This window comes from Larimichthys crocea, chromosome XXII, assembly GCF_000972845.2.
Source record: "Larimichthys crocea isolate SSNF chromosome XXII, L_crocea_2.0, whole genome shotgun sequence".
Lineage (NCBI taxonomy): Eukaryota > Metazoa > Chordata > Actinopteri > Sciaenidae > Larimichthys > Larimichthys crocea.
Window position 1 is genome coordinate 3783452 of NC_040032.1, and position 144179 is coordinate 3927630.

At 38.7% G+C, this 144179-nt stretch overlaps 2 protein-coding genes across 3 annotated transcripts; one reads left to right on the top strand and one right to left on the bottom strand.

The window, feature by feature from the left end:
- Positions 1-9325: 9325 nt before the first annotated feature.
- gabra6b (gamma-aminobutyric acid type A receptor subunit alpha6b) lies at positions 9326-38739 on the bottom strand. Of its 2 annotated transcripts, XR_003461492.1 has the most exons (11): positions 38178-38739; positions 37910-38034; positions 37437-37504; positions 36189-36409; positions 35585-35667; positions 34880-35023; positions 34416-34568; positions 28870-29147; positions 19996-20252; positions 12846-12910; positions 9326-12280 (listed from the first exon to the last, which is right to left on the bottom strand). XR_003461492.1 is itself a non-coding variant. In XM_019264587.2 (10 exons), the coding sequence occupies exons 1-10, from the start codon at positions 38264-38266 to the stop codon at positions 12898-12900; spliced, it is 1431 nt and encodes a 476-aa protein (XP_019120132.1). In that variant the 5' UTR covers positions 38267-38739; the 3' UTR covers positions 12285-12897. The 2 variants fall into 2 exon arrangements, 1 of the variants encoding a protein (XP_019120132.1); XM_019264587.2 differs by lacking the exon at positions 9326-12280 and having other exon boundaries at positions 12285-12910.
- A 12104-nt stretch (positions 38740-50843) lies between these two features.
- gabrb2b (gamma-aminobutyric acid type A receptor subunit beta2b) lies at positions 50844-106344 on the top strand. Its single transcript, XM_010729337.3, has 10 exons — positions 50844-51732; positions 51875-51966; positions 52662-52729; positions 77254-77474; positions 87281-87363; positions 100159-100296; positions 102249-102401; positions 104444-104688; positions 105300-105440; positions 105959-106344. Exons 1-10 carry the CDS (start codon positions 51650-51652, stop codon positions 106304-106306), a joined length of 1572 nt encoding a protein of 523 aa, XP_010727639.1. The 5' UTR covers positions 50844-51649; the 3' UTR covers positions 106307-106344.
- The last annotated feature ends 37835 nt before the right edge of the window (positions 106345-144179 follow it).

The following is a 144179-nucleotide window of genomic DNA, read 5'->3' on the forward strand; positions in this document are numbered from 1 at the left end:
ACTCATTTGAACCGGATCATATTTTATTTTATGGAGAAAATGTTTTTCGGTTTTCTCTTTTGATGTCCTTCGGCTGCTCCGCCTCAACTCCCTCCCTCAATTTATAGAGTTTAATGATGGACAGTAAAGTAAACTGCTGCAAACTATAGCTGCTGTTAGTTAATGTAAGCTATGTTTATTAGCTGGACTGCCCAAATTGTGAACTCAGAGTGCAGAGAGTGGGTTACATCATGACCACAGTCATTTTGGAGCCTCAGAAAGGAAGAGGTGTCCGGGATAGTGGGGAATGCAGTCAGGGAGCAGTACCTGAATGGGCAGCAGAACCAGAGCGGGACAGAGACAGAGCTCACCAGACAAGAGTAAGACCACGTTCAGACGGGAACAGGGAAACCGGACACTGGCGACATTTTTTCAATTCATTTCATTTTGGGCCCGCAACACTGCAAAAAACGTTGCCGGCATCTGGGAGAGAAGTTGAGCCAGATTCAACTTTTGGGAAAACGAAGCCCTACGTCATGCTCCACAAGCCAATCAGTCACTCAGATCGGTCAAACCTCCACAGACAGCCTGAAATGTCTTTGAAGCCTGAAAGTATCCAGGTGGATTCATGGACTAATCTGATAATCTACCTGTGTGTGTTCTGACTTTGTTTATTTCATGTACCCAACTTCTAAATCTGAGTCCGACTGGCAATTTACACCGCAAAATAATGACATGAAGAAGTTTAATTTGTGTCCAATGATTTGAGAGAGAGAGAGCGCTTTGGTAAGGACACATAGAGTAACAATAACAGAGAGCGAGCGTTGGCCTCGATAAAGCTGTTATTAATCAGCAAAAATAAAAAGTTATTCCCTGATTGTTTCACAGCGGTTACATTCAGCAGGTATAGCACACCCACAGAAACTCACGTCAGCTCCCCTCAGCCCTCCACCACCGGTTGCCGGTTTCCCTCTTCCTGTCTGAATACGCGCTAAAACTGGAACTGGGCTTTGACTCTTGTAATATTAAGTAATTAAAGTAATATTATCTGGCTGCTATGACTTGTATTGTTGTCCTTGCTTGATGTTTGGCTGTATTAGCAAAGTGGTCGACTTACTAGCTTTTTTAACATATATAATCATAACAAACAGTGGTATTGCACTCTGACAGTTGGGTCAGTCAGATACGTGGCCTTCTTGATTATTTTATCTAAAAATATAACCAACTTCACTAATGTCCTGAATCATAATCGATACAAAAAGTTGGAAAATACTACTGCTATATAAGATTAAATCAAATGTATAATATGGTCAATAAAAGCACTGAATAAATGAAAACAAACATTTAATACTAATACTGGAAATACTGGCACTTGTGCTACAATCCTTTAGAATCAATAAAAGTAATCAGGCTGAAATGGTTCCGTCCTCAGTACCCTTGTGATTTTACCCATTAAAAAACCAACAAGGGAGTAAACCATCAGCGCTGTTTTGGGTGGCATAAGACACATTATCAATAAAAGCCATCAAGCTAAAATCACTCCCTCCTGTCCTTTTAACCTGGCCCTGTTCACAAGTAGCCCTCTCATGTAACATGTTTATGATCTATCAGGGAAGGGAGACCTTCGACTGTGACAATCAGCTTTTCCTCCAGTACTTGAATAGAAAATGAGCTGATTACTTTATTCTCTGAAGCTTTCTCTCCTCCAGCTTGTCAGTTGTCTTCCAACAGCAAGTGTTCCAGGCTCAGTTCATCACATTTTACAGCAAAACTACCATGTATTTTTATTCCTATATACACCTAAGTTGTGAAAGTGACATTTCCAAACATTTGGAGTGGGAAAAAAAAAAAAAAGTGGTGATGTGTCTCACAGTTTTGTTATTTTGTGTTTTATGGAGTCTAAAACAAGCATGGAGAGATGTGTTTAGAGCCAATATATGTGCATCTGTCATGCCTCGTTTAAATAAGATGATTTTGATTAGAATTTAGTTGGCTAGTCACACAGGACACAGAATCACCTTTATTAATGTCTCTTCATTAAAACTGGTCATACAAACTGCAGCAAGTTTGTTCTTAAAGTGTCTTAACTTAATCTTCGGTAAATCTGTTGCACCCTGTAACCAAATGCTTTTTTGTTTTCCACACAGGCTATGTATAATATTTGAATTAAACAGATTAACTTGCTAATATGTGAGTTATACTCTCTGAGTAGAATGCACTGACATAAATATGTTCCTCGTCCTCCCCTACGTTAGTACAGGGTCTTGTGGAAAATGTGTTTGTGAAGATGGTGAGAAACATCACAATAGGTCTGAATGTGGCATACAGTAAGTGAAATGTGGCTAGGATGTGAGTAACACATATAAAGAAACAGATGTGTGCTCATGAGTAATTTGCTGGAGGAGAGTAGAAGCTTGATGCAGAAGTTGAGATGTGACCTTTCACCTGCCAGCGTGGGAGACCCAGCCGTTGGTACCCTGCCATCTCCTCTACAGGCTCCAACTGACCTCTTGCAATAAGAATACTTGGTTGCTATGGTATCAAGAGGAATTTTAATGATATGCTTGGAGGAGTTGCTATGTAGAGGCTTCATAGAGAACAGTTTAATGCTACAGAACAGTGCTCCATATCTTCATGCCTTCAATGGCAGTAGGTTATTTGAACTGCCAAAAATGATTAAAACAATACTTACAATACTGTTCTAAATGGGGCCCAGGTGGTGGTGCATGTTTCTGGCACACAATTCCATTTAGCTACGTATAAGCTGCTAAAGCCAAATTCATTTATGACAACATATATTTCAAGTGTTGTACACATTTTCATAAAAAGATGGAATTTCACAAATGATTCCTTCACACCTGATTTGACAGACATTACACACACTGCTTGAATAAGTCTATCACACACTTTACAGTAGTGGAATGATCCCTGATCTAGTGAGGATAAAAGTCTATTAATGACTTTAGAAATCATAATAACAATCATGAGTGTTCTTTCTAGTGTCAGATCTTCTATAATTTTTTCCCGTATATTAGATGTCCAGTATGTAACATTAGGGACATCTCTCTATGGCATAAATAGAATATTATATTCCTAAATATGTTTTCATCAGTGTCTAATCAGCTGACAGTGTAGAATCACTATGTTTTTGTTATCTTACATTGAGCCTTCCATTGAGTCTACAGTAGCCCAGAATGTATAAACTAAATACTAGCTCTAGATGGGTCTTTTTCTTATTTTTTCACAACCACAATGTGAGAAGAGGGGGTTGCAATCTGCAACTACAACGCTAGATGACACTACATTCTACACACTGTTTACACACACACACACACACACACACACACACACACACACACACACACACACACACACACCACAATTTTATTATCTATATTTTTTTTTTTTTTTTTACTATGATTATATATTAGTGCTGTCAAATTAACGCGTTAATTTTGTCGATTAATTGAAAGATTAACGCGTTAAAAAAAATTACGCAATTAACGGGTTTTGTTTACTTCCGGTGGCGGCCGCCATTTTGGATGGCAAAGTAGAGCTTTGTTCCCAGATTATTAGTGTGTGTGTGAATGGGTGTATAAGAGGCATTAACTTAAAGCCCTCACGGGACTGCGCACTGAGCGGTCGCCACATTGCCCTAGCTAAAACCGGCCCTGCTTGTATTGTTTACGGCAGATCTGCCACATCCCCTATGCGGACAGGTTTACGTATCGCAACAGACCAACGTGCTCAATGAGGCGTCTATGTATATAGTCTATGATCTATCCTAACTAAAGGAGAGTCTATTATATGTCTATGATCTATCCTAACTAAAGGAGAGTCTATGTATATATGTCTATGATCTATCCTAATAAGGAGAGTCTATGTATATATGTCTAGATCTATCCTAACTAAAGGAGAGTCTATGTATATGTCTATGATCTATCCTAACTAAAGGAGAGTTATGTATTATGTCTATGATCTATCCTAACTAAAGGAGGTCTATGTATATAGTCTATTATCTATCCTAACTAAAGGGAGTCTGTAATATGTCTAGATCTATCCTTCTAAAGGAGAGTTACTGGCGTAAGTGGATAAGTGACTTTAGGGGGAACATTTATTTAAAAAGTTGCCCGCGGCTCGTGTGCAAACACAGCATTGCACAGTTTGCAAAGCCGAATTTAAATCCACAGAAGTACACGACTTTAACATATCACCTCAAAGCAAACACCCAGTTACACTACAGGAGTGTGGCACTCGTCAGTATATTTCCTCATTCTAGCCTTTTCTGTTGCACTGTGGATATGTGCACCTTAGCCAATAAAATAATGAATTTAAAACTTTCTCTGTGTTTATTCTACATTATTTGATCATTTACATACTAAATATTCATTAAGCTTCAGTCTCAGAAAATGCTTTAATGTATTGTATATTTATGCTATTAATCGCGATTAATCGATTATAATTAGTTAATTTTTTAATCGATTGACAGCCCTAATATATATATATATATATATATATATATATATATATATAGTATATATATATATATATTCTATATATATCTATATCATCTCTATATATATTACTATATCTATATCTTCTATATACACATCTAAAGCCTCAGTCCAGAACAGTGCAGTCCTAGGAACATCGAAGATACTGCGCAGAACCCTCAAACTCCCAGGCCTCTGGTAGAGGACCCGCGCTTGAGGATGACACGGATACCACCCTGCCGGGTGAGAAGGAGATTTTTTTTTTTTTTATATATGTTCAGTGTGGACCCCAGGAAGATTAGCTGATCGCCATGGTAGATAATGGGTACCCTATAAATAAACAAATAAATCTTGTAGTGAGAGAAATGAATACACACAGGCAGCTTAGGTAGCTTATTATTACACCCTTTGTGACGACAAGAGGTACTAAGTCCTGGTGTTCAACCTCTTTTGTACCAGGCCAATATATTCACCTTTTGATTCTCTGAGTATTGAGAAGAAAAGTCTGGCAAAAGCATTCAAAATTATAAGGATGCATTGTATCCTTATGATCTCGTTTCAACTTTTTTTATTTGAGATTTCAAAGGATTTTGATCATTTTGAAGTTTAAATTTGAAACTAAATCTGACCACAGGGTATGTGTGTTGTGTTCAAAGAGAACAAATTGAACATTTGCGCAGAGACTCTGTTTTTGATCTTACATAAAAATGTTCATCGTTGCTCCTTATCCGCCCAGCGCCGTGCTTCCATTCCAAGAGCGCTGGAGTGTATCGAAGGAGGTCGTTCGTCACTGATTCTGTGGTTATTTTTAACCGTCCCTCATGTGCAGGTCTAATCAGAACAGGATGTTCCTCATCAAATTAACCAGCAAATATATTTTCATGAAATGAGACTGGGTCTGTACGTATAACCTACCATGATGTAGCAGACTAAGGTCAATTACACAGCAGGGTTACTGGGGCTAAATGCAGATCAGGGTTTTGCAATTGCTCTACTAATAGCTTAGAATCAGACAAGGTTAAGCTTATTAGTTACTTCATAATGGAGCAATAACCCGAAGACAAAGTCATATTTTAAATTCATGACAACTATGTGATCATTTTTTCTCATTTTTAATGCTAAACCAGTCCACCCTTTGCAAAAAAGTTAACTTTATGCAAGATGGGCTTTTTACTTAAGTTAAGCTTCAGTTTAATCATTAAATGCTGTGTAATCTCATTTTTGTAACTGAGTAATAATTATTAGACTATATACAATGATTTCGTTATGATACAATTAAGACACTGTAATGTAATTGTTCATGTCCATATGCTGAATACGTACCTGCACCCCCCCTTGCACATTTGTAGTAGACAAAGTTTGTATTTCTATCATATTAGCATGAAACATATACACTAAAAAGTTAAACTTATTTTTATTAACATCAATTTTAGGTATAATATGAATTTTAGCAAAACCGTCAAGAGCATGGTATAATTTACGTCATGTCATTTCAGTTTTACTTCCTTTACAACTACCAGCGTAATCACATTTAATAGACACCCCCCTGCTGCTCGGTAAGCAGTGTTTTCCTCTCGCACTACCCTAAGATCAGTAGAATTATCATACTTGTGAAGTGAACAGGTAGAAAAGGAAATGGCACGTCATTTGTGTTGTCTTCAACCTAAAGTGCAATCTCTCCCTGTGCAAAATTATTTTGCGAGTTAGAAAGTCACTCGAGCTGTAATGAGCTTCTTCAGACCTCATTTACATTTCAAACAGTGACACATCGCATAATATCACTAAACACAGAGGATTTTCCTTATGGGGTGATAAAAGATAGACTGAATAAGGACCACAGAAGCTTTACTGCTTCACTGAACACTCTTCAAAACACTTCAGGCCCATATTTTTCCATATATCAACAGCTGAAATGTGATAAGCCCGGTGATAGTTCCATTCAAGATACTCCACATAGAATGAAACCTCCTAAGCATTGTTTCATGTACCATACTGCCACTAAAGCAGCAAATGGAATTGGAGATCTGTGTGCATGACACCACATTACATCCTTCAGAGGAAAAGGTGATGGAACGAAATGAAATGAGATCCCAGCCAGCACCTCCACACAAAACACCATGGCTAGTGTTTCTGTGGGTCTGTCACACGAGGAGAGATAGAAAGAGAGAGTCTGAGTATGTTTCCCATCTGTGTGACACTCAGCGTTCCGGGTTATTGGCTGGATTGTGCCGCCGCGTTTCTCTTCGAGCACCAGCTCGGCATGTCAGGCACGAGAGAGCTGGGGTTCTGCTAGTGTGCCCCTTGTATTTATTCATCCTTTATCTGGATGCCCTATCCCCCCTCTCTTTCTACTTATTATTACTATATTATGTCTCACTCCTGGTTCTCTCCACCGTCCTCTCCCCAGTTTATTCCTGATTATCCTCTCACCTCAGCATCTTTGCATCTTTCCTCTCGACGTACTCTTTCCGTTTCCTCTCCGCACACCCCATCTCCTTATCCTTCTGTCTCTCTATCTTCTTATCTCCTGGGTTGACAGTGTGGAAAGTTGATGAATCAGACTGCATGTGACAGTCTGGCATGTGAGTGATTCTGATGTGGTTAATATGGTGCCTGCTGACAGCGCAGTGGAAATCGTTCACAGTGGCGGAGCACTGAGACACGGCTACACTTTGGCCGAGCTGCCCTCCATCGCCCTGTTGCCAGCGTGTCTGCGTGGGGAGAAGCATGTATTTGCCTGTGTGTGTGCTTATTTGTGTGTGTTTTTACTGGGGGTCAAAGGTCAACAGAATAAGCCGCCTTCCTTTTCCTCTGCCTACATCAACCTGCTGTACCTTTTAAGGGTTAACCTCACCAGGACAGTGAAAACCGGTGGGTTTCACTGAATGAATTAAAGTGATAACTCACACCCACCTCTCATCATGGGCCTACAGGAGACAAGGGCACTCACATAACATGAAGTTTTATTGTAACTTTTGATGTGTTTCTCAGTCTAAGCCTTGTTGTGCAACACTTTTGCATGCCAAAAACACTTGGACTGTTTCCCTCCTCCTCATTCACACTTTATTCTTCACCTAAAACTGATATATAATTTACAATGACACCCTGTGTTGCCTTAAATTGAGAATTACATTCATGTTTTGCCTTTCTTGTTTAGGTACACTAGAATTTCTCACTGTTTAAAGCGTTTGTCAGCTTTTTTCATTCGATTTCTACCTTTCTTCTCGTATTATTTATTTTATGATGAAAAAATAACTATTTAAAAAATGATTTCCCCCTGAGGAGTCAACTTTGAACCACTTATTTTATATTATTAATCATGTAAGTAGAGGTTTTACAGAATGTTCACGTTTATTCTACAAAGTAATGCAAAATTATTGATACTTTTTATGTATGTTTCATGGGCATTTTGAGGCCCTTATTATATATTTCACTTAAGAGCAATCACAGGAAATTAAGAGGGAGAGAGATAATGAATGACATCCAACCAATGTCCCAGCCCCTTTGAGACAATCATATAACTCAGTGTAAGTGTGCCTGCATCACATTTGCTAATTATTGTTGGGTTGTGAATGTTTCCTATCAGTTTTGCTATTAGTATCTGCTGTGCTGTGATTCTGTATATATTTGCGCATGCATGAGCATCTGTGTGCATCCACACATATACACACATATTTCTACACGTCACTCTCTGGATGCGTGCGGCTACTGCGTGCACTCAAACTGTGATTTTCTCTGTGCGTGTGTAAAAAAACATATGGTGAGTCAGTGTGTAGGAGTTGAGTGCCAGTGTGTCTGTGGGAGGAGGGAGAGTGAATAGGTGGTGATGGAGAGGAAAGAGGATTCAGGTTGTGCACCAATAGGTGGCACTCTACCCTTTTGTGATTGGCTACAGTGACCCAGAGTAAAACAGGTCTGGAAACACATGCATTTGCAATCCAAACGGAACAGGAAGTTAGATGATAAAACTTCCTTTCTTTCAGTCTTCTGGTTATTTCTGCCTGCTGGGCTGCTTTTAGAGTGGAGGAATGAAAGCAGAGTGAGAGGATAGTGTGACTGGTTATAACAGAGGTTATACCACCCTGGGGTGAAGGAAAAGTAAACACTGCTAGGGTTAAAGGTTCATTTTTCTTTTACAGCTAAATGTGTGACTTTATGGTGTTTCAGGTTAAAAAAAGACAGAAAAATATTGATTAACTTGTTTGTGAGGTGGCAGGTTTCTTTGCCTTGACAGCTTTTCATCCATACCAGGTCGTGCACTGCATGTACGCGTGTGCATATTTATATATAGCTGCGTAGACATGATTATTTGTACGCGTGTGTTTGCTGTGGCAAGTGTCAGAATGTCAACCAACACCTGCTGTCATAAGCTTACAGTACTGTAACAGAGAGTGAATCCTGTCCAAAACACATTATCATTACTATACTCATTTGTAGCAGTTGTAAAGGAATCGCACTTAGTGGACAGTGGCGTTCATGTGTGAAATGAGAATTGTTGGCTTCATACTCTGTGTTAAAAGAAACACATGAAACTGCTTAGACAAAACTATCGTGATCTTCTGCAGGAGGACTTGCTGTAATAATTAATGCTAATTTAGATCTCTGTTTGGATGAGAAGAGCTTCTTACATAATGAACATTATGGCAATAACAATAAGAAAATGACCTGCTAAGAAGGGCTACAAAGATTCTTATAACAGAGTTTGCATTTTCAAAATGAGCAGAGCCTCAAAGGCTACTTTAAAAGACGGTATCTCTCACTGCACAGTGGTAAATATATACAAAATGAAATATATATATATATACATGCACAGAGAAAAATCACAGTATTGAACATAGTAATATACAATCCTGTGGGGAAAGTAGGGGGTTCATTTATTAACTACTGTTTTCTGTTGCAATAAAAACAGGACACCCCCATGACAGGAAAAACTAATGGAGAGTAATGTGTACAAGGAACAAATGTGGAGGATCTAAACTGCTAAAATACAAAAGTCATTCAAACCAGTACAAATGGTTAATACAGTGCAGCTGATCGTCAAGCAGGGTCATACAGTTGGAATACAAATATCAACCTACAGAAATACTTAATCATATTCACAAAATATACACATAAAATAACAATGTAGAGCATTCATTGTCTTCTAAATTGTCCCTTCATTTTCTCGGGGAAATGACAGTGCAGAAATGAAAAAGAAAAAGGGATTAACACTGGCTAAATGAAAGAATCAATAAAGCCCATGCCTATGGAATGAAATGAAATCACGAAAGGGCGGTTTATGGTCGTAGTCACCATAGCAATAGAATTCTATATTCTATGGAGCTCACAACCGTCTACATTCAACAACCCTAACAAGCACATATAGGGTCGGAGGTCATGCGAGTGCGGTCCTTGCTGTGCTGTGATGGAGCTGAGCAGCTAGGCTGGGGTCAGAGGGCAGATCAATTGGGTCGCTGATAAAAGCAAATGAGCTCGGTCATGTAAAAAAAAAAAAAAAAAAAGACACACACGCACACACATCCATACACACTCTCTCAGTGCAGCTTATTTCTGTCTGATTATTTGACTTGAAGTTTATTCTGCAGAAACACACTCAGTCACAGCTGGAGGTGGGAGGTCGTTGGTGTTCTGAGGCTCCATTGGGGTTGAGCCAGCAGTTCTGTAGCAGTCTGAGTTCACTGGCAGTCAGGTTTTCCCCAACAATAGAGCCTGACAATACAGGGCAATAAGGGCTGAGATGCCCCATCTCATCAGCCTCCACCTCATAGACAGAGAGGAGGAGGGTGGTGAATGAAGTAGAGAGAGGGAGGATACAAAGACAGTTCATACAGTCTCACACCTCTATTATTTTAGTCCTCTGGTGTACAAGTGAAAGAAACATGCAACAGCAGGCCTTAAAATAAACAAATCCTTTGCGCTTCATAATTGACAACACTAGGCAACAGTTAGACATCATTTCAGTGTTAACTGACCAAAAATTTTAAGTACACTCATGAGTCCAAACCCTGCACAGGTTTTCATAACAAAGACTGGAGTTTGCATCCTGTCACATACCTGCAATTAAACTTTTATGTTTGAGTAGCCTAACTCTAACCATACCATAGTCATACCATTGCTGCCGTGCGGTGTGCAAATATTGTAAAAAGCAACGATTTAAAATCCTTGGCACTGGATGTGTTCTGAGGTTTTGCAGAATTGTCCAATATTGATGTTCTTGTCTGGCGAGAGAGTTGCTTGTTTGCAAGTTCCTGAAAGCTTTGCAACTTCCAAATACGGTTATGAGCAATGGATCCCAACCTTGGAGTCCAACCAGAGTTTATATTGCATTACATTTATTGCATTGCATATTTTTATTCTTGATAAACTATGTTATGATGTAAAGTTTTAATCATGCATTTTTTTTTTTTTTTATTATGTCAGTGTCGAACTGAGCTCTACCATGCTGGTCTGTTCACAAATTAAAGTGCTAAGAAGAAATACACAATTACAACAAATGAAGAGGTTCCTTACCAACTGTAATGAAAAATGAAAAATGAAAAAATAATAGGTAAATAATAATTATAACATAATATTTAAGTACCAGGAAATAAATTATTTTTTGTTCAATAACTTCTATAGATATAAGACTTAATCAGAACAAAAAGGGCCAATTTTTTTTTTTGCGTGAGAAAAATCAAATACAGCTAAACAGCCAGAGGAAGTGTACAGTTTTCAAGACTAGCATAATCTTTTGGCACAGTGTGCAGGTTTTCTCATTTTAAAAGGTACCTGTGTTAATAAGAGACACCTTAATGAGGACATCCTTATGGATGATGGATGTCATGAAGAAGCAAACATACATGAGCTTATATATAGACACCACATGGCTTTAACATATTACCGTCGCCACTTAATTGGAAACTGTGTATAATCATATGCAAATCCACACAAGTGGATCATTAATGAATGTGTTTTGGCATTTCGTATAATTGATGATGATAGGTTTACGTTTCTATTTTTTGCTGCTTTTTTTAAATGAAAACCAGAAGCCAGAGCTGTCATCTCAAAAAATAATTGGCAACTAGCGCAGGAATCCTTTAACTTCATTTAAAAAGACGGGAACAAATAGAAACAATAAAGAAGAAAATGATAACAATGATAGTGTGTAAAGACCTAAATATTTTTCTGGGGAAATGTGGGCTGTCTTCAAGATACATAAAGACCTTATTGTATGAAATGCTAGCAAGAATATGCACAGTAGTGGGTTGACTGGATGTTTTCTTCCTTTTTTTAAATGAACATCTGATATAAGACGGCCACAACTATTATGTTTACATTCATAGAACACCTAAGTGTGTTGCCTGTCATCAACTTTTCAGTTAACATTTCTCAAGATAACATAAAGTATGTAGCAAACTTGGTTTTCCAGACACTTGTGTAGTGTCCTCAGTTTCTGTGATTTTTCCTTGAAATCTTACCAGATGGATCATCATGGGCTATATCAAGTTATTTTATGGCAGTCATTAAATCATGCACTGATGTTTTGCAGTCTCTAGGAAATCTAGGGCATACAGTATAATCACGTCCCTGAAAATCATGGACAACACAAAGTTTAAGTTAGTGGCATGTGTGCATCTTTTAGTGTCTGTATTTCTTCTAAATTCACACATGCATGTGCACGTGACAGCAAATATACAACCAGGCCAATAAAAACCATTAAAACCCTTTTGAAGATTTTGCTTCACATCCTCCATACTCCATCAGCGGAGGGAAATTAAGCCAATGAACCAAAAAATGTTGTTGCAAATGAGTGTGTGTGTGTGTGTGTGGGTGTGTGTGTGGGGGGGGGGGGGGGCTGCAAGTGAAAGAGTTCCTGCGAATCAGTCAGTCACACTGGATCCGGAGTCAGGACAACGAGTACACATTCCCTCAAGTGTGTTCTAGAGTATCAGGTTAGGGAATGTCTCATTTCACACATGCAACATCGCTCTCATGTGTGGAACTGCATGCATACAGAATTAGATACATACAGTTAGTGGCTCTGCCTTCGGCTCTGCAGCCTAGCTAGCTTAGCTGTTACGTCTTGCATCCACTTGAGCAGGGTATACAGGGCAGACAATAAAAAAGGGTGTCCCAAAAGTGTACCTCTTTGCAATATTGGGGAAGATAAATAAAGAAATAAAAGAGACAGAGAGAGATAATACCTGTTTGAATTAGTTCCAGAATCAGGGGCCCACGGGCTGTGAGCTCCTGGGTCAAGTTGGCAATAGAAGCTGGTTCATCTGCTCTCAACACACTCACTTTCCAAGGGAGTACTTAAAAAGAAATACAATGCACTGAGGCGGCATAAAAGAGTGCTTGGCAAACGTCTGTCATCTATTTATTGTATATATCTGTGTGTGTGTGTGTGTGTGTGTGTGTGATTTCCTGGAGACGAACTCTTGGCTTAGACGGTATCCCTGTAAGAGAGGAAGCAGAGAAATAAAGATACAATTAGTGAAAAAATGGCAGCTGTGTACACTGTGTGTGTGTGTTAAGGAGGGATATAGGGTCATCCTGGTATGCTGCCTAGAGTAAATAATGGTTTTCTCTTTGAAATATGGGTATTTAAAAAAAAAAATCATATTCAAACATACAGAGATATGTATATAGACACCCACACACACACACCTACTCCATTCCACTTCCGTCCACATCTGCCTGCACACAGTCACAAATGAACATTGGTATGATGTAACAACACGCTCCAGATTCGGTCTTGCTGTAAAGGTTGGAATCTATTCCAGGCTGAATTTAAAATTTGAATTTATTCAGTCCCTCGCTGCCAAAGTTGTTCACAAAGACCTTGTGAAACTCGTCTGGGAACCGCTGCCAGGTAGTTCACACCTCCACCTCCTCCGCCTGATGTGTTAAAGGAGGAGACACTTTTGACAGCTCTGAGAGCCATTTTCAGCCAGAGAACTAACATGGCTGCTGGCGGAAAAAGGAAAAAAAAAAAATATATCTTTTCGTGTGCACATACGTGAGAAGATATTTTGAGGTAGAAAAGGCACTGTGTCTATGTGCATGGGTCTATGTGCAACATTTCATTTTAGCGTAAACTTAATGTTCCTGTCCAATACTGTATACAGTATAAGCACTACATTCAAATGAGGCATTTAACAAATGCTGAATAATTTCTTTGTATTTCAGTTGATCTAGTTATATGTGTTACCAAATTAGGTTAGATTAAAAAAAATCAGTGAAGTAGTTGGTGATGTGTGACGTAAGCATTACGTGCTTCTTGTTGGTGATTGTACCCGGATCACAAAGTTACATAGTAAAGAAACAGGCATAAGCGGTGCAAAGTGGGAATGATAGAGACACCATTTACCGAATTGCATGTCAGTGTAGCGTTGAAATAATGATGATCAAAATGTTATTTTATGGTAAAAAGTTATGCAATGTTGCTTTGAAGTCCGTCTAAAGTAAGAATATGTGTTCTGAGTTTGTCAGACCAAATTAGAAAGTGTTATTAATCACCCAGCCAAATGTGAATGTTTAAAAAGTATTAGGAATTAGGTGTTAAAATCAGGTAAACATGAGCAGGATTCTCAGCTCCAGGACTGTGGGAGCATGTCCGCTGAATGTGCTCAAACCATGCCCACTACTGGGAGCAGTCAAGCAGTAATTTTGAAGAGCCCAGATTACTTCCAAAAATGACATGACTAACTTTGAAACACTCTGATCGAGATGAATTCATCTCTCTCTCTCTCTGCTAGGGGTGCAGGGGTATGCTCAGGGTGGCCTCAGCGTGTCATCAAGCCACCCTTTAAGACCACCCAAAAAATCCTGGACAGACAACTGTTTGAACCTCTAACTCCACATTTCAATAATATGACGTTCAAAGCCTTTTCACATGTTTTCACCAACTATTTATCAAAATTTATTTTGAAAGAAATCTAAGAATTGCCTTTACACAGTCTTTACACATAGCTTTAATACAAATGTGCATGTCTTGTCCTGAAGGAAGACATTTGTCCTAAACCGACAAAGTACTGCAGTCCAAAAAAAACAAAAATGTACGCCATATAACTTTTTAATAATGCACGAGCCAACAGCTTTGATGCATTGATGGAGCTGATACAATTGGGGGTTAAATCAGCTAACCAGAGCTATTTTTAGTTTGTTTCTGCCACATATAAATTATAATAATACAATACAAAGTGTCCTGACACTTGTGAGAAAATAACACACGTTAACAGATTCATACACACATCCAGATTAGCTGGAGATGAAAAACGCAGTGACGTAACATCCTTAAGTATGACTACTTACTAGATTTCTTACTAAACCCGTTTCACCTGTGAGACCTAGTTGATGTGACAGTATGAAACAGAAGAACTGTTGATATAAATTCCTTCATTGAATTTCTGTGACCATTGTATAATACCCTACTGTTTCTGTGCTTCCTTTTTTTTTTAAGGAAAAGCCTCATTTGCAGTTGTATCCAATGTGACTTAAAATGAGTGAGTAGTGGCACACTAACAGGTCAAGCATCTGACACACATGATATGACACACTCATATTGGCTCTTGCAGAAACTGAACTTGTTGCCCTTTAGGTGTTTGGACCATTTGCCTTCAGATGACGCTGCCCTGCTTCTGTATTATACTTAACTGTACTGGTAATACCTAACTATATTTTTCTCTAAACAGATGGCCAATATGCATCTATACAGTCAGCAAAGGAGACCGATAGACAGTCCAACAGACGAGCCATCTTTGCTCCGATATGGCTAGATGATATATGCTGAGTGGACGGGGTAGAGGGATACCACTCTGCTTAGCTTGATGGGCTGTCCTGTCTTATCAAAGAGCAAGCAGAGTGTGGGGCAGTTCACTACTGAAGAGAAAGAGATGGGGGAAGGGGGACTATAGAGACAGGGAAGAGGGTAGCAGAGAGAGGGAGATAGTGTGTCTGGGAGAGTGACACTGAGATAAAGTGAGAAATAGAAGAAGCAATTGAGTGTGAGGGATAGTAGAAGGAAGAGAAAGGGTGTATACGTTAAGACAAAGTCAGGGACAAAGAACAGTTTTCTTGTGTGATAACATTTTATCTATACAGTTTTGTTATATTCATACGCCTGTGTGCACACAGACAACCATGTGAACACAGGTAGATGTGTGAGGAAAGGCGTTCATGCATGCACACAAACTAGGTGACAAAGGCGGATGTGGCAATTCCCGCGAGGCCGCAGTGAAAAATATGATAGATGGGGATCGCAGTTTATATCGGTCTTCTTCACTCCCTGTCTGAGTGGCCTGTAATTGAATGATCATTACACCAAAGTTATGGCTACGGCCCTGCAGTCGAAAATAGGAATTGAGTTGGAAACAGCATTTAGTGGTTTTGATTTATGAGCAACAATGGGGAAGTTGTTTTTCAAGCCTGGCGCTCTGATGGGCAATAAAGAGGAGCAAGGCTTATCACCTGCTGTACCCATCCTGACACACATACACCAGTCAGCATGCCAGCCAGCAACCAGTCATCCAAACAGCTGGGGCCCTTCATGGAAGGAAGTGTTTTCAGCAAATTTGTTTCCTTCATGTCTCGTCCTGAATGGTGCTATTCATTAAAATAGCCTCCAGTCGGCAGGCACTGCTGCCATCGCACATTTATACACTTGTATGCTTGTATCCTCGCAGAAGAAGACACACACACACACACACACACACACACACACACACACAAATCCACCTGCACACACACTCATACAAACAGAGTTTTCTTCTGGTCCAGCTCATCTTTGCAGGAGAATCTTCTATAAAAAAAAGCTAATCTACAAAGAGAGAAAGGGGTCGGTTGCATCCGCCACTATCTGCATTCAGTTAGGGCCACTGGAGCTGTATAGTTATTTCTCTGGAGTGTAAAGGACTGCCTGCTTTCATTTGTTGGTGATATTTGGATTAAGGTGGCTCTAGCTCAAATTCAAGAGGTCACTAGTGTGGGTGGTGCTGCATAACAAAATAGCAATGAAATGTGAAGTGTTGATTGTGGAAGGGTGAAGCTCGGGTTATTATTCAGCTGTTTTCATTATTGCCAGAGCTCAGTTCAGACTCACAGTGTGGCATAATCACATGTGAGTTACTGTAATATTAACTAGCTATATACGATTGCAGTACAGCTTTGTTTTACCAGGCTGTATGTAAATCAGTCAAGGGGGGCTTTAGTAATGCACGTGAAGCTATTTCTGCTCATTATCACAGTCTCGTGTAAATCCTTCACCCACACGATCACTGCTCTCTTATCCATGGAGATCAGGCAGTAGTTGCATTGATCAGATAGAAGCTACAATATATGATATCCTCTGTAAGTTATGTGTTTAAATGTACTAATACTGGAGCCTTTTTATTTCTTTCACTTTATACGTGCCTGGAAGAACACTAACCATTTTCTGTGCGTTCTCTTAAACGTTGAAATTCCTTTATTTATTTATTTCGTCAGCAGTCTGAAGTTCACTACAGGGGGACTTCTTTAGTCACAAATAAAATCCAATTTAATTCATAAATCGTCATGCCAACAAGGAGAGTTGTCTTCATCTTAAGCTTGTTGGTACGCAGCCATTTGAGTTAAAATTAACTCAACTGTAAATTCCACCACACCATCTGCAGCAAACATGTTTGGTGCAGTATGTAACCACAATAAATCACAGTGACAACCTGTGGTTGTACTGGTTCTTTGCACCGGCAAGCCAGCTACAGGGTCTAGCGCTAGTGGGACTTTCAGTCATCCCTGAGGCGCTATGTGTTGTGTGTATTACCTTCTTTTCCCTTCCTTACATTCCAGTGTTTTGCACATATTCACATAAACCTGTACAGAAACACACATGCAAAGTATATTGCATGTCATTTCCCATTCATACATAGGCCCTTAAGGCCACCAGTCTGCTACTTTCCTACAAGTCTGTCAGGGTCTGCTTTCTCGCTTACAGTCCCTATCAATTAAAAAGGAACAGTTAAGAGAGTGTCACTAAGAGGGTTAGTCACACAGAGCTATCCCAATGCCTGCCAACACTGTCATGTCATCTGACTTGACTCAGCTCAGGCTGCAGGGCTTTTGCCTTTTTAGAGTAAGAGCAAGGCAGGGAATGAAAGGAGCTGAACCCACACAGTTGAAAAGCCCGGGAGTCACAAAGTGCAATTATAGTGTGCACATAAATGTACAACCAGGCATGTGCGTCTGTTTAGAGCATATGCCTGGGACAAATTAAACACAGAAACATACATACATGTGTCATAAACAGAGCTTTCTCCTTCAACCAGCATAACTCGCAGCAAGTGGCAAAACAGCATCCATAAAGGTGATGTATGACTGCAACATATTTTCAACATCTTTTTATGCCATATAAACAGCATGATTTTATCTGTTGAAAGACATATTGCTTTGGCAGTAACAACGCCAGACTTCTGTTGTTCATATCTACTATCAATAACAGCTACGCGCCATAAAGCACATATCAGTTTGTCATGTAGCTGCACTAGAAAGACAGAGAAACTGCCTAAAAAATTATACGTACTTTTAGTTTTTTAGTTTGGTCCATACCTGTCCACTAACATGAAGGGGAAGTGATTTATGACCTATACTGCAGCCAGCCACCAGGAGACGTAACAATATTTTGGATTCACTTTCGCAAGAACCGCCATAATCTTTATACACAGTCAGAGGTTCTGAGTCACAAACTGTTGTGACGTGCATAATGTGAGCCTTAATGAGATACAGCTGATAAAATCTGCTGGTAGTGTTTTGTCAAATGATGAGAGTGATATTTGCTATCTAAAAACTGAGATGCTTGCGAATCTATGCTTTTCCAAGCTAGCAGCATGGCTCTAAGGGTGGCACTGTCTGTCAGTCGGTCAACCGTTTGGGTTCAGACTGAATGATCTCACCAAATATTTGAGAATTGCTAGTAATTTGATTTACATTTCGGTCTCGGATTAGCAAATATCAGAGTAAAAATGACTTGCCACAATGTTTTTATGTTGTACAGGCTGACAGCTAGAGGTGGAAATCACAAATAACTGATTTTGAGTCACTATGTTCAATTCAGCTCAAAGTTCATAAATATGGGCTTTGTTCATTTTTTTCCTGAAGCGAACATACATCTGAGAATAAAAGCATCACTGCTCAAACACTGTATAGCAATGTTCAAAGGCAATTCACTATATACAATAGTAAGTGACACATCACTCCACACATGCCCCTTCAGTACTGATTCTGACTGTAGTGCATTCTGTCTGTTGCTAGTCCAAATGGTCACGTTAAGTTCAGTACAAAACCAGCTCATAACAGCACTGTACAGTACATATAGTTAAAAGCACCACAGCCAATTATTTATAACTAAGCTCTCAGATTGTAATTTTTTCTGTGGCTTTTAGTCTCTCTTAATAAGCTTTTAACGAGGAAGTAACCAACTGTGAATCGTGGCTGACGTGACAACAGCACTCTCAATCACTAGTGAGGGGAGCTCCACTGCTAAAAGCTACTGATTGGGCAAGTGCCAAAAGTAATTCAGTGTAGTCAGTTCTCTTTGAAAATCCATACCGAACACGTCTACATTCAGCTCAAAGCACCACTGCGCCTGAGTAAAACCTGACAGACAGCTATCACATGTATACTAGTGTAATCTGTCTGGTAAATGTTAGAGATACACACTAGAAGTTAGTTTGTGTTTTCTTGCCTTCACTCAGGCTATAATTGACTGTGTACGGAAAGCACACACCTACAGGCTATGAGTGCTGCAGCCCGTTGGCACTGTGGCGTGCTAGACACATCGCAAAACACTGAATGACAAACGGAGCCTGGCAGTGTTGCCTGGTGGTCTTGTATTGCAATTATAACTCAACTCCTGTATCAAGCCTGTGGCCACTGTGCTGACACATTTAGAAAAGCCATATGGTAAATAATTAGATCTCATAGTGTAAGAGCTTTGTGTGGTTGCTGAATAATATATGGTCTCTCAGGATAGCAAACACACATTAGATACATACTGCATCCATACTGCCCACACACCCACACACACATACTCACACAAACATACAGAAGAAGAGCTGATAAAGAAAGGCAATAACATCTTCACCGTACAACCTATCTACCTTGTTTTATTGGGGTAGCTTTGAGTACTGAACCATGAGCTGTAATTTAAAATATGGCTTTAAATATAAATTGTATAGTATGTGATGTATCATATACACTATATGCCAATTAACTACTGCATGTCTCTTTGAACATTTCATTTTTGTTATATTAAATTATAAAGAACAAATAACCAACTCCAACAACTCTGAGGAGCTTTGGGAGCTGACAAAGAAAACTTGGTCTGCAAATTTTGGAAACTTTCTCTTATTATTTAGTATTACTCATTCAAGCAACCTATTAAAATCTCTTTCTGTCAACATTTAAAATGGGAAAATAGGCCATGCAACCTAATTACTATAAAAACAAGAACAAAATGTGTTAAACCAGTGAGGAGGATTTTTTTGTAACAACCGTGCCATCTGTTTACCTGGACATCTCCATCGTGTCCTTGGTGAGATAGACGATCCAGTAGACCAGGTTGAAGGCGCCAAACGACAGAGGGAAGAGGATGCGAGAGTATTTGTCGATGATGCTGGTTCCTGTCAGAACATTGTTGGCTGGTACAGCTGAACCCTGCTGCAGGAAGGCTTGCGCGTTGACGGGTGGGTTGGGAAATGTTTTTGCAGGGCGGTCAAACAGCTGGGCAGAGTTCATCCTCTTCTTCAGCACACTACTGGCATCCACCTTGGAGAGGCAAAGAGAAAATATATAGAATCTGTAAGGGGGAATTCACATAAAGAGAATAGTATATGATGTAACACGAGGATATTAATTATTAAACCTGTGGTGTTATACCTGGAGTGATAAAACATCATATCTTATGTGCTAAGAATGATAATGCTCTAGTAGAAACTGGCTGTATATAAGGACAACGTTATAATTCCAACAGTATGATGATAAAACAGAGAAATCCATCCTGATGTTACTGCCATTTTTGCATAGCTATGACTTGATCAATACATGTGGAGGTGCATGTGTATGTCTGGACAAAAAAAAAAAGTCTGGAATAACAATAACCACAGTAATTAAGCTGAACAAAGGAAAAAAAAGGAAATCAATGATGTTTTGTTTTTGATTTCATGTGATTTCAATCAGCTCGTTCCATGAAGATTGATGCAGTTGTGGGAAGCAAACAAAACATAAAAGAGGCTCACAGTGTATTGATACATGGTTATCGCTATGCCTCAACGACTTTCAGTAAACCAGTGTGATCTCAGCACATGCTCCCTGCTACAATAATTGTAAATCAGCTACAGTACACGTAGATGGAAAGAGAGAGTACATCTGGGAAATGGGTCATGGAATGGCTCGTTGCCTGTAGGTAGAATCAGAGAGAGACGGAAAGAGAGAGCCGTCCTTTTCTTTTTAAAACCAACAAAGTTATTGTATCAATCTGAAGTAGCCTCTGGAGAAGTTACTTCTTAATGGATCATCAATATTTATATTGATCTCAATATACCTAACAGGGTTCTACTGAATTATTATAGGGGCATTATTATAAACCTTTTTTTTTTTTTATCTAGTCAAAGTCAAAAAGTATTCCTATTCTTAAACCTATTTGATACTGAACAACATGACTATTTGTTATTTTTATTACTTTCCCAGAATGACAATAATGTTCACTACAGTGCAGTAGTTTAATAGTTGTTCCCAAGTTTTAGGAAATAAACTCCTGATAGTTCACTGACCAGTCCAGCTTCCATCTGTCAGGCTAATTCAGTTTTTCCGGACCACCGTCTCGGAGCAAGACCTGAACCTGTGAGATTTAGGCTGGATTTGTGAGGCTACAGGATTACATCCTCCTCTGCAGGTTGAGAAACTATTAAAATGTTACAATCTGCTGGCTAAGGGGAACTCTTCCAAAAACGCATGGTGGCCAATCTCCAAATAAGACTAGATTGAGTCCCTAAGGTAATTAATTCCACTAAACTTGACCCAACAGTAAATGTTCAACATCAGACTGTATAGAATGTTTCTCAACGTATTAAATCATACTGTAGTAGTATGATGTTGTCCTGATACTCATCTCAAACAACATTAGTGTACATATTGATATTCCACACTGTGGACTTGACTGAATTGAATCCTGTCATTCCAATTCTGTATGAAGGTGTGACGTCAGGAGCATAACCATGGAAACGTGTAACAGAAGAAAAGATCCATATACAGCAGTGGACTTTTCCATATCTGAACTAAAGGTCTGGGGATACAAGGTGTTTTACAGACTGTAAAGACCTCTTGTGGATGTAATGATTCTGGCTTGATCTTGGCTATATTACAGTAACACACTCCTTTCCTTTGCTCTTAAACAAACACAGAATACCTTTTTGCTAAACCATAAAACACGAATCCATGATATCCCTAAAACTCAAGACCATCCCTCACTGAGGTAGTGCTGATAGTTGCCAAATACGAAGTGTGACAAAGAGTTAGAGAGAAAGAAGGAAGAAAAAGAGGGATGCTGCACTATGATCAAAGAATTTCAAATGTTCAATTCTCTTCAGGCTTCATTAGTGCGAGACATTTATTTAACAGAGTGTAATCTATATTGTAACAGCCTTGTCAGCATTTCACTCCTGACAGAGACAAGAGTAAAAAACTGTAACATGGTGCTATAAAAGGTGTATGGGGCAGAAGAAGGTATAAAAAAAATAAATAATAATAATACAACAGATCGGGATTTGTAAAACGCTACAGCAACATGACAGTGGGGAAGGGAAGGGATGTGAGAGGGAGTGGGTCCAGGTGATCTAACAGCTGGTCATCCTGACATAAAGATTACTCATTGCTCAGTTACATTGTGTGCCCCTATCTGTGAGTTAAGTATGCTTCCTCCTGTTGAATCACTGCTCATTTGTAAGGTCAAGGTTAATTTGAGATTGAAGATTTATGCGCAAACTGAAAATTGGTCTGAAAGCCTATTTTGTTTGAACTAGTTAGTGTCTGCAACTCCAACAGTCACCTGGCTACGGTTTCAAAAGTCAATTATCAATATGATACTTTATTTTGAGGTAATATAGGTACATTTTGACCTGAGTGTGTGTGCAGTGTAATGCATGTGTGTGCAGCTGATCCAACACACAAGCTGTCTTTGATAATGACAACAGGCTTGCTTGGTTTCTTCCTAGTCAAATCCCAGAGGGATGAGCTCATCTTCTCTGTATCCACTGCTCTAGATTTCAAGAGGTCCGCTTTGACTCAGATGGGCATTGACTGATGGATATATGGCTCTTGTTTGGGTGTTGGTATTCATGTGTGAGGGTGGGTGGGAGCTACATGTGTTTCATAGTGTATGTGTAGGAGTGTGTGTAAAATATGGCTTCCCTAACTGTAAGTGCATGAAGGTTCATCTATGTGGGTGTTAAGTGGGTTGTATACACTTAGGGAATAGGGATAGATATGTGTATATAAATGTACTTTTTATGTTAATGCACCTGAGGCAGGATGCTAACTGTCATACACATAACAGATATGAGCTATCAGCTCTACTTTTCATTGTTTAGGTTAAGGAAGTTAGTGAAAAAAAATGGTTACGGGTTGGGGTTAAATGTAAAATACACAGATTAAATTATCAGATTGTGTCCCGGTGTCAATGTCTACATTTCATCAGAAGTGCTGCGAGAATACAAACGCAACCAGTGAAAGATAGAATCAAGCAGACAAGTGAAATCACAGCTGCAAATTTCACACCTTTACAACATCTTCTGTATCGTTTTGGTGCGATGAAACCACACGTCCAAAAATCTTTTTTTAAGAGGATGAAAAAATGTTTTTCTCAGAAACTTGCTTACAAAATAAACCTAAAACACAGTAATGAAAAAAAAAAATCTTAACACATTTATCAGTTTAACTCAGTTGGTTAACTATTAATAGTAAGGCTGTGCTACACATTTCCACATAACTTACTGGCTTAATCAGAGCTACGCATTTTACTATTTTAATTTGAAATCAGCATAATCCAGGTTAATGGTGATCTGACACTGACGTGGTATATCAGTCTGACTCAGTTCAGAGAGGTCACAGAGCTTGTGGTGTATTCTTGGCTCAAAACTCAAAAGTTATTTATCCTCTTTCTATCTATCATACGTCATGTAACAAAACATCTTTTAATTGGTCAATAAGATTCTAAATGCTGACCACAGATATAAGGAGAATATGCACATAGTAAAAAGTTAAAATCATCAAAACTGGAGATATGGGATTTCATCTAACTGCATTCTGCATCATACTGTGGAAAAGTACTACAATGCAAGAAAACAATCTGATAGATCATGCTGACCTACCTCTTGTTTGTACAGGTTTGTACTCCAACTCAAAATATATATTAATATTATAGCAACTTGGTAGAAGTTTTCAATGTGCCTTGCTCCAGAGGGAAGTGTAAAGGAATGTGAAACACTAATAACAACACAGCCCCATCTGCGACCTCAGCAAATGATTCGGTCACCTAGTGCTCCTTGACATAAACCTTCGGCGGAGAAGTCAAAGCATTTTCTAAATGCATTCTCTCTATCCAAAACGATAACATGGTGTCTCTAGGTGAAACTACAATGTTTAAGTCATCAACATTTCATTGGTGTACTCCTTTTCTTTGCTGAGCAAATCTCAAGCCATGCTAGACATTTAAATGTTCACAAGATTTACTGTGGGTGTTGTATTCTGTGAGTTTATGAAGACACCTTTACAGATACAACCTGCTGCTGGTTAACCGGTAATGAATCACCCACAATACTTCTTTTTCTGTTTCAGTATTTTATGTTTTATGTTTTAAGGGTCATTTCTAGGTTTTCTGCATCTGTTTCCCAGTCCTGCATTGTCTGTTTGTTCTTACCATCTTTGTCCTCCTATCTTGGTTTTGTATTTTTGGACTATTGCTGATGGTAATTACCTGGACTCCTCAGCTGCCTCTTGTTATTTTGTGCTACCTGACTACTTGTCTGTATTTGGGTCATGTTTTGAACTAAACCATAATGCTAATGTTATCACAGGGAGTGCTATGTGACTAAATCACACAGTAATGTATGAGTAATGAGGCCATGAGTGACACTACTGACAAAATTATGAATGCAGTTTGTAGTGTATCACTTATAATCTTGGCATACACATAAATCAAACATTCTGTATGAAAATGAAGATTTCCTGTGGATCAGTCGTGTTATGAAGCACATTTCATATGTACACAGATGAGGACATGTATGAGCTCACGATATTGATGCAATACACCACTGACAGTAAAATGTCACCTCAGTCTCACACAAAAGCATGTAATATACATGCCAATCTACTCGAGGATGCCGTGTCATTGTCACATTTTGCCTTGCCTAGATGTGAAATGTACATGTATGTACTGTATGACGGTCTAGTAAAAGCAGTGGTGATAAAGTCTGGCCTTGAGGATGAGTGTTGTATAAAGGGTGACAGAGTGGGAGGTCAGTGTGGATGGAGGAGCCAAACACAGGACACAAAGTTTGCATGTGCGACAAATTGTCAAAGTTGCATATTTACTATTGCTAGGCAAGACAAAATATGATACTGACACAACCAGCAGGTCTAATGCTTTGGTGTGATACCAGGTTGCAAATTCAAATCCCAACAAGAAACAACAAATTTATATCTTTTTATCTTCATGATTGTAAATGTCTATTATAAAAGGAGGTCTATGTTATGTATCTTAGTTCCGCACTATTCCACTGATCTGTTGGACAGTTGATAGGCCTCAGGGATACATAAAATGTAACAGGAACACAACATATCTTTCCAGTGAATGGCATATTTTGTTGTTAAGAGATGTTTCTGAGCTTGAAAAACCAATAACACTCATTCAGTCTAATCATCAGAACAACAGGTATATAGATAGCTATAGCACAAATGTCGGATTCAAGATTAAAACTGTCCCGATTTAATCAAGATGTTTCTTCACCCAAGCACTGAACACCAATCCCGTGATTGCCGGCACCTGTGGCTAAGACTATAAATAAAGGTTCTATCTTCTTTCTCGCTGTTTTTTTTTTTTTTTCCCACCCACGACTATTTTATTTTCTGTTAATTTCCTGCACCACCTACTCAAAAGCACCACCGACAATGCATGCAGCACCTTATACTGTACACACGCTGATAAGAACTCACCTTCTTTTTTTTGTGTTTACAGTTGTATATTCGTATACAATATTTTCATATTCGAACCATTTACCTTATGTTGTTGTGAGGTTCCCATTGCTGTTCTGGCTTTACCTGACAGGTTGTAGTGTTTTACATCGTGACTGCTGGATGGCTATTTCTATTCCCAATGATACACCATTGTTGTTTTTTTTCCTGTCCTCTGTGTAATGAAGAGTCTTCCCTCCTACATATTTGTTGAAAGCAGTCATTTTCCATGATGCATCCCTCCCACTCTCTCTTTCTCTCACTGTAACTCTCTTTCATGCGCAACACAAAAACAAACCACACCGGCCCCTCACATCCATCTCTCCATCTTGCTCCACAAAAATGGACTGAGCCAGCTTGCTCAACCCCCACACCACTTCATTGTGGTGGTTGCCCTCCTTCATGTAAGCCTGCAGTGATTTGTTGGATATTCCCTTAATCTATGGCTCTTACATAATCTGCAGCAACATCGTCCACAGAGCCACTGCTTGTCTCCTCATGTCACTCTCTGTGGTTATCACAGTTACAGGGCAGAATAGAGGACTGGGTGATAGATGATAGATATACTGTAGATAGATGGGTGGATAAGACATTGTATAGAGTGAACTGTATTTATGTGGGGGGTGGGGGGTGGGTTGTTGGTTGGGCAGGGGCATCATTAGCTGCAGATTACGTGCATGCATCTATATGTGCCTGTGTGTGTGGTGCGTGTGCTACAGATTATGTGCGGATGTGCGTGTCCTTGTGTGGGACAGTGAGGACAAGCTTGGATAAAGTGGTGATTGTAGTGTTTCAGCATCTATATGTGGACAGAACGTCCAAGCAAAATGAGAGGGAGAGAGGCAAAAGAGATGGTCAAGAGAGAGCGAGAGTGTGTGGCAAGAGAGAATAGAGGGCTCACATGAAGAGCACAGCAGGGTGTTGGAGGAAAAAGCTGAAAAAAAGAGGGATAATGCTAGGTGTTGGTGCTTTTTGTGTACGTGTGCTTGAGGGGGAAGAAAGGAAGGAGATGGCTGAACAGGAGGGAAAAAAGAGATTTTGTAGAAAGAACTTGAGTGCAAGTTGGAGAGTGGGGGGAAAAAAAGTACACAAGTGACATAAAAAGAATAAAAATGCAGCAGAAGCAAGCACAATTTATGTGGATGTGGAACCACTGACACAGCTGGGTATGACAATCACCACGCTGACCTGTATAATCAGTTGGCCTTACAGACACAGATCAGTCTCATTTAATCAAAACATTTGAAAACACCTTACGGAAGAGTCCAGTACAGCAAGGAGAGAGCAAACCTGACCTATTACCAGTCACAAAAAAAACAAAAAAACAAAACAAATAAAACTTTATACTGAAGCTTCATGTTGCAGGCCCCAGCAGCTTCGTTTGTTAGTTTGTTACCTGCTGCCACAAAGAAAAACATGTCAACATACGTTTGCCTTTAACAACAAAAATATGTATAATACACAACAAACGTATGGAGCTTATGACATACTGTAAGTATATTTGTATAGTCAGACTGAATGCGGCACACCTCTGCACGAGATATGTAATGATTTACTTAAATGTTTCCGGTTCATATCCTTTTATCATTATAATTGACATTGCTTTATTTTTATTTATCCACTATTTGCTTTGTGTGCTTTGGCAAAATGTCTTTACATGTCATGCCAATAAAGCTTGTAATTGAAATGTAAGCCTGTCATATGAACGCAAAGAGCGGAAAATGGCTTTACACAGAAATAGAGACAACCTAAGCAACATGATAGAACTGAGAAAGTTAAACCAGAATAATGATTATAAACAGAAGTTAAAAAACATGTTGATGTTACACTGAGGTATAATCAGGTTAAGGTTCTCATACCACTCTGTGCCCAGTACATCTGTACGTACCTATGTAACTTTGCACTCAGGGTGCGATCATCCGTGAGATATAACATGCATGTAAGTCACACACCATCAACGATTTCACTGATTTTGGTAAAACTGGATCGAATTTTATTGAGAAAAGTTTTCTGCTTTCCCTCTGACGTCCTCTGTCTGCTCCACCTCATTGACAGACTTTCTTGATGGACAGTAAAGCAAACTGTAAAGTGAACCACAGCTGCTGTTAGGTAATGTTAGCTCAGTTTGTTAGCCAGGCTGTCTAGGCTGTGAGCTAAGAAAACCAATGGGAAGAGGAAGTTTTCTGGTCCAGGACTTGGGGGAATGCAGATAGGGAGTGTAGCTGGTGTTGTGCCAGAACCAGAGCTGGACAAGTGGCAATGTAACTGGCCTAGCAGCCTCTATGGACATAATGACAGAGACAAAACGACTGAGGGCGACACTGAAGGAACAAATTGGGAAGAGAGAGAAAAGAGAAAGCGACCGAACAAGAAGCTGCCGGACAAGGTTGATGCTTGGCTGTTACAAAAGTTGTCAACTCGTTACATTTTGATCATAACTAATGTAATCTCAACAAATATGTATTGCGCTCTGAAACTGGGGGTGCTAAATTGCCACACAAATGCCCCATATTTGCTGAAATGCACCTCATCTTCTCTGAGACATAATTGACAAACAGAATCAATGGGTAAGTCTTTACATACTGCCGCAATCTGCAATTGAACCGCAGGGAGGAACTCAAGAAGATAAACTGATACTAAAACACCTGCATTTTCTTCACATGCGTACATGTTTTAACACAAAGACACATCTGTCTCATTGCAGTGAAACCAGAAATGTCTGTGGTTTGCACCGTCTTAGGTCGAAACATTACATAGACAAAATACATTGGATAGAATGGATTGGACAAATGGAGTTTAAAAGCCCTTTGAAGAATCATGTTATTTAGCAACTAAGTCTAGATTTGGGATAACAAAGACAGAAGCACATGGCACTAAAGTGGTTTGATGAAGAGCTTATAGAAGCACGTAACGAGGCCAAAGCATGTTTTGCTTTCCTGTGAGTGCAGCCTCAGCTCTGATTCATCACAGCAACTCAGCATCACATTTGATTAAAGTCTGTTTCTTAATGCACAACACACATGATCTCATTGCTGCAGGTAACCTACATGCATAAGACGAAGTGAGAAGAGATTGTGTGTCTGGTTAAAACTTGAGTCAGCACAGATTTGTCACTGTATGTAAACACAACAAGCGTGAAGCGGTGGGGCAGACTTACTGAGGAAACCTCTCCGTCGTTTCCTGTGGCTGCAGACGGAGCTGTAGCTGTAGCTGCTGCCTCCTGAGCCGCAGCCTTCATGGCTGCTGCCTTCCGCAGCTCCCGGTTGGCCTGCAGCGTGGAGAAGTAGTTGACGGCTGCAAACTCAATCAGGGCGGAAAAGACGAAGGCAAAGCAGACGGCAATAAACCAATCCATGGCCGTGGCATAAGAAACTTTGGGGAGGGAGTGGCGGGCGCTGATACTTAGTGTTGTCATTGTCAAGACAGTAGTGATACCTGCATACAGAGAGGAGAAAGGTGTTAAAACATGCTGCTCTTGTCATCTAAAATTATATAATAACAGACAGTCTCTCATCTCTATGCATTAGATGTGGACCTATAGAGCAAGGAGGCAATTAGCTTAGCTTTTGGATAAAAACTGGAAGCACAGGCACATTTCAAATATGCCTGGTCTACCAACATCTGTAGAGTTCACTAATTAACATCTTATATCACATTAGTTTGATCTGCGCTGCGCACAAACAGATAAGAATGAGAAATCACTTTGCTCATCTGCTGTTAGTCAAAAAAAAATGTGATGTAACACAACTCCCCAAGAGTCCCACGAGATACACGTTAATTAGTGAGCTTTAGAGGTGCTAGTACCTACACAACTCTGATTACAGTCTTAATGCCAAGCTAAGCAAACTGACTCCGGGCTCCAGTCTGTCGTGCTCATTAAGAAAGTGAATAAGTGTTGTTGTTTTTTTTTGTTTTTTTTTCCTGAAATGTCAAACTGTTCCTTTAATACAGTTTTTTTTTTCTTTGGTGACTGTTCTCTGATGGACAGAAACATATTCCCTCTCAGGACATAATCTTTAAAGGTTCCGTGACTAGGAACTCTTAGTAACTTCTAAAGGGGAAGTTGCAAGTTCAACTACCCTACAATACCCCTCGCCTCCCCACCCCCCTCCAAGTCAAGTCAAGTGAGGTCAGGTCAACTTTATTGTCAGTGCTGCTATATGTACAGGACATACAGAGTATTGAAATTCCATTTCCCTCTTATCCCAAACAGCATAAACATGAAATGTAAAATATAAGTGAAAGATGTAGAAAATATAAAATAAAAATATACAAATCTAAAAATATATACAAGCTAAAAGACATCCGGGTGGCAATATTTTCTCCTACAAGCATGTAGGAGAAAATATGGTGGTCGCAATAAACAAAACAGGCCCAGTCAGTGTTTGGTTTGTCTGTTCTGGGCTACTGTAGAAATGATAGCTCAGAATGGACGAGCAGTTCAACATGGAATAAGGCCCGCTCTCTCTGTGTGACAAACACACAATGATATTTTCAGGTGATCATACACTAAATAAACATACTTGTGTATATTCCGTTTCTGCCATATAGATCCTAGCAAATCTTACACACTGGACCTTTAATGTTTCAGGGTTAACAGTAAAACATGACACAATCATAAGCAGGTATATGTTTTTGGACCATACCGTGAACTTTACCCTCAGTGTAAACAATGATGTTTCAAGAAAAGTCAAGTAGGTGAATGTATGTTTTTCTATTTGTTTATGAGAAAAGACTCCTGGGAATGTTTGCCAATGAATAACAATCGAGTCATCATTATGAGAAAACCATTGCAATCAGCTTGAATTGGACACACAAACACCCCAGACACAAACATATACTATACAAATGGATGTTACACCATACGTTATAAAACAACTTCAAAATAAATTGCTACCATTCAGCTCGCCAGAATATCTCTTCTCCAAATTAATAGATCAAATATATTCTCGCCAATGCTATTTTATCATTTAAGTGGCATACAAAACTGCAGCATCTCTTTGGAAATTACAGTTTCAACACTCCTAGCAAAATCTACCATCTGGCAAATAACGTCTGTGATCACTTCAGCATTGCAGAGATGATAACCATCAAAGCACTCATGTCTTCAGCATTTATGAGACCACGATGTTGCAGAGATGATTCAAAGGTCTTAGCATGTAGCGGACTGCAGAGGAGCATTGCTCTGAAACACTATCAACACTAAAGTGATTGTTTATTTTCTAAAATATTGTATCCCTGTTACCAGTTTACTGAAAAGACACATTTTGATTTTCTGAAGACTCGGTTTGAATAAAAATGCACAGTGCATGAGACTGATCTTTCATATAGTGTAGGTGCTAATTATATTTTCTTCCCAAAGTAGCTAAATTTGAGTATTCGTGACTACTCTTTCAGCGAAATACTGTGCTATGCACAACGTAATTACATACAGACTGAAGCTTTGAGTGTTCTGTGTTGACAAAGTTAATGATACGATGTAAGTAATAGAGAAATGTGGGAACAGCAACTTTTAAAAGATGATACACTGTATTAAAATTAACTGTGGAGGGGAGGGTGTCCAAATAATTTGTGTCTTGTCTAAGAAATATATATGATTACATATAAAGCAACACAATAAGATCAAAAATAATATAAACATGGCAAGCATAAACTGCAACAAAATAATGAAAAATGACAATGAAGCATGAAGTATGCACACTATTGATTTTCCCAAGGGATATCTCTGGCATATGATAGAAGTTCTGTTTCATGGCACATAACTAGAATGTCAGGCCATGTGGCATTTGTGCTCAGTAAGGTTTGCCAAACGGTCACTTCACTGGATGCTAATCTGTCCATAAGCAGACTAACCCATGCTCCCCAACTGGCATGGCAATAAAAGAGAACAAATGTCTCGAGAAAGCCATCCAGTAAGATGACCAGATGCAAGCCACAAAGCATTTGCTAATATTTGTTCATCTATTAATAAGTATCTCATAACACAAGCTATGGCTGAGATGATGAACAGACAGAATAATGGATGTGTGGAAAGATAGCGATAATAGATAGAAGACAGAATGTGTCAACGCATAGGTGGTAGAGTGAAAGCATTGTGGTTTTTAATATCTTTTTCTGCTGAAGTAAAGCTAGTCTTTTTGGCTTTATTGCAAAATCCGTCAAATGTTCCTCTAAACTTCTGGCTCCAGATTGAAGCATAGACTACAAGGATCCCTTTGAGGCAGCCTTAAAGAACAGAAAACTAAGAAAATCACCGTGTAGAGCTGAGGGCATTCATAAATTCTCTCAGATACATGATAGTTTTAAAATAGTTTGGACCACACAAAAGGTCCGTGGCAGGTGCATTTTATGGGCTTTTTGAAATGCTAAACGAATGAAAACATGCCAAAAATTAGACATGAAGAGCAATTTTACTTCTAAAAAAAGAAAGGATAAACACCACTTCCTCACTAGAAAAGGACTTTCCTCTGTGTCGCCCAGATTCCATCATTATTAAGTCAGAGAAAGATGCTGACAATGAACAACTCTTTAAATGGCCCATTAATAAAGTACATATCTAATTCACTTTCATCAAGCTAAAGTAAGCAGGGAAAAAGGGCCATTGAACACTGCTGTCCACGCTTTTACCAAATGCGTGCTGTAGTTGGGCACATTTCATTAGCAGCGTAGGAACTTATGGGGGATTTAATGCACCTAATAATGTCTCAAAAGCATTTTCTACACGCCACTTCAGCAGTGAAAGCTAACAACTCTCAAATACAACCTCCTCCGATAGCCTACCAACGCTGACTGTCTCAAGCTCAAGCACAAGTTAAATGATTTGCAGAAGGGAGGAGGAACATGGGAAGAAAGCCTGTCAGGGTAGGAAGGAGAGGGAAGAGAAAGAAAGAAAGAAAGAAAGAGTGTGGGAGGGAGGGGGATGAAGTATAAAGACTGGATAGAAATGAAATGCTTGGGGCATTTATGTGCTTTTATAGGAAAAAAAAAGCAAGGTACAAATTAGGCCACACTCAATTAAGTCTCTGAGACTTGTGCTCAAGGGACTTTCAGCTTTTAGAGAGGTTGTGGACAATCCAGCACACAACATAGTATGACTTCATGTAATAACAGAGTAGAGCACATCCTTATAGCAATTTGTCTTCTTTTCTCTTTTGCCTCATTTTCAGCTTTTTATCCCACACGCATCGATGGAACTAGAGCTCTTTATTTTAAGAAACAAACTCTGTCACAATTTGAAGGTGAAGTTTGTGGCCTTTTGTCACAAACATTTCAGACATATGATGTTTTCTGTACAACCTCTTCTAAAATACCCAGCGAGCATGCCCTAGGCTCACCCCAAACCTCTCTCTTTAACAGCAGCCAATCCAAAGAATTAGCCTTTTTTTTTTTAATCCTATACCCAATATTGAGTGAAAATGGAAACAGCAGGATGAGTGAGGTTAATGAGTTGCCACAGATGTGCGTTCCGCATGGGGCCTCAACTGCCACGCGAACACTAATGATTGGGATCTATTCTCCGAAGAAGTGCACAGGCTTGTCTGAACGCTGGCTCGCTTCCAAACACAAGTGCAGAATATAGAACCTAGAGAACCTACAAGGGCCAGCAGTGTTACTCTGCTCAGCTGCAGCTTGTTGAAAATTAACATATGGAGAAATTACATTTAAAAAAAGAGCAGGAATTTCTACATAATTCCCATTTTTTCCCTCTTTGCTTTGTCTCTGTCTTTTTGTCTCTCTCATTCCTCTCATCCTCTCTCTCTCTCTCTCTGTGTCTTTGTTGGGTGTCTCTCACCCTCTCTGCTCCTGAGGCTAGAGCTTGATGGCAACTGTAGCGTAATGCAATGTGAGCGAGCGGAACCTGTGAGTGCTCGGATGAGGGCCAAGTAAACATCCTCCCTCTTTCGGCCCTTGCATGACCAATTTCAAAAAGGACATTTATTCCCAATTAATTCAGCTTTACCACAGCAGAGGAGGAATAAAGATAATGAAGAAAGGTTAAAACATACTGTGATGACTGAGTCTGTCTTTGTTCTCTTGGAGAAGGTTGTATTTTAAGTACCGCTCTATGCAGTTTAATGCAGTCAGTGTGCAGTAAGTAGAGAAAAGTATGTTTGCTTAAAGTTTACAGAGCTAGACGCACACTGGGGTCAAACAGTGGGTGGTGAGTCAATAAATCTTCATTTGAGTTTTGGAGACTTGTAAAATAAAGTTGAGTTTTAGAGCTCAGTGACAAAAGCAAAAACTTAAGCAACTTGCAACATGTAAAACTAAGATTCATTGGAAAGACACAACACCATGCATCGGAGGCACAGCTCTAGAAACGCCTAACTGACTTCTTGCACTGAATAAATTGATAAAGTGGTATACATTTCCCCCCATTTATATTCCTTTTTAAGTGACTGCAATCATGCAAAATGTCACATGAAAGCACTATTTTAAGAGAGAAAAACACCCCCTCCATTATCTGTGAAACCACTTTGTTGAAATTTTTGGCAGCTAGAATGAGAGCAGTCCTGAATTTTTTATTTATTTTTTTTTTCAATTTTGATTCCACTCCAACAGGGGAAAAAATGCAGCATGTGTTCTTCCATTTTCTTTTAGTTTGCATGAATTTAGAAAAAAAGAAAAGAAAAAAAAAAAAGCTTCAAACTCACACTGGAATTCACACAACATATGCGTAAAGTGAATTTAAAGAAAGCTTACCAAACACAGTCCGAGCTGGAACTGATTCCTTGTTAATCCAAAAAGAAACTTGGGCCAGGATGACCGTCATAATACAGGGAATGTAAGTCTGAATCAGGAAGAATCCCATTTTCCTTTGCAGGTGGAAGTGGACGGTCATGATGACATATTCACCTGTCAGAGTAAACACCAGACATTTGTCATTCTGTTGGTGGAAAATTAGATAGACACACAAGTCTGGACATGACTACCATAATGATGTCTTTTCAAAAGAGTAAAATACCTTTTTTTCTGCAAGAATGGTGGTACTGATGATAATTACTGTTTATATAGTTTTTAAATTGTTAATAACTGCAATCATAGGTTTGCTTGCATGCCATTTATTTAAACATGATGGTGTCTGTTTACCTTGATTTAAAAAAAAATAATAAAACAAATTAAAATTGCACTCAATTCATACTGTTCCGAGCGCAATCTCTGCTCACCCGTATTGGACTTTAGCCGCTCGCTTGACACTGTCTGGCCGATGAGGTCGTACTGCAGCAAACTGGATGATTCTTGTGGCACCTCGACAGACGACAGAGGACCTTTCTTCCAAGTGTACACGATCTCGCTGATGGGGTAAGCATCTAGACAAGATGGACAAAGGTTTTTGTTAAAACGTAGACATCCAGCAAAGTTCTTTTTTTTTTTTTAATAAAAGAACCTTCACTTTGAGATAATAACAGACAGCAGGACAGAGATTAAATTTTTTGTCAAAATAACCCTGAACAGCATTCTTATCAGAAATATTATCTATGAGCCAATAAACTAAACCTGTTTTAATTTTTTTTACATATCAAAATGACTTAATGCTATAATTATTCAAGTAGATTGTGGTTATTGCTGACACCAAATGACAGGAGTTACAGAGCTGATCTTAGAACCTGATTTTCATTACATACATACGTTTTTTTTTTGTTTTTTTTCACATATTGAATGAAGAACTCTTGACTTCTTTTTTTTTCCTCAAATGTACTGCATGTTACATTTCAAAGTTCCTCAAATGTACTGTATGTTACATTTCAAACTGAAATCTTTGGATACACGCTGTCAGATTACTCAGTCAGTCAATTGCTCAATGACAGAGTGATTATTTGAGAGTGACACCATCTGTCAGACGAGTGAGGCTTAACAAAAAACAAACTCACAACTCCCAAACTTGAGCGGGCAGGCGTGGCCGTCCATCGGAAAGTTCATCAGACGCATGGGGCACTCTGCATTGATAGTTAATCTGTCAGAATAGATAAGAGTTGAAAGCAGTGTTTGATTTATACTTGATACACTGTTACTGGGTAAATAATGATGAGTATTTTAAGAGTGTGGTTTCATGTTGTAAGATGGCTGATACAAGGTGAAAAGATTAATATCTAATGATTTCATAACAGTTCCAACAATATGGATAAAATAAATCTATTTAACTTAATTATTAAATGTTTTAAAATAAAGGTGGTCCAATGAAATAATCATTTTAAAAAATCAGTTTTGGGGCCATCAGTGACTGTTTTTTTGTTTTTTTTTTTGTCATGCAACACATCTCCTTTTGGAACAAAGCCGGAGTCATGTTTGTTTGAATTGCTCTCCAGGCATGTTTTCAGTATCAGATGGCACATATCTTGTTTTTGGAATGGCATGCTTCATTTCTTTTCATGTCTGTGCATATTCTTGGATGCTTGTTTTCTTGATTTGCTTTCCAGGTCTGTGCTCTATTCCGGTCTTGGCTGAATTCGGAGCTCACTGTCCAGCACTGTTTACCTCATAGTGTAGAGGATAGTTCCGTTCTGCATGATACGGAACAGCTTGTTGGGGGTGGTCATGTTGTGAGAGATCGACCTCTTGCCATTCCGGAAAAAGGTGTCTGGCGTCCAGATCTTGCTGACCATCAGGTTGTTGAGCCGCAGGATCTCGATGGGGCCCTCGAATTTTAGCCTCTCGTCAATCCATGTCTGACGGAAGAACACGTCCATGGTATATTCCTGGATGCAAGTTAGAGTGTGGGTTAGGGATTTATTTACTACTACTACTACTACCATGACTGCTGGTGCTGCTTCTGCTCCTGTCGCTACTATCTGCACTACCCCCAGAGAGAGTGGCAGATGGGTTTATGAGCCATGGTTTCATTGGACCTGCTGGATAGAGGACTGGCAATGTGATTATTTATTTATATAAATATATTTTTCTATTCTGGACTATTCTACCATTGCTGCCAGCGCTAATTAAATTAAATGTTTAGTTTGTGCTTTTCTGTACATTTTGCAATCAAGACATGTAGCTATTGTTATTTTTAGATCCTAACAAGTTCATACCGCACATATACATACATACATACTGTAATTTCCTCAAAATATCCCAGAGATAATTTTTATTTGTCATATATATTATATTCCTTCAAAAACAATGCATAAAACACAAACAGATACCAAGACATTAAACATCTTTTCAATGGTAAACACGAATACATTTCATCATCAGAGCAAAGTCTACAATACAAGTCTGTCCTGGATGCTTTTAAAACAAATGGATGGCCATGCTGCCCTGAAGTGCCTTTTACATCCCTTTCTATAGAACTGCCACCAGCATATCACATGGCAGTTCAAGTAGGCTTTAGATGCATTGGCAGCATAAGCCTAAACAGTGTAGAGAACAACAGACATGCAGCGCTCAGCCTATCCCATGTCAGAAGTAGCAAACGTATCCCGTCCCAACATCAGCCACATCTATCTCTCCCTCTCTCTGGCTGGGGGATTGTCAAACAGATTAAAATCCTAAGCTGTACTAATGACATCCTGCCCAAATGCTGGAATAATGAAGGCTAGAAGAACCATTACTTGATGGTATATACACAGACTTACTGAAAGAACTGTGCATATTGTCTTATGTATTCTTACATTTACATTGACTTTGCTAACAAGTAAAGAAACACATGCATGTGTATGTCAGCCAGTGAATTAGCCTGCGTATCCTGTATGAGTGTTTTTTCAGCGGTCAGTATGATTTACATACCATCTCAACATCTGAAACAGGTCCAAAGCTGGTGACAAAGATGTCAGTTTTGACCTCTGTAACTGGACCTACAGCAGAAGGATAAGTAGTTGCTTTGATACAGACAAAAACAACAACTTTGTATCAGACATTTGAAGGTTTTCTAAAATATAAATCAGTTTAAAAAGAGCCATATATAATGTATAGCCTGCACACAGAGCAAAATGACCACTGAAAATGAAATAAATTTAACAAAGAAGGAACAATAAAAAGATAATAAGTTGATTGTCAGCTCATTTCCCAGTCGTTACCTGGTAATTTTGTTATAATTGTATAAAGTAAAATTATATTTAACCATTACAGCACAGAGCTAAATGAAAATGGGGTAAACACAACTACTGGAAAACTTTATCTTCTGAGAAAAAGAACATCGAGACTAATAATTAATGAGGCAATACCATATTAAAAACAATATGACACAGTCATTAGCATACCTCCAAATCCAGGTCGCAGCCTGTTGTCATAGCCATCCAGTAATCTATCCAATATACGCGTGATGTTATCCAAATAGATACTGGTCTCACTGTGCTGATTTCCCCAAACACTGCTCACACTGTAACTAAAGTACATATGTTGCAATAGAAAGCTTATTTCAACAGAGAGAAAAAAATGGAGAGTTCTCAAATGCACATCCATCTACAGTCTCTGGTTGCCGTGCGTAAAAGTCCGAGAACATGCAGAGAAAAGAGTTGTCATACTCACCAAGACAGAAATAAGCAAGTTAAAATGAAAGCCATGCCTCGCAAACACCCCACAACTAGAAATCCCTGGTCAACTTTTAAAATCAGCATATTCCATCATTTAAAATCATGATTAAACGCGGGTCAGATCTTCTTTTAGTTGTGAACCGTGCGAGGATATCGCGCCAGTCCAGCACGACTTGACTTTCCCTCTAGTGCGGTTGCGCCCGCCTCAGCCTGAATCGCTCAGTTGGAAAAACCTGAAGAGTTTTTAAGAGAGTGAAGAGGATGGACAAGGGGGGGCATTAACGTTGATCGAACAAGGCGCTTTACAAGAAATAAACCGTTCTCAAGTGCAGCCTGTATTTTTAGAAAGCGTCTCGGTTTGATAGAAATAATGACGGTTACTGTGCCTTTTGATTAAAGGGAGTTGGAGAGAAAAGAGCGATGGAGAGGAATAAAAGCAGAGAGAGGAAGAGGGGAGGGAGAAGTAGAGGAGGAGAGCTTGCACAATACATCACTATAATATCAATGGACAGTATACCCAGTGACCTTTTGAATGCAGTATATTTTTAAATTGTCTCATTTTGCTACTTCTCAGCTTTTGTAGCCTTTTTGTGTGTGTGTGTGTGTGTGTGTGTGTGTGTGTGTGTGTGCGCGTATGTGTGTGAAACCACAGGGCTTGGCCATGCAAAGACACACAATTCCTACTAGATCATGAACTGTGATTCATATAGTGGTTGGGTTGTTGAGTGGAGTAGGTGGTAGATACATTTAGTGCAACTTCAAACTCACAATATCCATAGATCAAGATCAAGAGGGGGGAATACCAGGCAGTCAAAGTGAGCTATTCCTACCGGGCTGACACGAGTTTATTTCTGTTTTTTAAAAACACAATTCAAGAAATTGCATAATTTTCACCGAAGCAAGCAGTGTGTGGGAGGGATCTTTTGACTGCATTACCAGTTGTGATTCAAAAGCTAATTATAACCCTTGCACTGAACACCCCGACCTTACTTGACCCTGAAATTGAGAAAAAAACAAAATTCTCGCAACAGAAGAAATAGAAAATTAATACATACAATGTTTCTTGATGTTCCAGCTTCAGCGAGTGTCTTCAATACATTACGTCTTCGCTGATCATTGAGCTAGAATAAGTTATTTCAGCGCAGCATTACTTTTTCATTATAAGTGGTATCATAGTTGCATTGTCAATAATTCATGTGAGGGGGGGGAAATATAGGATATTCATCTGACAGCATTAAAATGTGGAGACTGATTACACAACATAATCCTTCAACTCTGGTCTCTTTGTACTCCAAACACTAGTTATATAATGATCTAAAAAAAACATATATATGATTTAAATCATATGCCAACAACAATGGATCACTTTCAGTGAGTGACTCAAGTGAGTCTTTTCAAAGAAGATTAGAGATCACTGAAATGTATCTGATGAATGGATAGATTCTCTTTGGTTTACATGGAAGTACTGTGGGTAGTGCTGATAGATTTAGCTCTATAGCCATCAACAGGATTGCAAGTTTACTTCAGGCAACTGTCCACATTCTATATCTTGTCTTGCAACACTATAAAGGAGTTTGGTGTGGTGTGTTGCTCAGGGACATGTGTAAGCTTACTTGATGTACTAAGGATCAAACCAAGCATCTTTTTTTTTTTTTTTTTTTTTTTCAGCATGCACTACAACCCACAATCCAAGTCTTGTAGCAACAGAAGACAAAGAAGCAGAAGTAGTAGCAGCAGTAGGTGTAGAAGTGGCAGGCAGAACAGTAATTTATGTACAATAATAGCAGTATAATGGGGGGGTAAGCATAGTAGTAGCAATAACAAGCATGTAGGAGAAGCAGGGACAGCAGTAGTCATATTTACATTCAAGTAGTACTGACATAGTGGCGATTGAAAATGGATCTTATATCATTTCTAAACAAGTTTCTGTTTCTCTGTTGGCTAGCTAGTTGACAAAGTAATCTGACCCTAATGCTGTGATCTACTTGATCTTATCAACAGTGAGGTCAACTCATCTATCGCAGTGCACTGAGTATGAAAGACCCCTGACCCGATTCACTTTGCTGACACTAGATGAGGTTGTGGATGAGCCAGGACAGGAGGGAACTTATTCAATTTCTCATTGGTGTGAATGTGCTTAGTATGATATGCAGTGGCTTGTAACATCACAGAGGCAGAGGCCCACAGACACACACACACACACACACACACACACACACACACACACACACACACTCGCTTACATGACATAAACAAGAGCCGTTACATTTTAATCCACCTCTACAGCTCATAGCTTTAAGTATCATGCACTGGACACACCCACACAGTATTAATCTCTGCTTTTTAAGAATGCCACCTATTATGTCACCTATTCATGCAAAATTAGCGCAGTACAATATTGAATTCTTACTTGATACTAAGAGAGGTCTGTAGCCGTAAGATGTTGTTTAGATTAGAGAGGATTTCCATGGGTTAAATTAGGATTCTCTATGTCCACCCATATGTGTGTTCTTACATGCATGTATTTTCTGCTTGTTTGTCCACTTCCAGTCAGTATAGTGATTAAGTTCCTATATATACAGGCTTGCTGGCTGACTAATTGTCTGACTGGCTTGCTAAATGCCCAGTTGATAGAATGCTGTGCTAAGTAGTGCTGGTAGCTACATGCATCTTCTAAATGGCTGGATGACTGACTGACTGACTGTCTTATAGACAGCTATAAAAAATTAATGTCTGTCTTCCTGACTGGATCACTGTCTTCCTGGATACCAAGACTTGAAGCATACTCTGTCAGTCACTTAGCCAAACATCCACAATAAGTGCTGCAGAGAGTAGAGAAGCAGATGGTTAGGCTGGCTAAATTGGGAGCTATGTAAATGCAGATCATTATATAAAACAGATATTAATCCTACAATCTGAAAATCAGCTCAGTCTTATTGATTATCCTGGCATAATCAACATATTCTGACATCCACATTCTCTTTTCCTTCTGGCTCACTTCATACCTTCTCCGTAATTGGTCATTAGTTTTTAAAGCCCATGCCAAATGAACAATGTTAAATAATGGGCGGTTATTAAATCTAATAAACAATATCTCTGCAAAATGCAATCGCTGAACCATTCATTAGACTTAAGGTCTGAACTGAGAGGAAAAAGGTACAGTGATTATGATGGATTGCAATTAGGTATGCTTCATTCCATGAGAACAATACAACTCATATGCCAGGGTGGATAGCAATTCAATTATGTCAATTTCGGAAGTACAATTACTTTGGGAAGATAAGGGAACATACTTCAAAATCCAATGTGTTTTGATGACGAAAAAAAGGCCTTCAGTAGGAGTTTGTTAATTAGTTCATTATTCAACAAAATAGGATTTAATTAAACATGTCATGATATGTACTCTGTATTTGATTCCCCTTTAACATGCAGCTAGATGCCGAGCTAGCAGATTACTGCGAGAAACTTCCTGAAATTCGCTGAGCCTTTGAAGGAAGAGGAGCTCTCAGATGACAGAACCAGAAAGAAAGGTATTCCTTTTTTTCTTTTTCTTTGTGTTAAGCTGTTTGCTCAGTGCTAGTCATTCAATTTTTTTTTCCTGTGGAAAAAAACAGACTGACACTGACATACACAAAGCATGCTGTGAAGAGAGAGGGGGAAAAAAAGCTGCAGAAAGAGATGACAATGACAGAAGAAAGAAAAAAAAGAAAAAAAAAAAACCTCTTGTTCAAGATCTGAATATTCAGAATGTCGTACAGTACTTCTTATGTTCAGCACCATGGACAGTTCCAGCATCCAACTTATTTTTATCACACTGAAGTACTACACACACAATGACAATTCAAAGTCACTGCGAACGCACTGGTATACTGTAGCTCGCAGTGCCTCTCTCACACAGCGCAGCACTTCATTGCTTGTTATTAACCAAAAAAAAAAAAAGAAAAAAAAAAGTGCATTGTCTAAATTCATTTATGGACACACCACAGTGTTCTATAAATACACGAAAAATCTCCCACGTGAGATGGACCCACTGTACTTCATGAGCTTCACCATGTGGTATCTATGGTAACCACTTACAGTAGGAGCATGTGTGATGGAATCGGTGTGTTTGTGTGAGTGTACTTTCAAGACTATTAAGAACTAAATGTGTTCACAGGAATAGCAAGGTGTGAAGTATCTGGCCATTGCTTGTGAGAGTGACTTGAATGAGGTCGCGGGTCAGGGTATGGCATAAGTTAAGACTCGGTCTGTATGTAGTGGTCAAAAAGGTTTGAGGTCGGGACTTGAATTTCGGGATGTTGGGGAGTTAAGTAGATGGGACAAAGTTAGGATTTAGAAAATAAATGTTGGCGATTAAGATACCCACATATTCAGGTTTTCAGAGGTTTGTCTATTATATTATGTGCATGGGTTGATGCTTGGATGAACGTGCAGCATGTGTTTGTAAGCGCTTCAACATCACTAGCCTCACTGCCTATGATTAAACTTAGTGGTATGAAAACTTTGGGCTTGGATAGATACCCTTTTTCTTCTCTCAACCCCCCAAAGCCACACACATCCACAACAGCGCTCACAAACAGTAGTTTTTTAAAATATCTACTGCTTAGACATGATGTGCTGCACCACCTCCAGTGGATTTGACGTCTGGAAAAATTTCCATTGCAGTTTCCATGGAGACCGAACCATATCATAGTAAGATAAAATAAATGTTGATTTTGAGAACAGTTGTCCTCACTGCCACAGTTGACCTTTCCCCTGACTGCGGCCAAATGCTTTGCAACGATCTGTGCTGGACAGCTGCCAACAGCTTGCAGTACAGCAGGAATAACAGCAGTAAAAGATGTCAGTTCAATAAACTTTGTTGCATCCAGGTTTGTATTGTTATTGAAATGTAAATGTTATGCACATAATTGATCTTCTCTCCAAACTACACAGACTTGTCAACACGTGGAGCACATCTTTCTGTACATCTTTCTGTAAATACACAGACGCCAAATTCCTACTAATGCGACACAAAAAGTGCAGATATATATATTGCACATGCACAGTACATACACAAGAATATGTCACATAAACGTATTGCACACCTAAAGATGAAAAACATATATGTTACCATTTCTATGGTAACCCATCCATTTTCATTTTCAATGGAAGAAAATTTGTTAAGAAAGTTTCATTTTCTACAGCCTGTACACAAAAACAAACCCAAAACTTCAGCAGCATGAAACTCTGCCAGTAGCTCCCAGTCAAATACAAAGAAGGCACAGCAGAAATGAACAATGGTAATGTACTTTAGGATTAGGACTGTTGGCAGCTCATATCTTCAATATAAACAGGTTTAGACTAGGGGCATAGAAAGACATGCTGTGCTGTATGTGTGTTACATGTGCTCCTACATGTGCAAACTATTAATATATACTGGTCGAGAAAGCATTGGTGTGTACGTGCAAAAATGTGTGTTTTTATCACTTTGAAAACATGTCTGTCTATGTAACCATTATATTTCTATTTCAGTAAAGGCGGAAAAGCTTATTTACACCTTTTATTTTAATGTAATGAAACACTGTTGCAGTTCTCAAAACATTAACTGCAATCAACACATCAATCTGTACTGTGCAGCACTTACGACCTAATTTGTCTTGAAAAACGCCATTAGTCACAAAAAAACATTTAACTCTTGTGCCAAATAAAGAAATGTATTAATAATTGCCCCGCTGCAACCAAAATGACACTTGTTTTTATCATCACTAAAGAGAAGACAGTTATATGTCTATGAAATTAAGTCAATATGAAAAACAGTATTTCATTTCTCACTATAATGAGAAAGTTAATGACATTTGCTAACCAAAGCCCCATGGAATGGCCACAATGATGACATCACAATAGCATCCTGACTCTGAAGTCTGAATGTTAATAAGAATTTTTGAAAAAAGGTACACTCAGATGAACATATGCATACATACCAAACAATAATAATGAATGTTTTGTTCTTCCAACACATGATTTGTTATGATGATGATTTAGTGATGCTAAATTTGTAATCACATTCTAAAACCATGCATATGATATTCCTCCTCCAGCAGATGTAAGAATAGAAAGTTAGTATTCAGTCTCTATGGTTACCACTCGTAGTTATGGAAAAAGAATCAATGTCAAAGTTAAAGTCAGCGAGCGTGCAGAGGAGGTACTTCGCCAACTCCACAAATCTGTCTTCAAACTGTGCTGACCTGGTCAAAAGAGCTGGTTGTCTGTTGGGTCTATTCAGGGATTGTTGTCAAAAACAGTCTCAATTATTATTGTTTTGTTTTTTTTGTCCATAATTATAATCACTTGATATTGCACCATTGGACTGCTTGGTTGGTTTATACTTCATACAAGAAAAATAGTTTCATAACTAAATGTCCAGTACTATCTACATAGTATATACTCCCATGTTAAAGCTAAAGTGCCATTTTTGAATGGCACCAAGTGTAGGCCTTGTTATGTTACGGTAGCTCTTGATCTTTGTAATCTGCAGGTGGTATAGTGAAAAGACCAAATGCTGTGTTATCATCCTGTGTCACCATCTAAATCATCACTTCTGATGCCAAGACACCAAAAGAGGGGCTTTTGGCAGACGGCCTCAAATAATCCTCCTATCTTTCCCTCCTTCCACGCCCTCCATCTTTCCACCGGTTCCAACTGTGGCTAAAGCTGACACTCAGCCTGGACTCCTGTCAGCAGATCTGGCAGTGATGACCAACGTCTGTCACGGACATAGTAAAAGACCGAGAGAGAGATGAAGAGCGATAGTGTGTGAAGCTAGGCAAAGAATTGGCCAGCTATCTGCTGTTTTGGTCGTGGCTAGGTAGGGAAGGACACCACAACCTTGAAGAGGTAGCAGGTGGCGCCTCCTCTGGTAGAGGGAGGGTAATGAGGCATAAAGGTTGGCTGATGGACTTCGTTTGTCCTGCTTATCTACACTTCAGAGGTCGAAACCACCCCCGTGACATTGTGCCTGGGACAGGTGGAGTTCCTGGCCAACAGCAGCCCTCTGGTGGTGCCAGGGCTTTGCGTGGAAACCCTGCAGTCCAGGACACATCCAGGAACAATCTGAGGCAATGCTGATGGGTTATCTTACCTCTAATAGAGGTGAACAGTGATTGATGCAGTGCATCCACTGTAGGTATCATTGTGGCTATGGATCTGTGAGGTATGGTGACAAAGTCATGGTCATAGTTGCTGGTGAAAGTCTCACATCACAGCCAAAAAATGCACTTTGATTAATTGCACGTAACCCTGTAAAGCTGATTTGTTTTGAAAGGATTATGCAACCACATACTACAACAGTGGTGTAAGGAAACTACACATTTATGCTGAAAGACACACAAACACAAAAATGTCTGCCAAAGTTAGAAGAGTTTTGAATATTTCATATGGCAATATCACACCAGTAAGAATTTGGCAACATTTGAACCAAAATATAATGACAGTGATGTTGTTTACTTCTGTTACCAGCACTATCAATAAAAAATGATCAAACCACACCTGCAAAGTCCTGATGAAGCGGAGTAGATTAGTTTTACTGAGTTGGGTTTTATTGTCCACACTCCTCCCAGTCAATTCTCTAGGTTATTCTAACAACTCTCCAAAGTAATTGCTCAGAGCTCTGAGTGAGGCTATATCACAGAAAAGAGGTTCAATTTGGCAACAATCAGAATTAGGTTGTAAACAAGCTGGCAGGAAGGTCAAACTGATTAGACAAGAGAAAGTTAAGGCAAACCGTAAAATTACAATCCAAACTATCGATTATAACCCTTCATTACAGTTTACAGACTGACTTCCGTACTTGCCATAGTTGCACACAGCGTTTTCCTGTGCAATGACAGATTATTAGGAATATCATTTTTGTCTTGCTTCTTTAGATAATCTGACTAAACTGTCAGGTTGATTCTAATTGTCTGTTGACCGTTAAACTCCTTTTTAGAAATTACTTAGTTATCATAAACATTAGAACGTATTACAATGAACCATAATGAATTATGAGAATAAAACCCAACTTTTATTAACCTGTAGTTGTCTATAAGCACAGTTCTTCTCGATGGACTACTGTGATGGGATAATGTGGATAGGTGTATTTAATGTCCAGAGAAAGACTCATTTTCCAGTCATTTATAATTATACCATACTTCCCTGGTTGTCAGTTTGGGGATTTCTGAATTCTTTTAGTATCTCACCGACCTAAAAGCTCACCTTCTCAATAATTAGAAGGCCATCATTTAAATGTGCCTTCCACAGGCCTCTAATAGAGCTCGCCTGCTGAGTTAAGGAGCTCTAATCAGCAATGTCAATGCTGTAATTACACATAAAAAAGAAATACAGAGAGGTGCTTTAATTACAGGGAAGGGCAAAGTGCAATTTTCATCTCTGGCTGACAAATTGTGTTTGATTATGCTATAAATATTATGTATGTTAACTGTCGTAGCTTCTGTTGTCTTGTAGTTTTTGGTCTGACATCCAAGCATGACTGTGCCTTTAGCAACACTTTGTTTGAATAGTTTGACTGCAGATTGTTTATGGACTATTTGGGATTTTAACTGCTTCACTTCATCTGTAAATGTCTTAACAGATGAGCATATAACAATGCATGAACACACTCTAACCAAGGTGTTTTTTTGTGCCTAAACCTAACCAAACATTAACCACAGTGGTGTAAAAACGCTTGAACTGTTACAAATACTCTCTAAACTATCTGTTCTGTTTAAGCAAAATTGTTATACACATACCGACATACACATGTACATATAACGATATATTAAACATCAATACAAAACCACTATATATTTATATATTTATTGAATCTCCATAGCATTGATGGCTATTTTAAATACCCAGTCAAAGTAACTGGGAGAAATGATGCCACTTTATTTTGGCCATATGCTTTGGCATATTGCTGCTCCATCTCTGTGGGGCTGGATGGATATCAGACAGTCAATCAATGGGAGGTGTTACCTGCTGAGACCATACCAGGTGTAAACTCCACAGTAAGACCACAAGCTGTAGAGGTTTATTAAGAACTGCATAGTAATCCACCCTCTTCCCTTGCCACCTTCCCTCTGGATATGCCTGAAATGTGTAAACAAATAAAAGCTGATCACACAGGCTTTATTAGTTTGCCAATATTTGGTGCTGTTTTACAATGGCTTTAGAAGATTAAATTGAAGAAACATTCATAAATGAGACATGTGGTGGTTAGAGATAACATTATAGGCACATCACTTAGCATGGATAAATTCCAACAAATATGAACTTGTTCTTGTTCTTTAAAAAAAAAATAGAAATACACAGTAGAAGATGAATCAAAACCTCCCCACAAATTCTCAAATCCCCCCAAACCTCTGAGCACAGAACAAATAAAAAGCTACCCTATGACTCAGAAGAATCCTTATTGAAGCATTATTTTTACTTTGAAGGATTTCAGATTCCGTACTACGTGTGCATGTTTACTTCAGTTACTCACAATGTTGGGGCAAAAATATTTCTTAAGTTGTAATGTTGGTCTCGCATTCTGGAAAGACGGATAAAGTGAGTCCCTACATTATGAATCGTTCTGGAGTCATACTGTGTGGACTCACTTCTCATATGGGAGCAAAAACCTGGTCCTCCAAAGGTACACCATGACAGTGTATGCATGTATGTACTGTATGTGTATGAGTGTGTGAAGAGCCAACTATGCCCAACCAAACAGTGTGTGTGTGACACTGTATGCCAATATTTGATTTCTTCATCATGTTTAATGTTCATTGCCAAAACAAAAGTCAATGTCATAGCAGACAATGAACTGAGATGTGTTATCTGTGTACTCAGGCACAGATTCCGCACTCACACAGTCACACGCATACACACACACATCCAAGCCTCTTCCCTACACATGCACATTTCCCATCATCTTGCCAAGATGCCAGCAAACAAACCCCTGTTTACTGACATGAAACAACAGAAATGTCTTTTTTTCAGACACTGGAAACATCCTTTTTTATTCATCAGGACAAGACTACCTGAATCTTACATTGGCAGGGATGTATGGTGTTTTACTGAGGGGCTCGGAAAAACAAACACTGTTTTCCTTTCAGTGCAAAAATGAAGAAAGACACAGATAGAGAGAGAGTAAAGAGGAGAGCTAGAGCCCTTTTGGGAATGTTAAACAATTCGGTAAATCAGGCGTTAAGAACAGCATGGCAGGTCAAAATATTTGTTTGCTTGCCTCAGAGCCAGTTTCAAAGCAATGTGAACATCCTCTGACATTGAAGGGATACAATACAACTTAGTCCTTTTTTATGCTCACAATGCTGTTATTAACAATACGCTCTATGGGTTCACCCTCTGATGAATATTAGTGAGATATGAAATGCATGCTCAAAAGAGGTCACAGCATGTAAACCCTTCACTGATGGTGACCGTGTCCTTCATGTGCTACATAAGCTAATTTGCATACTACTTAGATAGATTGATTTGCTTTTCATGACAGTCATAAAATCTGTGCATGTATGAAAAAAACAAACAAAAAAACAACAACTTTAAGTTCTATTCTGATCTTTTTTGGGGGTTAGTTGATTACATAATTCATATAAAACATAGTGACAGGCCCATTAGAAACAGATATAGCAAATGTCATGAGTGTCAACTATGGTTCTGGTCCCACTGAATGCCCTGAAGCACAAGCAGGCACTTCTTCAGGAAAACATCAGTGTTCTCGCAGTTCCTGCCAGCGGGTAACAAGATAGCACTACAGCAACACACTTCATGGACATCATATTAAACCTGTGCTTGAATGCTTCCAAAACAATGGAAGTGTCTTGAGGAGATATTAGTGTTGAGTTAAGAGGGATGTCAACATATACAGTACATACTGTACGTTTAAACCTGATTGTAGCAGATACCAAATAAATGATTCATGTAGATATCAATATCAATGATGTGTATGTACAGTGGATTAGAATTGGAAAAACAAAACTTATCTACATGGAGAACACACACTGATATCAAAAAGTAATTCAATCACAATGACAATCACTGCTAACGCTGGTTATCAGCAACAAAAGAGGCCCTTTACTTTTTCAGTTGTCAAAACTCAGCCTGGGCCAACTCATCTGCAACACTTGCAACGTGCAACACTTTAAAACTGTAACATGACTTATTATGTCATGGAAAATCAACTAGAAAACCATGATAACCTACTCTGCACAGCAAACAGGAGTACAAGCTTGCTTGTGCTTTCTTAATTAGTGCATTTCTGTGCATTAAGCTATTTGAAGAAACTTATCATGGATTTCTTTTTTTTTAAATCCCTTAACAAGCATTGCCCCAGATTTTGTTGTTAAATACAATTTCTGGGTAACAGGATGCAAGACACTGTAAATATATAATTAATTGTTGTTGTTGTTTTTTGCCTTATTTTATTATTATTTATTATGTTTATTATTTTATTTATTTTTTGACTGTGTGAAGCCAAACTAATCTTTGTCTCTCAACAATTTCATATCAACTCCCTGCAGATACGTTATCAATTTGTGCAGTGGGGCTGGTAATAAAACATTGATTATCACTCAATTTAAACTGCGTTTAATTTGACTTCACACTTTACAACGCCCCCTTCAGGTCAAATAAGGTGCAGAATATTGGATTCCAATATTTAATGTGACCAAATCAATAATGTGAGGAGTTTACCAACTTACTCGACACCTGTGAGAGACCAGAACAAATGAGAGTCAGACACGAGAGCTTTACTTTGTACAAAGGGCACCCTGCCACTGCAACATCTAAGCTACAGATAGCAGAGAGGCACAGAGCAGTTCCTTGTTCCTTTATTTATAGAAGTTTACATGACATGTGACTGGACAGGGGCAGTCCCTGTTCCAGTAAAATAAAACATTTGATTCATCATGAGTACAGTGTAGTAAGATGAGTACAGTGTAGTAAGACTACTGATGCTGGGACATGTGACATTCTTTTAGCCTTCTAACAAATAAAATCTGAAAATGTAAGGGATCAGTAGTAATCCATTATTATTATTATTATTTTTTTTTACTTTTTCAATTCAGTACATTCATCTTCTTGGTTGGCTCACTCCTGTTCCCATCCTCTCTCTCAGGCAGTAGAGCCGCTGTAGGACTCCTACACAGGGCTCCCTGCCCTAGCATCCGCCTCTAATCCCACTATATCCATGACTGCTCGTGTCCGAGTTTACACAGTGGCGCACATCCTGCTTACCAGAGCGTGGAGCCACAAGCGTGCATGGCTGTGAGAGATGTGCTGCGTGTAGGCTTCGGTGCATACTTCTGTGCTCCATGCATCTCTCGCTTCCAACCCCGAGGCACTGCACTGGCACCGCGCCTTTAGAGTATTAAGCCACGCTTCTCGTTTTCGTCAGAGGGCCGAATGCGTAGAGATCGATGCGTGAGCAACTGTTGGTGCAAGGATGCATTTATAGCACGGAACCCCCCCCCACACACACACACACACACACACACCACCACCACCACCACCTCCCATTGTGCGTGTGTGTGTGTGTAGTGAGAAGGCGATAGTGAGATTTGGGGGATTCACTAATTTCAGCACCATTGATACAGCACCATCTCTTTTGGAGAGAGTGAGTGCGCAAACGGTTAATGTGTTTTGTTCCCCCAGCTGTCCCGTGGGAGCCGCCTGACAGTGCTCTGTAAAACTACAAGCTACATAAACAGTTTGATCTCCTTTATTCGGCGTCTGCCTCACATGCAAGTTCACATCCATGCGCGGAGGCACTCATGTCACTGATCAGTATCGCCACAAACATGCAATAAATGGCGAAATACACGATTATGGACAATTATGGGCAACGTGAGCTTTATTTCTGTCATTATTGCCTGAGCATTTCACTTCAAAGTGAACGCGTGTATCCGTGGTTAACTTTGAAAACCCATTGATTCGTGCAGCTACAGTTAAGTTGAATGCTGTCTCTTGCAGTGCTCTCACATTTACATTGGGAACCCCCGAGCATCTCCCGTTGGAGCAGCGGGGTTAAGTGCCTTGCTCACGGACAGTTAAATGAGTTGGCTGACCGGTGATCTAAAGATCGGACAAGTGAGACAACCCCACCCACATTTTTTTTCACCTCGCTCCTGTGGATTCGAATCGACAACTTTACCATCACAGTTCCCGCTTGTTAAAAAAAAAAAATAATAATAATAATAATCAACAGCCACGCTGTGCGTAAAGAAACCGGGGAGAACCCCCGTGTGCCACCGAGTAACTTGGTTCTCCTTTAAATTTCCTCCGTGACTGGGTACTACATCTGCCACTACCATCAGCAGCAGCAGCGCCGCTTCTTGATGTTGTGGTAGGGAATACGCATGCGCCCGGCATTGGAATTACTGCACTGGCAAGAATAAGTTGGACCTCGACTGTCTTGACTAAAAGAAGAAGAAGAAAAAAACACATAACACAACTATGGCAGTGTTCAGAATAAGAAGAATGAGGTGTTTTTGCGTCTGGATGTTCCCTCTCGTAGTGGCTGTGGTGTGCGCCCAAAGGTAAGTGAAAGGGTCGGAGGATCCACTCTTTTTTTTTTTACTAAGTGTGACTGTCAGAGACGGCATGGGGAATACTTGGGCACTTTATGGTTCAAGAATGTCTTGTATTTAAATATGCTGTTCTCTCTTTTCTCTTCCATAGTGCCGGTGACCCTAGCAATATGTCTTTGGTTAAAGAAACGGTGGATAGACTGTTGAAAGGATATGATATACGATTGAGGCCAGATTTCGGAGGTAAATTAACTCGTAATATCACCAACTCTGTTCGGGTTTTGCGCCTTGTCAGCTGTGTATAATAGTACAGTGCTTAAATGTCTACTACAGTCACTGATAACTCGATTCGCTTTGCAATTTCGGAAAGTAAAAAAAAGAGATTTATTATCGGCTCCTGCAGGTGCTGCAGTCTGTGCCATGTTTTAAGGATCCAGCCGAGACAAAAACGTGTCAAAACAACCTAGAGTATCGACATAATGTGGGGAACACATGCGTGATGTGGCTGAGAGATGAACGTGGACGATAAAACACACCAGCTCGTTTATTTGAATGAAAAGTCACCACAATAAAAAATAGGTGGCTGTCAACTCCCAGTGTATGTCTGTTGGAATTTAATAAGAAATAAACGTCAATTCTTGTTTATATCCATGTTCCACAGAAGGTGTTCACGGCGACAGGGAAGTGTTTAAGGTTAAATGATTTCATGTCAACAACTTTTAGGGGAATTACCAACACTTTCACCGCAGCTCAGCGCATCTAATCCCACCCAAAACGAACACTGTCAACTATTATCCGGCTGACAACAGCTAAATCACAATCTGTGTTCCCATTACGCACACATTATTAATCGCTTCTCTTATAATATGTCAATATATGTCAGGCTACAGCTGATGTACACCTCTGTTTTTTTTTTTGTTTTTTTTTATCTGTCCCAGGTCCTCCGGTTGGAGTGGGGATGAATATAGACATAGCCAGCATTGACATGGTATCAGAAGTCAATATGGTAAGTAGGCCATTATTACCTCTCCTTTTACAATGGGTGGCCATCTGGTCTACAGAGACTTACTATGCTTAAACCTACCAGGGGAAATACCGTCCCAAACCACCGGGGAAACCCCTCTCCTAACACACCTCTGTGTAAATGTGTCTTTTTCCCGATCACTCGTATCGACTTGTGTTTTTTAGAACTCATGATCGTTTTGTTTGAGGGTTGATTGCATGATTTCGGCATCTCTGGGGTTTTGGAATTGATTGACATAGATGGACGCTTTGTTTTTCGGTCTCATTGGTTGGAGGCTGATTAATTTGCTGAGCAGGTACAAAACCAAGCATCACTAACTTCACAAAATCAATGATTTGGTGGGAATAAACGTTCAATACGATCACCTCTTTCATGGCTTTCAGGGAAAGTTATAGTGTTATCCAGCCAAAAGTCTCAACACTTATGTTGCTTCATGGGAAATGTTTTAGATTCTCTGTTATGGCTGGTTTAGAAACAGTGACAGTGGAAGAACTTGAGAGCAGTGGACATGAGAAGTGGCGTTTCAGTTTTGCTTCATACAAGTGCACCTCCTAGTGATGAGATGTTAGAACTGCAACCCAGTTGACAGACACTCAAGGATGCATTTTATCATCATAGAAGGTCACTCTTGGCACCTTTGATACAGTTGACAATATAAGCAAAAAATGATATTGGTGGTAATATGCATGGACTTTTGATAGGTTCATTGTTACCTATTTTCTTGTCCCCATTGTCTCTTTCTCTGGTTGACCTCTGCTGTTGCAGTTAGCAGGTTTTCATCATTTTTGTACAAGTGTCGTGACGTGAGTCACGTTGTGATGTCAGGGAATGATTACATGCAGGAATATTTTTGGCAGCAGCACCCAAAGGCTGTTCCTCATGTTGTTATATTTGCAGACTATGATGATATGTAGAGATGGGATTAGGAAGCAGATGAGGCAGATGTCTGTTTGCTTGTATTTCCACAGAAGAAGACCTGCACATACATGTACATGTACACAAGCAAATACGATGCACAATGCAGGTCTACAGAGTCCTCCACCGTGGCATTGGATCCTTAATTAAGACACATTTTTCACATTTTATGTTTTTGTGTATGAAGGAGTACTTTATGTATGGGTACAGTATGTATATTGTAAGTGTGAGCATGAGATGCATTTCCAGGAATCAAACATTATGTAAGGTGTTATTTGTATACACCCTAATCATCTAATGCATAAGAGCTTTCATCCAATGTACACACAGCAAAAATCACATCACAATTGTACTAGGCAACAAATGAATGTTGGTATTTGTACGTTTTAGATAGCTTGGGTCAGAGAGTGAAATCCAAAAGAGGAAAATGGTCCAAGCAATATTTTTACCTTTGGTGTTGCAAGTATATGATATACAGTATGTAACTGAGCCAGCAGGACACTTCAGGGTTTGTTGTACTTTTTTAGTATTTTGCTTCGCTGCCATCCTCTCCTCTGGGCCATAACTTCCAGGAAATAATGTGTATCCCACGTTCATTACTCCTGCATGTCAGAGCTGGGGTTTATATCCACCCACACACATGGCCAAACAAACAAACAAAAGAAATCCCACTCTCCATCCTAACACACAAAGCCAATACCGCACAGCTTCTTTGATCATCCCATTCTTTTGTCAGGTTAGGCCCACTAAACACACTCTAATGTGAAAGGGGAGTCATTACCACCTGACCCATTGGAGTCTTATGAAAAGGAGAGGCCACATGTGTGCGTAATGGTTTCGGCATCTTTGATCTGCTCCCCTTCCTATAAATGTAACCACTTTTCAGGATAGCAGCTGGTGTAGAAGCACTTTCCTTTCTTCCATTTCCTCTCCCCCATCTGGCTCTCTGTCTGCCACTTATTTTGGCGCGTTGATAGAACCACCCTGTGTACTTTCTTTAGAGAACAGATAAGGAACAGGGTTGAGGATAATGGAGAGATGTCACTGAGGGATGTATCCAACAGTGTCCCATTAGCAGTTATGGCAGACAGGGACATCCGTGCTTTGGTGTTTATTAACACTATATTTCTCTATCATCCACCACTACTTTCTATTGAAGGCCACACATTTAAAGCATAGACATGAATGGGTGATAACATAGTATATTGATTAGATTTTTCCATGGAGGCCATTTAAATAAGGTACTACAAGGTGATTTGTCTTAAACCATCTGTTTTAGCACTTTGTTACTAATGTCACAGAGTGGAAACCCATTCAGAAACAACACAGGCCTCTAGCTCACTTTAGATGAGTCACCAAACTAATGCAAGCCTTCAAGTGTAAGTGGCCCAGAGTACCCCAAAACCTTAAGCTACCTTTTCTTAGTTAAAGAAGAGTCTCCAGAAAATGGTAGCAACTGATGACTGCTTATATGTTCTTACTGTGCACCAATAGCTGGCTTTACTGAGTCATATATCATGTAGAAAACTGCATTACATGTCACTTAGGCCCAGAGCCAGACACGGAATGAGAAGGCTGGCGCTGGTGTTCATTACATACCAATGAAAGGTCACTTGTTCCTGGGTGTTGGAGCCAAAGTCCCAAGCCTTCTAGGGTGAAAAAGAATAGGATATGATTGTGTAAGACCTAGGGGTCAAAATTTTCACCCTTGTGTATCTGACAAAGAGAGGGAGAGGGACAGAGATAGATGGGGGAAAGAGCATTGACATTAACAAGTCACCATGTGGAGAGCCAGAAGCGATGCTAGTGATGGGGGGAAGGTCATGTACCTAGTTCTGCTGTGGGTTCATTCTGCATGACTCAGAGGTGGACATACAGGGAGGGATACACACCCTGAATACCAATGTCATGTTAGACATTCAACCCAAGGCGAGTGACTTTGCAACCGACTGGTCAATGGTAGGAAAGGTAGCCATTAGATGCATTGGTTGGTTTCTTTCAGTTTGCTTTCTCCCAGCAATTTTTTTTTTTTTGCACTGCCATTTAAGTCTTAATATTTGTTTTGGTTGAGCTCCTGAGCACTTGAATCCTAAGCTAACAGTTTTCACAAGGGAAGAAATACTCCTGTCTGAGGATGAACTAAAGTTCTTATCTTCCTCCAAAAGGCAGAAATACCATTATTGATGCACATAAAGGTCAAGAGGAGCTTATTGATTGTTGGAGAGGCCCTGTGAAATTCAGAACCCCCCACTTTAGTACCCAGTTATTTCTACCTCTCAGCAAAAGATATCTGTGATGGGATGTCTGCAATAAATGCATCAAGACTGCCCTGAAAAAGAGTCCTGGACAATATATTATACAAACGTGATGCATTATAATGGATGTTGGCTGAAAGGCAAAGAGATTATTGCTTGCCATATGATAATGAAAGGAAAGAAAGATTCTGGAAGCACTTATGTGGTATTGCATAATATCTCATCCGGACCTGAGAGCTTTAAAATGATATTAAGTCTGCATCTGTAGTTGTGTCTAAATCTATTTCACAGCAGCCTTCAATATTATATTGCTGATGTGGGCAGAACTGTAAATTGATGAGCAGCTGACATCAGCCAAAAATAATAGGTCAATATTACTTTGGTAGATTTTCATGTCCCAGTATATAATGGTAATGGTGACGAAAACATCATATTGATCATCTCACTGTAAAGTCTAATCATACTAATCAATAGATATATAATGCTATTAATCGTTAAAGATGACGAATGCAGCCTTTATTTTTTTCTTTAAAAGGACATAGTTACACTATATTTCCACTTCACACACACTCTTGTCTGGCTGGGTTTCACCAAAATTATACACAAGGGGTTGATCACCACTGTCTTTGTCAGCACTCAGATTATCTCCAAACTCCTGCTCCATGATGGTTGCATAGTAACTAATGAGAGTGTTGAGGCAAAGTGTGAAGATTCACAGACTGAAACACATTTGAATTGTGGGGGGAAATAAATAAAAAGAAATGTGATAAACTCAATTAAAGTGTGCAAAACTATGAAGGCACTCAAACGTATTGTAAAATGAACTGTCACACTATTAAAAAGATCCCCACACACTATCTTAACAACTCAAAACAAGCTAATGAGCAAATAGGGATTGGCTTTAGTCCCCAGATGTAATCCAGTGTGATAAAGTATTTAGTAGAGAAGTACAGTTGAAGATAATATGGTAACAACACAACACAAAAAGGTGTAGTTGGTCGGTTTCGATAAGCCTGCTAGCATATAGGGCAGACGTTGGACATACTTGTACATTGATGATGTCTGTAGTAAGGATGTAAACTCTCTCTGTGTGTCTATTGTACATACACATCCATAAATCCTAATCCCCCACCAGTCTCCAGTCATGTTTCCTTATGAACTGGTATATAAATGTAACTACCAGGAAAGCAGCTGTTTGAATTACGTAACAGACAGTGCTTATTGAGTCAAACTCAACCACGGTTCAGTACAATTTCACTTGGTAGTGTAATGGAGAAAGCCATCCTCTAATAACAATACTTTAACTGCATAAATGATACTTCAGTCTGACTCAAAGATCAGACTCATGTCCGAGCTTCTGTTTCAAGAAAATTTCATTAAAAATTGTCTTGAATAGCATTTGACATACACGGACAACTTCCTTATGGTGCAGGGCATGAGGAAGGCAGCTCACTGCATATTTAATAGCTGCATGTGAAACAGGACAGAAGAAAACAATAGACAAATGAATGATTAAAAGCACAATCGTCACTGAAAAATACTTATAATGTTTAAGATTAGATGAGCAGTTAACCATATCCTTCCTGTTAGCAGTGTCATATAGTCACTGCACTGACTGCTGTCACTAGAATGGAAAACAGTAGGAATTACTCAGTTAAAAATTACATAAGAACAATCTCACAATCTCAGAGGCAGAGACTCAATGCAAGTAATCTCAGTCATTTAAATGTGCCATGAAGAAATTGAATTAATCACCCATGCAGCACAAGCATGAATAGTGATAACTTTTACAATTTTTGGGAGCTCTTGTGGACAGTATAACAACCTGAGAACGCCAGTATTCTCACGTGCAAATGCAGATACATCAACTGTGTAAGCAGATATACAAACAACATTAGCATTCATTTGTCATTTGGACTCATTTAGAGTCCTGTTTTTGGCCACCTAAAGAATATCAATGAAATATTCACTCTTCTTCCGGTTTTGATATTTCATAAGTCCTGAGAGAAATGTCTTTTTAGCTGCTAAATGCTCCACGATTAACTCCAGGTATCTATCTATCTATTATATGTCTAGTTAGTGTATGAATGAGTGTAGAAAGAGACAGAAAGTGGTGACTGCGAGCAGTGCAGAGGAAGAAGACAGCAGGGAAGTTGTCAGTCTTGCAGTAAATGTACAATGTAGGTTACAGTTTGCCAATAAATGAAAGCTGCAGCTTCTCTAGACCAAAGTACAGTTCCCGTGTCTTGTTCCCTGGTTGCTTCCCAACTGCATCACTCTGACAATCAGCTCTGCCAATGTTGAGTGGGTACTCTCCAAACTACTATAGAAAATGAAGTAGAGGTACAAAAAGCGAGCATGGAGTCCAGTCAAGTGGTGTTGTACTATGTAGTAGAAACATGACTTTAACTGGCATGTCTGCAGTTTTTTGGTGGGCAGGTGGTACCAACGACTTTATCAGAACTGTTTTTTATTAAAAACTGACAGTTTTGTCAGTTGACAATCAGCAAGCTATTCCTTTACAGTCCTCAATACCTGTCATAGTCGGATTCTTCTCGAAATCAGACAAAATGGGGTAAGATAAGATAAGACTGTAGTTGATTTGAAGACACAATATATAGATTTTATCTTTGTTTTTTCGGATAAAATGAATGAAAGGCCTCCCTCATTGCAGCGTGATTCTACCATGTATGTCATATCGTATATACTGTATTAGCCAACCACTCAAAACGACTGTCCCCAGCGCGCTACCATCAATATGTGGTAAGTTTGGGTAACAATCTGAATTTCTTGCTTTATTGTAAATCAATCAAATACTCACATTGTAATTATTTCCCTTCAGCTCTTCACTGTCCACTGCACAGGTTTGATCAATACAGTATCTCTAACTCCAGCTAACCTGAAGGGCGGTAGAACAAATATCAGGTCTGAGACCAAATATGATAGCTGATGTTGGATTCTGTTCACTCAGACCATTAGTGTTCTGTAGGGAACTTTTTTTTTTTTTGACTGTCTATTTTAATCCTTTATTTATTAGGCTTTGATGTGTGGTGGAAAAATATTTCCATCTTTTTATCACCCCTTCATTAAGCCACATCCTTTTCACCTGGCTTTCTTATTACCACATAAAGAACTTGACAACAGCCTGTTACTTATCAACAGATTCAGCAAAAAAAACAAAACAACAAAAACAACAAAAAACATGAAACATGCAGAAGCTGTATACAGCAAGCTTGTGAAAAGTAAAGTCACAAAGGGTGGGAGAGAGAATGAAGGAGGAATGGATGAATTGTGTGAGTAGAGTGCTGAAACGCAGCATGCTCTCACCTGCATTATTCATGCTGGTAGGTTTAGATTTATATGCTTCCCTATAGAGTTTTAGGAATCCATTTAGATTACACTTGTGCGCCACTTGAACACAATAGAAGGACAGACATTAAGTGGGTTGTTTGTATACCGAAAAGAGGCTTTTTATGTCACCAATGACAATACATAACATATGGGTAGCTGTTTACTCATTAGCAGAACCAATTAACTTAATATGTGTGATGATGAAGATGGTGGTTGTCTTGCAGTAATGATGATGGTGATCATGATGATAAAATGAGAAAAGAAACAAGATTCATATATAGAACACGAGGAACCTATAAAAACTATACTGTGTACCTAAACACATTCGATCAGTATGAGCACCTGTCTCATCACAGTCAGTCAGTGCTCCTGGTCTTAACCATAAGATTCGGCATATTGTTGTTTGCACTTGATAAATTCAAGACAGAACGTTGTACAAGCATGTTCAAGAATGTTGTTTCAGCCTGTGAGCCTGACTCATTCACGACATAAGACTAGGCAAGTGTAGCTCTGCAGGACTCTCTGACTAATACTGTCTATCATATCCTGAAGCCATAACATAGGAGGCTTTATCAGTTCTAGTTTGTTCATCACTGCTGATATTATTCTATTAAAAGTATTAAGACTGATAAACACATCTTACATCCAGCTAACATGTCTTTTCATTACATGGGTACTGCAATTTTGAGTATATCCTTGCTGCTGTAATCCCTGGGTACCCTTAATACTCCCTAGGTTTCAGTGTCTGCACCCAAAGATCTACTTCAGTATAGAAATGAATGTACTTGGGGTTAATTGTCACAGGAAAGAGAAATGACAAAATACTGAATAGCAGTGGTTCGGGTCATTTGATGGAATACATTGAAAATGTAGAATGACACTTGCCTTACCCTTTAGGATAAATCTTAATAAACGTTGGCATATTTCTATGAAATAATAATGATCAGCCCAAATCAATCAATAGTATTTACACTCTTTCCACAAAAATATCCAGACACAAATACACTTGGAGTTGGAAGCCAAAACTCTAGAGATGATTAAGCAATTACTTGAGCAAGACAACTTGACAGTTGGATAAAAAGGCAATGAAACAAGGCAAAGAAATGCAAAATACTGAGGATGGAAAGCCAGGCAGATGGCCATATATAAACAAGTAGGGAGACAGGCAGGGAAAACAGAGTGAAGGCTGGAACAGCGAGGCAACATGACAACATAGACAACCTGGCAGAGGCTAACTGTGAGCTCTCCAAATATACTGGAGCTAATTACCATTGCTACTGGGTGAGCGGGTGACTGAGTTAGGTGACGAGCAGGTCTGGTAAAACTCAAGAGCAACAGCTGGTGGGCAGGTGAGGAATGACACGTTTGAAGGAGAATTCAGAACACAGAGAATAGTGAGAGGAATTAAACAGGAGGGCAGGAAGATTACAGCAGGTTTTTGTGCAGTCAAAATCTCATAAGCTGTTTGTACAAAGATGTCTGGGCAAATGGTGATGGGAGCCGTAGACCATTATTTCTGTTCTCCCAGCAGATGCCTCTTCAATTCTCATTCTCATCAGTAGTCTATACAACAAGTTTCTGCAGTTGCCCACTTTGTTGTTTTTTTGTCTTTGAATGCTATACTTAAATGTACTTTTCCTCCATGTTCCAGCACCACATTCCGTTTCATATATATTTTACTTTTATTTCCAAAGATCGTGCTTCTTATAGATCATAGACACAATGTAGAAAGATATGGGAGGACACACATACACATACACACACACACACACACAGACATATATATATTATAGTATAACTGAAAATTCATGTAGGGAAAACGTCTTCTCATTTGCCTTACAAAACCAGCTCTCTTACATTTAAAGCTGACTACACTTTGTCTCTTTTGAGCATAATCTGCAGCATCTAAGTGAGTGACATACTCCCCATCACAGTATGCACATGCACACACGCTGTCCTAAAGCACCAGTATTAATTTATTAATCTTACAGACACTGCTTATTGTACAATTAGTAACACAGCTCTAAATGTCAGGGGAAGGAAGGCGTGTAATCAATTCCCCCAGGTTAAACAAGCTTACTAGTTAGCCATCTGATTCACTGTTGCCTGTGACAGTGAATGATGGGGTGGATGTTTAGCCATCAAACAACATCCCATTCCCTGCTGCTCGAGGTATGTTAAACAGCAGCATCTTGTACAGGGAATTGAACGCATATTGCCATTGTGCCATTCGCTCATTGCAGGGCAATAATTTATACACCTGTCCTGTGTCAAGCTGATGTCGGTGTCTTCTGCTGCATTTGCTTATCGCTGTGTTTCTCTCCCACTCTCTGGTCTCACTTTTGTGTTCTCTTAGCCTGTTTGTTAATGACATAAGGCTGGGGCTCTGCTACAGAGGGGATTAGACAGAGTTACAAATCGAAGTGGGTTAATCGTCTGGCCTACCATTTCAGGAGGCATCTCTCAGTTCACTGGCCCCACTGATTTATTTATTAGTTTGTGTGCTATTGTTCACACTTGCTGACACCACTTGTGGTTTAGTTGTGGTGAAAACAATACCAGTCACAAATGCTGAACTTCAGTGTGAACCAGGTACTGCATTAAGATGCCTTGGCACCATTAAATTTTGCAGGGAATAACTAGAAGTTATTCATACATGACAAACCTAGTATAATTAAATGAAATTTGGACAAATTATTGTTTTTTTTTCATGAACTGTATGGGCAGTGCAATCGCATACAAAAGGGGGTGGGGGGCACATACTGACACAAAGACGTGTCCGTGAAAATGTTTCAACTTGAGCAAAAAATGTACATGTATACCTGGACTTTATGAATCTACCTCAGGGATAAGAAGATCTGAACAAAAACGCACAGACACAATCCAACACACAGTTAGTGTGTACTTTACTTTACTAGCTAGCTGACGTTTGTACATTTATCCTCAGGCCTCATGCATAGCAGCTGGAGAACATCAGAGGGAAAGCAGAAAACATTTTCACCATAAAATATGATCCAAAATCAATCATTATGTATTTGTCGCAGGTAAACAGCACAAAGTTACAAGAATAGGTGTACAGGTTTCAGAGTGGCAATGAAAGAGGTACCATTCACCTGATTACATGTCAGCATAACATCAAAATGCTGGTTTCAGACCATATAACATGTAACATAGGTGCAAAATGCACCCTAACTCTTTGCTTCATCCATATTGTGAAATGTATTAAAACACGGCATACCTTTATGTTTTTTGTTTTTTTTAAAATCAATTTTACAAATGAAGTCTTTGAAGTTAGAATTCCCAAAATGACTAAATGCCTTGAAACCAAATTCTCAGCGTCTCTGTAAAGACTATAATTGACAGTGTTAAATGTTCATCATTGACAACTATTTGGTTTTGACAAGTGTTGACTGGAGTATTTTTGAGCCATGCAGCTGATATGGCCATGGGCCACCTACAGTATTTATTAATTAAAAATGGTACATTATTTCTAACACGCACAGCTTGGTATGCTCACAGATGTATTTGTTAGGTTCATAGAAAGGACATTTGGTACAAAGAAATCAATGATGGTCAGTGACCAGAGATGTATAGTAACGAAGTGGAACTACTTAAGTACTGTACTTAAGCATTAAAATGCAGTATCTGTACTTTTTTGGAGTATTATTTTTTTCCCCAACTTCTACTTTTACTGCACTACATATTTTTGATGAATTTAATACTTTTACTCCGATATATTTTTCATGTGCTGAATCGTTACTCGTTACTATTGTAGCGTCCAGCCGGACACGTGATGATGACGAGGCGATATTGAACAAACTGCATTTATTGCTGAACGGTTTGGTTACAGGACTCGGTGACTGTCGGCCGTAACCACGGCAAAAAAAACAACAACATAACAGTCCCGGTCTCACATCAACCTCGCTCGTGCGCCATACGTCATACACCTGACTCACCCAGGTGCTCTCTCGCCTGCTCCCCCGCCCCCTCGCTCTCGCATTCATTCAGACGCATTCACAGACCATGGGAAATCACAGAACTCTACCATAAACATTGTAACACTGTAACATTAGAAGTTGTGCCTTAATAAATATTTGTGTAATATTTGTATTTATGTTGTTGTTGTTGTGGGCTGCTCTGGTCCAAAAATGCCAGGGCCGATTTTTGGTCCCAGTCCGCCCATGACTCCTTTACTCCAGTACTTTATACATCTCTGTCAGTGACAGAGGAATGAAGAAAGGACGAGAGTCTTTTTTGTGTTTTACTTCACTGATCAGGCTTTGAAAACTCCAAAACATATTCTAAGGACCAGTTTGAAGGATTCAGTGGTGTCCTTTCTGGCATAAAGCAGAAGCTACAGTGGTTGTAAAATGCATGAAAAATGCAAAAACAAATCCCTATCTAGATCCATTCTTTTTTGTTGTTGTTCTGGGCTACTTGAGAAACCAGTGGTTCAACGCAGTGGACCTACTGCAGCAGCTGATATAACTTATTTCCAGGAGACTACACACAAACGAAAGTATATTATATTTATACAATACACATATTGTTGGGCCTAAAGCTTTAAACCTTCTATCGCTCCTGCCTTGTGTGTGTAAACATCTCCTCTGTGTTGTGTAGTGTTGATAACACTCATCAATGTGTGGGACCTATTTTTAGATTCTTAATCAAGGTAACATTTTCAGACTAACACACTCAGTATGATATCCCATAAAGTGTGAGTAGAGTGAGATTGATTCATTTCAGCTCATCCATCTGCAGTGACCTAACCGAGGTCAAAAACGGTTGTGTGTGTGTGAGTGTAGGTGTATCACAGGCAATTGCTTGGATCCCAGAGGGTTAAAAAGTCAGTGACAAAATCTGATACACTTTTTGTCACGTACTTTAAGTGTCCCTCGCTTTAGTTTGTCATCTCCCTGTCAGCTGTCAAGTCATGCAAAGTGTCAGGCATGCAATATATTTGTTTATAATTTGGCAAATGTGCACTATGAAAAGTCACTTTGGATAAGTGTAATAAGTGTGTGTATGATGTATGTGATTTCCATTTTGACTATAATAGCTGAGATTAAGGACTATGAGCTTGAAGCAAATTGTGTCTGATTTGGTTTTATTTCTAGTCTAGAGAAGTGAATTATAGCCAGGACAAACATTTCTAGCTGCTTCATTTGGCCCCAGTTGGGAAAACTCTACTTGGTTTGCATTCAACTTTTACTCACTGTCTTATTTTATCTTTAAATATAGCCACTAACACAACGCAGGTGTTCTCATTGACATATCTCTCTGGTTCCTTTTATCAGACAACTGTACAAGTATTCAAAAGTGATTTAATCCTGAATGTATCAATGCTACCTGTTTCACACAAGCTATTAATAATCTCTGGTCCTAATGAAATCACTGTTTTATATGCATGCTGCCAAAACATGAACATTGATCAATGACAACACCTGTTTTGTTTGAAAGGCTATATTTAGAGAACACATATGAAATCACAGACATTTGGAGGTGTCTACTATCTCAGCCATGTATAATGAAAGTTGAAAATAATTTTCCCCATTTGCATGAGATCCAGCCATTCCATACTGGAGAAACATTTGAAAAAAAAAACCTGCATTTTGGATGGGTTGACAGTTCCAGTGTGAATACAAGACCAAACAAAGAGAAAATAGTGCATTTTGAAAGGTCTTTGTATTTTGATTTCTGTAAGATGAATGTGCTTTTGAGTTATATGTATTGATTTTTGCTTTTTTACAAGCTGAATAGATTTACTCGCATGGTCCTGCTGTTCTGTCTTGTCATCAAAGCCGTATAATTGGTGTTGTGGGTCACTGCGGTTTGGCTCGTGTCTGGCAGTAACACACAGATTTCACAGCACGTGGAAACACATACTGCCAGTTGTCAATGGGGCACAAGACTAGATTCTGCTTTATCACAGCTTGTCAAAATACAAGAAGTTGATAATGGCCAAACAGGAGAGACGGCGGGTGTGGATTGGTTTTCACAGTGGCTGAACATGACACTGAGAGCTGATAATGGGATGGCGTCAAGAGGGATAATGAAGCAGTTTGAGTGAGACTTTTACTGTCACTTCACTTTCTTCACTTGTCTGCATTTTTACGTATATGTTTCAATAATAGAACTAGAGTTAAAGTGCATTTCTCATAGTACAAAACAAAAAAAACAACCGTGTTTCACATCTTTGTGGCTCCTTTGTTGTCCCCTCTCTCTCTTGATTCCAGAAAGCAGTACAGTTGTAAATATGAAGCCAAAAACAAGGGCTTAGTTGTCTGTTGTACTATTAAAAGGAGTTTTACATCAGTACCTATGCTAAAGAAGAAGCCCAAAGCAGTGTCCAGCTTTTTTTAATACATCAGACATTTTGTCAATGTTGATGTGTATTAAAGGAGAACATAAAGAGAAAATAAAACCTGACCAGAGGTTAGAGAGGCATGAAAGTGTCCTGAAATGCTTTCCTTATCGTTACTGTAATGGAATCTAAACACAAGAAATGTGTCCTTTTGTATTTGTATACACTGTATTCTTTACACTAATGTACTTAGTATTGCAATGCCAGACATGAAGAATACAACATAAGTGTTGTATTGTCTGGTAAGTAGTGGAAGAGCTTGCCAGCAAAGACTCTCATCTTTTATCAGTGTCTCTTCTTATGACGAATAGAAGGGTGTATATATGGATTTTATTTATGGAACAATGCAGTTTTTTCCGGATGTTTTAGCCAATTTGCCCTCTGATTAGTCAATATCAAACCTTGAACAAAGGATTATAAAAGGGACTTTTTGGTTTGTGGTATATTTTTTAAGTCCAATGTCAGTGAAGTGAAAAACAAGTCTATAATCTTGATCTCTCTCAGCAATTAGAGAGGTCAGTTATTTGTTGTTGCATATATTAAACCTTTCTGTCTCATATACTTTATCAAGCTGTTTAACATGTAAAGTTTTAACACAGTGGTGTTTGAAGTAGGACAAAATATTCTCATCACACAAATAAGTGCTGAATATATTGACATGTTTTGTACATGTTGTATATACAAATTCTTAAGGTTACAGTGCAATTTGTTTAGATTTCTGTGACAAGTACAGTACATTTCTGTGACAAGTACAGTACAGTACAGTGGAGATAAATGTGTTTATTCTTATTTATTTTATTAGGTATTTAATGAGCTTGAAAGTGACATTTGAAAAACTCACTTGTGTTACTCTGGATATTCCACAGACACGCATTATTATTATTATTTTTCTTTATGTTGATTATTTCCACAAACTTTCAGAGTAGATATATTGTGGGAAACTCTTGAACATTTTCAACACTGATTGTGTCACAGTCGTCCTTCACAGCACCTTTACCGTAGTTCTTGAAAGCTGCAGATTCCAGTGGTTTTCATCAAAGCCTTTTGAATAAAAGCAACTGATATCTGTTTCAGCTGAAAAAGAGAATATATAATGGGAAATGGCTCGACATGTGGTCAGCCATTGTATGGCCCTCAAATCAATATTATGTTTTATGAAAAGATGTAGTGCTGTGTAGATAGATTGGATTACTTTCCACAATGCTATATCTCTGTCGTTATCCTTGTATGTCATTGACACATACACCCATATTCCTACATTACCAACAGTGGACTATAATTATACACTAAATAAGTGTGGACCACTATTAAAATGATTTATTTACTTGTTATTTAAGGTCTTCTTGTATCTTCTTTTTTAACAGAGAGCTCCATAGATTTACATCAGGCTACATATTTTTATCCTCATCACACAAACTCTTATTTTCCCTTAGACGCCTTGGATCAAAAGTCAATAAAAACAGTGCAGGCAGTGCAGTTGCACTGTGGACTGAGGCAGGGTTGTGGGGCGCAGAGACGACAATGTGTTGGGTGGAGACTAGGCTCTTGTGAATGAATCAGATTGCCACCAACTCATGTTGAATTAAAATTTGTGCCTATAATCTTCCATTTTGCAGCAAAATTACATGTGTATTCTATATAAACTCATAAAACCGTTTAATTAAATTTAATTATTATTTCTTTTGGTATTTTTGTCATATGAAGCATAAGCATAACCAGTGATGATTACTGGTTATTATGCATGTTGATATTGTCCAATGTTCTGTGCATATAGGAACGAAGGCTCATCATAATAATTTGTATATAATTTTAATGGGCCCATTGTCACTACCTGCCAGCATGTGGACCAAAACTTCAAACGCATTAATTTAATTATTTAAACCAATAGTGGACCTCCAAAATGTCCGCTGTTGGTCACTGGTCTACTGTAAAGATGCTGACGTCCACTGTTGGATAGGTACACAAGTGTGCACACAAACTCACACATACACACACATTCTTAAGCTGACATCCTCCTAAAGCACCCCTGTGTCTATTGTAGGTCAGCCCAGCTGTGAGAAGATATTGCTTCTTCAAGGGTGCCCTTGCTCAAGGAGATCCTGCATACAGGCCATCAAATCTGGACTCACACAACTCAGTTCATGGACAAAGGAAAAAAACAAAACAAAAACATATACTCAGATTTATACACAGACACGCATGCTTAACTGGATTTGTGGCTCAGATATAGATTGATAACCAGTTTTTTGTACTTACCCGGGCTCTATACATGCTATTGATCCACATGATGCATATATTGCATTATCTATCTGTTGACAATGTGTAGATGTGGTGTGTGCTTCTGAGTACTCTGTTTGAATAGCAATCAGTTTCGTCCTCAGTTCCCCAGACCTCCATAATGCAAGAGGTGTGGGACTCTTCTGGTGGATCAGTGTATTTGTATGTGCATTGAAAATGTCGAATAGTCAAAGGACAGCTATCAAGAGCTTAAGCAGCAACAGAAAGGCAGAAATTTGGCAGGTAGCAGTAGTATTAGACATACAACTAGACATCTTAAGCTGCACGATGACTCACATACATAAACACATACATGCAAGGTATCTCCATCCATGTCACCCACATCTACACACTTCCACATGCAAGGTATCTCCTCTTGAAGAAGGAGAAGCAGTAAGTGGGACAAATGACGTGCACAGTCACGTTTATTTCCCCTTGTCTCTGTGGCCAGCTAACCTTCCATCTAGTGTCACTGACAGCTGGGACTGAAACCTCCATCAACTTCCCCCTTGTCTTTCTGTAATAATCTACATCCTGCTCTGCCTTCTCTTCTCTTATACATCAACCTCCAACTACCCGTCCTTCTCTCTCTCTCCGAATTGCCACTCCACTCCACTCCACTCCGGGGACACAAAAGGGCCTGCAGATGCTCCAATCGACTGCAATAAATTGTATGTAGTCAGTTAAGCTGCACGACTGCCAACTGGCAAAGCTGTGAACCTCAGCTTTGGGAAGGCTCTGAGGAAAAAAAAAAAAGGTTCTTCCAAATTTGATTCACCTTCAGCAGCTTGAAAGCTATGTCCAGGGTAAATGATGAAAGAGTGCGAAGGAAATGGGGGTATACACAGAGAGGGAGAGGGATAAAAGACACTGAGAGAAAAGGAGGGAGAGGAGTAGTGGGATGGAAAGGGAGGTTAGACAAAGTACAAGTAAACAAACAAGAGTCTGGGCTTTATTGAAACCTGTCATCTAGTTTCCAACATGCCATAAACTAAGGAAATGGTCTTGAGGGAAGAAAATTACAAAGTGCACTGAGTCTAAGAGCTTTGGTCAGAGTAATGTTCTTATGGCAATTCATTTAACGTACCGAAATGCACGCAATCAGTCTACTAACTGACCAGTGTTTAAAAAAAAAATTATATCGATATAAGCAATGGACAATCTATTAATTCAGTAATTGGAGCTTCACTGATGATACTAATATTTTTTATGCCTGTATGTAAACAAAATGTAAAATTAAAAAAATAACAACTAAGTTTTATTTATTTATTTAGTTTTATTTATGTATTTGTTTTTATATAAAACCAAGAACCAAGTATCCATTCAATTTTTGTGACCATAAAACTGAGAGGAACATTTCACACTTGGCTAAATAAACTTGTTTGTCTTCTCTGGTGGACAGATTATGTAACACTGTTCCTAAATTACCTCAAACTGCATCTTGTTATATCTATTTTGATCTATTTTAAGATTTTTAATTTATTTTTTTTTTGTGCGTAAGCTGTCAGTCTGACTGCTGTGTGTTCAAAAAAATATCAGCATTATTTATTCTTGAGCAAACGGGCCAAATGAAACCCCTGCAGCAGCCCCTGTATGCTTTCCTGTTGCAGATTTACTACATGCAGTGAACAAGCTGTTCCAGATACAGAGCTGAATCCTAAGGACTCCATACACATATCTCCAGAGACTGGGGAATATATGTCACTCAGCTCTGTGGGGATCGGCATGTTTATTATTAGGCCTCTTTGGAAATGTTGTGCCCTATGCCAGGTTCCTCATACCCTGTCGCTGGCAGCATGAGGACCGTGTGAGACAGGAAATTAAAAAAAAAAAAAACACTTGTTGTTGGAGGGCTTTTTGGAGGAACTGAAGTAGGTGGATGATAGAGTGGGGTATGGACATATGGCTGAGTGTTGGAGGGATCATATTTCCTCCCCACTAAAGGTGTTTCAAAGAGAGGAGGAGAGGGGAGAGCAAGACAGGCAAGGAGAGGATTGAGAAAGAGGGATTCAGAGGCAGGCTACTTTGGGATTCAGTCCCACTCTTCAAGGTCAGTACACTGGAAATCTTTTAAAGCAACATATACCTCTCACCATTCCACCACAATCACATGCTTTGTCAATCCATTTTTGCTAGTTAATCATTTGATTGATTTGGTGCCCTTTTTCCTGAATGCAAAATATGTCATATTTGTAAAACAGTACTCCCAAGTTTTCTCTTGGCAAGCTTTGAAGATGAAATTCAAATCTGATTCCTTTATGGAGCCCTCCAACACCTATCTAGCACCTTAGAAGCTGATCCAACACCTGTTATGTTCTCTAGACAGCTCCCTCGGCTGTATCTGTTTAGCGGTAATGATCTAAGCCATTCACACTCACCTTCAATGTTTTCCCGCTTCTCTTATTTATTTATTTATTTTTTTACCTTCTACCACATGCAAATAGATGCAACAGGAACTCCTCTGAGATTGAGATGGATGGATGGAGAGGGAATATAGGAAAGAAGGGGAGCTATAGGGAGATGTAAATGGAAGGATATTCATTTAAAGGAAAGATGGGGAGTGGGAGATGAAAATGAGAAAAAATTACATTAAAGAGAGGGAAAAAATGGAATGGTTGGAGCAGACGAGGAGAGGGATAAAAGATGGGGCAGAGAAAGTAGGAGACGGAGGTCATTGCTGGTGCTGAAATCAGAGACTGGAAGTGAAGAGCTGTGAGAATAAAAGCAATTTGCATCACTGCTCCACTGAGCTTTCCAGTGCCTTTCATTTACCCCCCCTCTCGTACCCTCCCACACCCCCTAGCCCTTCCAGCAATCTCACCACACCATTCCACATCTCAAATGGAAAACTGCCTTCAAGGTTAGTGGGAAGAAAGAGATATATAACCAGTACTCCCTATTTAGTCATCCTCGCTCTGATCCCTTTCTCTTTTCCCTCTCCCTGTAGACTTAGGCTTCCATTCTTCCGTCACTTCTCAGTATTTTTTTTTTCCACTGCTGCTCTCAGTCTGTCTGTCACTTACTTGCGACTTTTCCTCTTTTATCAGAAACAACAGCAACGGTCATTAGTTAAAGTGTCCAATATGACATATGTTTATGTTTAATTGAACAGGACCTCTAGTGGCCATGCAAATTATGACTGTAGTAGTATTGTTGCAGACTCACACAATCTCACAAACACAATTTACATACCCATCAGGCATGGAGCAATCAGCATTCAACTGAAGTCATGTTGTTGGCTACCTGCTGAATATGATTTGATTCTCATTCACTCAGTGATTCACTCTCTGTTTTTGGTCTCCACTCTACAAAGTAACATGATTCGCTATGTTAACCAACGGGGTAGCCCACTGTTTTTGTTTGATAGGCAGGGCTTTGCTGTGGTTGAAAACAGCACTTTGAGAACACTGAGAGAGAACAAAGTTTTAAAACCAAAGTTGCGAATTTTAAAACCAAAACGATGAGCTGAAAGACACTATCAAGTTCTGTGTAGAGGTAAGGAGAACTGTTGTTGGAGTTGTTATTGATACAAAAAATAAGTTCTCACTGTCCTCAGTCCAAGAGAAGCCATGCAGTGCAGGTTTGGTGATGAGATGTGAGGGGTTAGTGGACAGGGCAGCTTGGAGAATGAATGGGGTGCATGGGGTCGGCGTGGGCAGGTGCAGTATCTTTTTTTTCTTTTTCGTTTTGATTTTCAAATGTTTTTTGTTCTTCCACAAGTTCACACTGATGAGACAGAGACAGCTATATATTGTACAAGGTCAGTTTATAGTGCAGATAAGTCAAGGCACAAATCATGTGATTCATTGAAGGAGTGTAAGATGGTTACTTACAAAAACTTTTCGCATTCATGAGTTTCCCTAACAGGGAAAATCATATCAGATAGAAACTGGCACAAATTGCCAATATGAGATTTTACACAATTTGGCTGCCTGGACTGCTGACTGACCAAGCATATACTAGATACAGAACTGTCTGGAGTCTTTGCCACTGTCTGAGAAATCTGCCCACACAGTGACTCTGGCTGTAAAATGTGCCCTTTCAGTAATAAAACAGAAAGGTTTGCAGGAGTTCATTTGGGAACACAATAGATCACATGTGCTGGGCTTTGTTAAACCATATGTGTTTAGTTCAGAAACATAGAGTGAAGTGAAGATTAGTTAAATCCTTGAATTCAACCTCCTCCCATTTCATGTGATAAAGAACTCTAAACTACTCGAACTGTTGTTGCATTGGGATATAAAATTCACCACTCATCAGCTCAGTTTCTCCTGTTATCTGTTAACTGTTTTCTTGTCTAATAATTGACCGAGTTGACCCAAACATTATCTCATAGTGACTTTCCACACGTGTATGGACTGAGGTGAAGTGGTCCTGTGGTCTAATGAGTCAAAATGTTCAATTCTATTTGGAAATCATGAATGCCACCTCCTCACGTCTCAAAGAGGATCAGGCTATACACGTGGCATGATGGGTAACCTGCACATACAGGTTTTGGTGCAACATATATTGCCAAGTACACAGAGCAATCTTCAGGGACGGCCTTGCTTGTTTCAGCAATACAGTGTCAAACCCCGTTCTGCATGTATTCCAACAGCATGGCTCCATAGAGGAAGAGTGCTAAATTGGCCTGTCTGCAGTCCTGTCTTGTCACATATTGAAGAGTAAAATACAACAAAAACAATAATGGAAAACCATTCCACTTTCAAGATTCCTGCCAAATCAATTAGTTCCCAGACGCTTATAAAGTGTTAAAAGAATAGCTGATACAGCAGAGTGGTAAACATGACCCTGTGTTGCTGGCATCAGTTTCAAAATGGGCATCATTTTTCAAAAACAATACATTTCTCAGTTTCCACATTTGATAAGTATGAGTATTATTTTCAATTTAATATGGGGGTTTCACTGTTTTCTGCATCATCACATTTTGTTTTTATTTAGATTTTACACAGTGTGCCAACTTTTTTTTGGAAACTAAACTTGAGGAAAGTTTGATCAGCCGTTATCAAGATACAGTAAGTTATTTAATCTTCAAAAAAGGAGCCGGAATCAGTCAAAAACAGTAAGAACCTGAGTTCAACCCAAAAACCTTTGAATTTCAAGTTGTTCATTTATCATTCCACAAGCAACATTTTAACTAGTCAGTATACATATAAGTTACAGACTTACATTCAGGTTTTCATATCATAAGAGATCCTGGTCATTACTATGTGAGTCTTGTCACCAGTTTGTGGCTTGGGGTAAGATTACTTAAGATGACGAGCAGGTCAGAGAATATATTTTAGATAATTGTAGGCTGTTCAATTTGCATCTCACTTTCTCAAATAGCTACAAGGTACTGAAGAGTGGTGATGCCTCTCTTAGTACAGTGGTGTACACCATTAGTGGGTCAGGTGAGGAGTCACCACACAGAATAGAAATAATCTTACGCACCAGATTCTCCCCCGGCTGTGGACCGCATCCTTGCAGATTTGCCATGATGATGTACCTGTTGCGCATGTGTCATTGTGCTGAGCAGCAATGTTAACTCTGCTGTTGTAGTTTTGTGTGTAAAAAAGTGAGTGAAGAAATTTTGTTACGTTACATGTATTATGTTCTTTAAAATTAAACGCAGATAACACTTTTTACCACATCTTTAATGCGTAATGGGGACATTGATAGTGCATTCTGATACATTCATAATGTGTCATGACTACACTGATGCACACAATGTTTGCTGATGCACTGTATCACAACACATTATAGATATGACTTATTATTAATTGAATTGATTCGCTTGACTAGTTATGTACTACTGTAAAGGTTAACTCAAGGGGCTTATAACACATAATGACTACCTATATTAACTAATACACACACCTCAACAATCAACTATAGTAAAGACTCATAATATGGTATAACAATCCATCCAGTTATCTTTGTCTGTTTAGTAAAGTGAAGTGCATACATGCATGTACATGTGTTTATGAGTGTAGTCATGAAGCATTATGACATAATGCAATGTAGATGTGCTTTTCATACAAAGTGTTGTCATGTCATTTTTGGATTGAAAGGTTTTAGAACAAAAGATAACAAGAGTAGCAGATAGGGACATGACTGATCATTGATTGATTTATTGACTGTTTAACGAGCTCTGTAAGAGATGTATTTATCAGGAAATTTTCCAAATGAGAAACATTTACGCGGTAGAAAGTGGATATTAGTTATTAGTTATAATGGATTATCACATTCTGTTGTAGCTTTGAGTATAAGGATATAATGATCACTTTATATTGCCCTCTGCTTGGCAGCTTGGCAGCACAGCATATTCTGCACTCATAAATCCAACATCATTCTTCCTGTATCGTTCTTTGTTTTCTTTCCTTCCTCTTTGCATTTCTCTCCCGCTCTCTCTTTCTCTCCCTAATAGTTTATGTACTGATGTTCATTATGACTGTTGTTATGACAGCCTCCCTTGCACTTACATGCACACAGCCGTTTCAGTTATCCTGGTGATTTACAGCCTCCCCCCTCCCATGGAGAGAGAATGAGAGAGGCACACTATAGCCGTCTTTGAGGAGAGCTTTATGTTCACAGTAAACTAGCCACAGTGGCAACTCCACAGAGCCCGACCCACAAAGCAAAGCAAAAGTAGATAGGTTTTCAATAATAGGCTCTCGGGGAAGGCAATGGACATATTCACTCACGCAACCATGTCACAATACACCTACTTATCCACAGCTGTCAGTTTTTTTTCCACAGCTACTTACTAGTACTTTGGATTCAAACAGTGGTGGGAAGGACTGTGTATATGACAGAATGGCTGCTTGGGCAGCAAGTGATGAAATACAGAAGATCATGACTTGTTATATTCTTGCTGTTTCATCGTGCAGCATTGCTTTCTTTTGTTCCTCACCTGTGGCTGCGATCCCTAAAGTGCAATAGAAAACACACACGCATGCACAAAATGCATTTAAACACACAGGGTATGATCATATCATAGTGCATCATTTCTTAATGTCGTTGAGACAGACACTGGAAGGGAAGAGTTACTGTATGTTTGTGCATGCCCACAAGAAGGAGAGGGAGGGAAGTCTCCTTGATGTTTCATGCATCACAATAAACTCCTCCTCTGAGGGAGTGCATCGGAGATAGTTCAGGAGATCTACATGGCAACAAGCATCTCTTTATTCAGCCACATGTGTGCAGCAGTGTAGGCTGTTACATAACTACCAACCAGGGATGAAGTGTTGATGAAGGCAGCACGTGTAGCTAAGCATCTGTTGGTGCAAATATGAAGCCACCCAGATTTCCTAACCTTGACAGTTATTTGCTGTATTTTTCTATCGTTCCTTAATCTTTTATTATCTCATAAAACTTCTACCCTCTCCTAGAAATGTTCTCTTCAAACTAAGCTGAGTAAGGTGTAAAGTCTTTCTTTCATGTATAAAAACCCTGTTAATATAGATATTTCAACAAACAAATACAGCCTGCTGCAGGAGGCTGTCAAATTATAGTTTTAATCAATTTTAAGTGTTTATTCATTGATTTATTCATCCATTCATTCGTTTATTTGTTTGTTTCTTCAATTGAATGGATTTTGGATTACAAACGTCTTTATTATGAATTGTAAATGTGGACGCAGCTAAGCTATACATGGAAACAACTCTGGAAAAATAAAGTATTAAAAAACAGATTTACTTATCATTCTATTCCCATTTTAAGTTGATCATAGTGATCGAGTTGCCACTATAATATTTATGCCTATTGAAAAACTCAATTCTCAAACTCACAGTTGTCACCACCTCGAGCCAAATAAGGCACAAACAACAATAACATGACAAAACCAATTTAAGTCAAACAAGGACTTCACTGAGAAAAAGCTGCTCGTGTTTCCTTGACTACATCCAGTCAATATCCAAGCCTCCAGTTCCCAATTGTGCTGTGGGATGTCAGATCTGTAGCCGACGGGCATATTCAAAAATGCATGTTCAGCCTCTTTGCCAGGGTGGATGTGACACCCATGGCAAAAAGTTCCCTGAGACAGCAAGTTTATTTAACTTAGTTTTTTATGGATGATTGATAGGCTTCTTACTTCAGTAAGGTACGTGAGGTATTTGACTGCTGACAGGACTGTTTGCTCGTGTCCTAGATTTACTATCAGGGAATTTCTTTTATGTCTTCATAAATGACTAACCTACTGTATGTATCTCAGGTTTTGTGTGTGCAATCATAGAATAATAATAGGAAGTGTATCCTTGTTTGTACAGTCCCTGAATATAATATGAAGGCTTTTGAGATCCCAGTGAATTTACTTTTATGTTTTAGACACTGTGGACATTTTTGTAAAGCATGGGATAGAAATAATACACGACCCCACTCATCAAAAGATTGTTCTACTGTATAGCATGACCACTGGTAAAAAAAGTCCACTGGGTACCTCTGAATGTCCAAATAAAATATACAGAAGCCTGCCACTATTGCATGAAGCTACACACGTTTCTTCTTCAGCCCAGCTATGCCTATAATAAATTCATGAAATATCTGATGTTGCTGAAAAAGAGCTTATATAGTGCATATACTATCTCCCTTTAAAGAAAGAAAAGAAACATGACACTTTGATGTCTGTGTCTGCTATGTAAATCAGACATATACAGTCCCCCAAATGCTACATCCTGTCTGTGCATGACTTGATGTGATAGAAGGGGATGGTCTACTATTCTAGGACAAACAGAAGAAAATGGGTGAATATGTTATGAAAGTACAACATACTGAGCCCATTTCACAAACAATACTTAATCCCAGAGAGACAGCAACTGTCAACGCAAATAGAGCATATAGGAGATATTTTGTTAAGCAAGTTTTTTTTATTTTTTTATGTTGCTATTTTAATTTGAAACATATTCTCTCTTACTCTTTGTATATCTTTATATATGAATGTCACATGCATATGCACCAACCTGAACCATCTGTCTGTCTTTCCCTCTCTGACACATGCACACTCTTTCACACTGGCTGTCTTCACCTCATGTTTCTATGAAAAGAAGTAATTCCCCGTTGCTTTGTACCGAGAGTTTTTTCGGCCTGCACTGCTACTGTTCCATTTGCTTTTAAGTGAACTTCATCTAATATTGAAGCCTGCAGTGGAGAAGTATTACAGAGCAGCTGTGTAAAATGGTGACTTCTGGGGGTAACCCTCTCTTCTCTCTCTCCGTTTTCTCTCTTTTTTTTTTGTTTTATCCATCTCTCTCCCTCCCTCTCCCGGCCGCTTTCCTCCTACTTTATCTGTCTCCATTTCCTCTGATCTCTCTGGCCCCTCCCTTCCCCTCGCTGTCCTCCTATGCTCCCTCTCCATGCACTTTTAGGACTACACATTGACGATGTACTTCCAGCAGGCCTGGCGGGACAAGCGGCTGTCCTACTCTGAGATCCCCCTCAACCTGACCTTAGATAACCGGGTGGCTGACCAGCTCTGGGTCCCTGACACCTACTTCCTCAACGACAAGAAATCGTTTGTCCACGGTGTCACAGTGAAAAATAGAATGATCCGACTGCACCCGGATGGTACCGTTCTGTACGGTCTGAGGTGAGATTTTAATCTCTTAAAATGACATTTTTGACTACACAACAAGACCAAAGGTTTAGGTATTTACATGTGCAAATAAACAGAAAAAAAACAAACAACAACAAAAACATAATTGCTCCCACATGCTGGACGAGTACAGCACCAGATAATGATAGACCATGCTGAACAAATTGTAGTCATTTCCACTTCATGTTGTCAAACACTTCACACTAAATCTTTTGTCAGTATACGTTCTATTTTTAAAATCAAACCTGGGAAAAAACAAAAACAAAAAAAATAACTTCTACCAACTTTAATATAACAATGAGTCAACGATTGCTTCACTGGACTCAGTCAGTAATTAGCTCATTAGAGCCAGATGAAGAAAACAACTGATGTGAGGTGCAATATTGCCCCTGAGCGAAAATTATAGTGTTGATGAAGTGACCTACTTGTGTCCTCATTTACAGGACTTGCACACATCACCAACTAAAGGCTTCTGTAATGCAAAATTCAGCTCGTTTGCAAAGTGTCTGAAATACTAAATACCGAATACTGAAAGTACATTATATTGTTTTATTTTTTGTGTTATTTTCTGCTACAACTTGATCAGTAACTGAACAAGAGCTGATTTTAGTCCTGCATTAGCCAGTTGGAATGCATTAGTTTCTCAGATCCCTAGATGAATAACTTATCTCTATAAAACCAATCAAATTCTTACATTGTTACAACTGTATTTGTTGTACTTTTTCACTCTACCATGTAGGCAGACCACACAGCAACATAGTTGCTTGCTACACAAGTCCCACAGTCTTCGAACAACAGCTCAGGTTTCCTGCTAATGTTTCTATCTTTCTTTGCATATACATGCTATGTTTAAAGATCAGACAAACAGCTAACAGTTCACTTCTGGCATAATGTCAGTTTGCAGGATAGATAGTTAATTTGTGGGTCAGCTGCAGCACATTAAATAGCTTAATAACATTTCTGGAAATGTCATTATGATCTGTTTGAATGTGGCCGTGATCCATACTCTTCAATACCGCTGTTAACAAAACACTGTTCATACACTGTCCTTGACTCGTGATCCAAGTTTCTTTTACTCTCCATTCCCTGTCATTGCTGAGGTTGCCAGCTCTGTTGTCGATCATATGCATACACCGACAGATGCTGTACCCCCGCCCCAAATACCCCTTTTCCTCCTTTCAATTATAAAAGGATACTAACAATAATTTGAACATTTTCACTTAGATTTTAGTCAGACGTTGAATGAGATGAATGAAGCATCCATTCATCTTAGTCATGCTTTCTACCAAAGAACAATTGAAGAGCATATGGTTGTAATTTGTAAAGTCTCCTCAGTCTTAGTGTGATAGATGAGTTTCTCAGACAATGACAGCTTTCAACATGCACTGACTTTGTTGACACTGACGCAGAAGTTCTACTTTCATAAAGCATCAGGTTGGATTTTCTTTGTAAACACAGTTGGAGGGGCCATTTCTGAATATTTACCCAAGTTGATACTGTCACATGTAAGAAATAATGTGCAGTGACCCTGTCATTGTTGCAAAATAAACCCTGGGTGAAGAGGAAGACAGGGTGATGCAAGACCCAGCCATGAAGGCGGTGGAGGTGAATCATTCTGAAGGGGTATATTTATTTTTTAGCCCACAAAATGTTGATTTTATTAATTTAAAAATGATTTTATTGCCTCCTCTGTGGTCCTAGGGGTTCTATGATCAGTACTGCGTAGCTATGTTATTCATAGCGGTGGCTTGCCATTAAGAAATAATTTGGTAGAATACAGTAAGTGACCAATCAAAATTGAGTGTTCAACAAAGCCGTGTAATAAGTTAATATGACATGTCCCATCTGTTTTCCAGTTGCCAGAAACAAAATCCCCATTGTGCAATATAAATTGATTGATCCATTCCACTGAGTTTCAACCTCTCAAAGTTAACATGATTACCGTGCACTTCTCACACCTCACTGATGTCTCATCAGTTCATTTTGCAAATTGGCCTCTGATGCCCAAACTCTATAAAAAGTTATTGAAAACCATAACATCTTAATAGCCAGCATGGCAGAACATTGGCACTGCTGTGGGAGATTGAAATTAAATAGAGAGACAACAAGACAAAGAAGGAGAGAGAGCGAGCGGTGTTAAGGAGAGGATTAGAAAGAAACCTTGTCAGTATTGCTCTCTTTGGTCTTCGTCATCAATGTTGTCAGTCTTCATTACTCAAACGCTGGCCTGTTACAGTGTTCAGCATGTTGTAATTTGCTGAGGGTTCTTGCATGAGGCTACAATATGTCTCTTTTACTGCCTCTATGTCAACCAAAAAAACATCTCTGCCAAGGTTTGATGGACCTAATGCGCTGAAGTTATGAACACTTCCATGGCAACAGTAGCGTAAAAAGGAAGAGCAATCAGATTCTGAAGCACGGGAGAAAAGAAAGGAATGGCAGCAGAAAAATTACAGGTAGCTTTTTCCCTTTTGCTTCAGTCTCACACAACAATCAGTCACTTTTTACTTTTCACGGATCAAGTGCTAAACGGTTGAGTTAAAAAAAAAAGATAATGATACTGAATATATGCCTGAATTTGCATACTCGAGGAATTTTCTGCCAAAGAAAAGGCATAGTTGCTGTTGTATTGCTGCTGTTGCCTTGACCAGGTCTCAGCTGTTAGATCCTGTTTTATTTTAATGTGTTGTACAATGATGCCAGAACCTTCATGAGTGCAAAGTAAATCATTTTTAGAATTATTTTCTCTGAGCTCGTTGAATTGTTTGATTACCTTCAGATTTAATCGGAAGTCCTTTGGTCAAAAAAAAAAAAACAAAACAAAAAACTGTCAAATCAGAGTTGAGTTTCAACAGTGATACACACCGTTCATCACACAACAGATTTCTACACAGAGGCATAAAGACTACACACAGCATCAAGTGCTTCACAGGTTTTGAAGTCACTTGATGATGTTGTTTTTTTCTTTAATCGTTTGAGGTTTATTGCAGTGGGGAATAAAAACATCCTGAACATATTGTTCCAAGAATGTTGTCAGTCCCCCGGGACATCAATGTGGCATCTAGAACTCTACAATTAATAATGGTGCTTGATCGTTGCGATCAAAGCACTTCCTTCTTGCATCAGAGCCAATATGCTCATTTCCTGGGACAACAAAAAGGGACAAAATCATAGAAAAGACAGATAAACAAGCAGCAGCAGATTGAGAGAGTCAGATTATTCTGAAATAGGACTCAAATTGTACAAATCACCAGGTCATTCGAGTTCAAACAAATAACCTGCAGTATCAACCCAACCATTAATCTAATATGCAAATAAAAGATCCATAATCACTTGGAATATGGGTTTGCACATTTCCAAAGTTATGACAGTAAGTAATATTACTTTGTTGAAGTGGATTAGATTGAGACTGGGAAAATAAACCCATCACCCTTGACACTCAATATCATGGAAGTAAGATGACCAGATTTTTGCAAATCCTGAATTGGGTCATGGGATCTTGCATGTCAGTGAGTTGACACAAATCCATGAAGCACACACATAAAGCATATTACTGTCCCTTGGACACCTAATACAAATTATGTAGCTATTTAATCTATATGCCAATAAATTAGATTAGACTACATAAAACTTTAATGGTCCCTGAGTTATTGCAGAAGCCAGTAGTAAAACCACAAACCAAAGGAAATTTAATATGAATTATAATTAGGGTTATGTACATTATAATTATTATACTATGACATCATATTGACACATATATGAATAAAGATATACATTATGTGAATGCGTTTTCAGTATCTTAACTCAAATTGGCGTGTTCTTCTAAACGTTAAAGAAATAGTTTGACATTTTGGGGAATATTGTGTCCTACATTAAGAATGGAGCTAGGTCCAGGATTAGCCTAACTTAACAGAAAGAATGTTAGAAAAGTCCAAAAATATGTCTTACAGCACCTGTAAAGCTCACTAATAAACACTTGTTTGTGTTTTTTTAATCACAAACGTAAATGTAAAAACGGCACTTTGGAAGAGTTATACTGTAGAGTCATCACTGTAAAGTTGCCAGGCAACCAGCGTAGTTGACCAGATTAGGCTGCCTGCAAGAAAAGCTAGTATAATATGTGAAACATTTGCACTTTCCGGAAACAAAATCTAAATGCACATTATCAGAATTAGCATTACTTGAGAAGGAAGATTTATTTGATGACCAGACTCATTCAAGGTGATATGAGAAGAAAGAAAGTCTCTCTGCAAACACCTTCTTGCTGCCGATATTAATTTGTGAGTCACAGTTAATAGTTCTTTTGTCACATACAATATTTTTAATAAGGAAATCCAGGCCACATTATCATTGTACACAAAGCGAGATGCATTGCAAAAAACGTGAGTTTTCGCATTGAGCCACCTTATTGGGAATGTAATTGGATGCAGCGAGTCCATCAGTGCTGATAATAGAGAAAGCCACACACATAGAATGTACAAACAGATGATGAATATTCACACACACACGCTTTACTGTATTTGCCAATGATGTGCCAATTCATCCCAGAGATTCATTATGGTGGCTAAGAGGCACACGGCACCAACTCTTTTTGTGGGCTGATATGCATTCATTTGCACACATCTGTTGACGTGTAAACTAGTGTTCTCTTTCCACATAATTTGTAACACCCCCACACTGATCTTCAAATCCATTTCAAGGGCATTCTGTAAAGAAACGACAGCAAAAAACAGAAATTGCCTTCACGAAGCAGTGCAAAAGCAAATGATAACAAACAACAAACGTGCCTCTTTGGATTTTTCAGCCACATCTGAAGGAGGGTCTTGTCTTTGTTCTTGATAGGGGTTATTTGCTGCAGGATAGGGCTGAATATTCTCAGTTGAACCAACTAGTGTGGTTGTCACTGAGGATTAGTGAACACAGGCAGACTGCAAGATTAAAAAACCTAGAGCCTTTCTGACAATTAAGCAGTGAAATTAGCATTCATACATAATATCTGATTTTAACAATCAGGTTGACTAAACATTTACATTCAATTACAAACATAATATTGTGTGATTTCTTTGTTGAATATGTAATTAGCGTCACATCATCCAATTCATGTTGTTCCCTGGGCATCCTACTCCCTGTGTTTCTGATGGGTTGTAGGTGGGAACCAGCTGGCAATGGGGGGATGAGTACTGTCTGAGTGCTGTCATTATCTTAAATATCAAATAATGTTACTCTGGCATGCAGCACATTTTGTGTCTCTCAGTGAAACTGGCAGAACATTGCAGGAAGTGTATTCGGATCCTTTGTGGAAGTAAAGGTGGCTGTGTAAAACAATACTGCACTGAAGAAGCATAGAAGAAGTCACAGGGGACTGATAGGATACGTGAGCTCTGTTAGCCATCATATGTTTTGTTAGTAAAATCTGAATCTGAACAGTAATATACATTGTAAATATACAATGTATATTATACACCTTAGTTACTGTCCGCCAAGCATGTCTGTTCTGAATATGTGACCAACATTCAACACATTTACTTGGCCTGTATCCCAGTGACGGTAGGAAACCCTTAAGGCTACTTGGCCCTGATTTGACCTCACAAGTTTGATCCATCCAGGAACAGAGTCTTTGAGCACAGTCTGGTAAATATGGAGGGCCACTGCAGGTGATGCAACATATGGGGCTCAGTTGGTGCGGTTGGCAGTGTCCTCAGGCAGTAACCAAGCAACCAAGTACAATAAGACTGAGCGAGAAATGCGGCTTTGCATCATTTAATGGATGGGACAAGCAGCAAAGTATGTGTGGGTAAATGTACAGGAAGACAGCTGCAAACATAGTCAGGCACTTAAAACACACACATCCACAAACAGACAGAGAGTGATGGAACAAACATGCACAGGAGCACAGACGCACACATGTAACCCCACACAAACATGCATCACCTTTCCCTTCCCCACGCAGACTCTGCCAGAGGCTCTTGCTCTCAGTTCTACCCCAATGACTCCATCTTGACACAGAGATCAGAAAGTTGCCACGAGGTAACCGGCAATTTACTCCTTGGTTAAACACTTGGAAGCCACAGAGCCTCATCACCAGCAGCAAATCCATCAGAAAGAAATAAGTGCTGACAAAGACAGGGGACAAGAAAGAAAGAAAAAGGGCATGAGGATACATCTAAACCTAAGTTCAAACAATCTTCCTGTCTCATTCTTGGGGGTGGAAACTTATGAGGTGTGTAATATGAAACAGCATGCTTGGTGCCTTGTTTATTGCTATTTAACGCTCCTGTTATCAAAGTGCCCTCACTGTCTCACCTGATATTTCTGTCCTCAAATTTTCTCTCATTTCCTCTCCTTTCATTATTTCTCTCCTGCAGTGTCTATCACCTTGCTGCTGTCCCTTCATGTGAATATTGAGAGAGCCACAGCTCAGCAAACATAACAATTTGAGATCATGGTCAAAGTTTGTTTAAATGCATTTGCTTTTAATGTCCAATATATATATATATATATATATATATATATATATATATTTCCTCTTTAAGAACCTTAATGGCCAAATACTGTAAATATGACCCAGCCATTTAATTAAGGACCTTGTGTGTTGTGTTTGCAACCCACTTTTGCTTGTCTCAATCTGCGGTGTTAAGCAGTTCTAAAAGCCATCTTGCAAACACAAGATAGTGACAGAATTTAACATAACCAAAGAAATGCAATGGGTGTGGAAGACTTGTTCCTGAAACTGTTTTAAGTACAAGTTTAGGACTCACAGTGCACTGGTTAAGTGTCAGCAAACTTGAGTTATGAGGCGCAGTATCCAATTAGTTTTAGTCACTTTATTTGTGCTCTTTTTTTGGAGCTCTGGCCATGTCTATAGATATGGAGGAGGCTCATCCTTAGGGTGAGGAGATAATAAGAATTTCTGTACCCAACAAAACATTCATAATCAGCTAAATAACACATTTTTCATTTTCGGTTTTCCTTGATTTGGGTTTGACCTCAAACTAAATATAATAAATATACCACATGGACTGTTTTGAATTGGGTAGGTGTGGTCCCACCTGTACCATATGGTGCCTGTGGTGAGCTCAGTGCTGAGACACAGACAAAGATGATTTACAGACAGAGTGGGATACATCTATATAGAGGCATGTCACCATAACAGCTCAGGGAAAGTATTGTTGTATTGCTGCATCATTATTTCAAAAGCTTACTGATGTCTAATATCTCATGCAGTGTGTTTTGTACTGTTGTCCAATATGCAATTGCACAAATCTTGGATGGCTTGGATTTTAAACATACTTAGATTAGGAGATGCAAAAAGATTGGCAGTGCGGTGGCTGTTGGTCTGCATAATGGAACAACGAGATAGAAAGAGCAAAGAGAGAGCTAAAGAGAGAGAGAGTGCCGCACAGAGACACACGAGGGTGATTATCTCTGCTGTGTAACACAGAGGATTGGACTCAAGATGAGCTTCTCCTCTGGCACAAATTTATCTATGTTGTCAGGTGTGCCTAGACGATTACCCACCATGCTGTGTTGCTCTGTGGCAACTCCCTCAGTGGGAGTCAAGTTCTCACACAAGACCAGAGCCAAGGAAGGAATGGCAGCCTATTACTCACAGCCTCGTCCTTATGTTCCCTTCACAAAGTCTGATGGACAACATAACCTTATCTATTGACTCATGGTTGGCTGCTGTTGTTATCCTTTATTATCCATCCCTGTCTATTTGTTTTGAACATGATTGGAAGGCTAAATGCTATTATGCTGACATATATACACAATATATGATAGGGGCAGTAAAGGCCACTGTGGTTTGAAACTATTATAAAAACGTTTACCATGCTAGAGCATTTCTGTTTGAGTAGTAGATCAGATTTATGGGAAATCATTCTAGAAATAATCCATATTTAAATTGCTTTATTTCATTTGCAATTCACTACTTACCATGCATGTACTGTAGCTGATCTAAAGGCTAAGAATTGGAAGAATGTGTCTGTTTCCTTTGTTAAAAAAGCAGCTCTTTAAATAAAGACAGCATTGTCAAATAATTCAAATAATAATGAAAAGATTTCTATCTATGAGTTTGGCATTTTGATGAATTGGATTTTGGCTCATTTAGTTTCTGCTCATGTAGACAGAAAATGAAAGTTTGAGGTCAGCTAATAAAATAAAAGTAAATACTTAATAATGAGAAAATAATTATACGCTGAGTTTCTTCCATTCTAAAGAACTAAAAACAATCTGTTTCTATGTCATCACTGAGTGTACTGAAATTGGGTTTACCGTATTGCCAGCTTGTTTTTATGTCAAAATTTGATTCTTCTTAAGGGGAAAGTCACATATTTAAGCCTCTGGTATCAGTTTTATGCTCCACTGTCCCTTTACCTCAAAGCTCTTGTATCTGTCTATAGAATAACCCCTGAGGCCATTCCAGTTGACATTGAGATAATAATCTACAGCTTCATTGATCCCTCTCTGTTTTTTCTTTTTTCTTTTTTTTTTTCTCAGCATGTTCTATAAGGTTAGGTAGTGTTGATTTGACGCACCTCAGGTGCTGGAGATAAAAGCTAGATCCCATTTCAGGTTCATGTGATTTACCGTTGTCATTTAAAGCACTTCCTTAGATTGTTTTTACATTTATTAACTAAATGATAACTCTGAGACCTTTTGTTCTTGAACAGCATTGGGATTAAATATCTACCCATATGTTAGATGCCTTTTCCATTGGTCCCATGTTATTCACAATTCAAACAACACCCTTGATTTAGGCAGCGTTCAAGACATTCGCTGGCTTATTCATGTGTGTGATAGATAATAAATTCTCTGGTTGCTACAGTCATTCAACTTCATTGGTATCCTGAGGTACAGAAGGAAGATCATTTCATTATTTTGAAGAATTGACATGTCACTATTTCCTTTGTTCCTATGGAGTTCTACCAGCATCTCATATGCTCTCTCCGAAACATAAAAATCTCCTTGATTCTAGGTAGAGGCAGACATAAAATAACCTCCCACAATGTTGTATATTCTTGTTTATCCATACAACTTTTCACACTCACAAAGCATGACATGCATTTTCTGTTTCTATTTATACATTACCATACAGCTATGGAAATAAATGTAATTCTTCTCTATGTGAAATATGTCATTTCCTCTTCCTCCGCTTCTGCTTTTTATTTCTGTAGTCATATTAGTAGTGGTAGTATTAATACAAGCAAGACTCTTGATTTGTAATGACTTGGGGATGTCATCAGGTTGTAAAACACACGTACACACATTTCATCCCACATATTTCATGATGATATTCAGTAGTCAGAGCATAAACACTACTGCTCTTATCTCTGCCCTATTGCCGCAACTGCTGTCCCATAGAGTTTGCATCCTGCAGTGATTCACATCTCAGATGAGCCCTGACAGAGGACCCATAGGATTATCCAAACAAAACTGGGACATAAGGATTAGCTTTGGCCCTGTAATCCCCAATAGAGTTTCCACTACTGGTGTTACCATCCACAAGCCCTCAGAGGCTTCTGCTTTTACCTGTAGATGTTTTAAATGGTTATGTGGCAAACAAATGATCATCAGAATTATAAGAGGCTTTAAGGTTTGGACCCAAATATCTCAGAATCTCAAATATCAACAATCCAGTGGCGGTGTACTTTCCGACTTACAGGCTAACATCTGCTGGAAAAGCAGATAAACTGGAGTTTACTGTGACTCTCCTCCTAAAATCAACATCTGATATGCTGTCTATCAAGTTTTCAGCTCATTTTATGAATTAAACATATTGTTTTGTCTTGTGTTTCCAGGATCACTACCACCGCTGCTTGTATGATGGACCTGAGAAGGTATCCACTGGATGAGCAAAACTGCACACTTGAAATAGAGAGCTGTGAGTAATTCCTTCTTTTTTTTATATACCTGAATTATTCTCTTCAATCATTTATTGATATTTTGATTTTTTTTTCTCAGAGCTGTAAATCTCTATGTGTCTGTACCTTTATACACTGGTGCAGCCTCAGCAGCTTCAGTCAGCTGTGATAACTGGGTCTCCGCTAGGCATCAACTTATTGTGCTCTACTGTGGTACAAGGATTTACCCAGAATTTTAATATTTTCAACATAATCCTTCACATTCAATCTACTGTATTCCCCATGGTAAATGTAGAACAAAAATGTGTGAGAATTTAGGTAAAAACAGCTTTTGTAAATTTTAAAATGTTAGCTTTTGATCTATTTCATCACGGTTAGGTGTGGATGATTGATTTTTAACACCTACAGCACAGGACTGCTTTATGTATACTCTATGTATACTCTGTCCCCAGTGCTGAAGTGATAAAGGAGACCTATTGCTAATGCTGTCCGAAGCTCAATGCTGCAGCTTAGTTTTAAATGACAACAATTTATGAGCAGTACATCATAAGGGGTGTCCTAGGGGTGCAGTGGCACCTCTAAACCACCTACCACTTAACTACAGCCTACTGGGTTTTATGTTTTAACATTTCCTAGGACCTTTGTTGTATCTCCATCCATCTCTTTCAGTTTTTCCACACTCAGCTTTTCATCTATTCGATTATAGGAAATTGAATGTGTTTGCAAACCAAGATGATTAAACCTGCAGAAGCTTAAACGTAATTGGATAACTTTAAATGCATCTGAATAGTTGTCGTACAGAGATAGGGCTAAAGGGTGTTACAGTCTATTGTTCATGTGAGTTGGAAGGCTTATAACTAATACTGGTGTACAGTACAAAGGGAAATAGAGCATAAGGACTGAAAGTTTAAGAGTTCTGAGTGAAGTGAAGATTGCAAAATACAGTTAAACAGATAAGTTTGGTAGAAACCTGATACTACGAGCAATGTGAAGTAAGTATACCTGCTTTTAGAATTCCTACATGACATTCTTGTTATAGGGATGTTATCTCCATTCCTCCATGATCACCTTCTCCAATATTTTTCCCTCCTCCAACTGGAACCTGGAACTTTCTGTATGCAAAGCGAACAATACACACAACTCCATATAGACACATTACAAAATGTGTTCTAGCTAGTTACAGGCCATTTGTCTGAGAGAGTGTGGATACAAGAATGCATGAAAGCTTTACTGTACAATAATCAACTAATGGACTAGAATGTCTTTTACTTGGTGCATGTCGTGCACATAAAGCTCCAACTGTATTAAATTTTGCATCATATTCTAATAAGTCCAATGAAAACATCCATCCATTCATTATCTGTAACTGCTTATCCTCATCAGGGTCACAGTGGAGCTGGAGCCTATCGTAGCTGACTTAGGTCAAGAGGCGGGGTACAAGTTGCCAGCTTATCACAGGTCACATAGAAACAAACAACCATTCACACTCACATTCACACCTATGGCCAATTTAGAGTCACCAATTAAACTGTTAAGCTCATGTCTTTGGACTGTGGGAGGAAGCCGGAATACCCGGAGAGAACCTACTTAGACACAGAGAGAACATGCAAACTCCACACAGAAAGGCCCCAGCTGAGGTTCGAACCAGGAACCTTCTCATGATCACCTTCTCCAATATTTTTACCTAGTACTACACCATTGGCACCACCGTGCCATTTGTTTATATTGAATATTGAATTAAAAAACACATTTTATACACCCTCAATAGTGAAAAAGAGACTATTTAGGACCCTGGTAGGATCAAGTAGGTTCAATAAATAATGTCTAAAGAAAAAACATAAGAAGAAAGAAAATGAAATCTGACAGAGAAGGAATTGAAAACAAGCTGTGGAAGATTAGGGAACTAGAAGGGGGCAAACCAATTACACTTGTTTTATATAACAGGTTTGACAAGGTGACCTCAGACCAGCGACCCACAGGCTTTCCATTCTCCTTTACAGATGACTATAGTTGGCATCACGGCTCCTTATCAGATCTAAACTGTCAAATGATGACACATCACTGCGCTTTTTATCTACCCAGACTGTCAATTACATCCATTTCATAGCATGGACTTTGTGTAACAGTGAGTATTTTAAAAGTGAGAAGTTGTTTAAGGGCCGGGGTTCTCCAGTTCGTTTTTAACCCTAAAGTAAACCTGAAATTAGTCACCACTGTCCCTTATGACCTGCTCACATTACGTGATTGTACAGGATCGGACTAGGAACAAAATTTAGGCCCTAGAAATTCTCATCTGGACCAGTCCCATTTTTCCCCAACATACACACTTATCAGGCTATTTATAACATAGAGGCTAAGCAATAGATATTAAGCTGGCAATATCTTAAAGCAACTCTCAACTTGGGTCATGCACCAAAGCGGTCTTAAGGTGACGGATCAACAGTATTAGCTAAGATACATGTGACTGTCACATAGCTGTCGTTGTTAAAGAACCATGGACGTAACATTGTCACTACATGAGCTAGCACTAGCAGCACTCATCTTCAACAGTAGCCACTTACCTTAGCCCTAATCTGGAATCAGCCTGCTGTACATTTGTCCACACTCTTTCCTTTTCCCTCTTCTTCTTTCCTCTTTTTTAAATAATAAAAGTGCTGACAAAACATTTTGCAGCCTCAGCCAAGATGTCTTTTTTTCATTCCACCTTTAACGTTTTGCTTCTTTATCCATTGCATTTTTATTTACAGTTTAAGCCCCGCTCTTTCCGTCTTGATTTCATTTGATTACTTCCTGCTTGACCTCTGACATTACATAGATGAACAGATCCACTTGAAGAGGTGATGGGAGGTCACTGCAGATAGCCCAATTCTGACTATTCTGGAACCGTGTAACTTTCAATCAGATGGGCTGTTCCAACATAAACTGGGCCACAGCCGGCAGGCCAAATGCTTTTTTTAAACAATTTTTTCCCCACATTGCTGTTGCTGGCCTTGCAGCCCATTAGGTGGGTCGCCCCATCTGGCATTTGCCAGAATTGCCAGATTGCCAGTCCAAGCCTGGGCTTGTGACATAGTGCTCCTTTGGTCTAAAATAAGACTGTCAACATGGATTGGCAAATAACTCCAGTATACGTTTTGTTTGACTACGTGGGCAATAATAATCATAATCAGAAATACATAAGTAATCCCAGGGGGAAATTATTCCCTGGAGATTCAAATACTTTAATTCACTTTAATGGTTTTAAGTGGCTTTTTGGTTTTAAATCCAAAAAAGGATATATGGAAGAGCATAAATTATATTTTGAAGCTTCTGGAAATGTCGCTTAAAATACTAAAAATGCATATACATTTATAAAGCTGAGTGCCTGATTTCAACCAACCAAAGTTGGTGATTGTTGGAACAGTGGAAAGACTAACCAGATGGTTTAGGTGAGTTGTATGTTGTACTCTCTACTCTTTATTTTCGGACTATTTTTGACTCGATGCGATGAGTGAACGTGGCCACAGCGATGTTACCTCCATAAGAGAGACCACCATTTTGTTGTTTGATCACCTTGTAAACATATAATTAATGTGAGACAGAAATATGATACCCTAAACCATCAATCATTTTAGCATTTTATGTTTCAAATGTGTCTACTCAGGCAATGCATTTCCCACATTGTATTCAGAACAAACTCCTACTCTGTTACACTTTTTGAAAGAAAACAAAACAAAAAGAATCATTTTCAGTTTCTCACATTTAGAGGCAAGAAGATCACAGTGGGAGAAATTTGAAAAGTATTTAAACAGTCCTGTTCTCATGCAACCATTGAGAGGATGACCTTCATGCTGACACTACAAGACTGCTGGCTTGTCATCTATAGTTTCTCTGTCATAATCACATCTAATTGGGAATCTGGTATGCCTCTGGTAAGATGATAGAGTTTCTAACTGCAAATGTTACCTCATACTGTGCAGTGTCCATTTAAATTACTCGTTTGAACATAGTTCAGGGGAATGATGGTAGGCAAATAGGCAAGTGAGGGGGAGGCAGAGATGTACTATTAACAAATGCCTCACAACACAGCTAGTCATCAGCACCCCGAGCACACATCCTTCTCTTTTAATTTGTTGACAGGCTTTTTCCCACCAACTTTTAAAAAACACTGGCTGCAGTAGTAACTGCAGCTTTTGTGTGTGTGTCAGCATAGATGTGTGGGTTCATGTGTGCGCGCAGTATATTTGTGCACATTGCAGGCACTTGAAAATGTGATGTGCCCAGCAGATGAAAATTTGGAAACACAACACAAACACACCTTCCCTGTTTTGTTTCATCTGAGTCCTGAGAGTTGAGGGGTTCAGTGCACATCAGTATGAATGGCACCCCATCTGGTATGAACTATTAGATCTAGTGTTGCCTTCAATGACTCCACTCATTGGGTTGGATGATTGATTTTTATGCAGCTGTAATCCTACACTTCTGAGTGATCCCTTGGTGTGTTTGTTTTTTTCTCTCTCTCTGTTTCTCTTTGTTTTGACCCCTCCCTTCTCGGTTTTCATACATTTGCCAGAGTTATAATTTCTCTTTTCCATCTGTTGGCTTGTTTCCAAAGAGTAAGTTTGCTCCAGTGTCTCCTGATATCCCCGGTATTGAGTCATTGAGTGATGAATCTAATTTAATACAGTTTGTCAGGCCGGATATGATACAAGAACTTTCATTTACGGATCAGGCTTTCATCTATTTCTGCTGACCTTTTCTAATTATTTCAGTCAAAAGTTAAATTGCTGATCCTGGTTTAATTACCAACTTTTAATCACGCAATAACAAACAGTATGGTGGTTGCTGTATCAGCACGGTTAAATTGTGCAAGGAGGGATGGAACCAACGTATTGTTTTCAGTCCTACAATATAGTTTATGCATATGTTGGAACACACAACAAATCTCAGTGGAGTATTAATCACTTTGAAATTCCTCATTTCCCAACTTACACAGTTTTGTCACTGTCAAAAAGTAAAAAATGCTTCTATTCCAGCCGTACTGAACCTGTAACAAACAGCATCAAGTATCCATTTACTGGCAGAGACTTTGCATTTTTATTCTGTTTTCTGTCTTGACACCAGGACTTATATGTACAGCGACAAGGACAAGGATCATGTGCTATGCTTATCATTTGTAGTATTGTTGAAATGAATGGGAAGTTCACACTGAAGAAGGTAAAGGGAAAATAGAACAGCTCATGCTTATAGCAAGAAAGAAAGAAAGAAAGAAAGAAAGAAAGAAAGAAAGAAAGAAAGAAAGAAAGAAAGAAAGAAAGAAAGAAAGAAAGAAAGAAAGAAAGAAATAATCTTGAATAAATTCATAAACATTGCCACACCACTGACTCGTAAACTAATATTAACTAAATAATGTCCTCAATACAATGGTTTTGGTTCTGTTTGGCAGTAGGAGTCGAAATGGTTGAAATTGAATAGAAATAACCTAAGCTGATTAAAAAAAAAAAATACACATAAAAATACAACAAAAACTGCTCAGCAAGCTGCCACCTGTTCCCCCACTAGTGACATGATTTTATCTTCTCAGCCTCACTTAACTGGAACCCACCACCTGCTCAGGTAACCAGAGGGATTTCTCAGTCACTACTACTGTCATCACAATTTACCTGTGGGTATGCACTCACATGAGTCCACCCTGAGTGTGCCAACTTTAGACAAAAAGTCATTTACTGCAAAACAATGTGATGCCTCCTCCCACAACTTAAGTTTCCTTGTAAACAAACAAAAAACAGTTAAATTTAAGTTAAACAAACACAGCAAAATGCCTCATAAAATATTTCCAAACCTGTTTTTTTCAGCTTTCATCATTTCAAATTCCTTAGAAGTGCATTGCTTGCAGTCTTCCTCTTCCACATTTCTTGTTATCAATAGACCTGGAGATGTGCACATGTAAAGTGCCCTCATGCATGAGATGAACAAAATGGGCAACCACTCACGGAGAAACAGCTCCACACACTTCTATGTACACTGTGTACACTATGTACTTGCTAGCATATTGTGCTAATTTTGTGTTAATTACTGCTTACTGCCAAATTGAACTGGGTAGATCTTCAAGGCCACCATTTCACTGGAAAATTATAAATATAAAACATATGTTCATCTTTAATTTTTTTAAATTGGTAATCCCTGCAACAGCTTCAGCTCCAGCAACTTCTTCGGTCGCCATTGTCACCATGCTGGTGGTCCCTCCTTTTCTCCTATGTAGCCAAAATTGTGACCACTGAGGGTGAGAAGTGTCCAGAATTTTACATTCAACTTCATGACAGTTATGAGTGACTGCATTTGCCACAATTGACAGTGTGAATGCACTTCTACAGTACTCAAAATAGCAAGCTTAAGTCTGTAAGTACGTGAATTGAGACACAGCACACAGGGAACCTTTGAACAGCGTTAATGGTACAAACCTGATTTCATTAACTCTAATTGAGCAGATGATCTACTCCAATGTCACACAGAGACCAAACAGAAAAACAATAGTCAACACTACACTAAAGATGGTCCCTTCATCAAATCATAACAGTGTGTAATAAGAGCCATGGTATGAATTTATGTTTCAAGATAGAACTTTAACAAAGGAAAGATAATGTTGTAAAACCATAAAACCAACTCACTGAGTTCTCCTCATTCCCAGTTTATCACCCAGGCAGAGCTTCGAGACAGTATGTTGACTCTGCACACTCTACACACACTCAACTCTGTGTTGGCTTATCTATAGACATAGCCATAACAAAGATAGATATCAGTGCTAAAAATGACTACACTCTGGATATGAATACATTGTATTATAGAAGGTGCAGAAAAGATTTCTTGTTCTTCAGACCCTTCTGTTATCTGCATTGCTGCTATTGCTCCAAGGACTTCATCACAAAAACACACTAGCATAGGTATATCTACCATACCACCTTAACCTCACATTCTGCAGTATTAAATAAGGGTTGGGTTTATGACCTAGCAAACCAAGCTCTGTCACCCTGCATTTATTTTGTTATTTGCTCAGCACCTCTACTGTATAATGTATGTGTAATCCAGGACTTCAACACAATGTAGTAGGCGACACAAGATTTTACCTCAGTGCAAGGAAATACCATTCCTTGAATTATTTAAAAGGGTTAAACCCCAGATATTCTGGGTCACTGTTACAGTAATGCACTTTACTATGTACAGTATATACAGTGGTGCATAGTAGCTCTACCTTCACATGAGTCGGACTGTAGTAAAAGATGTAACATTGGCTTCACAAGTAGAGCAGCTGTGCACATTTTCAATAAATCATAACAGGAGTAGGGTCACTCAGCCGTTAAATGATGAATATTACACTGAAACACTTTTTGCCCTGACTAGCTGCTTTAGCTTTAGCATAGGAGTGACTGTAGATAGCTGTTAAAGCGAACAGCAAAATTGGGAATTGAAGTAAAGCTGCTTTGAATAAAGCTTTGGGAGGGAACTCAAACAGTCCCCCATACATTCACATCCTCACACAGGCATTGTTAAAACAGATGAAGACATCCCTGTTTCTTTCTATATACACCGAGAGAAGAGTTAAGGGCACATTGGTGTGTTATTTCAAACAGTTGCACTGCACTCAAAATGAAACCATCATTTCATTACAGCATCTCTACCAAGTAATAGTTATATTTTCTGCACCAGCGAGCCACATCATATGGACAGAGCCACTTTCACTGTCTGTCTCTCTTTCTTGCTATCTGTGCCCATCACACCCCCATTTTTAGAAACTGCACACACCCTGTGTGTTGTGGATGGTTTCTGTGTATGAGCTTGCACGGCTTTTTTATTTATCTTATCTTTAGATGTTCTGTCCAGGCGTGCAGTCAGCTGCAGCTTGCTGTGCACCGCAAATGTTTGAAGACATCTTTTTAATTGGACACCAGGAATAACTTTAAAGTTGCTTTGAACTGCATGGAATCAAAAATTCATCAGAGACATGTTTAAAAAGTGGAGTAGCCCTCTCAGCTCACAGGGGAGAGTGAGAGGCAGTTGTTCAGGGAGTTTGATTTGATGTGCCCATTTGTGCGTGTGTATGTGTGTTATGATATTATAATGCATGTGTTTACTTAATGCACCACAAATGAATTACTTTATACAATTCGTCCTGTGAGCTGTTCCCTATACCATGCACTATAAACCTTACAAGTCTGGTTAGGTTAAATGGGCATGTATTATACATTTGAGCACTTACATACCTTCTCCTTGACTGTTGACTGTGTTATTCCTGGACTAATCTAAAAGTGTGTATGGTGGTGCAGTATTGAAAAGTTTCAGTTTTAATATTCATGATGGATAAATCAGGTCTCTTTTGACGTCTTTTGATTTTAAGGTCCTGTTCTCATCAAGGTTTATAAACACTGTAATCATAAAAAGCCATCTGTTCTCATTATAGATGTGAAGAAATCAGATTAAAAAAAAAGATTTTTGTGATTGCTGTCAGTGCTTCATGACCTTTTAAAGTGTATGTCATAACGACAATAGGGTTTATTATATTACATTAGAAACTGTGCGCTCTTTCCAAAGTTTCATTACAGGTATGTGATGTTTCATAGCACCATTCACCAGAAGTTTAAAAAAATATGTTATTATTCATGATTATGTTTTGCCCGGAGCAATATCAAAGCTAGTGTTTTATCTCCCTCGAAAATCCTTCTTTGCCCATTAAAACAAATCAACTGAGACATTATTTCATAAGCTTGATAAAAAGGCCTGGAGTCAGATTTGGTCAGGGAGATATGCCAGAGTCCCAGTTAAATAGCTTTAGTATTGTATTGCTATCTCCTCTGATGCTATCGTGAAATATTTCATTTATTTTTGGTCTGCCAACACTCCCAGACTTTAGGATCCACGAGAGAAACCTTTGTGCTAGCGTAAAATACGTATTGTCACACCCATACTTTCTTTCTTTTTTGTACTGAAGGGATGAATTTGCATCACATGCCACCGAGGAATCAAGGACCTAATTTCCTCTTTTCATAGTTAATAGACATACTGTACTTCCTCTTGTCTGTGATATATTGCAGATCATGTCTTCTTTCCTCTTTCATTTTTCATTCTCATTTCACTCCTTTGAGTTAATTTCATGCAGGATGGGAATCAGGACACTCTATCTGTGCCAGACAGTGATGTAATAACTTTCGTATGAAAGCGAAGTGATACAAAATTGCAAAGTCAGCCCCAGTGTGATGTAGAAACAATGGTGAATTGGTTAGCCGGACAATCAAGAATATAAGACCTGGATCCCAAAAATGACTCTGATATGTGCTTGGTTTGTACAGAAACATTCACTTTTCTCATTGTGAGTGTAGTTGTTGTATGTTGGCACTTGCTTATGACATCTCTAATCTTTTTAAACTTGTGTTAGCCACCCCTGAAGAGACTTGGATGTGCATTACAGCCCATGATACTTAAGTGTTGGATGGCAGTGACAATTGTGCTGTTGAATGCTATCCTTGTTTCTCCTGAGGTGCCATTAAAATCTAAAGATTTTATCCTGTTGGGATCAAGAATGTTGCTAGCAATCTCCCCGCTGGATCTGAAGAAGTTGACATTTTGGCCTGAGGTGGTACAAAGAAAAAGCTCATGGAATGTGCTAAACGGAAAAGGTTCATCCTCAAGGGAGAGAGATTGTTGTAATTTAATGCCAATGTCCTTTGTGTTTTGTTATATCCTGTCTACAAGTGGAAATTTGACCATGGTGATGGAACAAGATCCAGGGTTCACCAATCCAATGAGCTTTCACTCTCACACTGAAACCAAACTTTAAATTTTGAATTTCAAGTAGAGGAGGTTCTTCAGTCACGGTTTGATCACTTACGAAATGTATCCAAAATTAAGTTATTCCTGTCTGCCCCTGACCTGACCTGCATTTACTTCATCCCATCTTGACTAATATAATTTCCTTATACTCTGCACTTAGTAGAGAAGCACTTAATCGTCTGCAGTTGGTTCAAAATGCAGTCGCCAGGCTTTTTACTGGAACTGAGAGAAGCGAATACATTAATCTCATTTGACCATCCTTCCTTTGGCGACTTATTGCCTTTGGAATACATTGTGAGATTTTATCGATTGCTTCTTGCGTGAGGTGATGATGAAGATGATTTGATATGACTATGCGAACTACACTGTACATGAAAGTTTTGTTAATATATTCTTTATGAGAGGAAAAACAAGGCAGTATACTGTTTTCTAATGCTGTGAGCACCCAACTCCACTTTCGTCAAGAGTCACAAGAGTGTGAGGGTGTTGAAAGCAGCCACTGAACGGTCTGCGTTAATAATTCAGAGCAACTAAATAGGTCACACAAGTATTAATTAAGCAGAGCAGGGTATGGGGGAGGAAGAAGAAGAGGGAAGGCTGAGTGAAAGATAGATGGACATATAAGAGTAGTTATGACAGCGAAATAAGCGAGAGGAGAGAAGGAGACGAGTGTAATCGAATGGAAAAAGTGGTGGGAGAAAGGGAGATGAAAAAAAATAACAAGTTAGTGTGGGGAAGGGAAGGAGACAAGACCAGAGGAGGAAGGAGGTATGGTCTTACAGTAATGTATGAAGTAATTGATGAAACAGCGTGGGTGTTCCCTCAGAATTGTTCTCTTAAACATCCCCATCATGGCTGCCACCCCCCACACACACACACATACTGTACATACTCATGCAAATCCAACATTAATTCACGTTCTGGCTTCTAAATCTCCCCATAGTCAACATTCAACAGAGTGGTCACACACACTAATGCAAAAATAAGAGAGCAACCTTCATGCATGCAATCAAATGACTCGCTCACACAGACTCATCTAACATGCATTTAAATCCCCCTTGCAGCAAATATGTAGTTGTAACACCTGTTGCAAGCATCACAAATGATTATTATGTTGCATGCTGAGTTACTAAAAACATTCCCGAGTGTTGTTTAATCTTGATGTTGCCTAAAATGCAGTGCACTACACATGCACGGGAAAGCTTGATCAGTTTTATGTTGTACAGTAGGACTGCAATATTCATTTTTTTGTCTTCGGTAAGCAAAATGTATTACAAGTCTTGGCTTTCTGCCTCTCATTTGAGCAAGTTTACGCTCTGATCTCTAATCTAGTGCTATCTATTAGCTTTGTTTCACCACCCATTTGTAGCCCTAAAACATGCTGAAATTGGAAAACAATATTGCTATTTGTGTTTTTGAACAATGGTTTCTTATTGTGATGATTTCCACTGCGATGCAGGCCTCAAAACAACTTCAATATTTAATTGAGGCACCCAAAAAACATGCATACAAGTTCACATTGTGGTTATGCTTGCCTTTTTTAAAATAATTTACTATTATATCTATTACTTTGCATATTGCTGTTTCACATACTTATACGCTTGGCTTTAGTTGCAAGCCACCTTTCTAAAGAAGCACCCTAACCCCAGCTGTCTCATGTCTGTCCTTTACTCCTCAACTCCTTCCTCTCCTCTCTCTTTGACCAATACTCTTATGCCCTGAAGTCAGCAGACATGACAATTGCACTGGAGCAGACAGTAGGCAGTGGATTATGCAAGAGCCAAGTTTCATGGTCTAATGAAGATTTTCTACTTTTCTTCTTGCAACATGACTTGTCTTGAGCTATAACTACAGAGTACCATGTTACTCAATCATTTATTGCTCCTGCCCACTGGCCAATTTGCCGTCCATGTCTCCACTGATTTGGCAAAAAATGAGAGCAAAAGAGCGTGCAGATTTGGTTCAAATTAATATTCATGGACTTGCTTCTTGTCCCTTTGCAGATTTTATTGGGTTTTAGTGATGAAAATGGATGCCGACCCTGGTTATTTAATCATTCTTGCTCTTGGTGTTTAATAATTAAATTGCTTATGAGACAAAACATAATAAAGTCAACTCATATATATATTTATTCCCATATATAAGGGGTTCCCTCAGCCACTATGTTGAATGTTAGATGTTCTGCTTGATTTAATAATTTATGGTTGTAACAGGCTTTTTCATAATTAAGTTTTTGTCTGGAATACAAGACATCAGCATGTGGCTTGCTCATGTGTGCTTACCTCAGAGGTAGAGGTGTACTTGAACATCGCAAAGAACTAATGTGGAGTTGCTCAGTGGCCCACTGTAGACCTGATTGTACTGAGCAGCTGAATAGTGAACTGTATTAGTCCATATCACACAGTTATGAATAAATCTGTTGAAAAATTACCCACTACCCAACATTTCTCCTGAGTGTTTTGAAGGTTATATCCAGCTGAACTATCACAATTGAGCGGTCAAGAAGAGTCACGAGCATACAAGTAGATACTTGAATATGAAATAATAATAATGGTAATAATAATAGGTTGCTGGTACTGGTATTTTTCAAAGCACAAAAAAGATTTTGAACCACCCACATCAACTGAATAATAATGGCAAGAGTGTCATGCCAAATTCACTGAGTATCATTCACTTTAACCAGTCTAGTCCAATGCAGCCAGTGCATTTTACTCTTAATATATAAGATACAAGTAGTATTAGGAAACAAGCAAATGTATTCACACTGTAAATGCACAGAAAATTTAATCTGATATAAGAGCTTCCTTTCTTTGTGGATAACCTTATATTTTTAGAGTAAAGACTTACTGTGTCTGCTGTCAGCAGAATGTAAAATGGTGACAAATGCAAACCTAATCAAGTGCCAAGTGATTAATTAACAGGACTGTACGGGATCCAGATGGGACATGATTATGAACATATATCCAGGCCGTTAACAATCCATAGTAATTCCTGTTCTCTGTACCCTATCTCAGATGGTTACACTACAGATGACATTGAGTTCTACTGGCGAGGAGGAGACAATGCCGTGACGGGGGTGGACAAGATTGAACTGCCCCAGTTCTCCATTGTGGATCACAAACTCATCTCCAAGAATGTCGTATTCTCCACAGGTAATGATTATAATGGCATAAAAGAGATCAAGTTAGACTTTTAGAGTTATTTCATTTCATTATCAGTGTGAAGCAGCAAAGAAGATAATATGAAAATCCAGAAATATTAACTAATTTCACTGTTCATTCACTTATTAATAGGACAATAGTATAAGTATATAGTATATGTTTTGCACATGTGCAAACTGCAAACCTTCCCATGAAGTACTGTCCTGGGAGACTGAAGACACCATGACTTATTTAACAACAACAAACCAAAAGTATGGTGTCTGATACAATGAAATATTCATCTCTTCTGTATTTTCATATTCATGAATTTGTCATGCAAGCAAGCGGATGTAAGCGGGGCGGCGGCCCCGGAGTACTGTATTGAATGAGAGAAGATTGTGAACACAATAAGAGCGTAGAGACTCCAGCCAATGAGAGCAATCCTTATGTCTGTGGGGGTCACACATTTCACACAACCCTATTAATAACATAATACTTACTGATGAATGCACAGTGTTTGTATGCATGTGTGTGTGTGTGTGTTTGTTATCCATTAGCATGCATGCAAGTAAGTCTACATGCTGTCCCTGCAGCATGCCTGATTTTATTGCTTATACAGGGATACAGTAGACAGGGGATTCCCTTTTAACATGTTGTCTATTGCAATGAAGGAAAGGCCGACCTGTCGGAAATGCAACCATCAGCACAAATGCCTGGGCGTTTATCCAATGCAAGTGTCACATTTCACTCCATGGATGGGCAATGTCATTGTTGTCCTTATGAATAATATATATCCACTGTTGCATCTTTGTTTCCTCACACCATAAAGAAATAATTCAGCTCATTGGCGGCTCATGCTCACATTAACTAACCTGAATAGTAGATCTAAGTGGTGAGCTGCAGCTGGTGGATTGTTGGTGCTTTCTTTAAGACTTAATCTTCTTCCTACCATCGCCCCTCTTCTGTTTCTGCACGACTTTCCAATAGTCACAGTATATTGTAGTTTGTCCTACCTCTTCTTGTGGTGCCTCCCCCCCATTGAGTTTGTAATACGGCTTAAACCAAAATACAACCAGTTCCCTAAGGAGAAAAATATGTGTGCTGATACAATTTGCCCTTACCAAACCCTGCTTGTGGGCTTATTTCAAAGAGAGGAGAGATAAGCAAAAAAAAAAAAAGAGGACCCTCAACAGCCAGACCATCAAACCTCTTGCACAGGCCAAGAGGTAATTCTGGAGAGTGCTGATGCTTCAGTTCAGTGGAGACAACAAATATGACTTTCTTTTCTGAGTTTTCTGAGTGCTTCTGCAATGGACAACCCAGGGAGACTACACTAAGGATGAGCCTGAGTAGAAGATTAGAAAGAATGGGAGATGAACCTTAATTTCAGGATAACCTCACAATTTATCATATCACTTTTCATAAAACAATCACAAAATACACAAAATTGTAGACTGTAGTGCTCTAACAATTAGCTTATTAATGGATTTGTCAATTCACAGAAAATGTATCAACAACCAAATAGTCATTAATTAAGTCAAAGGGCCAAACATTCAGTGCTTCTCTCTTATGAAATGTGAGAGGTTGCTGCTAAACCTAGGATTTCTGACCATAATGTCTGATGTCAACACCAGAAACTGCCATTTTTACATCTCTCCTACCAATTTTGTTTTAACCACCAGAGCCACTTACTCACGCTAAACAAGTAAGATGAAGACTCAAAGTTAACCAAAGCTTTACAATACTTAATTTTTTTTTTTTCTCGGCATGAAGACTAATTGTCTGAACTTGCTGAGGTCTGAGGACATCTCAAATGTAGCGTTGCTTCTAATGCAGCATACAGTAATCAGAAAACAAAGTCCTGGATACCTGGCAGCTGTGGCAAATATTGTGGGAATACATCACCTAATATTGCTCCTGTTTGCTTTTTTTTTTTTTTACCTTCCCCTGTCCTGTCTGTGCAGGTTCCTACCCTCGTCTGTCCCTGAGTTTTAAGCTGAAGAGAAACATTGGGTACTTCATCCTGCAGACATACATGCCGTCTATACTTATCACCATCCTCTCCTGGGTCTCCTTCTGGATCAACTATGATGCCTCTGCTGCCAGAGTGGCTCTAGGTGAGGCCAGCAGTACAAATATAGACAGATAGGCGGGACACATTGGAACAGGTGGGACACATAGAAGAAGATTGCACTGGCACTGAAATAGATTGACCAGGGAAATCCAAGAGAAAGCAATTCATAGACCTCCACCACCCCTCCCACAACCACCACCCCCAAATTCACTTCATAACTTCCGCATCATTCACGTGAAGGGCAAATAGAGACAGGGAACATAGAGGGTGACAAGGGAAAAAGGGAAAAAAAAAACATGTCTCACATGAAGTAAAGAAAGAAAATGTATTTCCTAAATGTTGAATATTAGTTTGTACAAGACCAACTTAAGCTGTGTCTTAGCTGCAAAAAAATCTGGTGAGTAGGTCTAACTTTTCTCACAATATTCACCATCACAGATGATGAATGAAGACCATGACTTCCATTAAGGAGTCCTATTCATACTGTAAAATTTAAAAATTCTCATGAAGTAATGACTGTCTTGTGTGACTTTATTAATGCTAAAATGATTGTAAAGAAGGCAAAGTAGCACTGCGCTGATACACAACTTCACTATGTTTCACCTTTACAATCTTATTCTACAATCAGTGTGGGTGTTAACAAGGTCAAGTATCCATCCCATTGCTGTGTTCCTTAGACGTATCATGAAGTGATTTGTTTCCACTCTGATTCAAGAGCCGCTGTGCTTTTCTGGAAGTCACAATTTCCCCCTGTCATCCTCGATTATGTAAACCCCCATGTAGCCTGTGAGGTTTGTATTGAGCTTCTAGCTTATTCTGTGTTTATCGGAAGCTCCCTGCCTTCTTTTTACCCCACTCCATCCACCCAGCTTCATCCATCCTTCTACCCATCCCTCGCTTCAGTCGACAAGGCAATTTCGCTGATTGACGACTGAGCTGCATTTAGTGATCCAGGGGGAAGGCATGCATGGGATTTAATGAAAAAAAAAGAAAAAAAAAAGGTAATGCTCTATAATGGAGGTGGGTCAGCAGAGTTGGGAAGTGTTTGGTCACCCCCCAATCTACGCTGGATTCAGAAAACCACTTTTCTCTGACCTGGTTTCAGGCATTAAAATGGACTTGTAATGGCTGAATCACATGGCCACTGTGCTGCAGAAATCCTTTGTTGTTGTTGTTAAGCTCTTGCAGCAACAGCTTGGGAAAATTGCCTGAATCCTATTTTGAGCGGTAGTCACCTGACAGCTTTGTGACAGCTGTATAATAATTTAGTAATTGTTTACTGAAAGACTCAATAGAAATTGCCATAAAAAAATCATGCTGTATGGGGGCTTTCAACGTACAATATACAGGTGTGCGCGGGATGATTCATGGCTCGTGCTATAGGAGCTGAGAACACAATTAATTAATCACGCATGGAAAATCATACTGAAGCTTTGGAATCAGGCCTCTCATGCCATCCATAATTCCTCCATATAGATAATACTGTAAGCACACTACATCCAAGAGCCAGTGCTTTGCAAAAATCACAAAAATTAAATTAAATTCATCAAACTCGTAGTGAGCACAAACCCAACCCATTGATATGCACAGTCAATCTGACAGTAACTATCCCCACAGCATGTTGGATAAGGCTTTTGAAAACTGTCTACAACTTTTCTCAGTAGGTGTTCTCCACTAATGAACCAAGACCAAGGTTGACATTTGAATTTTAAATCGCTGCGTCACTTCAGGTGCACGTCTTTTTTGCTCGTCTCCCAAAGCAAAGTTTGTAGTCAAAGGGGTAAGCCCTTCGGTTTTTATTGATCCTGACAGGCTTAATGAAGCACAGACATAGTATCAAGTTGATCACAAAGATGTTTTGCTGTTAGAAGGATTAAAACTGTCACACATTCAGTCAGAATAAGCAGGGGATTTAGGTGACTGTTGCTATTGATTAATAAAAAGAAAAATGCATGAAGTAAATTTGTGGTTATTAGACAAAAGTGGTATAATTCGAACTAATATGTAGTTTATAAAGCAAACTTTTAATTTTAACAATCTTCACACCATTTCTGTCATCTAATGAATATTCTCTTTCTCCACTAGGCATTACTACGGTGCTCACCATGACTACCATTAACACCCACTTGAGAGAAACCCTCCCAAAAATCCCCTATGTGAAAGCCATAGACATGTACCTCATGGGCTGCTTCGTCTTTGTCTTCTTGGCTTTGTTGGAATATGCGCTAGTAAACTACATCTTCTTTGGTCGGGGCCCTCAGCGTCAGAAAAAGGCAGCTGAGAAGATAGCTACAGCCAACAATGAAAAGATGAGGATGGATCCAAACAAGGTAAGAATAGCTTAGCTTGCCTCTGAAGTTTTCCCCAAATACAGAATATTGGTAAGCATAAATGCAAGCATAGTCTAGATATGCTCACATGGTCAAGTGAAAGTAGCTTTCTTTGCTCACAGAATCAAATATTTCCTTTACTTTGCAGTGCAGTTGAAATTAAATTATTCATAAAGCTGCCTAAGGAGCTCAGAATAATTACATACAAAGAAAAGAATTGTCATCACTTCAAATGGAGGGTTGACCTAAAGTTCCCTGCCTCCACTGTGCCAAATAAAGCCAGGCTAATAAGCTTGTAGTGTGTACTATGTAGCCAGCTGAAACATATGAAGGGTAATGAGGTCTCTGAGCCACTTGGCTCTTTGTCTTTAAAGAGTTGCATTCACTTTCCCATTTTGTGCTCCCAGCTGACACAAACCAAATGCTTACAAGCAAAGATGCAAAATGGCCACCACAGCATGGCTGCACATGGGCATGCTGATATCATTTAAATACAAAACGCTGTCTAGAATTGAAAATGGTTGCATTTATATCCAGTGAAATAAGGGAAAGGAAGTAGAAAAGTAAAACTAGACTAGGCATTTTCAAGAGAGATACTTGTTTGCTTGCAGTGGCTGGTGGGGAATGTAGTTGGCCGAGATGATACTCTGTATGCAAGAATGAAACAAAGGGATCTTGATGGTCATGACACGATGTGGGAACCGATCTTCGTGGATGACGCAGCACTTGGGCTTGGCGATCAAAAAAATAAGGTACCATAAAACCTATTTTCAAAACTGCTACTTTACATTTACAGAATAAACTACTACAAATTTAATTTCATGCAGTCTTATTGATTTTTTTTAACCACCTGGGAACAGTAGAACAAGATATGAACAAAACATTAACATAATTATCACATTGCAAAAGTTGATATTGAAATACACTACCAAACATTTGCCTGTTCAGCCATCCAGCAGACAGTAGCGAGAACATTTGTTTGGAGTTTTCAGCTACCTGATGAATTGCCATTCTGGCTCTTCAGCTTCCAAATGCTCCATTTGTCTGCCAAAACAATGAGCTAAAGGATGGTCATAGATAATGATAATCCTCTGTGGGTTCATCACTAGGAGAAATCCTTTTCACACAAAACACATGAATCATTTCACCCATACTTTATATATACTGAAGAATATGTTCCTTTTGAAAAACAATTTGGAACTTTTTATCCATTTTTATTAATTTTGGTAAATTTATTAGAGAAACAAACTTGTTTCTTTTCCTTGGGCAGATGGACCCACATGAAAACATCCTTTTGGGAACCTTGGATATCAAGAACGACATGGGCGTTTCAGAGCTGGCTCTGGGTCTCAATGACCCACGAAATACTATGCTGACATATGACAGCTCAACTCTGCAGTACCGCAAAGCAGGACTGGCTAGGCACAACTTTGGCCGAAACACACTGGAGTGCCACATGACTCAAAAGAAGAGCCGACTACGGAGGCGTGCGTCACAGCTAAAGATCACCATCCCAAATTTGACTGATGTAAACTCTATTGACAAATGGTCGAGGATGATCTTCCCAACTGTCTTTTCTTTCTTCAACATTGTTTACTGGCTTTACTATGTCAATTAAAAGAGAAAGGACATCAGTGAGGGCAAGAACAAACAGCATATGTTGCTCATTTCTTGTTTGTATCTGGTTTATTTCATTTTTTATGTGACCTGGACTGAATTACTATATTCAGGACTGGATCCATCATATCTTGGAATACCACATTTGCTGGCTAACACATGAAAACCTTATAAAAGAGAGATTACACACATATAAGGTGCCTGTTCCTGAGTAATTGTTTAAAATTTTACATATTTTGTGAATTGTGTATCTTAACATTTTTTAAATATTTATTTGCATATTTTCTTTTTTTTAACGTTTTTTTTATGTTAGATTTACAGCATATATGCTGTAAATTAATTGCCAAAATACCATATCAGTTAGATCTAAATTGACAAGTTGATATATTTAAATGGCCGTTTTGCTGAAAAAGTGCTGAAGCAAGTTCAGGTTAACTTTTTGTATGATTCATTATGTCAAAGAAACAAAATGTACTGCTTTGAGAATTAATTTCATATTAATATTAAAAGGGCCTGAAGTTCACAGTTTACATTATCATGTAATGTGAGAAAGAAATTTCAGATAAACCTTTTCTACTTTAATATATTGGGATAACTCTATAATTTATTTCTGAGTATTTCTCAGTTCATAAACCATTTTAATGTTTAGGTGGCATTAAGTAATATCAACTAAGATCATTCCAAAACCTCCAGGTTTTAACTCAGATTGCACTCAAGAAGCCTGATGAAGGTCACATTAGTGTAATGTAAACAAGCATAAAGCTAATACAGCCACTTTTGATTGTCATCATCATGTGTCGTGTTCAGTGACAAACTGTTCAAAGAGAGTAAAGAACAACAAGAGTCAGAGAGAAATATGTAAGAAAGAAAATATCAAACATATGTCTTTAGCCAAATTGGCTTTACTTATGTCTCATTGTAATTATTATATTGGAGATATTGGATTTTACCCCAAAGTACAAATACACAGTAGGGACGTCTTTGGGGAGGTCTGCATCTGAAGAAAGTAGTTTAGTCTTTAAGCAACCGTATATGTACAGTAAATATCACCTGTATAGCATTTATTATACGGATTATATGAGCTACAGAATTCCCTTTTCAGCTCTCTATTCTATTTCTTGGATACATATTTACAGTACTGATAAAAAAAAATAAAAAAAATGTTCGCAACTGCTGAAAAGGCACTTTATTAGCTATGATAACTATTTCATAGTTCAACAGGAACACATATGACAACACTAAATGACTTCATTGGTCTATTGAAAGGCCAGAATGCATAAAAAAGCACAAATGCACAAAAATCATCAAATATTAGCTTTTGAAACCATTGTTTTAAGATTGTTTTTTTGTTTTTTTAATGGGAATTTATTTTTCTTGCCAGTGAGTTACCGTTTATTGTCTGCCTCCAGCCAGATTATTATAATAGGTTTAAATCCTCTTAGTCATGTATTGTTTCCAGATTTAAAAATGGGTTGATGATCATAAAGAACATAGCCGTAAAAATCAAAAATGAACTTATTACAGACAATTACAGATCATTTACTAATGATGCTGTGCTTTTGACTGTATGTACACAAAGTAGATTTTATAAAAGATTTTGCACACAAGTTCTTAAAAGCCATAGAGGCTGTACCGTAGTTCTTCTAATACCTGGTGCTTATGGGGGCTGTCTTAATAGCAACTTTATGAATTTGACTAAGATCACACTTTATGGTTCAGTTACACCAAGGTGAAAATCTAAAAATACAACTAGGGCTGCAATACACGAGCGTGTCATATCCCCTTTCCCATAGATTTGCCACACTGTCGGTATGAATGAACTCTGGTGTTATGGCCTCTTCTTCTCTGCACACACAAAATACCAAATCATCTATCAAAGAGTGAAATGCAAACTTGCAAAGAAAAGGTAACACCAACTATCTTTCAGAAATCACACTGAAATGATAATTACTAACAGAAGCCTTTGTCTCATAAGCATCTTTACCTAAAACAACACAGATCTCATACAAAGGGATCATTTCTTCTGCTACACTGTTTGTTTTGATTGTGGATATGTGAGTGAACACTTAAACATTAATATTCTACTTGTTTACTTAAAATGTAGCCACACACAGTTATGTCTCACTGCATGCTCTGTATAGTAGTAACTCCTTGATATTCTGTTTTTACTCACTTTCTCCTTCCTCACTGAATTGTTTCATTTCATTTGTGCTTTTTGTGTTGAATTCACCTCACAAATGAGCATACACACCATAAGTCTGTAATGCATTTATTATTACGAGTATGTCTGGCTGCTGTTGCAAATATTGATGACGATATTTACATTTTTCTATAAAGCATTTATGCAACAGTTACGACTGTTGAAGAATGACACAATGATGCATTTTGTCAAGCACTGCCCAACAACTTAAATGTAAACTTTGAACATTGTGCAAGTCCAGTTCAGTCTGAACAATGGACTTTCACCTCACTGGTGTTTACATCATACCCATCAAAATGAATCCATTTCATGTGGTGTTGGTCTTGGTACTGCGCATTATAAGTAAAATGTTTTGGGTTTTTTTGATAGTTCTGGTGATTATGTCGACAAAATTGTCAACAAAATTATCATCTTCTTTTTTTTTAATATACCTTTTTCTCAAACAAATTTTGTAAGTGTAAAAACACCTAGTGAAGGCATCCAGGTGGAGAGAGTTCTGCTTGAAAACGTATTATTGGCATTGTAAATTGTTCTATTGATGATCATGAGTTGAACTCAAATTTATCAGAGATCATATTTAAATTTTCCAGAAAAACATATTTAAATAAGTATGTATATATCAGATAGTATATTATTAATCAGCAATTGGAACATATTATTCCTGTAAATAAACACCTATGAGCTTTCAATAGAAAGAATGGACATTTAAAATATCATTTATACTGTAATGTTGAGGGAATGCAAAGGCTGATCAGAAACAATGTAAATAATCAAATTTACAGTGTCACTTGATCACTTTTTGTTTGTTTTTGTTTGTTTCTGTCAAAGCACATTTCTTTGGTTTTGCCAAAATGTAACACGTATTCATGAATGTAGTTGATATTATTTTGCAGCATGTATTTGCTGAAATGTGTCAGCAAATGTTTCTTTTTCTTCTTCCAATGATCAGTGAAATACAGCTAAATGTACACCAATTTTTCAAACACACACACACACGTACACACACATACAAGGGGTCATGTGATGACAAGGCGAGTGATGCCTTTGTATCAGCCCAAAAGTCAACCATCTCAGGTCAGCACAATTTACACTACTAACAACACTACAACCACAAACTACAACTTCAAACCCAAGAATTGAAAGTACCTTAGTGAGCTTGTTTTTGCTCAAATATGTTTGCTTTCTCTCTAAACATATTACACTATACAGTACATGTTTACAGTCCAAACAATATGACATTTTATTCAGCATGGGCAGAATCTAAACACCTTAAATATTTGAAGTCATTAAGATACTGAATCCACCTCAGCCATAGATAAGTCTCAACCTACCCAATATAACAAATTTTCTTATTCTTCAGAATAATACTGTATGTGGTATGATATGGTGTGTTTGGGTGTGAGAGTGTGTAATGGATGTATGTCAGCCAGTGATGTGTTTCCAAAGCACACAGGCAACTGGCAAGAAAGGTCTGCTTCATAAGTTCTACACTTTGAATATGTGTTTGTACTTCACAGCGCTTTTCTGTTTCATATATTTTTATACTTATATACTCCTGTGTAAAAAAAAAAAAACAAAACAGCTGCAAACACTGTTGTTTGGCAAACCATGTAAGTCCAATTTTGGCAATTTTCACATTTATACTACACAGAATGATTACAATGTCCTCTAGGGATTCTGAAAACTCGATGACATGTATGCTGACAAAATGCATTCAATAACCCTTGTAAAACGTATGAAAAAAACAAACAAAAAAAAAACATGGTTGGACATGGTTTAAAAACTGCTTTTTTCTTCATTCTTGGAAAGTTAAGGGGTTTTGGAAATGCAAGGTTTTCATCAGAAAGCAGAGTCTTTGGAAAAAAGGAAAGACTGACATCCAAAAAGCCTAAATGACACATCTCGGTGACAGTGTATGTTTGCACACACTCACAGAAAAAGCCTTAGCCTCCTGCTGCCCTGGACTTCACTCTAAGGAGCATCAATTCCTCTTACCCTCTCAACAATCCTTGTATGTGCCACTCACGAGAACATTCCCAGAAACCCAGAGCTGTACCCTTCTCAAAGATAAGCCCTGTAAAGTGTCTGTCTTTACTATGAAAAACCTATGGAAATGAATACATTGTCAATAAATATTGTATACAGTTCTAAATCTGTGAGTTTTTTATTTTTGCACTAAATTGCAAGAAAGAGATAAATGAGACTAAAGGTCTCTTTGATGGATGGGATGGGACCGAGTCCCTTGCAAAAATTTGGTTCATTCTCTTCACCAAAGACAGTAAACCTGTCAACACAGACCCATGTTAACAACTAATGTTTCAAACCTTACATAACACACTTAATCAGGTTCAATTCAAAGTCTTATCTGACACTTACTAGTCATTTATTTGTACAACTGGTACTAGGACACTATGACACTTCTCTCTCTTTCCTTTTTTCACAGAAATGTGTACAAGCTTTTGTAATTTTTATCTCTCCGTGAACTGTCCCCTGGAAAAATCCTCCATTATTCAAGGTGATTATGTGATGAAATTATGAGCAACCCACTGTTATAACAAACAACAGTCATGTGGTGGTAGGTAGCATCTTTTCATCTCTTTTTCACTTATTTGGAAAAGTCGGCGTGACCTGGGCTATCTCTGTCTCTGGCAGTGAGAGCCGGTTACAGTGAAAGCATAGGGAGTTATTGATGACAACTTAAACTATCTACAATACAAATCTGAGTGCTTTATTTTCTGTATTCTAATACACTGTGAATAATTTTCAAATTATGGTGCTTCCAGGCATTATAAGGAAACTTACACTTTGGAGCGCTTATGGGGTCTACAGTAGAGGGTTAATGACATGTGGAAAAACTGCAATGTGGTACCAGATCACATTCTGGTATACTCAGTTGAAACTGATAGCAAAAGTTGTGCTCAGTTTTCAAACAGCTTTATTCCAAAGCTCAGTAGCTTCTGTACAAGGTCACTTTTACACTTGCTGGCAGTGTACATTTTCCAAACCACTGCTCATGCATTTGCATTTCAATTTCAAGGCACCACAGAGATCAGTAGTACACATTAAAACGTCAAGGGAAATAATGCTTATCGGAAGTTGAGTGATGCTTCTGTTATACCAGAAAATAAGATTTAGTGACATCTAGTGGTGTAGTTGCTGATTGCAACTGCAGTGCCTCACCCTCTCCTTCATGCTAGGAAAGAAGTTTATACTATACTATAGAAACAGGGTGGTTCAACATGACCTACTCCATGGAAGAAAACCCATGGCATCTGTAGACTTATTCTAAGGTAACACAAATATTCTAATTTTCAAGTGATTATTGACTAATGAAAACATAGTTATGTCCCCTTAATCTTTATCACTGGACCTTTACGTATTGTCATATCAGCACACTACTGGCAGCAGCAATTATTTTTATTTCTGGAAAAATGAATAAATGAGACCAGTTTTATAACACCATGCGTGGGAATAGTTCAAACTAATATTGTTCTCCTTTAAATAATTTAAGTGCAACAATCTCATACCAGATCAACTCTAATCTAATCTCTATTTAACTTTTTCAGCTAAGTGATGTGAAAATTCCCCTCATCTGACCGAAACCATGCAGTGAAACACAGGCAGCTCATGTCTCCCTGCCACATATTCATTTCAGACCCTGAACCCACTTAAACGTATTGCAGGGAGAGGTAAACACAAGGTTAACCATACACTATTTCAAGATGAAAAGCTTCTTGTGCTAAAACTGCAGGTGGTCGAGCCATCATCTCTTCTAGTCCTGTGGACATGATCAAAGATTCCCAGCGTGCAAGTGGGAGCGCTGTAACATCATCAACTGTGACTGCTTTGGTCCCTAAAAGTGCCATGTGTGAACAGTATTCTGATTTTAGGCATGCCCAGAGTGTCCCTGGTTCAAAGACGCTCCTAATGAGAAAATGCAGTTTCTGGAAGACAGCTGTCACAAGAAACTGGTGATATAAAGTGGCATCATATTACTGCACACTCTAAAATAGAGCAGGGCTTCTAAAGAAATGATGCCAGCATGAATGAGATGCCACAGAACACACATACACACACAAACTGCAGAGCCCTTGAAACCACTGAAACAGTCCAAAGTTCCAGTGGAAGCTGTTTGTTGGCAGATGTGTGTGTGCCATCTCCAGCTTATAATGTGTGTTCAAAATGCATACACAGTGGAAGCTAGTTTAATCAAAAGAATCTGCATCCCATGGCAACAACGATCTTTTCAATTCTGTACTGCCGTTCTCATATGAGCACAGTGTGATGCTGCGATTTGAAACCGAGCCATGGCGGTGTAGAAATAGAGCTCTGGTGGCTCTGGATGGGAGGACATGAGTCATGACATAGAACTGTAGATAGGCCTGGCATTACAACAAAGACATTAGAGCCTAATGCAAAATGCTCCTTTTCATCTTTCACCCACAACACTCTTTTTGGTCAACACCCACAGCCTGTGTTGTGCGTGTGTTTGCATAACCCACGTTGTCGTTTTATTTTTCATATCATCCTGTGTTTCAGATTAAACTGACAATGAGAAGCAGTGTTTGTTCAGCCAAGACATCACACTAGAATTATTGGAAGGGGTGACTTGCCTATGTTGAGATGATACGCTGCAGTGTGTTTAAGCGCGCGCGTGTGTGTGTGTGTGTGTATTTGCCCATATATAACCCTGCTTTTCAGTTTTATAAATGACTTGTGTGAATCATGTTTGACACAGCAAGGCTTGCTCTAGCAACACTGTCACAGCATCACTGATAAATTAGTACTGTGGTAGCCTTAGCCACAGGTAGCTTCTAAGGATTCAGCACAGATACACAAGGAAATCAGCAACAGACCCAGTGGGTTAGTCTGGCAGCAGTGCCTTTAATGGTAGATAAACATCCAGAAACAAATAGTTTCCTAAAGCCACACATATATTGTCTGGAGTCTCATTGTCAGAGAAACAAGCCCCTGTTGCCTTCACTTTGAATCTTCTTTTAGTTTCCAACCCTGTTAGCTTACAGGTTTTTTTTTGTGTTAATAGACACAAGCCTCTTGAAAAATGGTAGTGTAAAAAAACTGAACTGCACATTCAACAATGACTTAAAATCTGATGTCTCAGCTTGTTGTGGTATGTGAAAATATCAGACTGACTGAAACGTAAATATATTCATTACTGATATGAATGATATGAAATGCATGTCATGTGGACCGGTGTGATTTCCACATTAAGTATCACAGTATAATTACTGTCACCATACAGAGATTTAAGACCACTACAAACCGATTTGATCAGATTTAATTTTCTTTTCCATGGATTTATTATTGTCGTGTTTTAAATTTACTATGTTAAATTAAGGAATCAAGGACCCTTAATGCGAGGACATCTTCAGACTTCTAATCTTTATTCTGCTTAGTAAGCAACACATTTCTGTGTGTCATCATACTTAAGAATATGCACTGATAATTGGATATTGCTTTACACTCCAGTAGAGAAAGACTTTAACAACAAATACAGGTAATGGAAAAAGTCATTGATTGATTGAGTTACTGTGTCATTGTGGTTTGTTGCATATGGGGTTGCGTAGCCGCAGACCAGTCAGGGTGCCCATGCTGACCCCATCCACTGCCTGATGAATCACATTTTCTTTTACATTGATACTTTGGCCAATAATCTGCTGGGAAACATTTGGTCTTGCCATTTATGTGGACGTTACTTTGACACATACCACCTTCCTAAGCATTGTTGCAGACAATGTACACCCTTTCATGGAAACAGTATTCTCTGACTTTCAGTAGGATAATCCATCCTGCCACAAAGCAAATTGTTTAGAAATCATTTAAGGAACAAAATTAGTTCAGGGTGTTGACCTGGCCTCCAAATTTCCCAGATCTCAATCCAATCAAACATCTGTAGGATGGGCTGGACAAACAAGTACAATCCATGGAGGTCCCAGCTTGCAATTTACAGGACTTGAAGGATGATCCAGAGGTCTAGTGAAGTCCATGCCTCGATGGGTCAAAGCTGTTTTGGTGGCAAAAGGGAGGTGGTCATAATGTTATGGCTGAACAGTGTGTATGTGTAGGGAGTCGTAAACCTTGTTTCTGTCATTGGCTGAATTCAATGAATGGCCTCCTTGATCTTCCTCCTGCTGTCTACACACTCCTGGTGGAGGACAGATGTATTTTTATTCAGTCTCCTGTCCTGTGAAAATATGCTGCCACAGAAACAAGGTAACATGGCTGACTTGACAAGGCCAGAAACATTATTCCGAACACAGTGCTGTGGTGATAAAACTTAATTTCTGTTGACTTTGGTGGGCAAAGACTTTGCCCACCAAAGCGATTAAGCTTAGCTGAGCTGTTTTTCTGTCAGCAAGGCAGAACGAGGTTGACAGATTAAAGCTTTACTTTTGTTAGTCTGCTTTGTTAATTTATTTTCTCATCTTACAAAACTTCAAGAAACATATTCAATTTCTCTATCTCAGCCTCTCTCCCTCTGTATGTGTGTCCCTAGTTAATTAGGAGGAATATATGTTAATGGAACGCTGCTAGCAGACTAATTAAGATTCTGATTAGAACAAAGATACTGTCAGCCAGTCCCGATGTGTGTGCTTGTGTGATTGTCGGTGCTTATGTGTGTGTGTGTGTGTGTGTGTGTGTGTGTCTTGGCTTGCTTGTCGAGGAAATCACCCCAGCTCTAACATACACTGGATGAACAGATTACACAATGTATCGTATCTGTTTGTTCACTGCTTAGAAAATGAAACAGATTCTTAGCCACAATGGTGAATAACCATTTTCTATAAATAAATAAATAAATAAAACATGGAGCTTGTTAAACTATCACAGCCAGAGAATGAGGAGTTGGATATATTAATTGGGAGGTAGTTGTAGCTTGGGTGAAAACTCTTGATTTGCGCTGGCAGAAGACCACAGGCTGAATTTAAGTCAGGAACACGGTGATCCTCTAATAATGGGTTTAGTTGTGTGAGTGTGTGGGTGTGTGCATGTGTCTTCTCTCTCTGTTTGCATGTGACTGTGCCTATGTCTGTGTGTTTCTGCTGCTTTGTTGCGTTGCATGGTCCCACTTTGAACTGTGCATGCGTGCAGGCACACTACGTTTCTTCCTACTGAAAGAAAATCAAAGATTCCCCTCCCCCATGCTGTACATCCGCCATAGCAACAGTGTATTGACAAGAGCCAAAAAAAGTCATATTACCAATTCCTTTTGTCTTGCCTTCTTCCTCTGAGTCTCTTTTGACGTCAGCTACATTCTCTTTCTGTCTCTGTATCTTCCCCTCCTATTTATTTTTCTTTAATGCCGTCTTTTCATCCTCTTCTTCCAGCTTCCTTGTTTCATCACATTTTTCTATTTTCTGATTCTCAAGCGGTCTATCTCCAGCATTGCCCACATGCTGTGCTATGTGGATTGCAAAGAGGAAGTGGGAATCCAGCATCTGTAGGTTGTAAGAAAGAATGGTACTTCTCTGGTGCAGGGAGCTCCCCTGCATAGAGAAAGAAGACAAAAGTATGTGCCTTCCCAAATGACTCACTCATACCGTATGTACATTTTTGATGTGGGCATTGATGTATGCAGTGTAAAATCAACTGTAAAGATTAGATTAATTTCTGACAGAGAGGGATATTTTGCTTGGAGTAACATTGATTGAGCTTCACTAACCATTGGAGAGGGAATATGAGACATACATGCGGGATGTAACAGGAGGAGATTGCATTTTGATTTGTTGTGTGGACAGAAGTCATCCTTTGAAGTGAGATTTATGTTTGTCAAACGATTGATTAAGGCTTTCTTTGGGTTTGCTGTGACATTTTGAATGATTATGGTGTGCAGCAAGATGCAGCGTCTCGAGGTTGTTTGAAAAGGTTAGGGGCAAATTATAAGAAATTACAGTAGAATGTTATACAACCAGAGCCTCGGGTGAAGATTAATAAAAAGTTTACGATGCAAAGCATCAGGGCTATAAAACATTTAGCACCGATTAATTTTTGTGACCAGCGGTTATTTGTAGCTTTAACCTCTGAATTAAAATAAGGTTTTGTGATAATGTCTTGTGATACAGCCCAGCAGGCAACAAGTGTATTCTATTGTACATACACACAACAAACAAATAACTGAACTGGATCCTGAAGGAACAGAATAGCAATTTTGATTTAGTGTTGAAGTGTCCTAAAATAATATTGTATACACCATATACCATTATGTACCATAATATAACATATCATATAAAGTGCTATAGTGAAGATTGTTTCTGGATTCTTTGAGAACTCTTAGCTGACTGACTCTGGGTGCTATATGTGTAAGGGACTTGAGAAAGTCATGATCCGTGAATATTCTTCACAGCTTTGTTGTTAAATACAATATTGCATTATCTTAGGCACCCCATAAATTATTATATTTTAGTGAATAAAAATGATTAACTCTGTATCAAGCACTGTGAGTACTTGGATGGTGCAGAGTTTGGGGCGGTTGGTAGTGTAGTGGTTAACGCGGCCGCCCCATATACACTATATATACAGTGTCACTCTGGCCCTTTGGCTGTCCTATCGATAAAAAAGGCATAAAGGCCAAAAAAAGGTTGACTTTGGTACAATGGTACATGTCTTGCCTTCAATGGTCGCCATGTTGGCTTTGTAGCTGAAGGGGAGGGGCTGCCAATATTGTGAAAATGGCAGTGGAAGAAGCTGCTGAAGTAGTTAAGATTTTGACAGTCAACTATGGGTACTATTCCTCTGCCTGCAATTCCAATTGCAATTGGTTAAAGAATAAGAAAAAGCAGTAAAACAAACACACACAATATTAATTTGAGGGTATGAATTGACTTGACTTGAATTTTATCTACACAAATTATCAAAGAAAATCCAAACTGCCATTGTCCTTACGATACAGTAAGATATGCTCAAAGTGAAACACACAAATTATTGTAATTTTTCCACTGACAAATGATGAAATGCTATTCCTGTTCTCTAGTTCTTATCATTTCACAGCTGCAAAGATTCATATGTGAATTTTATATTAATATTTTACTTATTATTACCATTATTTCATTTCATGAAGAAGTGTCATGAGAACATGTGTCTATGTTTGAAGTGATCTATTTCAAAGACAGACAGTAACAGAAGTGCGGTGGGTCTGATCTTTGCCCCAAAAAAATGAACACAATATATGCATGCACACACGCACATGCAAAGACATGAAGCAAAGTTTGAAAAACGGGTAGGATTAGAAGAACTACATTATCAGACGCTGAAGTTAGTCATGAGTCATCAGAGCCTTTAAAAAAGTTCACCATAGCTCTCTGACAGTTTGGTGGATGAAAGTGCAGACCTGCCATAACCACTGATATCCTCGGGTGGAAGGTTCAGAATTAATGGGTAAAGATAAAACACCTTAACTGCATTCAGCCTTTGAGGAGAAAACATAGTTATTAAATACTTTACTTTGGTCCTACAGCCTATTGTAAGAAACCATTCAGTGATTGTAGTCCAACAGCCAAATAAACATTGTTAGTAGCAGGTTTTGCAGTGCATTTAAAATAACTTCTTGATAACATAAGGTGGCACTTCTGGATTCCCAGGATGTGTCACCCATTCTACAGTAAGTTCCATAATAGATTTATAAACAGTTGAAGATTGTGACATTATCTGCCTAAATGATACTACTGAATAATCTGCTGGTATTCCTTACCTTACTTTTATTTCTTCCTGATCTTGGTTTGGAAGGAACACCTTGCTTGAAATTGCAGTAACTCTGCTCTTATATATTGCCACATTTAATCATGTTGACCAAATAAAGGGGAAAAAAAAGTGGGAACATAAAGATGCTTCCATACAGAAGAGAAGGGCTCAATAAATGGTGATGAGTATAGAAATTATGTCTGATTGTATGGCCTTCACCAGGAGATTTATGAACAACAAGCATTGTCATATTCATTCCATTTGCAATCAGGTTTTGAATGCAGTTATGATGTTTCTTATGTGCCTTGGTCCTGAAAAAACATAATTTTTATCTATGCTGTATTAGAAATGAAATACAATTGTAAAATGCTGCTGCAGTTCACTGAGAATTGTTACTCAGATAAGCATTTCTTTTCCTATTCAATCAACAGACAGCTCTACAGAAAGAAAGAAAGAAAGAAAGAAAGAAAGAAAGAAAGAAAGAAAGAAAGAAAGAAAGAAAGAAAGAAAGAAAGAAAGAAAGAAAGAAAGAAAGACATTTAAAATAATACAATAAAAGTTGTTTTTTATTATTCTAAACACACCATGTGGCAGATCTGATCTACTATCAGAGTTGTCATATTTGTTTTCCCTCACACACACACACACACACACACACACACACACAGCCAATCCAATCACTCCCTTTTGATTTACGGACATGCAAAACATGGACTTTGAAGAGTTTTCGGAATGGACTATTTTCTTTTGTGTATGTGAAATACATCCATCATCGTTAGAACTTACAACCTGTGTTTGAGTATTATTTGTTAGGATAAACACTATGTGTGGGCTTTAGGGTGATGTGAGGGTTTGGGTAGAGTTTTTCTTATGCTCCTTTTCCTAAATCCTGTGTACGATAGACGTAAAAAATAATAAATAAAAAATATTTGACTAATGAACCCGACCCAAAAATTGTTAAGCTCGGACGTAATTGGCACCCCGAACACACAATCTACCATTACATAAAGAGTGGTACCCCAGAGGGGGCTCAAACCCATAATGTTTTTGGCTTGATTTTTGTCATTTTATTTAGCTAAATTAATGATCTGAACAATCGAGAGCAGTGACAAACTCTCGAGCAGGGCAGCAGGGGAAACTGTGTTTACAGCCAGAATTTTTTCACATCTTCAGTGATTGTTGGAACAGTGGAAGACTAAGCACAAAGGCTTTGGTGAGTATATTGTTTGTTAAGTTTAAATGAGATTTGCTTTATGATGAATTAAACACAAAATTAAGTATTTATCTTGTTTTGTTTTAAAGAATTTTCCCACACCTATTACTGCTATTACTGCCAGTGAGCTGTTGTTTATTTAAAAAGATCTTGACTATTTATTGTTCTACATGATCATACTATTGCTAATAAGTGCTTAAATAATTTTAAAGGTCAGGTCAGTCATACTGGAGAAGTTGCTTCTTGAATGATTTGGTTATGGTAAATGGGAAACAAAGTGGCTCACGGAACATAACAGTGGTCCAGGTGACACTTTGGGTAAGTGCTTTTTCTTTTTCTTTTCCCAAAAGGCCCCTGTTGTGTTGTGTAGCTCACTCTGAGCCACTTTGTTTGTTTCTCATTTACCTTAACCCATAGCAATGGGATTCGATGGCCTGCAAATGAGACTCAGCAATCAACCATCTGACTCCAGTATGACTGACCCCACCAATAGCCTGCATGAATGGGCCAGATTTGCGAGGAGACATTCATTAGGCTATACGCTGTTGCCCACCACTGGATTTGTAATGAACTGCAGTAAACTCGGCCTTCTGGGCTTTGATTACCCGCTACGAAATATTACCCTCTCCATTTTGCTATCCATACTTGTACTTCCAGGGCTACTTTGGTGAAGAGTAGTGCAAAATAATATATTGCTTTACACAGACAGTAATACTGTAAAGTAACATATTACTTTCAATTAAAATATTCATTTTTTTGGGGAGTTACTTGCCCAACACTGTTACTGACACGATCCTTGTTGCACCTCACAGCAAGTGACCAAAATGCCAAAGGGCTGCACATGAGAAAAAACAGAGCCATCACACACACTGAGCCATAGCCTTCCAGGCAACATCTTCCATAGAGAAGCCAGAAACCTCCCACTGTCTGTCCTCTCATTATTATACACCCTCTTCTGACATCACATGGGAACACACGCATCCCAGTTTTTTTTTTTTTTTCTAGTTATACAATAATGGGTTCCTTCTGTTTAATTCTACACAGGAAACAGGATGAAGTCATGCTGACTGTCACCAGGTGGCCCTTGCAGCCATTTGAAGTCCTCTGCTTGTAGCCATGCAACTCACCTCCTCCACTCACAAATGAGCCGTTTCTCGCATCAAACTGGCGGAAGATGGCGAAAAAAAAAAAAAGCCTCTTATGGACCTTAATACCAATATGAATTTCAATAAGGGGTAATATGGCCTATTCAAATGTTTTACACTTCAGTAAAAGCCAAGCAACGGGCAATTTTCTACATGATAGATTAATATCCATTTGGTATATCCTCTTATGAACGGATACCAAAACCAAATGCCTGTTTATCAACCAAGGACTATAGAGCAAAGCACACACATGTATGCACATATGCATCATACAAACACACAAGATGGTCTTTCCAGTTCACTGTTTCCACTGTTTTCATAAAACACCGGACCCCCCTGTCTTCATCATGCATATTAATCACATGCCCTTTGATGTTAAACATTTATAGTGCAAGCACAAATGTAACAGCATGCTTGGTTTTATATAAGTGCTTCCAACTGTGAAAGATCGTTGCTTAGAGTTTATGAAAATAGGTCACCCCTGATGAAGAGAGAAAGATAGGTGCACATTGTTAAATGCTCCCGGTGTATCCACAGAAGCGAAGGCAATGATTGGTTGAAATGTGCAGTACAGATTTGAGATTTTGTTCAGTTTTGTAGACTTCAAGATATGACGTAATGTGCATTTCTCATCTTTATTTCCACATATTCTTGAGGCTAAAACTGCATTTTCAGGTTTAAGGTTTGGATTGCATCAGTGTGTTTTTTTTCCACAAATACTCTATAAACTTTGTAAAATAATACCAGGAGAAATGAACGGAAAAAGCTTTTAATACCTTCCCCTTCCCCTACCTTCCCCCTTACAATAAAGAATCAAGACAGTTAATGTACAGTTTGAGGTGCATTGTGATTAACTTTTCTGATTTAGCTTTTGTTTTAATGGCCCAGAACATTAAAACCTAAATGCCTAATGAAACATATAGAAAATATCCATGAACTTTTTCAGACCTTTGCTAAAAGGATGATCGCAGACGCACAGAGTAGATTAGGCTGTCCAGATTGTTTCTCACATCATCTCACCATCTGTTAAATTCACCCACACAAACACACACCTTCAGGATCAGTGCACCCACATTTCTCTGGCGCATGCCAGCAAATGCCATCAGTGAGTTGAAGGTCTATGAGGCATGAGTGAGGCATGTTGGTGTGTTGTATACACCAAGAAGTGCAGCATGTCAAACTGGCATATACTCAAACAAACTACTGTGTGCATGTAAACAGATGGTAATGGGTATAGTACAACACTGGTGTTTGCAAGGTTCACACGAGCAGTAGCTTTGCTAAGGCTGAGATGTTGTGGTTGCCATAGTACATTTAAACGTGAAAATACAATTTAAACCCAGGTTTTACGTAAAAGATGGTCTCTAAGCAGGTATAATTTTTTTTCAAAAGCAGAATATTTCATTTAGTCAAGTACCATATTTCACTTTGTTTTGTTTTTTTGATCAAAATACATCAAAGCTTCTTACAAATCTAGTGCTATGATTAGATATTTATATATGCAGGAAAGCTATTCACTACTGATTGTACACGTCTGTCTTTTCTCGGCTCTTCAGAATATAATTGAAAGATGCTTTTATCTTAAGTGTGGACTGCATTTTATTATGATGGTTTGGGAGTAAAATCAGACACCTAACCATGCGTATTAATTATTTGTATTCAATAATTTTTATACAGTACCTGAATTTCAATGTTAACAGAAGTTTAAACTGATAAGAGAAACAACAAAAACAGAACATAGGGCAGGTTAGAAACCATAGTTGTTCTGTATTTTCTGTGGAATATTGTTGGCTTCATTGTAGCTTCATTACTGGGAAGGCCAAATAAATATTAATTTATGTTCTATTTTTTTCTTCTTGTTTTGACTGTTTACGTTCAGGTTGGCACCATCTAGGACTTTCTCTAGCAATTTGTGAAAAACGGTATATTTTTAAGAATAACAAAATTCAACGTGAGCCACTCATCAAGACTAGGGACCTTCTCCCTTGAAAGTAATGTGTTTGTTTAGTTCATATGAAGACATGAAAACAGAAGTTAACCGGCCTTTCAACAGTACAAATATGAAGGAATGAGATTTTTATTATTTGTCAGTCATCATAATGGAATGTCAGACTTGTCTCCCGTGATGATGGAGAGTTTGCAAAATGTATTCAGAAGTAAGTTGCCATCAAATTGACTTTCACTGCACATGCAGTATGTTTATTCAGCTCTACTGTGGGCAAATAATGGGTTCGAGTTACGGCAACACAGATGCAGAAACATTCAGTGGTGTTTCATGATTATCATCATTGGATCTCTATTGTGGGTATTCATGGCCCAAACATTTACTGGGTTATTTAGGACAGACAGCAATTTAGTGCACACATGGCCTGATGATGATGATGATGTACCACTAGTATCCACACATAAAACTCTCATCACAGACTCCGATGGAATTCAGTAAATGCTCCTGGCCAAAAAAGATCAAAAAATAGCACAGATGGAAAATTGTGTATAACCTTCCAAACCTCCCCCTCTGGCTCTGCGAACTGTATACAGTATGCAAAACCATGGTGTACTGAGAGGATGAGGTCATTATTTAAGATGACCACTTCCTGTGAGTAGCATGTGTAGAGGAAGAGAGGCGCTGTGAAACCCACACCGTGGGCTGAGTATGCCAGGTGGATCCCACAGGGTGCCCTAGCTGTGCACAAATGTTGTATAATTACGTGTTAATCTGTGTGGATAGGAAAGACAAGTAGAGAAAGAAGATGAACCTAACAGACTGAACTGTCTGTCTGTCAAAGCCAAGAAAACGGCACATTAGCCACATTAGGACTAAATTATATGGCTCGAGATGTCCGAAATAGCTCCACTTCCACTTAACAGCACATGAGCACCAGGCAGCCTCATTTACACAACATTAACAGCATAAAAGGGGACATTAGTTATTGAAAAGACAGAAGGAAGCACAGATTTTGTGTTTTTTTTGCAACTGTTTATAGACTGCTGATGAATACCTTAACTAAAGCAGCCCTTTGTTAAGCTGTAGTTCTAAAAAAAAAAAAAAAACTTTAGGAAAGAGTACTCATTCCTTGCAAAGTCATAAGAGTATTTGTTTACTGTAGTGTGTTGTATTTCTTATGTTCAGTAAGTTCAGTGAATAAATTTGCCTGAAGAGGATCATCTCGACAAATATAGACATCACACGCATGCATTCTTGTCCCTGTCCCTAATCCTCTGAAAACGTTTGATGCCAAGTATTGAACACACCAGCAAGTCTATAATTATAAAATCTCTTTTTCTCTGCCGGAAATGTATTTCAATAAGTTAGGCGTTCTACGCTGCAGATTGATTTCATTTCGGAGGAGAGGACAAAAAAAATGTACAAAAGAGGAATGGTTGTGTGGGAGAAAAGATCTGCAAACTCGTTGCATTAGGTGGGATTTTCAGAATCTGAAGGGATAATACAAAAGGCACCGTGAACACATAAACAAATATGATTATTTTCAGTCTGATATTGTGTGGTAACACGAAGAACGAAGTATTTCTGAGCTGCTTTTCATTGAGTTACCCTCTTTAAAAGGACAAAATAAACCATTCAAACAAGTTGCCTCAATATGACGGCAGGACATATTTCAGTTCATTACTTATACATCCAGTGTACATTCCATTTTTCCCAGTTTGTTTCTATGAACATTGTTCACACTACTTCATTTACATACAGTAGATGGTTTATGTCAAGGATACACATGCTATACATAAATTCATATATGCAGTATATGCTGCCTGTTGGTTTGCCTTTGACAGTGAATTGAAGCAACTGCAAAATGGGTATAATACATTGCATATGTTACCACTGAGACTGTTCTTCAAAGAAGAATGACAGCTTCCAAAGGGACCGAAAATAGCAAATTTGTGTATGTTCAAGTGACAAAAATCCATAGTAATTATGGTGGGAACAAAGAAGGAAGTTGGTGACATATTACAGAGCGACAGTCCACATAGAAAAGATGTCAGGCATAACCATTACCCTAACTTTTCCTAATCTTTCCCTAAGAAGCTCTCCTTATTGAGGTTTATTCAAAATCAAAAATATGATTTTTACCTAAACCTTAACTTTAATCATAAAATGGAATTTATTTTTTAACATTGATTTGTGATCAGATCTGGAAGAGCTTCTCTGTAATGTTCTAGGCACAAGGGCGAACATGGTATTTCGTCATTTAATCTGGCTGTGCCTACATTTCTTCTCAGAAAGACTAATTTCCTTTTGCAGTTGAAAATAGACTCAATGATCCCTGTATAAAGGTAGATCGACAGCACCTGTGGCACACTGAGCCACCTGATCTGGCAGAGTAAGTGCGTCCTCTACTATGTACAGGAAGCACATCCTTTGCTGGGCCTGTTTGGAGTTAATGTTGTTCTTTAGATCCTGGGAGATTGTTATTCTCAGAGAGATGAAGGTTTCCATAGCAAGCGCAATGTTCTGGAGTATGGTAATGCATGAAAGTGTGTGGGCTTCACCTGTCCATGGAGGAGAAAGCTACAAATGTTTAAGTTCGACCTTTCAATCTTGTAGTGGGTAGGTATTTGGTTGCCAAAGGACTGATTTTCCTTGTTTTGTTTTTTTTCTTTCTGAATGAAGGACGGTGTGGAGTGCTCATTTGTATGGGCAACATACAGGGTGTTTTGTGGCACCTCTATATGCATGATATCTATATGCAATGACATATACATATGTAAAAAACACAAGAATGTAACATTTTGACATGCAGTGCTACATAAAGGGTATTTATGATAAGGTATGCATAGTGTTTAAAAAACATTGACTTTATACTGCAGGTAAAAGCAGGCTACCTTCCAGATGCCAGTGACAGCGGTATGTTCCTTTTAAAACTGCAGCACAGCATTTTCATTATTAAAAGCATTCAGAGATGCATTGATGTGGACATGTAACAGTATATTGCTTTCATTTAATTTACCTTATCATGTGGAGTTTTTGCAATAATGCATGGCAGCCTATCATAACTTGACTGGAATACAATACAAATTAAAGCATTTGAGACCATACAGTAGATTTGGACATCCATTGTATGCATGAGAAGAGTCGCTGTGGCAGTTCCTGTCAGTCTAACAGCGTGTGTGATATGAAAGTCAATACCTATCGTCTTATGTAATATTATTTGTCATCATTAATTTTCAAGCACATTCATGTTTTGTAGCATAGTGCACAGTGCACACATAGACAAATATGATGAGTATGGTAATACAGTATGGAAATTATCTGAGGAAAGAGTGGACTTGAAACTAAAGGTAAGAATAAGAACAATAAAACTTCCATCATGACATTATTTTGATATGATGCTTTGTCTCCCTCTGGCTCTATTTTGACATCCACAGTGATATTGGAGGGATTACGTTCTCCTTCTCCTACACTGCGGTTCTGATTATTCCAACAAACATGACAGATAACAGATGTAACATGCCAGCATTTCATCAAATGAACACAAACACATTTTCCAGCGCTTCCATCTCCAGGAAAAAAAAAAAAAACAACAAATAAAAACATCAATGCAGCAGGGTAACAAAGAGGGTGATCAAACATATTGAAATGCTGACGCCTAATCAGATGTAGAAATTCATACACTTTGTAAACATCTCTGATGTGACGAGCACAAACCAATCACTGTATCTTATTTGGAAGAATACCAATCCTTCCTTCTCCTTTTTTGTCCCCCTCCAGGACAGTGCTCCAGTTTTTTGAGTCATCTATTATCACAAATAAACATCCTTATTTGGGGGTAGATGATTAAAAGTCAGTGACCTTTCCTGCGCCACATGTTGTAAATAATTAGAATGCTATTCATTCTGCTGCTGACATTTTACTTTAAAGAGTCTTTAACTAGGGTTGTTAGCATTTTATATGCAGTGACTGAAGACAGTATGTGTGAGTGATAATGCCAGGGTGAATAAAGACTGAAACATATGAGCACTGAGACTGCACTGTCAGTTAATCTTATACAACTTTACAGGTTAGTATTGCCGATGTTTTATACCCATTCAGATGCAGGAGCATATGGCACTGCTTCATCATTTGTTTTTCTCTCTGCAATAAAAAGGTCCCTAGAAATGAAAAATGTCACAACATTTTCTGTGCATTACGTACCTGGGAATATTGTTCTCCCGTTTATTGCATTTCCCAAATATTTAATTAAAAGCTTTATTATAGAAAAATGAGAAGTATTCCCAAATGTGTTTCATGGCATAACCTGCAGTGCATGCTAACATCCATCCAATGCCACATTATAGTTCATAGCTTCCGAGGTTATCAAACAAACCGCTTGCTTCATATAATGAGAACAAGTCTACAGCTCTAGCAGTACTGTGAGGGTGTAGACCCAGTATTGCTTTGAGCCATGTTAAACAGCCTGATACAAAGAAAGTTTTGGTCTCTATTGCTAAGTTCCCCATTCGTGACAACTATACTGAGTCCGAATTTCTCATTAACTCACCCATTCAAATTATATTAAGGTTTAAAGTTGTGCATGATTAACAACATGGACATTTTGATTGACTGGTGGGCACAGTTACAGGCGGCTTGTTTGACACTCAGGTGTCATTCAGCTCGCCTCAGGTCCAGCCTCAATCTATGTCTTTGCCCATTTTTAGATTAGGTAGGATGTGGCAGAAGCAGGACTGCCAAGAGCCACCACACTGAGCTTCACAACGGCTACCACGTAACACTTGCACTAAATGTATAACTTCAATACATTGTGTGTGATTGTATACCTCTGGAATGACCTCACCCCTCCGATAGTCAGTCTCACCAATTACCCTTCAATGTGAATATTTCCCCTATGCTCTGTAAGTTTAGTAACTGTCCACTGCCACCTGGTGCATGCTAATATCTCTTGCTAAATGTGAAGAGGTGAGTCTGGTCTATAGGCTACACTTGCTGTGCGTTGATGTGAATGTTAATGTGCCTCGCATCGCCCCCACAGCATCTAGCCTCATGTTTGTGTGTTCTCTGATTAAACTATGTGGCCGTGCAGGATGAGTCATTCACTCGGTCAGTTAGCCAGCCCCTCTTGGCTCCTCCTGAAGGCCATTTGGTTACTGGATTCCTGGCCATTTAACTGGCCAGTGCTGCAATGGCGCCATAGCACAGACGGTTCCTGCTGAGTGGCTCCTCTTAGCTCATCAGTGGCAGCAGGCTCAAGTCAGTCATCGCTTCACTCTCGTCATGCCTGCCCTGAGTAGAGAGCGATTGCATTATGCTGGGTTTTGATTGTTGGTTATTGCCTATTTATATGGATTTGGCCTCAGCTAGAGCTGAATGCATGCTGCAGTGAACAAGCTGGTCTGCAGAGCAGAGAGACGATCCTCTGGCAGGGACACTAATTATCCTCATTGCGTTTTTTTGTTTATTTGCACATACTAAAATGAGCTCTAATGCATTTTATTAGTAGTAAAAGATGAAGCTTACTGAATATTTCTATGAATCTAAACAGTTCTTTGTGTACAGAGAGTCTCGAATGTCATGGACGCCATTTGACTGAAATGGCGCTAAATATGGCCATTATATATATGGCTGCTTTTAAAATCAATGAAGATAAATAAACAATATCACAATAGATAAATATAAATAGAATAAATAAATATTAAATAGAATAGATAAATATTGTGTTGTGATGGGATGAGACAGGAATATAATTGTCTTTGCGCATTTTAGTGCAAAAAGAATAAAAAAAGGGGAAAATCTACATCCCTAAGTGTTCCTATGAGACTGAGCTCTCCTGTTTGATAAAATGAATAATTGTTGAATAATATTTAACTGATCCATCAGGGTCCTATATTGTGCATGCTTGCTCAGTGTTATTGGCACAAATTGGTGCCAGTAAGTCATGTTATATGTTCTTTTCCTGTTCCCCAGCACCCACCCGCAGACTCCAGTGGTTTAACATATTTCATCACTCATCACTTTTCAATATCTCTATGTATACATATCTGCAGGGAGAAATTTGGTTTGGAGCCTAGACGCCAAACTCTAACTGCATTGTGCTGCTGCAATAAACATTCCAAATGTAAGTTGTGTGACATGAATATTGTTGGGACCCAGAAGCAGAGTGCAGAGGCAAATAATGTGTGAAAAGGTGTAAAAAGGCAGTTTACTTGGTCTTTGTTCAGAGGTAATGTTGACAACAAATAGGCATCCAGTAAAAATAAACAGGGGACAGGCAGGAAAGCAAAAATAACAAAAATAAAACAGGCAGAGAATATAAGCAGACAGCCAGGCAGAACAAGGTCTGAAATTAAAAGTTCAAACTGTGTGTGTGTGTGTGTGTGGACAAAACCAGGCTAGAGATTTAAATTATCCGGCTTTTCATCAAACCTTTCATTGCCATTAACTTCTGGCACTGTGTTTGCACTCGTTACAGCCAAGCAACCTCCTTTCTTCTCTGCTGCCTGTATTATTTTTGCTAATGACAGTTCACTCCCACCTCTCTCAGTCCAGCTGGACATTAGAGCGCTTCACATGTCAGAATTCACTTGATGACTGATTAGGGGGAATGAGGTGCAGGCAGGCAGGTGCTAATCAGGTGACTGAGGGACGTCAAGAAAAGCTGAGGGCATGAATGGAATGGCAGTGTGTGGAATAACAAGAAATGTGAGAACTGGCAGGCATGGAAAGAGTGAGAATAAACCAAGATGGGACCAGAAAGAAGAAAACCCAGCTCTGTTTGCTTTCCCACTGTGAGCGAAATGCACTTACAAGCGGACAGAGACCCACATTTTCAGGTGTATCAGAGTTTGCTTGTTTGGTCCGTACCAGAGTTTGGATGAGTTTTCACACCAACCCAAACAAACCGGACTATCCAAGGTAACAAACTCTGGTCTATTTAAAGTGGACCAAACAGGGCTGGTGTGAAAGCACCCTAAAACTACTGGTACCATTCCTTAGAAACCCATGTCATGTGAACCTTGCCAAATGTTGTCTTCCTCTTCAGTTTTAGTTTTTCAAACAAGTATTCTAACCCCTCTAGCAATTACTTAATCCTATATAAAAAATAAGTAACATATACAGGTGTTTCCTATTAAATAGCAGGTGTTTGTAATCACATGAACAGCATATGGCAATGCAACGTAATAAAGTTGAATATATGAAACAGAAGGAACAGATTAAAAGCAAAGGAAGGGAATTGAAATGTACTAAATGTGGACATAATGACTGTTTGCCACATGAAATTTAAACAGATATTGCAAAGATCATGAAACAATACAGGCAAAACAATAAATTTGATTGACGAATTATACAATGAAGGACAGCTTGACTGTGACATTATTACCACACCCTGGCGAGCCTAAGACATTACATTACGCTTACCCATCAGTGCCTGGAATAAAATGATTTGTACCACCTCCTCTATGACCTAACTTCTCTGATGGACTCGTTCCCCCTATGTGAACAGCCACCCCTTAAATTTATGATATGCCTCGTGTTTTGCATTATGCTTGTTTATGTGTTTGTTTGTCTTTGTTTTTTATCTGTTGCTCATAATTGCTTAATAGGATAACCAGTGACTGCATGATCAAATCAAAGTTCTTACAATCACAGTTAACACACGTGTGTGTGATCAAACATCACAAAGCATCATTCCAAAAACCCTCAATCTCTGTGCCAGTTAAATTACTGAGAAGAACGCTAACACTGTTGAAATGAATACATTTAATACATATGCTTACCTCAAGAAACTCTCACATCAGACTCAGTCGTAAATTGGTTACCAGAACTCAGTCAAGTTTTCTCTGCTCACCATAATTCAAGTTAAAGTCCCCTTAACTCATAAGTCACCCTTTACCAACCCAGTTCATTCATTCATTTTTGTTTGTTTGTTTGTTTTTTTCACTAGTGACCCAATTAGACAGGACATAATTGATACATCCAATTGTAATAAGTGGCCATGGCACTATCTCCTTAGTTCTCCACAGTATTGCATTTTTACAAACAACCTTTCAGATAGCATGTTAATGTTTCACCCCAAACTTTGACAGGTTCTTAAGGAAAGAGTGTGTATCATTCATGGACACAGATGACCCTCCAAACAGCTCACAATCATTACTCTGGAAAACCACAAAAACAGAGCTGGTACCCATAAAATTCAATCCACTTATGAAAATAATAGAAGGCGACGTCAACAGATTGATGAAACCACTGATCTCATTAATTGAAGGAATTGCAGTCTACAAGATGACTGATAACCTGTTTTCACAGATTCCAGTGCACCAACTACCTGCATCGTTCAACTCTCTGGATTCATTAATAACATTTTATGGGGGGAAAAGAACAAAAAAAACCCATTTTTTTTTAGGTTTCTAGGGTCTTGAAAGGGCCAAATTTACTCAGTTATTTCCGAGCCAACCAATGAACAATGCCACCACTGGTTAGATAGTAAACAACAATGTAAAGAAGTTGATATTTCACAATTGCCAATCATCAACCTCTCCATGAAATATAACATATTATATAGCTTTGACATCTTGGTGGAAAGCCCACAAAATCCTGCACTTGTATCTTATGAATAAGCCCCAGTCTGGTACAACCTGGAATTCCTTAAGGAAAAAGAAGCACTACTACACAGGATGGAAAAGTAGGGTTATCACAAAAAAACAAAATATCCATCACAGGAATGCTGCTCATCCTTATTCACGCTGGCAGCTAAACATTTTCTATAAAACTAAGCTCAGACAGCATGCATTGGCACAGGTGCAGATAGAGATACAATGCAGGAAATTGAAGCATTGCAGTGAAGTCTTTTATGTGCCCCAAAACATGAGGAAGAAGAAGAAAAAAAAAACAGTCACTTGGCGTGACTCATCTTCCAATTTTAGTGTCTGGCTTGAAATGCAAAACTATGTTGGCAAAATTGTGTTTGTTCTTTGGGGGTGTCATGGGAGTCTGAAATGAGAAGTCTGAAAAAAAAATTTCAACAAGACGTCTTACACAGAGTAAATCCCTTGCGTGGATTGTCAGAAAATTGAATCAGAGCCCACATTTCTGGGTTAGCAGCATTGAAATATTTCTAAAGCATTACGCATTTCTAGCAGCATTTGAAATGCAAAGGGGCCACACTTACAGTTCTCTGAGGGCTGAGGTGGAGAACTACTTAAGGGATCTATGGATTTTAATGGGATCCGTCACATCCATTCCTGGTTGTTTATGCGAGTCATAACAGAACAGCCTTATTCACAATAAACAGGAAACATTTCCTATAAGCAGATGGTTGTAGTACACAAGAAAAACAGAAATGATGTTATATTTTTCAAAGATAAAGAAAGGAAAATACTCGAGAAGAGAGTCACAGTTAGAATTTGTGTCAATTGAAAGGACACATACATTTGCAGACACTCTCTTCTGTTCCACTGCAAACCACAGAGCTTCTGAAAGCTTCTACAGGAAATGTAGCCCAGTTCACTCGTTTCATCACCACAACTTACTGCAAAAAATGTATTATAAATAGCAATATTATGATGATGATGATGATGATGATGATGATGATGATGATGATGATGATTATTTTATGTTACACTCATGTTAGATACCATGCAACAGGCCAAAAGAAAACCTTGAGCCTGCAGTATTACTTTTAAATTCAATTTTAACCAATGCCACACACACATCCTACAACCTACATCCCTACAACTTCTGTGGGGTAAAAGAATGTACCACTTAGTCAACTGGGAAAAAAAGTTCCCAGTTAACATAATTTCTGTGGCAGTTAGCTCACGTTTTATCCAGATTTATTTGGAAAAACACTAAAGAAGTCATTTCAAGGAGTCCCCGCTCCAACAAGGCTTAGAACAAACTCCAAAATTGTCTGTCTCTAGTATCCAGACTAATTAGAGTCATTTTAAAGTAAACCAGGCTGTTTCGTTCGTTTATATTAAGTGTCTTTATTATGCTTTAACATTTACACAGTCTTTTTCTCCTTATTTGAACATAGGGCTTTCTCCCAAGTGTTGACTTTAAAAATATGACAAGCCATGGGACATCAGGAAATAATTTGTTTGTGGACCTTTGTAAACTTTTGACTGAGCAGATCTTCTTGAAGCAAATGTAAAAAATAGAACTAATTTTGTACATCATAAATCCATTTAGCGTCAATCCATTAAGTGTCTATGAAAGATACAAGTATAAGCTAAATGTTGAAATGAATGATTGATAATTGCACTTTTTGTGATTCTTTTTGATCTGTCTTTATGTACAGAAAATGACTTTAGAGCAGATTATGCCTGGTGTAATTTCCTGTTGTCACAAGTTTTTATGAAACAAAAGGTGACCTTTAGCTTCCCACACTCTCATCTCTCAATGCGTTTCTAATTTCTCCCACTATAGACTGCCAGTTATTTGACCGCTAAACATAGACTCCTGTGACCAAGCTTACTCCTTTGGGTCACATAAAAGACTTGATTTTGACAGAGTTGTAGTCCGGGCAATAAAACACACACCTACCTCCTGTCTTTGCACAGTCACAGAGGTCATCAGCACAATTTGCTCTGCTTGAAACAAATTAAAAAGTCATTGCTGGTGTGCCCCTCACACGTCAAAAAAAGTGAGTTCATAGTATGCTTTAATTAGACTTCCCCATGCAGTGCTTTGTCTGAGTTCATTTCAGGCACATTTTCCTATTTCTTAAACGTTTACTTCATCACACATGTTTTTTATGATAGACAATAAAACACTATTGTGATACTTTTGTTTAAAATATTTCCACCTGTTTTTCACAGTAAAAACAAGTATTCAAAGGGTACATTCAGTGAATGAATCACCCGCTGTGCCTTTGCAACCTTTTCCTGGAACTTGGTTTCAAACATGAAAGATTGTCAGTATAACATCAGAAAACAGTTGTATTTTACACAAACCATCCTAATAATTAAAAGCTACTTGTTCATATTTATTTCAAACAACTGGTGACAAACAATGAGCAAAAAAATGATTTAAAATGTATCCTCAGGGGACAAATTAGCCATAAAAACCAATCTAGAAGCTAATTATAACATGTAACCCACTCCTGCTGCATGGTGGGGGATGATTCCAGAGACAATGCAACCTTAAAGAAAAATGTCCTAAAGACACTTTAATTAAGGTATGTGTGATGGAAAATTCATCAATCTTTCTTTTTGTATTAAAAAAAAAAAAACATCTAACTTTGATTAATTAGTGAGCAACTACCTTTTGCAGTAATTGGACTGTAGGCCAATGGGGAAATGTTTGCTACATGACTAAAAGAGCAATAAAGTGCTGCGGTGCAATGTGGGATTTATATATATATATCATTGCTATAGCACCTTGACCAATCTAAAAATCATGGAATGATACCTCAAAGCCTTCTGGATTATTGGGGAAAGTGAAACCAGGCAGTCCCTTTTTGTTGAATTCATTTATGAATACCAATTAAATACCAGCATCAGTATAATCAGCTAAGCTGGAACAGCGCCAAGAATGCAATACTGTATTTCCTACCATCCAACAACACGTTGACAGCTCATCAACATGCCAGAGATTACAATGCTGCAGTTTCTGTGTCTTTGTGAAAAATGAATGCTGTGTTACATACATTTTAAACATGTAATTGGTAGTATAAAACCTTTTGACATTAGCTTTAAACAGCTCTTCAAAGCTGGTTTAAAAGGGTTATCATTAAATCCCTATGTAGTGTTGTCCTTATCCTACCTACTTCTTCTCACCAGGGGTGTGTGTAAACCTTCCATGTCACATGATCCCCAACCAAACAGTAAGAATCTCTGTATTGTGTGATAATGGACTGGGCTTCAGTTCATTAGGTTAATATAAAGCTTTGAGGTTCCAGCCTCAAATCACAATACATTCTCTTTGTGACATGTTCTAACCTGTAAATGCCCAAATGTCACGTCAATGTCAAAAAGCCAGTATAAAAAGTAGTTCAGTTGGCCAATAAATCTAAAATGTTGTCACAAAACTCTATAAAAAGGCTTTAAAATGTGGCTAGTGTAGGTAAATTTCACAGTATGGTGTGAAATTTAGCATGCCTAGTTCATCCTGTTAACCTGATCTCATGTGGACACTGTTTTAAAAATCTGAACATTCTGCTACACCACCTCCGTGCCTTACGGGCCCAAAGTCCCTCAAGCAATTTGCAGTTATGAATACTGACGGTGCTCTGGGCAGCACATGTAGCAAGTTGAAGCCCCACCCTTCAGCCCACCCTTCAGCAAGAGGCTGGGGCTTTCTCATCCTCTGGTCAGTAGTATACACGTGTATGTGTGTGTGTATATATATATGAATTTCTACCAGCTTCCATAGTGTTTGTTGTTGCCCTCCTTTCTGACCTCCTTGTTTAAGGGACAAACACTGCAGTCTTTAATATTTCTCAGGACAAAAGCTGGTGGTTTTTATATTTTTATTATTCCTATGCAATTAAGGCCAATATTACACCTTACACACCAGGGAAATGCAATAAGAGCAAACATCATGGGTTGCTTCATGTTAATGTCATGCCATTTATGCACAAACTCATAAATGGGATAAACAGCTCTAATATCAAAGCAGGCATGCAAGCATTACTAGAACTCAATATATACAAACATATACTCTGAAATTACACTAATATTATGGCACAAGTAGTACAACAGTGTGTTTTACTGGCACAGCAGTAGTATTTGTGAGTTGGCGCTGTATTGACTAGAAATGCACTGAGGTAAGTGATGTTTTGGGATAATTATTACATTGTAGTTTACTATATAATATAATGACTTTAGCCAACTGTCTTGAGCTCATATGATCCATTTAATCCATAAAATGATATTTTAGAGACTTGCTAATCTGTGTTATACTGGCATAATTGATATAATTACAACCAAGACTGACAGATGACAGCAATGGTCATCTTTTCCTTGTAATTTCACTGTTATACTGCACATTATAATATTGTATGCATTTCTTTGTGTTAGTTTTGATGACTTTTTTGGTGCATAGTTTTGTTTGTCTGCATGAGCCAACTTTTAACATATTCATTTAGGAAGTTTATGTTAGTTTGGATAGCTCATAGTGTGTCTAATTTTGGTGGCAATTTCAGAATTATAATTTTCTATACACAAGAGATAAATGAGTGGTCACTGAAGCAGTCTGACAAAACACCAGTATTAATACAGTTGTCAGGGTGAGTGACAAGTATCCAATCAAGTAAAGACTGATATGTTGGGGTAGTTCAGCTGGGTTCCTTAATTAGTTATGTTGAGGTTGAGGTATGTTTCGGTTTCCAATATTATTTTTTATCTGTAACAGAAGACTTAGAGTCCTTAGCCCTTAGAACAAAACCAAGAAACAAACAAAAACAGTCAGCAACCCCCCAAAATAGCTGGAAATATAACAGTGCGGTTTCATGACAACTGGATGTAAACAAACCACTCAATTTTCGTCAGATAACCAAATGCATTCCAACAAGAAAAACAACAATATCCCAGCTTATATGCCTCAAATACGTGCATTAATTGTTCTTTTGGAGAAGAGAGAACAGTACAAGATGTTCTTCCACGGACTAATGAGGGAGCTGTTTATGACTATCTTACAGACAAGGGTGTAGAATATTAAAAGATTTTTGAGTCAATCAATTGTGATAAATCTGTTCAGTGATTCAGAAGTATTTCCATTTTTTTTCTTTCGTTTCTTTGTTTTGACGGGAAAGATAAGAATGATTAAGGAATTTGGTTCCTCTGATGAAGATAATTCTAATACTTAATCCTTTGAGTCAACACAGCAGTGTGTGTGCAAAGATCTTCCATGATGAGGAGAGTAAAAACTGACTGGAGGCCAATTCTCTCTTCTCTTTAGCTGCGGAGGCTGATGTTTGTCTCAGTGGAAGCTCCCCCCCCCCGCTGAGGAAGTTTAATGCCGAAGTTGCATTGCGCATGTGGTGGACCACCTGCCAAAGACGATGTCAGCCAGGGTTCAACCGCTGGGCATTTAGGCAGGGGTTGGAGGAGCTAGTAGAAATTTGTACCTTCAGCATCTCTGAGTGTATTGCTCTATGGGCTTGTTTTCATGGCTTGCTGGGGGATGTAGGATGTTTACAGTAAGTCAGAACTGTCCCAGCTATGTGATTATTACCAGTGAACTTTACATTTGTATGTTTTCAGAAGCTACAAGGATCTTCCATTTTGTGTTGACTATGGTAGTCCCTGTGGATGAAACCAGTAGTGGGTTCCACTGCCTTGTTATGGCTACTTTCAATGTGAATACAATCAAAGTTACTATCCAAATAAACTATAAAGAAATAATAAATCTTCTCACTGATAGTCTTGCTTGTTTATATAGGTGATATGGATTTAAAAGTTTTTTGTAGGCCATAGAGGCATTAGGGTTACTGTCATGTCCTGATTTATTACGTTTATATCTGATACAATTTGACACAAGTCAGTGTTCAGATAGGCTGGCTACCTTCCAAGTGTTTTAAAATATTAAGTATAATACTAAATATACATACAATTTTAATGTACCCCTGTACATTCCAAAGGTACTGCTATTATACTTATATTGTGAACCAATATCCTGAGTTCAGTTGTATATCTGTTAGAGTTTTTGTATGAATCACTGGATGTGTCATAGACTGATGCTGCATTCACATGGATCCAGGCCGATGGCGATGGCAAACAGGATATCATTTTAGTGGATGAGAGGATGGTGAAATTAGGTGATTACAATGGTAATGTTAGACGGCATTACCGTCCACAGTTAAAATCAACTTGTACTAAAGCTAAACTCTGAACTGAATTTACCACAGAATGTTCTGTAGGTCCATCACACAGGATAAAACATGGTCTATCTGGACAACAAAAAGATTAGTATTAGTAACATTGACTAATGAACCAATAATAGTGATAGAATTGTATTCAATATACTTTATTCTATTCTTTGAAAGCAATGCATCACAACAGAAAGCATGTGTTTTGATTTGCTGTCCTGCTATCCTCCCTGGAGTGGGATAAGCATTTTATTCCTGCAATGTGTAGCAATTAATTCATCTGGGTTATGAGCTATATGACACAGCACAAGCGTTTGGCAAAGCTTTCCACAGACAAACCATTTCAGACTCAGCTTTAATTACTTGGTATTGTTTTACTTACATATGAGAATCCTTCAGGCAAAACTAACCTACAAATGCACATATTTTATTTCATTAAATGTTACATTAAGACTAATGGATTAAAATGATTTAGGATGTGTCATTCCTTTCACACATGAACAATATGACTTTTAGATTTAATGTGGTGAATGCTGTTGAAAAAGCAACAGCTGGCCCTGAAACCCAATTAAACCCAACAAACTGCTGTTACCTCATTTCCAGTTGAAAAGAAAATTCTTGTCCTATTGCCAGATGAATGTGCAGAAGCTTGGCCCAACTCCCTACCTCATCTGAATAATGCACAATTAAAAGAAGTGCATGTTTTAGATTTCAACTTAGTATTCCACTAAGCATTAGTTAGGGAATTTAGCAAGAGTGGCTTTTGTGTTTTCAAAAAATGCACTGTGTAATATTTTGAGATAAAATGACATATCAGTAGTTCATTTAAGACAAATTCTGTAGGAGTGTTTTTTGTCTGTGTTTGTGTGTCTGTGTGTTTGTTCATGCAAGTTGGCTGTGCTGCCTCTGTGTAAAGAGCTTTCCCAGAATGGAAAGGTCCCCAGGCATCCAGTCAATCTGACAAGTATTCCTCAGTGTGTGTGTGTGTGTGTGTGTGTGTGTGTGTGTGTGTGTGTGTGTGTGTGTGTGTGTGTGTGTGTGTGTGTGCGCATGCATGCATGTTCATTGGTATGCTGTGGCATTCAGGTGAGCAACCTTCCACCGGGGCAATAGCGTCCACTCTGCTTTCAGGCAAACACACTGACAGACGGCTCCTGCTCTGTCAGTCGTCCTACAAAGCCATCTATTGGAGTGTTTGTGTGTATTTGTCTGTTTGTTAATGCATTGCTATGTTTGCCTAATTTGCAAAGAGTGTGGGTGGGCATACGGGGCCCAGGTCTTATCCTGGGACAATATGCCTGCAGAGTTCAATATGAGACTGTAATGACATTACTGAACATTCATTGGTTTTAAAGCCTTAAGCATGACTTACAAATTGGGATTGATGGAGGTGAAATAACCCTTGATCATCCAAAGAGACATGTGAAATGAATTGGTACCAAAATACTATAAATGAAATAAAAGAATGTGATGAAAAAGAAAGAGAGAGAAAAAAAACAAAACCCTCATAACTCTGGGACTAATTTCCACATATTTGTGGAGGACATTTTTATTTTATGATGATTTTTGTTTAAAGCTATTTATTTAAAAATCCAGCCAGTTTTTGTAAAGTACACGTGTCTTTGTTTTTCATTTAATTTATGAAGTCCCATGCTGCCAGCCATTGGAAGAAAAGCTAAATCGATGAACACTGCACTGTGTCTAGTTACACACCAACAGGGGTACAATTCCACAGTCACACACTTCTAATAAACTTCACTTAGGTTTAATCAATGACCCTGCTCATTATTTCAGTCTTAGATATTGTAAGGCTACGGTCCATTTGCTTTATGTTATCACCGTATACACCTGTTGCAACTTGTTTGTTAGGGAATTTTCTGTTCTAGTGTGCCACATACACAGGGTCGAACATAGTATGTCTTGAGATTACTGTAGGGATAGTGTTGAATCTTAGATTGTTGTGGGGATACTGACTTCTCTCTGTGAGATACTTGGCAGCTGTGTGTTTGTGTCTAGGTAAGCAGGTGCCATTATGATCATTATTATGGCAAGTGAGGTTGGAGGATAGAGCTGTCTCACTCTATAGACAGCAGGTATAACGTAGACGCCTATACAGAGACAGATAACAATGTTGGACCACTAAGGGTAAACATATTTCCTTGTTTGTGGACTAATGATCAATTGGTATATACCTTATACTGTAGAGGTGTTCATTATGACCATTCGTGGACATCGAGTAGTTTTTTCAATGAGGACATAAAGACAAGCCATCTTCAGAATTGAGGCATCATGCCATGACAAATGTATTGAAAGATCAATGTTTCTTGATCATTCCTTGATTCCTTGATGCATTTTCTCTTTACTGATTAAACTGACCATTGATGAGTAGGATTCTCCACAACAAATGACCTCTTCCCAGAACCAACAAAGACATCCTCACATTTTTGCAGGTGCAGGCATTGGGATCTCATTTGGCATCTGATTATGCAGATATGGACTGCAATGGCTGCTACTCTACAGTCAGCTCCCCCTGTGGTACAATGGACTGATAACATGCACAAAGCCTTTCACTATTTGAAAACATTATTTGCTCCAGCAGTGGCTCCAGCAATGGGCCTGCCAGACTGTCATCAACCGTTCAATCTGCATGTACATGAAAAAGAAAGTTTCGCTACAGGCATTTTGGTACAGAAGCATGGATCTCATTACCATCCTGTGGCTTACTACTCATTTTTGACTGACCCCTGTGGTACACGTTATGCTGGATTGCCTAAGAGCCATGGCCATTGTTGCCATAATTGACAAGACTTCTCCAGTTGTACTGGCTAATGATAGAGAGGAAGTAGAGATAAGGGGTTTAGGGGAGACCTTCCTGCAGGAATCTAATAATACCTATCGTTGATACCAGTGAACACTAAGTAAGAACCTGATATGCTGTGTCCAGCCTCTTGCTGTAATTACTACTACATTAAAAAGCCAACAGCCATTTGTCTTATTCTTATTCCATGTTCACATTTTGAGGTTTGGTGTTTGTATTGCACAGTCTACATTTTGTTTCATGCATTTTTATTAGACTCCAACTCATTTCTATTACAGAAAGATAGAAAAATAAACCTGTAGTGCAGTCTGAAGACACGCTATGTCAGGACAGTGGCTGTATAAATAACTTAATGCATAAAGAGTCATGCATCCACACATACATGCAGTCACATACATCTATCAACACACACAATACAGAAAAAAAAAGAGTTCTGGTTGAGCAGTCCTTATTTCACACCTGACCTGTGTTTGGACGGACGGCCAGCAGGCTGTCAGTAGAGGAACTGCTTCACTTGTTTGAATTCCACACTTTCCTCCTCTCCTTTGGCTGCAAGTGTCATTTAGAAAGATGGCGAGGACATGAGGGAAAAGGAAGGTGAAGAAGCAGCGGGAGAAGCAGGAACATAAGGGCAATGACTTGACGGTGCAAGGGCCGATTTAGTGATTTTGGATCCCTTGGCAAAACCAGTCCCCTCCTATGCTTTACTCTTAGCCTTTGAGGAAGATATTATAAAGCAGTGATGATGTAAAATATGTACTCTGTTACAATTTCCTGCATTAGAAATAGTATAAAACTTATCTACAAAAAGGAATGGTAAGGAGTCAATCGTAAAAAAAAAATGCATCTTTACAATTAAATATGTGCTTTTTTACACATTAGCTCAGAGTGCTCTCATCAACCTTCAATAACCTTTTATTAAATAAAATGATGTCCAGACAACAAATTGCCATGGAGGAGTTAACATTCCAGGAGCCTGAAGAGCTTTGTGACTGATTAGTGGTTAGTTAACTAGCTACAGTGGCTCACTTTTTGGTGAGTAGTCAAGCTTCTGCTTAACTGCCTCTGTGTTTGATGCTGTATAAAATAACACATTATCTCAAGGCTCTAACACCAGTGATTCAGCATCCTTAGAGTAGTGTGAGAAGTATTATTGTGAGATGAACGTCTGTGAGGAGAATGGAAATCAAGAAGAAATATGGACTGGGTGAAGCAGCAAGCAAGTGAAGGACCCGGGGATTTTTGAAAAGGGTAGAGATGAGATAAAAGGTTTTTAAGGAACGTGTTCAGGGAGAGGGAAGCGATAAGGATGCAAGCTGAGAATATTTGTTTGTAGTATGGGCATGGGTGTTTGGAGCACCAGCTGGAGGTAAAGAGGGGACTTGGTTCTTTCCAGCAGTGCCAGCTGGTGCACCTGCTCCAACTCGGAACCGGTTGAAGTTCGCCCACTTACTGACACATTTATTTAGGTTGAGTGAGTGTTTTGGCAGGAAAAAAATGCACATACACATGGGATAGTAAGCACCAAGTCAAGACTGTCAAAACCGCTGTGTGCCTGAATAAATGTCACCAAGACAAGAGAATAGAAAATATTCATCACTGAACATCAAGACAACACAACAAAGCCAGCAATTTGTTGAAAATGAATCATAAGCATAAGCTCCAAGGCAATCATAACAGAATTTAGTTTTCCTATATACTCTTTCACAAAAACAGAACAGTATAGGAAAAGTGATTTTAATGATTTGACGGTTATAATTATATACCATGCTTGTCTACAGTAATAGCAGGTTGTCTAAAATGTTCTGCTGCCGTATTTCTAGTTATTGACAACATAGTTGCCAATCAATGTTAACGCACATTGTTTTTGACTTTCTGGGCTTATCTATTTTAGTTCTGTTTTCTGTCTCTTCTCACCACAAGCCCGAATTAGTTAACCTATCTAGGAGCATGTATCTGTGTAGGAGTGTCCCCTTATGTGCCTACATTTGTTTATAGGTTCCATACGCATGTGTCGGTGTGTGTAGGGGTTTTACATATGCGTGTGCCAATGTAGGAGACAATTGCGATGGCTGATTAACATGCATAGCATCTGCAGCAGCTCCCCTGTGCACTCAACTATCTCCCAATCAGGCTGTGTTGTAAGAGTTGGATATACATTAACAGTACTTATTTATAGCGTTGTTATGAAAAGTATCATTCTGAGGTCAAGCCTCTCATATACTGTGGGTGTACCTCTGGGCTAGAAGACTGACATGCTTTTACACTGATGCATTTTTTTTTCTGCACCTGCCAAGCCCATTTATAATTGTATTTCACAATCAAATATAACATTGGCTGTTAGTTTAAATCCACATATTGTTTTATTATGTTGACCTGTCTTTGATTTTATTCTAAAATTAAAGTCTAGTCTATGTTGGTCAAGTGAATGTAAATGTGAATTATGTGTTCCGTGCAAACCTTGTTTGATTCAGCGTGAATCAGCATCTTGCTAGAATTCCCTGTTTTCTTTGCACTTCTCTTCCTCTCCAAGCCTTGTTGAGGCTGCAGTGGAAGTAATTAATGAGAGCCTTGATATCATTTTGGGTGCAAATTCAGGGGGTCTATCAAGTCTCTCAGCATGGAGGAGTAGGCTTAAATTTATGAAAGCATAATCTTGAGAGATAATAAGTTGGGTCTTATGATACAAAAGCAAGAAAGAAGTAAATCCCTAAGACAAACTTTCTGAACAATAGGTGGCTAGTCCTTCAGTGATAACAACACTTGATACTACAGTATTTAAGCTCTTCAAGTCCCGTGGTTAATATAATATTTAGGGAAATATGTTACTACCATATTCAATAGGAATAGAGGAACATCACAGCATTACTGATGACAATTAACTGCAGATGAATGTTAAAAAAAAGAACTGATAATCAGCATTTTCAGCACTCACAGCACATCTCACAACAACCCCACCTGCATCAATAATGAAACTGTTAAGATGGTGGAGTGCTTCAGATGTCTTCGGCTTACCTTGGATAACACACTGTATAAAGGTTCTAGTCTGCAGGCTCAAATCCTTTTCTATTATCCCCGCCTGTTTGTTGCTGCTCTATAAAAAAATAACCCAACCCATTCTCCTCTATTGTTCCCGGCCTTTCTTTAGCATCTTAACTGCCTTCAGTAAGAACAAACTCACATGTATCACTCCACAATGCCCTCAACCTCTCAGACCTCAACAGCAAAGCCATTACACACAGAGCACACAGTATAGTACATAACCCCAGTGACCTCCTCAATCGCCTGTAATGTCTCTTTCTGTGGTTGTGTTGTGCTGTATGTATACTTGTATTATGTGAAGCTATATGTACAGGCTGTGACAACAAATGTCCTTCAAAGGATAATAAAGAATGTACCTGAATGCAAACCCCCAGTATTCACTGGTCACTGGTCAGATTAATGGTTTAGTCCTGAAACATCAGTCTGTTCCAATTTTGAGATTCAGCTTTCTTTACCAGAAACTTATTTTTGTTGGCGCTCTGTCTTGTGCATGTTCTGAACATGGCTAAATGCCACAGAGAGCTGTGGACAGAATTGTTTTTGCACTGAAGCAAATTCTCTGCTAAAAAACAAAGATGTAAGTTGTTGATTTTGCCTAATCATAAATGGACAAGGACACCTATTCCCCTATCCAATATTCCCTAAAACAAAAAGAAAACATGAATAACTTTAGTTTTATATTGGGATTGCTAATAGTTCCCAATCGTGTATTTTAGATTTCGACCTTGTAGAAAAAGGTTTACTGAGCAGATGTAATGCGTGCATGTGTTTGTAAATAGAGAATTGAGAACAGTGTTTAACAGAGGCATTAAAAATCCTTGGAAACACATGCTGGCCACTCTGGTAAAAGAATCTATCTGTGCAACCAGGTACAAGAGGGATGTCTCCTTAGCTTTGGCACTAATAAGAAGCTAAGAAAGTAATTTTCAGGTGGTTCCTGTGAGAGAGGCAAAAGGCACTTTGACCTGTTAACAACTTTAGGTGGGTGTAATTATTC

Excerpts from the sequence above, each read along its gene's own strand:
- gabra6b (XM_019264587.2), bottom strand. The coding sequence starts at position 38,266 with ATGCTGATTTTAAAAGTTGACCAGGGATTTCTAGTTGTGGGGTGTTTG. Across the intron at positions 35,668-36,188 it reads ACTATCCTCTACACTATGAG|ATTAACTATCAATGCAGAGT; the intron begins GTAAACAGTGCT and ends CTATTCTGACAG. Across the intron at positions 35,024-35,584 it reads CCCGCTCAAGTTTGGGAGTT|ATGCTTACCCCATCAGCGAG; the intron begins GTGAGTTTGTTT and ends CATCTTGTCTAG.
- gabrb2b (XM_010729337.3), top strand. The coding sequence starts at position 51,650 with ATGGCAGTGTTCAGAATAAGAAGAATGAGGTGTTTTTGCGTCTGGATG. Across the intron at positions 51,967-52,661 it reads ATTGAGGCCAGATTTCGGAG|GTCCTCCGGTTGGAGTGGGG; the intron begins GTAAATTAACTC and ends TATCTGTCCCAG. Across the intron at positions 100,297-102,248 it reads GAATGTCGTATTCTCCACAG|GTTCCTACCCTCGTCTGTCC; the intron begins GTAATGATTATA and ends CTGTCTGTGCAG.